Source organism: Colossoma macropomum, unplaced genomic scaffold (genome assembly GCF_904425465.1).
Source record: "Colossoma macropomum unplaced genomic scaffold, Colossoma_macropomum, whole genome shotgun sequence".
Classification (NCBI taxonomy): domain Eukaryota; kingdom Metazoa; phylum Chordata; class Actinopteri; order Characiformes; family Serrasalmidae; genus Colossoma; species Colossoma macropomum.
The window spans coordinates 27,815,914-27,937,809 of record NW_023494800.1 but is presented as its reverse complement, the minus strand read 5'-3'; the positions used below and the strand labels follow the sequence as shown (position 1 = coordinate 27,937,809).

At 38.7% G+C, this 121,896-nt stretch overlaps 6 protein-coding genes across 18 annotated transcripts in view; 2 read left to right on the top strand and 4 right to left on the bottom strand.

Moving 5' to 3' along the window:
- Positions 1 to 3,698: 3,698 nt before the first annotated feature.
- hmgb3b (high mobility group box 3b) lies at positions 3,699 to 6,459 on the bottom strand. Its single transcript, XM_036587546.1, has 5 exons — positions 6,311 to 6,459; positions 4,928 to 5,125; positions 4,698 to 4,837; positions 4,395 to 4,569; positions 3,699 to 4,161 (listed from the first exon to the last, which is right to left on the bottom strand). Exons 2-5 carry the CDS (start codon positions 5,075 to 5,077, stop codon positions 4,015 to 4,017), a joined length of 612 nt encoding a protein of 203 aa, XP_036443439.1. The 5' UTR covers positions 5,078 to 5,125; positions 6,311 to 6,459; the 3' UTR covers positions 3,699 to 4,014.
- Positions 6,460 to 6,551: 92 nt separating this feature from the next.
- On the bottom strand, positions 6,552 to 29,538 carry mtmr1b (myotubularin related protein 1b). 9 transcript variants are annotated; one of them, XM_036587536.1, is made up of 16 exons: positions 29,277 to 29,538; positions 27,397 to 27,502; positions 24,894 to 24,959; positions 20,935 to 21,010; positions 18,541 to 18,635; positions 17,668 to 17,775; positions 17,468 to 17,569; positions 17,062 to 17,145; positions 14,590 to 14,739; positions 13,443 to 13,631; positions 12,484 to 12,669; positions 11,982 to 12,188; positions 11,416 to 11,508; positions 11,102 to 11,215; positions 10,209 to 10,385; positions 6,552 to 9,588 (listed from the first exon to the last, which is right to left on the bottom strand). In XM_036587536.1, the coding sequence occupies exons 1-16, from the start codon at positions 29,399 to 29,401 to the stop codon at positions 9,439 to 9,441; spliced, it is 2,028 nt and encodes a 675-aa protein (XP_036443429.1). In that variant the 5' UTR covers positions 29,402 to 29,538; the 3' UTR covers positions 6,552 to 9,438. The 9 variants fall into 9 exon arrangements, with proteins under 9 accessions (XP_036443429.1, XP_036443430.1, XP_036443431.1 ...); XM_036587537.1 differs by having other exon boundaries at positions 11,416 to 11,448; XM_036587538.1 differs by lacking the exon at positions 24,894 to 24,959.
- Positions 29,539 to 30,807: 1,269 nt separating this feature from the next.
- zgc:110222 (uncharacterized protein LOC550336 homolog) lies at positions 30,808 to 32,997 on the bottom strand. Its single transcript, XM_036587936.1, has 2 exons — positions 32,460 to 32,997; positions 30,808 to 31,709 (listed from the first exon to the last, which is right to left on the bottom strand). Exons 1-2 carry the CDS (start codon positions 32,734 to 32,736, stop codon positions 31,486 to 31,488), a joined length of 501 nt encoding a protein of 166 aa, XP_036443829.1. The 5' UTR covers positions 32,737 to 32,997; the 3' UTR covers positions 30,808 to 31,485.
- Positions 32,998 to 33,337: 340 nt separating this feature from the next.
- On the bottom strand, positions 33,338 to 62,751 carry map4k6 (mitogen-activated protein kinase kinase kinase kinase 6). Its single transcript, XM_036587934.1, has 33 exons — positions 62,648 to 62,751; positions 62,089 to 62,460; positions 58,298 to 58,355; positions 56,117 to 56,207; positions 55,933 to 55,997; positions 53,550 to 53,605; positions 52,571 to 52,618; positions 51,562 to 51,604; positions 51,383 to 51,455; positions 49,194 to 49,325; positions 48,126 to 48,188; positions 47,944 to 48,025; positions 45,654 to 45,764; positions 45,312 to 45,390; positions 43,358 to 43,419; positions 43,130 to 43,176; positions 42,972 to 43,010; positions 42,709 to 42,742; positions 42,296 to 42,599; positions 42,005 to 42,120; positions 40,476 to 40,514; positions 40,268 to 40,352; positions 40,097 to 40,176; positions 39,910 to 39,970; positions 39,676 to 39,799; positions 39,511 to 39,569; positions 38,565 to 38,668; positions 38,138 to 38,315; positions 37,874 to 37,942; positions 37,334 to 37,420; positions 36,829 to 36,899; positions 36,693 to 36,748; positions 33,338 to 34,080 (listed from the first exon to the last, which is right to left on the bottom strand). The coding sequence occupies exons 2-33, from the start codon at positions 62,179 to 62,181 to the stop codon at positions 33,993 to 33,995; spliced, it is 2,697 nt and encodes an 898-aa protein (XP_036443827.1). The 5' UTR covers positions 62,182 to 62,460; positions 62,648 to 62,751; the 3' UTR covers positions 33,338 to 33,992.
- Positions 62,752 to 64,998: 2,247 nt separating this feature from the next.
- rnf145b (ring finger protein 145b) lies at positions 64,999 to 90,875 on the top strand. Of its 2 annotated transcripts, none has more exons than XM_036587809.1 (11): positions 64,999 to 65,154; positions 67,401 to 67,607; positions 79,178 to 79,286; positions 79,777 to 79,868; positions 82,659 to 82,894; positions 83,293 to 83,468; positions 84,485 to 84,625; positions 84,844 to 85,026; positions 85,321 to 85,468; positions 85,728 to 86,084; positions 88,142 to 90,875. In XM_036587809.1, exons 2-11 carry the CDS (start codon positions 67,424 to 67,426, stop codon positions 88,586 to 88,588), a joined length of 2,073 nt encoding a protein of 690 aa, XP_036443702.1. In that variant the 5' UTR covers positions 64,999 to 65,154; positions 67,401 to 67,423; the 3' UTR covers positions 88,589 to 90,875. The 2 variants fall into 2 exon arrangements, with proteins under 2 accessions (XP_036443702.1, XP_036443701.1); XM_036587808.1 differs by having other exon boundaries at positions 67,397 to 67,607.
- Positions 90,876 to 97,661: 6,786 nt separating this feature from the next.
- ebf1b (EBF transcription factor 1b) overlaps positions 97,662 to 121,896 on the top strand; it is a 153,627-nt gene continuing 129,392 nt past the window's right edge. For all 4 annotated transcript variants that reach the window (XM_036588170.1, XM_036588167.1, XM_036588171.1 and 1 more), the window contains exons 1-6: positions 97,662 to 97,795; positions 98,670 to 98,826; positions 99,582 to 99,645; positions 101,269 to 101,324; positions 110,634 to 110,707; positions 115,982 to 116,050. In XM_036588170.1, coding sequence (XP_036444063.1) covers positions 97,662 to 97,795; positions 98,670 to 98,826; positions 99,582 to 99,645; positions 101,269 to 101,324; positions 110,634 to 110,707; positions 115,982 to 116,050 — 554 coding nt within the window. The remainder of the gene's footprint in view (positions 97,796 to 98,669; positions 98,827 to 99,581; positions 99,646 to 101,268; positions 101,325 to 110,633; positions 110,708 to 115,981; positions 116,051 to 121,896) is intronic.

Genomic DNA, 121,896 nt, shown 5'->3' with positions numbered 1-121,896 from the left:
TATCAATTCCAGAGCGTGACCCCTAAAGGCAGGTGACTCACACAAGTGCTGCAGTTGAGGCTCATTATGAATTTTTTATTGTCTGAATGCTTCTTGACCTGGGGACTGTTATTTACTGGAGCTATAGGTCTTAGAATAGGCCGTTAGAATCATGTCTAGGGTCTAGGAAGACAAGTGATATTTCTGCTTGTTTTGTTCCTGTGTACAAAATGAATTTAATTAGTAGCTGTTTTAGTACATTACAATGCAAGAGCAGAGCAAGCACTTATTACAGTGCTTTTTCTGTTTTAATGCAATCAGTTCGGCCCAAACTGCTTAATGTACAGACTCCGTTCAACCTTCGTTTTGTAGCTAATGCCAGTGAGAGATGTGTAATTTTTAATTTTCATAACTTTGATATTTTAAAAAAATATTTTAGTTAAAATGTGTTCACTAGTATAATGGAATATTGAGACAGTGTGAATTCTACAGTATTAAAATCACAGCAGCTACTCCTGTATATTAAAGCAATAAGCCATGAGAGGCCATGCATTACTGCGATTTTATCACTGGGAAGGGTGTTCTTAAGAACAACGCGGCCAACATAAAATATGATTTTATAACATATGATTTTATAAAAAAGTTTGAATTAAAAATAATCAACATAAATAGGTATTCCGCCAAGAAATATAGTTCCTTTAGCGTGTGGTATCGTTCCCAAGTAACCATGGACTGCTGAATGAGGAGATGAACATTTGGTCGTCCATTGCTGTATACTGCAGCCATTTCATGAACTTCTTAACTTTTTGTTGTATGACAGTGGAACATATGCACAGTTTTTGCACTGTTTAATGCAGAAACTTTTGCTTTATACTTTTTGGTTACCAAATCAGCACGGAGTCTTATTTAGCACCAATCCAACGGCACCCCTTTTCTCCCACTGAGGGTGAATCTCAAATGACTCCCTGCTCCCTACATGGTGCACTACGTAGGAATTTAAATACTGGATCCTGCACCCCAACAGTTCATAATATGTACATAATTCCATATATACTTGGTAACTTCCACAGCTGATTATGTCATAATGGCTTTGGAGCTGATTGGCTGAGCGTCTCCTACTGCACATTGCTAGATCTAAAAATTGCATTTGAATTCTGTCACTCTCTCCTTAGAAATATATTTTCTTGCCTCGCAAGGACTGTATTTCCTTTAGGAAAGGCAAATCTAGTTTAGCATTAAATTTGTAATACATTTTTAAAAACACAAAGGGCTCGCTGCTTTGAATGTAAGCATTTAGGTAACTCTCAGTTGGTATAGAATCTTTACATTATGTGGCAGTTCTGTTAACTTAAAAAAGGTTCTCACACATCTCATTCATAAAATGAGAAGCTATTTTGGCACCTTTATTTTTAAGACTGCAGGCAGATTTTGTGTGCTTGTACTTATGAGAGAGGATTGAGAGGAGGCTAGAAGGCCAGCACCTTTCCAAAGGGGAATGAGATGAGAGCAGGGGTTTATGGGGAATGTGCTACACGGATAACTGGCTGGGAGAATGACAGAACGGCACAAGCTGCACCCTTAACCACCACAGCTATGGAATTATAGCAAGGCCTGGCTGTCTTTACCAGAGTCTGAATCCATAAAGATGTGTTTTTGGAGGAGCTATGATTCTATGCTCACAGTGAGCAGGGTCCGTCGTAACTTAGATCTACGTTCTTACTGTTCTGATCTTACTTACTTATAAATTCCTAATATGATGCAAAGAAATCATACATTGGATATATAAAAGCATTCTTGAAACACACTGACCACATGAATGACCCAATTTCACCTGATCATTTTCAATCTGGTGCAGCGGTGGAGATATGTTGTCAAGAATCTCCAAGATGTTGAAAAAAACTCAGAGCTTATGAAAGGAATATAACAGGGGTCAGATGTGCTGGTTTGAGTGGGTCAAGAAATCCAGTGCTGCAGGGTTACAAGCTCTGCAGCATGCTTTGTGCAGGCAGAATGGTCAGTCAGCCAAAAACAAAACAAACAAAAAAAAAACCCACAACCATCCACCCAGGGGCTATTGGAAAAGACTAGCTCTTTGACAAAAAAGGAGAAAGTTAGAGGTCAACAATCTATAGCTAGATAACTAGGTATGGGACCCAACAGACAGTTTAAGAAACGAAAAAACAGCTGTTGATTGCAGCCACTTAAAGAATGAACACATAAGACACTGGCAGATGAGAATGACTTTGCCTAGCCTAATAAATTCTAATTTCCTTTGCTTAACAGGTGGTGGTGGGTGGTAGGACAAGAAAATGAGAGACATTCACTGTGTATCAACATTGCTGTTCTCTGTCACATACATGCACCAATAATACCTGCGAGTATTAGACATCTGATAATGATCAAGCTCCTCTGCTGAAAGCTCTTGTGACATCTTGTGGTTCATTGCTGCTGTTGCATGAAAGTCAGGGATTCTTACATTCACACATACCAGCCACATCAGAAACAGGTCTACAATTACAGACACCCATGGATTCTCATGCTCTGCTCAATTCACTGGTAAGTCTCTGATCACAGGACCATTGTTGATAAGATATTATCTGAATGTTGGAAAAACCACCAAACTCTGCTGGACTCTTCACATGTTTTGAAGACAGTCTGAAGACACTAGATTAAACAAGTGGAATCAGGTATGCTCCAGCTCATTTTGAGTGGAAACCTGCAACCACACAGACCCTTGGAGGATAATATTGGACACCCCTGGGATACACCAACTCCATGGTCCTGGAGATCTACCTTTCTGCAGAGTCTAGTTCAGGGATTCACAACTCTGGTCCTGGAGGGCCAGCAAACTTTGGTAGTTCCCTACTCAGACACACCCACAAAACCTGGCAATTAACAGGCGAGTGAAATGAGGTGTTTGAGCAGGTAAAAAAAAAAAATCACCAAACTCTGTCAGACACTGGCCCTCCAGGACCAGAGTTGTGCACCCCTGGCCTAGTTCCAACCACAATCTGCAACACTTGCTCTAGATCATTATCGTCTTCAGAAGTTCTTGAGGCAGCTTGAAAAGAAACTCTGCAGGAAAGTAGATCTCCAGGAGGGTTGGTGACAACTGCTCCAACTATGGCAAGGTGGACCTACAAAGCAGGAGTTTCTAAAAGTGGCCAGTATATCCAATGAATACCATTAAAATAACTACTATCTAGTGCTGCACTTTAAGGGTCATGCTGAATGAATTACCCACATCATGTCTGGCACCATTAACATAACTTTATTACCATAAATATCCATACAACAGCATCAAATCAATAAGCGAACACCATTTTAATCCAAACACCACTCACGCATTTGACATTATTACATAAGTCACATCACACACACTAGATCTAAAAATGCTGTCATTTTAAATCACAGTGTTATCTAGGCATTTAAAACAACCCAAATAAATCAAAGCACAAATAAGGGCTTTATGCATCTAGAAGTGTTAAACGTTCCTCTGGGCAAAGCCAAGGCCCACACAAAAGGCTCAATAGGTCTATCCGAAATTCTCAAAAAAACACCGGACAAACAGCTTTCAATGCATTACATAGTGGAAATGTGCTGACTGCTATTCAGCCTCTGGCAAATCTTCACCAAGACTCAAAACCCTGACTTTTGCTACTCCTTTCTACCAACCTTGAATTGTGCAATTTGAAGCTGGGAGAATAGAAAAATAAAATGGAATTTCTAAGTTAAGAACCACATAGAAACACACAACCTTAAACAGCTTAACATGTATATTCTTACTCAACCATATACTTATTGCTGAATAGCAAAGACAATATACCCCTTCTTTTGCAGTACACTTAAGAGGTTGGTGGTGGGGGGAAGCATAAGCAAAACCAGTATCTGAAAATAATCTTAGCTTGCACAGATTGAGAATCCCCGTGGGTGCTAAGAGTATGGCCTTTTAGCTAGCACCTGGCAGACCTTATCTGAAATCAAACTGGCAGTGATTGTATACCTAATCTGATAACAGGATAGTTGCAAAGTCCTTTAGTCATCATCATCCTCCTCCTCTTCCTCTTCATCATCCTCATCTTCCTCATCCTCTTCGTCTTCATCGTCGTCATCTTTGGATTTTGATTTGCCTGCTGACGACCCACTGCCTGCTTTACCCTTTGCCTTGTAGTTTTTCATGTCCTGAAAGAAAGGAAAAGCTTATTTCATCTACCTCTACAGTGAAACAGCTTGGACCGTCACAAGCCACTGGCAGCTGGAGGTCACTGGTAGTCAGTAACAGTAAAAGCCATAGCCCTTAGACTCTGAACTAGGATTGCCTTGCTAAGGACACTACCATATGACCCACAGACTGAAAGGACTTTAAGCTAATCTCTGTCCATTTACATTCACAACAGAATTAGGTCAAACCTCACCTTCTGATACTTGTCCTTGAGTTTGTTGGCCTGTGAAAGGAAGGGTTGTTTCTCAGAGTCTGACATATTGTTCCACATCTCACCAAGTTTCTTGGCTACATCGCCAATACCCATGCTGGGGTTCTGAGCCTTGATACTGGGTCTGCGCTCAGCACAGAACAAGAGAAATCCCGACCTTTAAAAGAAATGAAAAGGAAAGTGCATTGATTATATTAAAAACCACAGATATCTAATGATTGCTTATTTTAAAAATGTTACTTCGTTACATATCCTCATCCTATTTACTAGCAGGAGCACACATACGGTGGCCTCCTAGGTGCATTAGGGTCCTTCTTCTTTCTGCCCCTCTTGCCTGGGTTGTAGTTCATCATTTCTTGGTCATAACGGGCCTTATCTTGCTTTGCCATGTCTTCAAATTTAGTCTTTTCTTTTGGAGACATAACCTGGAATATACAGCAGACACACTAATAAATGCAAATGATTCTATGCTTTAAATACAGCCTTTTCTTTAGCTACAAAGAAAATGCACTTACTTTCCATCTCTCAGAACACTTCTTGGAAAATTCTGCAAAATTGACAGAAACACCAGGGTTTTTCTTGTTGTGCTCCTCACGACAGGTCTTCACAAAGTAGGCATAAGCAGACATTTTGCCCTTTGGCTTTCCTGGGTCACTTTTGGCCATCTTGGAGGCTGGTTGACTTCCACTTAGACCACTTTAATATTTTTAGTCCTATAAAAGAGTTCTTTGTCAATTACAAGCAATTCAGTAGGTTAAGTTCCACAACCCTTTAAGGCAATGATTTCATGTATTATTACAACCAAAATTAGTCACCTTCACAGAACCGCCCCCAGCCTTCCAAATAAAAAAAAGAGAATAAATAAATTAAAATTACGTATACTATGCCGTCATGAAAAACTAAACTACTGCACTAACTAAACACCTTAAATAAAACGAAGACAGCGAAGCACCTGAGTTGTTGACTATGGGAATTATTCATCTTCCATTTTGTGAAATGCAAAGGCATGACAGAAACATTTACATTTAACGCCCATTAACGCCTATATAAATTATTTCCTAACCTAGCAATGCGCGAACACTTTAAACGCAACCCAAGTCTACTGTAATCTACTGTTAACCGACATAAGGTTTACAGGCAGCTATGCTTCTCCCTTCCTCTGAATAGATAGGACTCCATTCATTAAAATGGCCTCTCCAGTGCGCTCGGGAGAAAGGCTTAGGGAATGGCTAACAAAGCCTCTCACACACCCCCTTCACACGCACCGGCATGGTGGACCAAAGTCTTTTTTGCACGTTCCGGGGATTTATTAGCACGTCGAAAACGTCAGGACTCGATACGCTATGCACCGTGTATAAAAAGTAGCTGCAGAAGCAGTTTCTCCAAAAGTTTGGCCAGTCCAGCCCGCTGATAACAAAAGGCAGACTAAACCAGCCATTACTGCCGTCGGCTGTCAACTGCGTTTTAACACCTCACTGCTTTTTGAAATGAAAGCCAATAAATCGGTAAAACTACGCTATTTTCCTGTGTCAAACGAAAAACTTTTGCAATCATTTAAGGTAAAATATCATGGCCTATACCTTCTGTGAACGCAAGGTTTTTGTTTTTTTTTTACATTGCCAGCCATTTTAAAAACAATGTTCACCACACTGCGTCGTTCAAGTAGTTTTAATCGATAGAAACAATCCGTAGTTTAAAACAGCGCGCAGAATAAAAGCGCATAGGTAATCCGTTTTAAAATTATTTTATCTTAACTTCAATAATACAGAAAAAGAAACGCGCGGTAACCAATGTGCTTTAAACACAAAATGAACCAAAAGACGCCGAATGAAACGTAAAAAAAATTGCACTAAGATTCAGAGAAGTTATTTTAACCGTTATTTAGCATTTCTACTCACCGGTGTTGATCGACCAACAGCGTATCTCCACCGTGCTCTCGCTGAGACTTCACGCTTCCTTCTTGCGCAGCCTCGCGCTATCTCACCACGAGACCCTCCTGATTGGCCCGCGCCACCGCGCATTCAAAACAACCTCCACTACCGCGGATTGGCTGCAGCTTCGCGCACGGTCACAGTTCCCTATCTGTGATTGAACAGAAAATACAAAGCCGCCCACTGTTTAAATACCGCGCGGGATAGCCATGAAAACACTGGATTGTTTGATGGCGTGAGTGCGTAGTAGTACCGTCATAAATCATGAACAGAAACACTGCTGTTCGAGTTATAATGTTTCAAACCCCAAACCTAACACGTACTAATTAATAATATTGTAAGGAGAAATTTTGAAGGTCGAGCAACCGAATGCTAATTTAAATGGAGCTCGGCGGGTGTCTACAAATTTGCTGTTGACACACAGACAGTAGGCTAATCTTGTCGTTGTTATTTCTTAGAAAATAAACTTTTTTTGCTGTGAAAAGCCCATCAAAATTCTCCATCAATTCTTTTTTAGCAAACTCCATACTTGGATCTTTTCCAGGCAACTAGTCATAAAACACCGTATATTCTAACATAGATGGAAGTACACACATAAAGGGGAACTCTAACAAAATTTCTGATTTTTTGCGTAATTCAATAGCCAAGATACACCACCCGGCTACTTCATTATGTACTCTTCCTTATTTCTGCAACATTTTATCAGCTCCACTCACCATATAGGTGCAGCTTATACTTCTACACTTAGAGAGTACAGTTCATCTGTTTCTCTGCATACTTTATCAGTCTTTGGTCTACTTTGGACATCTGGATCCTATAAACATCGCTCGCCAAGTTTCTCTAGAACTAAAGCATTTCACATCAAAACACTTTGAATGACTTGTTTACACTTTAGTACTTCAAATTTATTTAAAATCTTAAAAAATTAGAGGAATTCATCTTTAAGGCACAGCACTCTGACCAACACTGCAACAAACACTAATATTCTGATGTTTGCAGTTGTCCTTAGAAGGGGAAGCCAAATATGAGAGAGAAAAAGAGATAGATCCGCCCAACAATCAGTCAGGTATAGCACACCAATCTGTTGGTGTTTGTCTGGTCAGTGTGCTCTGGCATAAGTTATTATTACAAATAAAACAAGAGTCTGGTTTTGCTCTAAACCCTCCCACTCAGTAAGGGCTTGTTAAGAAGCTTATTTTGTTTTAACAAAAGGTGTTTTACAGAAGAGGAAAAACCTAAAATATGCAGTGCAGGCGTTCCCTAAAACCAGGGTTGGGAGCAAATGACAAGAAATAAGGAACAGTTTTCAGAGCAACTCATAATATTATATACAACCTTAAAAACTGTTCTTAACTGTATGTAAATTAAACAGTAAGCTCAACAGCACACTGCATCTCCTTAAAATGCAGATGTGCAGTTCCTTTTATCTCAGACATGTTTTTTTTTAAAGCTCAGTTTAACTTTAATACACAGTTCTGAAAATGATCTTAACTACTGTTGTGAGGCACAAAATACAATATACGGCCAAAAGTTAGTGGACACCTGCTCATCCAATGTTTCTTCCAAAAACAAGAGTATTAAATGGGGGTTGTCCCCCTCTGCTGCAGTAACTGTCTTTCTTCGGGGGAGGCAGTACACTAAATGTTGAAACATTGCTGTGAGGATTTAAACTGCATTTAGCCATGGGAACACTAGTGAGGTCAGGTATTGATGTTGGATGATTAGTTCTGGATCACAAATGCCACTCCAACTCATCCCAAAGGTACTGGTTGGTGCTCCATCACTCTAGAGAATGCAGTTCCACTGCTCCATAGCTCACTGCTGGGGGGCTTCATACCCCACTAGCCTACGCTTGGCATTGGACATTGTGACCTGCGGCTGCTCCAGAGCATCCTGTTCTATTGTCAGTGCTTTCCTATGGAGACTATACAAGCTGTGTGTGCATCTGAACTCCTGTGTTAACAGTGAGTGCCCCTTAATGCAGCTGAATTCACTAATAAGAAGGGCTGTCCACAAACATTTGGGCATTTAGTGTATTGGAATGTAAAAATCTCAAATTCTGAAACACAGTATATTAATATTCACAAGTAGTTTACGGCACCTGACACATTCCTGGAGTTCTCACTGTTGCTGCCAGTCAAACCTTGTTAGCCTAGTTAATACAGGTAATCACAACACACATGATAAGTATACATGTTCCCCTTGTTTAAAAGCTTGCACAAGGTAATCTGATATGGGCATGTAGTAGCACACTGTTTGACTGTTTGATATTGTAAAAATACGCTGAGGGGAATTTGTTACTAAAACAGTAGTACATGAGATGGTCTTGGTCATAAGGCGGAGGTCCTATTGCTGGGAACAGTTTTATTGTTAACATGGCTAAAGGCAACACTGGAGTTACTTCCTATAGCTTTTCCCAGGTTTGTGAATAACAAGCAACCTTAAATTCTTAATGATAAAAACTAAAATATTACTTTGTGCACTTATGATGCGGAAACACCCACAATCCACCACTGTACGTCCACCAGGTGGCAGCCCAACCACATTATCATGGTGCAAAGGGGCACACCAGCACTGAAAAAGCTGCCATCTATCCATAAAGTATACGGTCATATGCAAAGGTTTCAACCTTCCTGGTCACATTTCATGTTTTGTGGGTTTTCTATGTGAAAATAACACACCCTCTACAGGACACAGACAAAAAATAAAACATACAATATAAAATGTGCCATAACTTTTGCACAGGCCAGTTTTATGTTTCCTTTCCCCAATATGTTAGGTTCAGCAAAAAACAGTAATTCTGTATACTAACGTGCAAAAGTGTGTTCTCTGTACAGGATTTGTTAACTTATATTCACTTAGAAAATCAACAAAACATGTAATTTGACCAGGTGTATCCAAACTTATGTGCACATGTGTAAGATGAAATATGAGTTTACCCCACACATTATACTCATTACACAGGCATGGTCCTTTTATAAATAAAAAGGAATTAAGGAAATGGACATTAAGGGTTGAAGAGTACTGTTTTGGACAATGTACAGTTTGAAAATGTTTTACTGGCTAGTTTCATTCGCTCTCCTCCTGTAGATTTATCATACGGTGGTGTGCATAGTTGTTCCCCCAAGATCTGAGGATGAGGAGAGGGAGCGAGATGAAGAGGCTTCTCTCTGTAGCTCCTCCACTCTTCTCTGCAACTCCGCCCTCATCACTAGCAGTTCCTTCATATGCTGGTGAACAGGCACCTAAGAAAAAGATAGAAGAGGGGTCAGATTTATTTTATCTTAGGAAACTAGTGAACTAGTACTTTAAGCACTTCACACTTTTTACGCAGAGCTAGAAAAATTTTCAACCTGGTGAACTGTGAACATTTGACCAGTGTCTAAAATAATTGGGGGCAAAGGGCAAAAATCGCCCTGGATAACTTGCTATAAATGTAATAAATGAACATGAATGAACTTTTTTAAACACTTTTTGCTTTGCTTGCTTTTGCCTCGCAGAATGTACATGGTAGTGAAATCATTTGTGAATAAAATGGATCTCTATGTTATATGAGAAGCTGCTGCAAAATATATCTTAATCTAAGAGCATTTGCCACCAACAATTCTGTATTCTTCTCCAACAAAACAAAAAGGACTTTGAATCTACCTTATATTTTGAACATTTTCTACTGTTTGACATTAAGTTGGTAGTTTTGATTAAGTCCTTTTGAATATTTCGCAAAGTATGTGTATAAAACACCCCTGACTTTCAGTCAGTAAGGGCAAAAATTGTTTGTGTGTAACCAAACATGGACATTTTTATGGCTAAATATAAACAGCTTACTTAGAAGACTCATTTGAAAACACTGCCATGCAGTACTCACCTGTGGCCTTGTGCGAGGGTTCCAGCGTACATAGTAGCTGACCCAGAGCTCCAGGTGCCTGAGGCTGGCTACTGGATATAGAACATGATGTTCATAGTTCATGTAAAGTGGGTTGGTGAAGTCCTCAGCCTGAGTGTTTATGTAGGACCACAGTGACACGGTCTTAGTAAACACTTCCTACAGAGAGGAAAATGATATTAAAGTCAGTCTGAAAGTAAAATGGACCTTTTTTCCTTGTTAATTTGTGCTTCTGTTCATATTAAGCATGATTAATCATGCCATATCTTTCAAAGACAAAATTCACTTTAATGATATTTCATTGCAGTGTAGTGACTCAAAAATGTCTTCTGAGTCTTGATTATATCACATGCACCAATGGGTGAAGGAAAATAATCTTTTGAAAAAATATTATTTTCAATAATATCATGTTTCAACAACCCCACCTGCAGAAAACACTGGTATCTCAGAGACCCTCCCTGATACAGCATTTCATTCAGAAATACATTACAGTTTGGAAGGAATATGCTATCCAATTCATGTTAATTCTTAGAACTTTTCCCTTACATTTGTTGACATAGTGTATTTAATTAATCTGTTTCCTGGAGTTTTTCAGGACCTTCTTTCCAGACTCATTTCACTTTAAAGAATATGTACACAACAAAATCTAGTCTAGTCTGTTTTCAGTAGAGCATCACTTGAGACAGTGTGGTTTGGTACAAGATTGTGCTAAATCTGTGTACTCGAATATGTAATATGTTAAAAAAAAATACAAATAATAATATTAAACAAAAACCAAAGCGCCTAAAGCTTAACAAGATGTTTGATGGAAAGAACTATTCACTCAGTTCAGCCTCTCTGACCCAACAGGTGCCCTGAATTATCTGTACTCTTGCCTTTGAAACACGTTCCTGCTCGCTGTTGTAGAGGAATGTCCCAAACAGGCAGCTGTAGAGATGATCCAGTACGGTGATGAGAAACAGCTCGTTGAACTCAAACGCAGAGGGGAACTGAGGAGGGACATGAAACATTGGCTAACAATGTTATCACACTGATATCAGCGTTGACTTTGTGTGTGAAGGTTCATGTTATATTCCAATATATTGAAAATGAGAGAAAAGATACCTTAATGGTAAAGGTAACAATTTTCACTTTCTTAACTGCTGTTAATGCAAAGTCAGCTATTTTGTTAGCAGAAAATATTACCCACCTGTCTGGTCATTTGCCAAACACAGTCTATGAACTGCACAAAGAGAGGAGAGCGCTCCGAGTTAGCATGGTTCTCATCACCGTGTCCTACGCGCTAAGGAGCGAGAGACAATCAGCACATAATCAGAGTAATTAGGAGTGTTCTATGTATAAGCAACCACACACTGTAAAAGAACAAAAAGAGCTCCAAGCAGAAGAGAATGGGAAGTTTTGCTAACTTCTGACAGAACAAGAAATCATGGCAGGGATCACTTAGCATGAGGTATTCACATAGCAGCTCCCCACTTGCTTTCATATAGTGACATTAGACATTCATTAATCACTACAAATGACATCAGACTACTGTCACATTACAGGATTAAAGTAGCACAAATCTTGCAAATATGGCATTTTGCTTTTGTTCACGATGCCTGTGCCCATGCACGTGACTTTATTGATTTTGAAAATATGTGCATGTGGGTCCTTTCAGGGCAGAGGTGTGTTCTCACTAATGGCAAATGTGAGTCATTTACAAACACAAATGTGAACCAAGACAGACTTGATCTTAGACTTCAAGGTTAGTATTACCGAGGCAAAGCGGTGTCCAAAGCTGAGCCACTCTTTCTCCAGCAGCACCTGGAAGCCCCTCAGCGAGCGGTAGTGTGAGTCTAGCATCAGCATGGCCAGAGAGGTAAGCTGTGCCGTGCGGTCCCATCCATCACTGCAGTGTACCACCACTGAGGTCTTCCCAGACTCAATTCTGTCAGCAATCCTTACAGCACCAGCCAATAACAGCTACAGGCAGAGGGCATTAGACCATTCAAACTTTGCTCAGACTTTGAGAACTCCAAGAAGCTAGAACAGAACATAGTTTTAATCCAGCATACAGCATCTGTGTGAGACAGTAATGCTATTTGCATGCAACACATGCCAAAATACAGGAATATAGTTGCTGAATTTCATGTTACGTTTTAAATAACTTTTAGAAACTTGATCTGAAGGACTTAGAAAAAGTCAAATAAAGCAATACATAAAATTCTATTTGCCTGTAAATGTGCCTTGAGGTGAAGCAAATATGCCCACTCCTCACCCTGATGTACTCCAGCCAGTGTGTGGCATCTACAGAGGAGAACCAACGCTGCTCATCAATGGCAGGATATACCACCTCCTTTAACTTGCGTAAAGATTCCCTCATTACATGAATGTTGGGAATCTCCAGAAAGTTCAGCTCCACATTAGGATAGACACTCTCATTCTCATAGCCACCATCTTTGGCCTGTACGAAGAGAAAAACACTATTTTGCTTCTGGATAAAAACCCCACAAATTCCAAAATCATTTTATTTGTTTATTTAGAGCTGTCAAGTTGGATCCAGCTCCTGGCAACCATATGGATAGTGTTTCGCCAGAATGTCCTGTCTTCTTGTTGTGTCTTTAAGCTTCCTAATGGCTTGTTTATTATATCTCTAAATGTGTCCATCCATCTTGTCCATGAAATGTTGTCAGAAATAGCATCTTCACAAGTATGGTCCTGTCCTCATTCAGAGGCTGTACATGCGTCTCAGCCACAGATTTAATTCAAATGTGAGACCCTGACAAATAACATCAAGCTTGCAGCTGCATAGCTGATTCCCCACTACTGATCTTATTCATGCAGTGTTCATTTACATCCAGGTGGACACAAACACTGGGATTCAGTGAAAACTGGGATTTTGTTATGTGTATTCATTGATTATCTTGCTAATTGGTTCAAGCTAAAGGTGTAAATTGATAAAAGTAACCATCCTGTGTAAGTGAAAGCTTAACTGGCTTAAAAAGGCATAACAAGAAACTGTTTTAGTAACTAAAATCACTGTAGCCTGAAGACAGTTGAAGAAAGTTGACCTTGTAATGCATTCAAAACACATCTTTGAATACATGTTTAGGCCTCTGCATTCTTTTTGCACATTTATCTGTACAGATATTTTGATATCTGATACCTTCTTTAGTGTTTACCCTTGGAAAACTAACCAATAGATTCAGTTCTGATATGCTGAGTTCCTTTTCTTACTTTGTTGGTGTCTGCCACACTGCTTTGCCGGGCATCAAAGATGCAGAGTTTATGCGACTGGGCGTTGGCATCCAGGATGGTCTGGAGGTATCGCTCGTCCTCTCTGCAGCGGCGATCTGAGGGGCCAACCTGAGGCTGACCACAACGCACTATAGCTGCCTGACTCTCAGGATGAATCCATGATAGTACCTGAGGAAAAAAAGGTAACATTTAGCCAACAGCAAGGAAACACGTACTGCAGTTGCTATTACTATTATTAATTTATTAAAAGGACCATGAGAAATATATTGTTCAACAGTTTGTTTTACTGCTAAAATAATCTCAGATATGATATACATATACACACATACATACACACACAGCAAGGGGGAGGTTTTTTGTTATTTAGTAGTTCCAGTGCCTACACTCACTTTAAATGTACAGTTTTCCTTTGTATTTAGAAACATGAACAAAAAAGCATGTTTTCATAAGCATAAACAAAGACATGTAAACAAATACAAATTTTAGGTTAAATGCTGTGAAAATAAAAAAGTTCTTATGTAAAAACAGGATAAATTGATGTTTTTAACATTGTGTTATACAGGCATCAATGAATTATACAGTATGGAAGCTGTGAATATAAGGGTAACTCGCTACAGTTTCACATCTATGTACACGTCATCAAAAGAAACGTGAATGGAGTGATGTGGAAACATTTTAGGAGAATTTAATCTCATCGGCAAAAATGGTGAACATGGACATTTCGACACAAAAACAACCCCAAACATACAGCCAAAATAACTCGACTGGTTTCTAAAAAAGGTGAAGGTGCCTGCATTTCTTAACCAATCTCCTGACTAGAATCCCCCTCGAAAATTTATGGAGGATTTTGAACTTGCAAGTCCAACAGAAGGACTGCGAAGAGGAATGGGCCAAAATTGAACCACAATGCTGCAAATGCTAATCACATAGATGACTCTAAGCTGTAACTGCCAATAAGTATTAATGATGATAATTTGTGGTGCTTGAATACTTTTTTCTCTTTCAACTATGTTTTTAAACCCATCTTTGTTAAATCGTATGATTACATACTTTTGTGTTCAGACTGAAAATTACATATGCCCTAGAAGTTTATTAAATAACGAAAACAAAAGTGTCATATACTTACAGGAAAGCGGCGCTTTGCTCTGAAGGCAGCCACTCTTCTCAGCTCATCTTCGCTGATGCTGGCAGGCAGGACGAGCAGCGCCGGGTATGTCTCACACACCTCATAACTACTGTTAATCTTACTGATGAGCCAGCTCTCGTTAGGCAGACCCTGTGTAACACACAGAGTTGCCCTGAATGAACTCTCTGGGCCTTATTGACTAACCATTCTTAAGAAAGTATAAAATTAGGAAGATATTGGAGAATGAGGTCCTCTGACTACATTTTTAAAAGATTAACTGCTCATAGTCTCTGCTGAAGTCTGTATTAGCAGTTATCTATGCCCTAAAGTCCAAAAGTAACATTTTACCTCAAAGTGAAGAGAACTGCGCAAAAGACAGAGACCATACACCAGTTATTTCATTTCCAGTCAAAATGGCCATTAAGTACAGAAGCACACATGATTATATTTCTGAAGTCACGAGAAGTAGAAAATGCAACCAACTTCTAAGACTGAACTTCGTCATTACATATCATAATAGAGAATTTGATTGGTTCAGTAACATAACTAATCACAATGCCTTTGGTTAAGTTCAGTCAAATCATTTACGTTGTAGATTAAACAGGAAATATTATAAAGACAACATATCAAATGTTGAAACAGAGAAATTTTAGTGTGTTTTGAAAAATATATGCCCATTTTGAATGTGATGCCAGCAACATGTTCCAAAAAATTGGGACAGGGGCATGTTTACCACTGTGTTGCATCATCTCTTCTTTTAACAACACTCTGTAAGCTTGGAAACTGAGGAGGCTAACTACTGTAGTTTTGAAAGCGAAATGCTTTCTCGTTCTTGATTCATACAGAATTTCAGCTGCTCAAACGTTCGGGGTCACCTTTGTCATATTTTTTTATTTTATAGCGCGCCAAATATTTTCAGTAGGTGACAGGTCTGAACTGCAGACAGGCAGGTTTAGCACCTGGACTCGTACTATAGAGCAATGCTGTTGTAATGCATGCAGAATGTGGTTTGACATTATCTTCCTGAAATAAGCAAGGCCTTCCCTGAAAAAGACATTATGTGGATGGCAGCATATGTTGCCAAAACCTGTACATATCGTTCAGCATTAATGGTGTCTTCATAGATGTGCAAGTCACTCATGCCATGTGCACTAATGCACCCCTGTACCATCATGGATGCTGACTTTTAAAATGTGCGCTAATAACAAGCCAGGTGGTCTTCAAATGATGCAGTGTCCATGATTTCCAAAAAGAATTTCAAATTTTGATTTGGATGACAAGACACTTTTCCATTTCGCCTCAGTCCATCTTAAATGAGCTTGGGCCCAGTAAAGGCGGCAGGGTTTCTGGATTCTGTTTATATGTGGTTTCTTCATTGCATGGTAGAGTTTTAACTTGCATTAGTGGTGGCATTAACACGCTGTGCTCACAATCAGTGGTTTTCAGAAGTGTTCCTGAGTGCATGCAGTGATTTCCACTGCAGAATCATGTCTGAGGGTGCGAAGACACAGCCAGCCAATACTGGTTTTCAGCCTTGCTAAATGGATACAGAGATTTCTCTGGAGTCTCTGAATTTCTTAAAGATATTACGTATTATAGATGATAAAATTCCAAGTTCTTTGCTATTTTGCACAGAAAAACTTTATTCTTGAATTGTTGCACTATTTGCCTGCGCAATCTTTCACAGAGTGGTAAACCCTTCCCCATATTCACTTCTGAAAGACTCAGCCTGTCTGGGTGCTCTTTTTATACACAATCATGTTACTGACCTGTTGCCATTTAAGCGCCAGGTGCCTTTTTTTAGCATTACCCAACTTTCTAGTTTTTTGTTTCCCCTTTTTTTGAAATGTATTGCTGGTATCAAATTCAAATGGCCATTTGTTCCTCAAAAAACATTCAATTTTCCCAGTTTCTACAATAGATATTTTGTCTTTGTACTAATGTCACGTGAAGGTGCGTGTGTGTGTGTGTGTGTGTGTGTGTGTATGTATATATATATGAAAAATGAATCAATTGTGCTTATGAAATGAAAGGGTGGTCTCTGACTTTGACTGCTGAGTACCGTAGATAAATAATGAATAAGGGTTCGTATTAAAAGTGCTAATGTAACTGACACTGAATTAAAGCTAGTCAGGCCCAGTTAAAATTATCTGCCATGCACAAAGTTAATCTGTTTGACATTTCTATTTGGCCTTACATTATGCAAGTGCTATGAAAAATTGATCAATTTGTGCATGAACCTAAACACATGTACATACTTTAATGCACCATTCTAAGAGGTAGAGGTAAATGTAAACAGTACCTTTCTCTGAGTACTGCATGCTATTTTTTGTCTTTATGTCTATATTTACTTTGTTGTACTGTGGTCAGCTGCATGAGCTCTAAGTTGTTTCCGGACAGGAAATACCAGAAATAAATATCTCATGATGTTATGTAAACTGTTTATAAGCTGGGGTTGCAAAAGCCTTTTACCTGTCTCTTGTATTCAGCTAAAGGATCATAGACCTTCCAGCCATCTTCTGGGAACCTCTCCTGGTACCTGAAGGCAAAAAGAGGCTACAGGCCAAGAGAGCATATGTAAGACTACATAACAATAAATGCACCATCATTAAGTAACAGAATGCAATGTATACAATATAAAATATTACATGTTTTGGAAAAATAGATTTTTATTGCAGGTTATCTAGCACGTTCATATTAGCTTTATTGCTGCATTTTAGACATTTTTAACTTGGCTAAATAATCCAAAAATGCTTCTGGTGAGCAAATTAATCAAAATGAATATGTTTTTCTTCAAGCAATTTATTACATAATATTACACTTTTGTAACTGACCTTATTAAAGAAGAATAACCACTGGTGCTTGCTTTAGGCCTTACCAAGTCATGAGAGAGAGGGAATGCATACTTGGACAGCACCTCAAGGATCTCCAGCTTGCTTTGTTCTTGCTTTTTATAGGCAAACCTTGGGCTTCTTAAGTCCTTTAAGTGGATGAGAACATTTAGAGGTTTTGTATGACAGCACTTCAGTTAAATAAACTTTATGAGAGAGTGTGAGTACAAGACAGACTCTAACTTACTTTGCAGACTATTTCTAGGCCCCGCGTGTTCTCTCCATGACTTTGCACCCCAATTGTCTCCAACCTACTAATAGCTCCCAGGTTCACGTCCAAAACAAACGGAGGATCCTTACAGAGACAGTACAATGCCAAGTTAATACAAGGGTTTAATTCTAGAGCTGTCACTACTGATTAGATCAGTAATCAAGTAACCTACTGATTATTTGGATTAAGATTAAGTGACCCTTATTATTCCCACAATGGGGAAATTTCACCTCTGCATTTAACCCATTCGTGCAGCGAAACACCACATACACTAGTGAGCACACACACACTAGGGGGCACAGTTGCCCGGAGTGGTTGGCAGCCCTATCCACAGCGCCCAGAGAGCAGTTGGGGGTTAGGTGTCTTGCTCAAGGGCACTTCAGTCACGTACTGTTGGCTCAGGGGATCAAACCGGTCACAGGGCTGGTTCCCTAACCTCCAGCCCATGAGTGCCCATTAGTAGATTATTAATTGACTAATCAGAGTTTTTCTACAAAAATACCAAATTATAATAGTGGACTTATTTAAACAATAACAAAACATGCGAAGACTTTCAAAGATTTCAAAATAAAACAATAATAAAAACTACTGGAAAAAGATAAACAAGAAAGCCTTAAAAAGGTAGGCCTTAAAATATTAAATGAATGAGGGAGACTAGTAAGAGAATATCTTCACTGTCCAAAGTAAAACAAGTATCTCCAAAATGCTAACTTCAAAGAAGAGGCAAATATGTTCTTTACATTTAATGTAAGTTAATGTAAAAAGATTTTATTCCAAGGAATTCTGGAGCATTTTCATTTTCATGGCCACTAAAATCTCTTGAACAGGAAAGCAGAAAACATGGCCTACCCGAGCGAGACTTTTGAAGTAAAGCTTGTAGTCGGTGATGGTCAGGGTGCCGCTCACAGCTCCAGAGAAAGGGCAGATGTACATGACGTCTTTGGCTGTAACAAGAGAGGATGTCTGTATTACACAGAATAATATTTAAATGTGAAATATAACATTCATTTAATTCATAACTGTGCAGTATGGAAGCCTGTTTCTGCCACTGAAAAAAGACATTTAGTAAGTAATAATAACGTGAAAGTTTCCCATGATTATGACTTAGTATCTTGTAACTATGACATAGCATCTCATACTTATGACACAGCCTCTCAATCATAAGGTAATATCTCATAATTTGGACTTAGTGTAATGAAAAGATAGGGAGTACAATGACACCCTCTCTCATCATAATGAGATGTTATAATATACTTATTTCTTACTATCTCATAATAATGACTTATTATGTCATAATAATGAGGTCCTGTCTCATATTTCAACTTTTCTTACAATTCTGACTTGCTGTCTTATAATGATGAATATGGAATATGGAAGTTTATTAAAATTTTGATTTAGTATTACCTAAAAATGACTTGGATCATAATTATGAGACAAATTCAAAGTCATAAATATGTGATACTAGCTCATAATAAGAAAGAATAATCAGGCTGTATTAATGTTCATGCACATGCACAGGCCATCTTGATTTTATAAAGAACAGCCAATTAGCAAATCATGCAGGTTTGCAGGTTTTTTTTAATGAAGGAAGAAAATCATACTATGTAAATATGTGCAAAATAAAGCATATTTAACAGCAAAAGGCTATCACAATTGCTTATTAGAGTAATAATTGCTTTATATTCTTGATATCTATGTAGTATAATATGTTTGCTCTGCTAAAAAGTGATATTTTTGTGTGATTAATGCCCCAGACATCACAAACCAGAGAGGTCCAATTTCATCAGAGGGCTGTCCCTGATTGGTCAGATGTTCACCCAAAAGCTGGTTATATTCTGATAACATGGCCTTCGCCTGCCTCAGAAACAGGTTAGCTTGCAGCAAGCCAGAAATCCTGCTTCTTGAGGCAGACCCCAGAAAAACAAGTAAACTTATACTGTTGTTATTGTTTGCTGCTGTTGTTGTTTTGTTTTAGACTATGCATGCTTGGGTCTTGTGTGTTACCAAGATGAAGATGAAAAACTGAGAAGAACAAAAGACGAAGCTGTTGTATTGAACACATCCATCATAGCAGACAATATACTGGATTAAATCTCATCAGATTGTGTGTTTATATTATGCATTAATTAGATCAGAATAAGGGGTGCTGGATTGGATTGATAAACAATTTTATGATTCGTTAAAGGGGATTTTTCGTAAGTTCTGTATAATTCAATGGTTGAAATACAATGAATGGAACAGATTTATTTATAATGCTGGTGACAGGAATGAGGGTGGCACGGTGGTGCAGTGGGTAGCTCTGTCGTCTCACAGCAAGAAGGGCCTGGGTTCAATTCCTGGCCGGCGACCAGGGTCCTTTCTGTGTGGAGTTTGCTTGTTCTCCCCGTGTCTGCATGGGTTTCCTCCCACAATCCAAAGACATGCAGTCAGGCTGATTGGACATGCTAAATTGCTCCCTAGGTGTGAATGTATATGTCTGTCTGTCTGCCCTGCGATGGACTGGCAACCTGCCCAGGGTGTATCCTGCCTTTCGCCCAATGACCGCTGGGATAGGCTCCAGCAGCAGGCCACAATCCCCCCCCAACCCCCCCTTTTTATTTACATTCGAATTTTACTTTAAAAATTATACAGATATTTAAATGAAAAATCACTTTTTGTGATAATTGTGATAATGATTAACAAATACACTATGCAGCCCTAACTTACACATTAGTTTCACAGTAGTTAACCGAGTGATTTATAGTAATTACTGAATAATAAATATTAACAGAAAAATAAGCCTACAGTTTAAGGCAGGGCTGTCAAACCCAACCACTATAAGGGCCATATTAAAAATTCACAACAAATCTGTGGGCCAGAGAACATCTGTGATTTTATTTGACTGTTAAATAACATTTTGCTATAATCTGAGCTATAATTAGGCTACAGTACACAACATTATGCACATTACAATAGGCTACATTACATTACACACATAATGCTGCAGTGAATGCTGGGGATTGTAGTGCAGCACGATGACAAACAGGCTAACATTAATAGAAAATGAAAATAATTTTGTGGGCCAGACAGGATTATACTACGGGCCTGATCTGGCCCCCAGGCCTTGTGTTTGACACATGGGGTTATGTATAAATCGTGGACATGAAGCGACAGGGGCCCACAGACTTATATAATCACAATTAATGGTAAGATAATTACTTAACCAGATGTTTAACATGTAGTAGCCATGTAGCCTTACCTTACCTATGGCTTTGATGGTCTCCCCAGGTACACGTGGAGCCTCCTCCATCTGTGCTTGCTTATTACCTTCCCTTAGTGCCTGATGCAGAAAAATGCAGCATTAGGCTTGAGGCACACATACACATACTTCAAAACACAGATCTAAAAGCAACCAAGTCAATTTATTTTATCTTTTTCATGGAACTATGAGTTACAATAACACACTAAAAAACAAAAGACAATCAGGTAAGTCAGTACATGCAAAAGGACAATAGCAATTAGTGAAATATGGGTGTGACTGAGAAATGAGGACACTTCCTGATGTAATTACAGCAACAACACAACACAGAGGCACCAGCGAATGTGTTTCTAGAAACAGCTCGTAGTGAAGTCTCAAGCTTGCAAAAATAAAACCTGCTCTCAAAATTACTGGTTACATACAAGAATATACTTCATGAGGTTTCCCTTTGCAACCACTCACATTCCCTGCTGCATGCCCTTATTGCTGTACCCTGCCTGCTGTCTAGCTGTCTGTCTGGCTACTGTATGGGTGTCTATTCAGTCTTCTGTCTGTCTCTTCACTCAATCTGGCCTGTAGTTTTTAAAACCTTTGCAGCAGCTTATATCAACTTTCATTATTATATGGTGGACAGTTGTACTCTACCATATAACAATGTTCTATGAGGACTTTAAGGAACCAAATCCAGGTTTAGTCTTTGCAACCACTCCCATTCTCTGTTCCATTTGGTTATGGCCTTAAGAAAAATACCCTGTCCGATGACCAGGGCTTAAAATAAACATGAATAAACTCTGGCTGTATTTTTGTCTTTAGAGATTCAGTCTGCTCATAGCCAAAGCAGTTTAATGACAAGAAGCTGGTGGTCTACAAAGTCTGCAAGAACCTGGTGCCCACAAGTCTAAACAGCCTTAGACATAGCAAGAAAACAACTTTGAAAGCAAGAAAGTGCATTCAATACTACTGATAGTTTCAATGCAATAGTTTTCTGGAGGACTTTGGCTTAGAAATTATGCTTCTTCACTGTAAATCCCAAAATGGTTCATAAAAAAAATCAAGACATGTTTAAGGTCTTTAGTTTTGTAGTGGAGGTATGGGGCAAATATAATACAAGCTTGTCACTCAAATGAATGAATGAATGAATGAATGAATTTTTTTAAAGGTAAATAAGCTTTGTAGATCTACTGCAAAACTACAGACAGAAAGTTCTGAACTCCAAAATATGTCTTGGCTTTGTTTAGAGTAAGGAGTAAATTGTGTACATTTTTTGGTGAACCATTCATTTAAAAATAAGGGTTCCGAAATGGTTCTTGGATTGGGTGTAAAGTTATATGAAATCAAAATACAGCTTTACGTGGAGGTAGTTTTAAAATAGTTCCTCACATTTGCACATTTCACTAAAAATTGCTATATATAGTTATAAACCATCCATTTAAACATTCTTTAGGGATCCAAAAGTTGTTCTCCTGTGGCAGGGGTGTCCAAAGTCTGGCGGCAGGGCCAAATGCAGCCCGTGGGCAGATTTTAATTGGCCCGTGAATTCTTTTTTAGAGTTTGTTATAAGTGGCCCACCAGCCAGTATGCTGCTGTGTTTTCTTTCACCTGATGGTGGCAGCAGTTCTGTAAAATTACAGTGTAACGCGCCACACTGTGGTAACAAAGTTAAAGTTTAAGTTAAAGTTAAGTTTTCTTCTCTGACTAGACCTGCAGCTTCATTTACTGAATGACATTTAGTCAAGACTACAGCCACAGAGCACAAACTTAACACCGAAAACGGGTGATTTTGGCAAGATGGAAATTTGAATCGTTCTTCCATCAAGAGCTACAGCAAATGCGTGTACCTCATATTTCAAAAGACTGTAATCAATTTAATAGCAACAGACATGAAACTCAGCATGAACATTACAATAAACATTCAGGAGAGGGCAGACAAACTAAAGCAACTGCAACTACCTGAGTCTCACAGCACCAACTTCTCACCGGAGCAATTTTTTTAGTTTAGTAAATATTAACCCTTTAAGGTCAAACAGAAACATGGGCATTGGTGCTGTTTAACCTTCTTGTTTAGTAAAGTGATTTCTGAATGCTGTCGCTGCATTTATTTGATATGTAAAGAACACTAACAAAACTAAATTTATAGATTTTTGTTCAGTTTGTCTTACAACTTATTTTTTAAGTAAACACTTGAATAGAAATATAATTAAGAAATTAGACATGTTTTGTTGTTAGTTTTAAACATTTTAATGATTTGTTATAAGCGCTTATCAATCCAAATTGCTATGAGCAATCCAACAATAAAAGATGTCTCTTGCATCTTTTATACAGTGATAAGAAACACAGTAGCTCACAGAGAGCTCCAATTCTATGCACTGATCTTTTAAAAACTTAATATTTTCAATCACTGATGAACAATATTTCAGCCATCAGGTATTTTGAGATAGGATGTCCTGGCCCTCTTTGAACAAAGTTTGGACATTCAGTGCCTTTAAATATGGCACTGTCATAAGATGCCACCTTAGCCACAAAACAGGCTATGAAATTTCCACCCTGCTAGATCTGCCTCGTTAAACTGTAAGTGCTATTATTGTAAAATGGAAGTGTCTAGGAGCAACAACAGCTCTGCCATGAAACATTAGACCATGCAAACTCATAGAGCGGAGCTGTTGAGTGCTTATCCTCTATTGCATTATTCACTACAGAGTTCCAAACTGCCTCTATCAAAAAAAGAACTGCACATCAGGAGCTTAATTCCGTAATAATGCCCATGGTTTTGCAACGGGATGTCCAGCGAGCTCATATAGGCATGTTGGTCAGGTATCCACATACTTTTGGCTATATAGTGTAGCTGTGCTACACCAAGTGTTTGCCAGGGAAAAATCCAGTCACCTAAACCAATCAATAAAAGACACCTTAAACCCATTCAATACAAGATAACCAAGACAGTAAAAAAATCAATGTTTGCATAGTTCAAATTTCCCAAAACAAGAGCGCTTCTCCAAAAAGGTTTTGCCTTTCTCATCTGAATGACTGTGAATGTGTTCAGTGCAGAATTTGCTCCCAGAACACCACGCTAATTGTGAGAGACTGGATTTGTATGGGTCCAGCTCATACAACCACGCAGTGGAACCCCAGTGGACATTCAACAGATGAACAAGAGACCCAGAGGACCACTCCACCTACAATGGCCTAGCTGTCTGGCAAGCCTCACAGAATGCAGAAGGCTGCAGAGAATTCAGCCTTTCTGTTGGCTGCCCAGCTGTGGGCCAAGGGGCAGACTGAGGGAAAGCCACACAGGACAGCATCACTACCAAGCACACAATGGCTCCTTGCAGCTCCAATTATCATACTCATGGAAACAGAGAGGCTGGGTGTCAGTGCATGGCAGGGCATGACAGATGTTAGATGAGAGTTTCATGCATTTCTAATAAAACTGTGGACATGAGCCTTGTTTTTCTTAAAAGTATACTGAACCACAAAATGCTACATAGTTGATAGTTTAATGAAAGCTAAGCAGGGGTCAGCTGGAATGAAGTTAATCGGCTCAAGGTCCTCACCAGCCTTTGTTCATTGTTAGACTTTAGAATTTGGGGGTTTAGGCCTATTAGTAATCCTATTCCAATAACAAAGCATCTGTCTCCCTTGTGCAGAGAGAGCCTTGTATGTTCGATTCTCCTGGCTCGTTCTGTTTTCTCAACTAATTATTTCTGTAGATTATCTCTTACTCATGTTTTTCTGCTTGTTGCATTGTGTTGCTCTCTGATTGCCTGCGTATCTCTTCAGTCTTACAACAGTGTCTCCACTTGATCATCTGGCCTGCAGTTTCCAAAACCTCTGCAGCAGAACTTTTAATACTTCTTGATAGACTACTACATAATGTTCAGTGAAGCTTTTGGATATCACGCTCAGGTTTAGTCATGTCTTTTGGGCATTAGGGAACACACACTGACAGACACACACATGGACTTGCCAAGGAAGAGGGCGTATGCTGAGGATCACTGTCCGAGAGAAATCCTTTAACACCAACATCATAGTCCTAGAGCAAAAAATGGCAAAACAACAAGAAAAAAGAGAGACGGACAGAAGAGGAGAGGGAACAAAAAAGGGGACAGTTATAGAAATCACCCCAGTGACCGTACCAAACAGTGACAAAGACAAAGGTTTGAGAACAGTGAGAACCATTCAGCTGATTTTGCAAGACTTGCCATATTACAGCGAAAGTATACAAAGAGGAACAGGACGTGAAATGTCAGAAGTTGTTGGAGTTTCCAAATGAGTATGCAGACTGGGAAACAGAGAGTTTTTAAAGCAAAATGTCACAATAAGACAAAAAGAATTCATATTTGGTGCTTGTTTGTGACTTCAAAGTCATAAACAGCAGCGTTGCTGTTTCTTTTAAATATTTCAATGTAACTGCTGTGACATGCACAATACTGTTGGCAACTGCCCTCCAACCAAAATATTCATCAAACAGTGGACCTGTGGTCAGGAACTGACCACTGAAGAGGGGGAGCTTACGATATTTGTCTGAGCCCTTCAGGACCCAATTACTCATGAACTCGGACATCATTTTCCATGTGTGTCAGTCTCAAGCAGTGTTTTATGTTTCAAGCAGATTTTTTGTTCAGGTTCTCACAGTCACCTCCCACTTTCGAGTCTGCATTTCACCTGCTTTTGTTTTTCTCCTTGCTTTATTCTTACTTATTACTTTTTCTACCTTAAAACAGTTTTTAATTTGGTATGCTGGAGTCACCCATTCGTATTACTCACAGAATTTAGTACTGACGTCCACAAAACCCATGCTTGTGAGAAAGTGGACGGAATGCATAGTAGTTAATAGAAATAACCAGTGAATCAATTAAGCAAAGTCCAGTTTAGTGAAGCCATTAATATGTTTAATTTATTTGGCCAAACTAATTTGTATGCACAATATATTATATAGTGTCCTATGTAAAGTAATAAAGGTTTAGTATTAAACAGGCGAAGGCCAATATCCTGCTTTTTCAGCACCACATAGCATGCAAACAGTGCATTGATGATGATGTAGTTTGGGTCCGTTTCAGACAGAATTTTGCTGGGCTCGGGTCACGTTCGGACTCAAAACACAGTGCTGTGGGGCACGGAAAATTCTTGGACTACGTTAAGGTTCGGAGCAAAATTTCAGGCCCGATTAAAGCTGAATGGAAGGGGCAGAAGATGACTGACAAATTGTGAATGGAAAGAAATGAGCTACAAGATGTGCCTAATAAAGTTGCCAGCAAGTTTACAGAGTTTAAAGCAACACTGCTGTGCCTGATACAGTCACACCAGTGCAACACAGGCCATCATGCCACTACCACGTTTGATGATTTGATTTCCATTCCAGAGGCTTATAGATTGTGCAGCAAAAGGCAGACTACAGTCAGTAACTGTAAACCTACAAAGTGGACCCAATAAAATAGCCGCTAAGTTCAGGTAAAAGGTGTACCTAATAAACTGGTAACTCTGTATTACATGTAAGTGGTGACCTGGGAACAGTATTTGACTTTCACAGTCAAAGCAAATACATTTAAGGGGGAAGTGATTGTAGACAATCCTTTCTCTTAATATTTTATCACCACCACACTGCACAGATCGCGATTCTTAGTGTTATTCCAAGTTGCCACATGCATATTCTAACCACATAGCAAAACCTTTACTACAAAAGGCTCGTAGGGCAGGGTTTGGACGTAAAATATATTTAGCTTTCCAAAATAAAAATCTCAAAAAAAAAACAAAAACCTCTAAAGCTGCAGAAGGTTTCTGCTTATTACATTCAGTTTTAACTATGATTCCTATCCCTACCAGTAACCATAGGTTACACATAGCTTTCAGAGCACTTAAGAACTAATTTCACGAGTAAAGTTGCACCATGCTCTGCAGAACCCTTTTGGATGAGTACATTCTCAGCTGCTGGGGAGGCCTCAAGAAGAGGCTGTGGCCATAAATCTGCATTTTTGTACTCACACTGAGTGAATGACTTCACATAAGAGACGTTCGTTTACACAGGTCTTAACAGCTAAAACAGCTCTTGCTCTGTCTGCAGTAAGCTGTCTCTTGCATAAGAGGACAGATATTCAATTCAAAGTAGGGTGGGGTATGAGGAGCCAAAAACAGTGTTTTGCAAAAGCACAACTCCTTGATGCAGACTTCAAGTGCATATTTACTGTGTATTTCAGTAGATAAATACTTTACACACTTTACATTAAATTACAGAGTCATTTCTTAGTACATAGTGAATAGTAGTAAATAGATAATAACTATCAATCAGACAGTCAAATAACTATTAATGCTCTTGTATCCTAAAGCTCTTGAAGCATCTGTAATGAATTTCCTAAGAAGACACGTTGCTAGTGAGGAATGTTTGAGTCTGTCTGTCTGTCTGTCTGGCTGGCTCACTCTCTCTCTCTCTCTTTTACACACACACACACACACACACACACACACACAGATACCTTATAGTCTCGAGAGATGGTTTCTGATGCGATGGGCCCTGAGATTTGACTTGAGATTGTGGCTGCAATTAACTGTTTGCACCATTCAACATGGGCACCTGTGGGACTAAAAGAAAGATGTTACATGCCTTAAATTGATGATACAACCCTCTTTTCAAAAAAAGTTGGGATGCAGTGCAAAATGTATATGAAGAAACAGAATACCATGATGTGCAAATCATTTAAACCCTATATTTAATCGAAAATAGTAAAGATAACATATCAAATGTTAAAAGTGAGAAATGTTATTGTTGAGAAGGTGGCTGTGTTTCTGAATCCTATTTATGTGCCTTCTTCTTTGCATGGTAAAGTTTTAACCTAACATTTGTGGATGCAGCAACAAACTGTCTTCACAATCAGTGGTTTTCAGAAGTGTTCCCGAGCCCATGCAGTGATTTCCACTACAGAATCATCTGTCTGTTTTTAATGCAGTGCCACCTGAGGCCCTGAAGTTCACTGCTAGCTAGTATTGGTTGTTATCCATGTCTCTTGCATACAGAGATTTCTCTAGATTCTCTGAATCTTTTAATTATATTATGTACCATAGATGATGAGTGCTTTGCTATTTTATGCTGAGAAACGTTATTATTTGCCCACACAGTCATCCACACAGCTGAATCCCTCCAGATCTTTACTTCTGAATCAGCCTCTCTAGGATGCTCTTCCTATACCCAATGTTACTGGACTGTTACCAATTAACCTAATTAGTTGTAAAATGATCCACTTTGGTTTTTTCATTATTATTTATTTATTTTTTTAATTACACAACTTTACCAGTCTTTTGTTGCCCCTGTTCCAACTTTTTTGAAAAGTGTTGCTGGCATCAAGTTTTAAACGGGTATGTATTTTTCAAATAAACAATAAAATTTATCAGTTTAAAGATTTGATGTGTTGTCTTTGCCCTATTTTCAATTAAATATAGGGCTTAAATGATTTACACCTCAATGCATTTCTTTTATTCACATTTGCACAGCATCCCAACTTTTTTGGAAGTGGGGTTATAATTATTGCAGCTCTTTTCCTAAATTCCTGCAAAATTCAGTTGTTGAGCTGTCAACAATTATTCAGAGAGGTTTGATGTGAAATTGTAGAGGAACTTACAGACTCTCATTTCTTTATATTGGTGGTGATAGGAACCAGGGGTTGCGATGTCCGCACTGCAGATATAGCTATTTTATTTGCTGTCCAAAATGACCAGTTAATCTACACATGCATTTTTAAGGTAATGTTGATGATGGTAAATCTTTGGGTACTTTGCCTTAAAACAAAATAATCTGTCTATTTGCTATGAAAGGATTTAAAAAGAATATATTTTAGGCCAAAACCTTACCCCAAAACTATCCCGAAAAAATGTTTTAGGCATCAAACAACATATTTAGGATCACTTCACGTTTTAGCTTTCTGTGAGGTCGCTTTTAGAGGCATTAACTGCTTTATACGTCTGGTTCCTATTACAACATGAAAGCACTCTGAATGACTTTGTTTACATTATAACAATTTCCGAATGCAGAAAATATGAAAAAAAATAGATGGAATCCCACTTTTAAGAAAATGTTAAACTTGTCTCACCAAGCAATATACTGCAGGTGCAGTTCTGATACATTACAATATATCAAAATATATAACTCCTCAGTTCTGGAATGTCATGAAAATAATTCCTCTCAGTCTTTAAGGTCCCGTTCACAACAAGGCTTCAATGCTTCTCTCGTTTTTACTAGCCTGTGCTTACGTGTACTCCAGTCTAACTATGTAGCTCTAGGGTAAACAGCCACAAAGCAAATCCGGTTTACATAAGCTTTACGCGAAAAGTTACTCATTCCCATGGCTTGCCATTCACTTACCTGTCTAAGGTCTCCATGCTCGACGGACGAGACCCAGAACTCGCTAGACTCCGAGAGAGTTTTCTGTTTGAATTAGTGTGAGGCGCAGTGCCCTCTGAGCTGTTGCAACTCGAGTGTTTGTCCATTTTGCCCCTCCAGTTTGCGCGGGTGTATGTATGTGAGAAACTACGCCGGTGTGCGAACAGGTCTTGCCGTGTCTCACACCTCTACACCACTCTTCTACCCCGCTCCACATTTGCCTGGGTTTCCTAATGTTTGCGAATATGGCACAGCCTTTCGCCGACGTCATCGCCTCCAATCAACAAGACTACACTTCCCAAAATGCACCATTAGGCCCAGTCACTTTCTGAGAAGCAAGCTAACATTAACCACAGCTTCTTCTACCGAGGACACCCTGAGTTGCAGATCCACGTTTGGGATATAACGAACAATACCAATATTAAGAAATCATTTTAGATGCAGTAAGTTAGGAAAGGAACAGGGGTCGATGCTGTTAGAAAAAGAAGCTGTTGAACTTATAATATACAATTATAATATATAATAAACATATGAGATGTTTTAAAATACATTAATTCCACTTTACCTATACTTGTCCCCATATGGAATGGCATAGATAACAAAACCTGAAAAAAGTACAAAGCATGGTAGGTATATTGGACTAAAACCATTCGCACTACACATTCAGCCTACATAAACATCATTAGTCTACACAAAAAAATTAAATCTGTGAACAGGGACATAAACTTGTTTCCAGATGCTTTTATACTGGACATTAAAACTGTCAGGTAGGCTATATAAACCCAGCATTTCAGCATTTCATTCCTGATTTCACACTCTCAATCAAGGATAGATTAATTATTTGTGCTAAACGATGAGAGAGCTAATGTAATTAAAAGCAGATGACATAGCTAAAAAAACTGAGCAGCTCAGGAGGACAGCTCCTTTCATGCACTTCTTCTCTGCGCTCAACTTCCCGCATAAATTGTGGCACATTGTGGAGAATGAGGTCTACAGGTCCATCAGATGGGACAAGTGTAGGATCTGCACAGTCAGACAGTGAGTGGTGCATGACTGAAATTCTCAGGAGACAGGGAGTCAAAGATCTTTGTGACCACAGTTATGAAGGAGCTTAACTTGTACGGGTTCCAGCAGGCAAGTCAGGAAGCATTTTTATGGACACAGGAATCTGTAACCAAGATAAGAATATGCATCATCAATTCCTTGAGGGCCAGATTTCCCAGCTTAGTGATGTTACAACAGGGAAATCACCAAACTGTGCTGGATTCTGGCACTCCAGGACCAGAACTGAAGACCCTTGACTTTTAATATCTTCAGCTGAATAGCTTTCAAGCATGCATTGAAGATGCTGTCTTCTCATTTTCCTTGTTTTTCCCAGAAACAAGTGCTCCACCACAGCTTCTTCCGCCAAGGGCACCCTGAGCTTCTGATCCACATGAAGTGTCGTGTGAAGGTCAAGACTAAACTAGGCTCTGGTTCCAAACCCAGGACAATTTCAGCCTCGACCTTACAGAGCCAGTCCCCTCATCCAGGCCTGAATAAAGAGATGACTCCTGATGCTATGGAGACTCCTCAGAATCTCAGCCTCAGCCAACAAGGCCTAAATGACGAAGGAACCTATACTGATGAGTCGTCCTCCTCCACCACTGAGTCCAGGGTGGACTCTAACATGCTCCAAGAGATGGATCTTCCTTGCATCTCCTTGGCTGAAAGCCTGAACCTTGCCCAGCTTCAGGCTACCCTAGATGCTTGGGAGTCAATCTACATCGCTTGGATGTCGCCATCTGTGCCGGCCAGCATGAGCAGCCTGGTGTCCAGAGCACTGGCCCAGCCTTGCCCCAAATTTGTCCACAACCCTCTGTCCAATAAGAGCTCTTAGAAAGCTAGATAGGTCAAGGTCTGTCACTAATTGTCCATTCCCCTTTAGTTCTGAAACTACTATTAGAACTAGATTCACAATAAAACGCGAACTGCATGGCTGTTGGTTTTCAATGTATGATATATTTGTTTTTTGGCAGTGGAAATGATTCAGGTCTCATCAAATGAATCATTACATAAGTTCAATGTTCAGACAAAACAGTAGTGTAGTTCCTTAATACAATCCATCACTAGTTATTCAACAAAACTAAAAAACACTGCAAGTCTCAATGAGTCACTGCTATAGCTCAATGATAATGACCACTGGATTCCATTATTCTTGTTCATCAGAGGGAAGGAGACGTTCTGGGATGTTAACTGTCCACACATTTTTATGTCCTCTCAAATACAGTGGCTCTGTGAGCCAACGCGGGTTGGACAGTCTCGTAAGGTATTTCTGTTGAAGTCCTGTTAGACAAGCTGCTTTCTCCAGCTCTTTCATTTCCTCTGGGGGTAAATCCTCAGCACAGCACCAGGTTTCCCCAACATCCACAAGACCTGCACAATAGTTCCAATCACAATTAAGCATTGTTACTTAAGGTCTCAATAAACTGAAGGGTTATTAGATAAGGCCATATAACATTAGGAGAAACATGAACACAGTGATACAATAAATTGTAACCATATATTGTATTAATGTGTTAAAAATTTCCAAAGCTTTTCTTGTGGCAGCCCAGTATTTTAAGTTCTAATACCCAATTCTGATAATCAGTTCTTAATTAAGCAAACAAGTGTGCTGCTCGAATTAAACAAATATATGCAATCCCTGGGCAATCTAAATTCTGTATTAATATATATTAACATATTTTTCTATTTATTCTAATAGATATATTCTATATATGTATAGTGGCCCCAAAAAGTATTTTGACATGTGTACCATACTTGAAAATAAATTAAGTTCATTGTGTTAGGAATCAAAATGTCAAACCAAGTTGCATTTATTCTAAACAGATCATTCCAAGGCTATAATTTTCTTTTCGTAAAGTATTCTACCACAGGGTGCCTGATATATTTCAGGACTGAACAATTTGGATAAAATATCTAATTCTTTTTTTTTCTGACGAATATTGTAACTTTAAGTTACAATAGGACTAAGTCCTATTTCAGATAGTTATCGTTCGAGCAATTTCTTTGCAGACGTCTGCTGGTTGGCATCCAAAAATACTTTTCTGAGCACTGTAACGTTATATAGGGCTAACACCATTGCACAGTACTGTAGGTAGCCTAACATGGTGGATTCATTCTCACCTGCAACAACACCCCTCCCGAATCTTTCCCCAGATTCCAGAAGTTCTTCAACTTGCCGATGATTCATTCCAAACATCTGCGTAAGGATGTTTGACCATTCATCGCCTTCCCAGTCTGACCGAGCGATATGTATGGCAAGTGTGCAGTTTCTGAGGTCTGCCAGCAGAGGGCGCCAACGCGTCTCTACAGATTTTACTCCGTTCAATACGAGACCAGCGTATGGCTGCCTGAACGACAAGCAAGCGACGCGCATATTAATAAGATGACGGTTGATCATTCACAGACGAAAATATTCAGGCAAACTGGACTGAGTAAGTATTATGTCATGAACTATATTTGGCGGGAAGACTTCAGTCATATTTGTTGGTATTTGTCAGTACGTTTAACATTAGACGCGGATCGCTTTTACAACGTAGCGCTATTGACCACATTTAAAATAAAAAATAAGTAACGCTGGATTTAAATGAAATGCGAAGAGTTTTAGGAAACGCTGTGATGTATCTTTGTTTCTCCTTCTTCGAGCACTTCCTCCTCCAAGTCTCTCGTTCAGTAAATACAAAATACTGCCTTCTAGCGGACAACGTAAAGTAAATTTCATTCAGTGTAAGAATCGTTAAAATGATGCATGGACAAAACGTTTGGTTCTTTTTATTATGTTCCCCACACTAGAAATCGACTTCAAATTAGATTTTGAACACTTGTATACAATATTATGATTACTGGTCAGTAATAATTGTAATAATTCATTAGATCTTATTGCTTATATTCCTGTTCATGTGTAGATTATAGTAGTCTACAGTCCAAGCACCACCATTATACAGTAATATTACAGAACTGAGGTGATGCCAGTTAAAACAAGCCATGTTCTGCAATGTCTGTGGGGTTAGAAATGTGATTTAATCTTCACTGATTCTAAACATTTACATTTCTATATTTTTAGGTTTCACAGAATGGCCAACATTCTTATGAGATACTGCTTCCCTGACCAGATCAAATGAGCCAACTCCAACTCAGTTGCCAACAAAACATACATCTTATTCTACAAAATGATGACAGCACCAAATACAGCAGAACAATGTCAAGATTCACTGTAGTACAGCTATTAGCTAAACAGGGAACACAACACGGCACTGCTGTTTGCTACACGGAACTGTTCATCCTTCAAATCAAGGTCCTTAATCTTCTTGGCTACTTAGCATCTCCATTCTGTAACGCTCCTGCAGTCCAACTCAAATGAACCATTTATATCTGTTAAATGAGTCTGTTTGCTGTCATAAGCTGTAGTTCCATCTGCCTCTGCCTATCCCGCTGCCTTTGATGTAAAGGCTACGTTTGGTCAGAGTTTCTAGCAGCTTGTCTCCAGGCCTCTGTCGGCTTCTTGTCTCTGCAATACTACTGGGCGGCTCACAGGGCAGAAAGGCGGCCACTCTCTTTCTTCTCCCACCTGTGGGGCCTGAGGACTCTTCCTTAGCCTCTGTAGAGGACAGAAGTGCTTCCACATCTGTGGGACATTTTCCTTGATCTGCGATCATTTCAGTAGCTGCTCTCATGACCTGTAAGGATATACAGGTTGCTCAGGGCGGAGGGGTCATCTGTGGGAGTGCTCTGCAAGATGATATCCCTGTAGGACAGAGCGATTAACACAGCTTTAGTCGTGTGTTGGAAGTGATGGTTACTGATGAGTTAAATTAGGATTTAGGAGTGCCAACAATGTAGCAAACACATTGTTTAATGTAATATGTTATTGTATGGGGTTCTCAGCATTGATATCAAGGAAATGTGATTAAAATAGTTTTGATACATGTCTGTATCTAAAGCTACACTGAGTTACTAGTTAATTTCTAACAGTCACTAGCCATGATGAGAAACACCTACCTATACCTGCAGTTTGCAGGTACACAATTACTGACTGTAACTCATCTGTTACTGCATAGTTTACTTTATCTTTCAATGGAAGGGACCACCACTGAGCAGGAAGTAGTAGGTTGTTGGATCATTAGCAGTACAGCAACACTAATGTGGTAGTGGCATTATAGTGTGTGTTGAGCTGGTATAAGTGTGTCAGGCAGGGGTATCGCTAGGCCAATAGCCCCCTCAAATAAATAAACATTATTTGTTTAAATAATCATTTTGCATTTACTCTTCTTATTATTCAACTGTGTTCTCCTTGTGAGACCTGGTAATTCATTTGTGTCCTCTGTGGGGAACATGAGTCCCCAAAGGATATTTCAAGAACGATATAAGCTATTGTGCTTTTTTTTATATATACTTTTTTATGTCCTGTGTGGTGGACACTGGAACTAACTTAATCTGTTTTTACATGAAATTCATGGTATCACAGATGATAGGAAATTGACTGTGGCAGAGAAAATTAAAGGATGATCACAACCCTCTTGATCCAGTTTGGGTTAGAAACAACAACATGTAAGCTGAGCAGTTAAATACATTACTGTGATATTACTGTATCTATTTTCTTTCTTTTTGGTTCTCATTTTTTTGTACCGCCAGTATTATAAGTTTTACTCTTACTGCTAAATGGACAACTGGAATAAGTGCAGGCATATAAGCTAGGGATATGAGCTTTATTTAATTTCCTAATATATTAGAAAATTTCCTTTTACATAATTGTACGTTTAAAACTTTAAAAATAACACATTAAAAAAAAACACTAAAAATAAATTAATTCTCATCCCTTTCCATTCATACTTAAGATTCATCCCTACTATGGAACAGTTTGCTGCTAAATGACAACACCCAACTACACCTGGGTGCAGTATATTGATGATAAGGACATAGAAGACTGATGACAAGGTTTTTGAAGTTGTTGCTGATGTTGCAGCAGTGTTTTGGTCTGATGCAGTATAGGAAACAAGAAAACTGACATCAACATAATTACTCTCCAACGTCATTTGTCCACTAAAAAGGACATTACACAAAAATGAAATAAAAAGTGTTTTTGAAAAATATTTCATTGTGATAAGTTTTTTTTTTTTCAGACAACAGATTTATTTTATCCTAAAATTCTCAAACTTTAATTTTTCTGGGTCTCAGGAGGCTGTTGTGTCTCCAAATTCACAATAAACTGTGATAGCAGGGCATGAACTGGGGGAGGCGCTGCTGCTGCTGTAATCCACCACTGCCTCATTGGTGCTACCAGAGATTTTCTAACATAACAGGGGATGGTATTCCTCTGCTGTTTAGCATTGAAGAGAAGTGCAACGCAGACTCCACCAACCATATCAGACCTCACAAGTTGCAAGCCAGTCCTATCAGACCTGGGCAGGGATTCTGGTGCTATTCACTCTGCAAAGTAATGTCAGTCAGCAACTGCTTAAGTTGTGAAAGGATTTTAGCTGAAAGCATACTAAAATAAAGATTCAACCTTTTTTAGAATATATGATATACAGTCTGAATCAGTAAATAGTTACAGAGTAAACATATTTACCTACAATATGGATCTGTGGCCAGTATAGCTGGCTATCAAGTTTTTAGCTGATTGCTTGTTAGCTAGCTAACCTGAGGTTCACGTGAGGTAAAGAAAATGGAATAAGCCATAAAGTACAAACATTAGCTAGCTGAAGAGCCAACTATTTAAAATGTTTGAGGTTTTTTAAAGAGTATTTGTTTTTTATATTTCTAGTAAGTATTTACAAACAATCACACTAGTATTATCTATATATTCTTTTTACTACATATAGCTAATACTGGTGTTACGCAGTTTTATATTCCTGTCCCTATGAGTCCTTGGATTGACAGCTATTAAAAACTAGACTCTATATACATTCATAAGGTCTGCTTTCATTTTCTACTGTCTGCAATCAAAGTATCAAACACTGCAGTACATTTAACTTCCTCCATTTAAAGTGTCACTGCTGGGTTATGAATAGTTCACCAAGCAAAAATATCCTAACAGTGGTCCTATGTTAAGGAAAAGAAAGGCTAGAACAATGTATTTAGCAAAAGCCATTTGACAAAACAGTAAAAACTGTAATAAACCCAATTAAAGTTTCAAATTTAATAAAAATCCAGTTACGTGAAATAGGCATGTGGTATGAAGACGCTGTTTGATAACTGCTTCAGTGGCCACAATTTTATCTGGCTATGCAAACTAAACTAACCATTTATGTGATAGAAGGCTTTTTCCTTAAGAGGTAACCTTTCAGTAGGAAAAACACAACAGTAAAAAACATACACCAAAGGTGTTTAACCCCAGGCTACTGAATCAAAACATACCTATTCGTCCCCAGGACCCGGAAGACACGACTCTCGTCTGTTATCTCCTGCGTAACCTGTGGGAAGCAACGCAGAATTTATTGTCTTGCCTGTATTCTTGCATCTAGGTAACTGTTTTGATTGACCTTTGATGTACCTCGTGGCTTTGTATGCTCTTCCCCTTGAGCCCATGTTTCCAAAAGGCAAGAACACTATCCTGCAAACACACTGAAGACAAACAGCAGCACTTTCATTGTACTGACATGCTTATGGTAAACACATGAGCTAACACAGTAACAGAGTTGTAAATAAAGACAGAAGAGTTGTACAGTGCTGGCTGGTAAATCACACTTAAACACAAAGAACTCTTATGCTAGCTGCATGCAACAAACCAATGTTAAATATTCTGCTTTTTTGTTTTTTTAACAGTACATGTTTCTTGTTTTGCTATTAGAATACTATTTGTTTAAAAATGTGGATATTTGAAGAGTATACATAGTTAGTAGCATCAAAGGTGATTCCATGATAGTTAATGGTTATGAGCTTTCTTTCATGGCTAATGATTTTGATTGAACTGTTCCTCTATTCTTCACTGCATATGCTTTTCCAAGCAAAATCATCCTACAATATCTATGAAAGCCCCTGCAGCCTACTGCACTCACCCAGAGTCTCAATGGAGAAGCTGAAGGTCAGTTCCGAGGCCATGCCTTTGCTGGGACAGCCCTGAAGATTTACTGCTCTTACAGTGTCTGCAGAGATCAGGCCAATGTTTAATATCCATGGTCTATACATATCAGAAATATATAGGCTTTACATGTACAGCGGGGCTGCACAATTCGTTAATCCTCATTGCGACACTAGCCTTCACAATACTAATATCCCAGAATTCAGCAATATGCAAATGAGCCCTCTACTCAGTCACTCAGTGTTTTATTGTGTGCTCTGAGTATCCAGACCAACAGGTCATTAAACAAACGTACATACTTTTGGTCAAAAACAGTGCATGTCATTAAGAATTCAATAATGCGTATTTAATATCTAAGTTATTTTGTAATCGTGGCAACATGATGTGGCAATATTATCGCAATGTGGAATTTCAACCATATTCTGCAGCCCTATTACAAAGATAGCCAGTTTTCACAATAACAACACATGGTTTAAACAAGATAAATAAATACAAATTGAGGACTAATTCAACATACTTTCCAGAGCTATGAGGACTGTATCTCTGTCAAGCTGGGTTACTTGTTTCACTTCTAAAGACTCGCCAACTGTGAAGCGAAATGACAACTGAATGAACACATTTTGTCTTGCATCCACATTTTAGCCATTACAGTGTGTAAGACATTCTAACTATTCACAGACTAGACTTTATAGAGGAATTTTCTTTATAGAGCAAGTAGGACTTATTTTCTGTACGTAAGGAGAAAGTGATGTGTATGATTTGTTAGCATGTGTGTGGGTACCTGGCTGTTCTCGAGGTGTGTCATCAAGATGGATGATATCAAAGTGCAGCTGTTCCACAGTCTCTCCTGATCTTTTATGGCTACCGTGCACCCCCACACACACCTGCGGAAGCTCCTCAGACTCCTGCACCAGCAGCTCAAAGATGGGCAGAGACTCAGGAAGGCTTAAAGCTATGTGCTGAGAGAGAGACAAGACAGAGGAATTTAAGGAAGGAAGGGGGGGATTAAAATTAACAGACAGAAATTAAAAGCCCAAAAGAGAAAGTAGAAAATGTAAGATATGAGACATCGTTAAGCTACAGTCGTCAGAAATTAGACACAGTTAAGCAATAATACATAAATCTGAATATGCTATGTACCTTTAAGGCCTCTACTTGTCTCATGCAAAACATGTATGCATTTTGTCCATTTCATATCTCATTCCTACCTTGAGCTGCATGAACTTCTGCAATGGCTCATACCACATGAGAAGAACCAGGCCGCTTGGCACTGCGGCACACAGGAAGACACTGTCTGTGTATGGGTTCCGTACTAAAACAGAGACAAAGATGTTACCGCTTTGTTGAGTTTGAGCCTATGTACTCTTACCTGCATGAGGTGTATTGATCTGAGTTATTGGCACGTAACTCAGGAGAAGCACAACAGAAGCAGGACATGAACAGACATTACCCACATATACTATATGGCCAAAAGTATATAGACACAAGCATCACACCTGTTGGACATCCTATTCCAAAACCTTAGGCATTAATATGACAGTGAAGCTGCTTCATAACTCCAGAGAACACGTTTCCACTGCTCCAGTGACAGCATGCTTCACACCACTTTAGCCAATGCTTGGCACTGCACATAGTGATCTTAGGCTTGTGTACAGCTGCTTGGCCATGAAAAACCCATTTAATGAAGCTCCTGACACACAATTTCTGGGAGTTTGCATGGTCTACCGCTTCAAGGCTGAGCTGTTGTTGCTCCTAGACACTTACATTTCACAAAAACAACACTCACAGTTGACCAGGGCATGACAGCCGCTGATAGATGTATTGTAAACTGGTTATATTTCATTTATTCAGCAATGATATATGAACACTGCAGGCTACAATTATCCACACGAAAATACAAATACTAGCATGTTATGTGATGCTTCTAACCACATAAAAACATTACTCATCTCAGAAGCATCCTCAAATAGATTTAAACATAAACATTATTTACAACGCGTCTATCTTGTTTACGACCAAAATCATAACACAAATCAAGTTGTACTTATGACCTCCAAAGTTGTAAGTAGGAACTTCCGAGAAAGACTTGAAGGCAGCACAAGTCCTTGTAATGGTTTATGGGTTTTTTCAACAGAGTACAGTGGTGTACCTCACCTACACTACATCTTCTACAGCCCTTGGTGTCAGGAATCTTCACAGACATGGCATATTTCCTGCAGACACAAGATCAACATATTTGTCTTAGGATAATACTCTCTAACTGAACCAACTACACCCATGTTAGTTTAAAACAATAACTCTGTCTATAATGCTACAGACCTTGAGTTGATTCTTGTACTCAGGCGGTGTGCATTGATTGACAAGTGACCTTGGCGCCGCTGCAGGTTTCTACGGTGCTCAAACAGTGCAGGCAGACTGTGTGAGATCAGCTGGGAGGACTTTCCTGTGGTCCAACAATATCAGGGCCAGAGGACACATAAAATAAATAGATACCCTAGATTCACCTACTTTTATGTGATGCAGTATTGCAACGCTAATGTTGCTTGAACATACCTGAGACAGACATCAGAACATTGTTCATGACATACAACCAGCTACATCTCTGTGGAAGCAACTAAATAATAAAAACAAATAAATAAATGACAATTACATAAATAACTTACAATCAACTCTAATAACACTATGAATTGTCCTATGAAACTGTGGGAGGAATGTGAGAAATAAAGATACATGATGGTACCTTCTCTATAGTGTCCTCATGGAGCTCATTGAGATTAAGGGTATAAATGCCTTCTTCTGCTCCCAGAATCAGGTGCTGATCTGTGGTGTAGTGATTCAAACAGTTATATAGCCAACCCCCAAGTAAAATTCATTTGCAAGTATCAGTGGTTATAGTGTAAATTAGCTCTACCTCTGGTCTTTGGTAGAACCCATGTAACTGCGCACTGAATCTTCAAGGGACACCCATTAAATACTTTGGAGAAACAGGCTCCCATCTGAAATACAAAATATATTCTGATATGTTATGGTGAACAATAATCTAAGGAAGACCACCTGATGGCAAAAATCACACAAAATTAATTTAGTAATACTAAATGGATATATTAGTATGGGCTTACATGTACTTGAGGGGTAGGTGGCAGTCCATGTACACCTCTCTAAACGACAAATAAAAAAAATGTTAATGAAAACCAAGTCAAATTTTATGGCAGAGAAAAACGTTAAAAATGTTTTAAAATCAGGTTTAAAAAACATTGTTGTAGTCGAAATGATTGTGAGTACCTTTGGAAATGCAATGTTTCCTAAAAATGATCTAGTTTGTGGCAGCCTGCCACAGTGTAAATTGTCCTGCTACAGTTTCATGATGAACCAAAAATATCTTTTTTTAGACCTGCTTCTCATAATAACAATGTTGTGGTTTGCCCTGTTGCTTCAGCAAAGAATCTCTCGCTACCAGTTAGCACCCCTCCCCTCCTGCACTGCACGCTGACATGCTCACATGCACTGGACTGTCTTGTCTGGCTGCATCTGAGACATGAGGCATTTTGGGGACGCAACACCGTTTTAATTTGAGGTCAGTAATGTTAACTTTACAGTATTCACTGTAGTCATCCACAAGTCCAAACACAGTCTTATCATTATCAGTGTAAGACATCTAACAGATAACGTCAATGCAGAAGTTATTATTGATAATTAATGTTAATCTAACTTTAGCTTAGTTAGCTGTAACAAGTTAGTTAACGCTAACGTCAGTGTGTCTGACTCTCATCTCCTCGTTTTAAAACTGCGCTGCAAAAGTTTTAGCTTGTTTCTGAATCCGGAAATTTGACATCAATGCTACTAACACACACGGTACTGTATTTTCGTGCTTCAAAATATGATTGCATGCTCTATAATTATTGCAGTGTCCATCCCTACATTCTACAGTCTGGATCGGTCAAAATAAGTCTATTTTTACCTAAAATTGAATTATTAAATTATTCTGTATATTATTCAGTATATTTTCTATTCAGTATTTTATATTTTCTAAAAAAATAAACCAGTTCAACAGGGTACCCACTTCTGCTTGATTTCTTTGAGGGCTCTAGTCATTTTTTTGTTTTGACCATTTGTGAACTTTTAAACTCCTTTACCATGCTTTGTGGGTGTGACCTTTTTCCTGTGCCATCACCATTCATACCCATACAACCAGTGTCTTTATGATTAAATTACTGAAGCACAAAATTGTTTAGAGCACAAAGTTCCTCATAGATCTAACCTCTCAATTTTGTTCTTAAAGTGCATCAGATTGATTCATTTAACTTTAAAATATACAAAATTTACCAGACCCTCCTAGAGGGTCCAAGCGAGGTCCATCCACCATAGTTTCACAAAATCCAGTGGGGAAACACTTGGAAAAGCTTTCTTTCTAGACTTTCTAAACCTTAGCTTAGGTGTTTCCCTGGGTTCTCGGATGGGTCTTTTGTTAATGCTTTGCTATTGCTTTGGGTTTTTGTGTTAGGATTTTTAGGCTTAGATTACAAACTCTTTCTCTTTTTCTCCCTTTACTCAGGTCTCAGCTCATAGAATGCTTTTCTTAATCGGTAAATATGTGAGGCAGTACCAATAGGAAGTTCACTCAAAGAGCTAATAAAAGGTCATTGCTCACTGAGTCTTCGGTCTTCCTCCTGAGTGTGCTCCATTCAGGTGAGAGTGGCTGCCGGGGTGGAGAGTGACTTCTGTTTCCTCCTGGCTCAACTCCAACCGAGCCTCGTGGTATTAAACCTAGTTACCACATCAGCTACATCAGTGTTTACGTTTCAGTAGAATTCATCCCATCTTATACATTCTTTGTAAAAATACCATGTATGAAGGATGCACACATAGGATTTGGTTTCAGTATGAATGACTAAGTAATTCCATGAATCATTATATGACCATTTTATGTGTTGCTTCTTACCATCAGTTGGAGTTGTGCAGAGGGAGCCAAGACTAATGGAATCACTGAATAGAGAGGAGTTGGCAAAGAAGGAGGAGTTTGTGAGAAGGGAAAGGTCACAGAGCGTTGAGCCAATCAGCAAAGCTGATTCATTATGCAGGCTGGGGTTAGTGTCTGTGTGGGGTGTTGAGCCAATGCGAGGGGAGGAATCTGAAGAAGGGGTGGAGGTTTTTTTATCCTGATTAGTGGGGCATTGAAGAATAGCTGGCTTTGGTGGTGACACCACTCTCTTCACTGTGCCATATTTGTCATCTTCAGTTGGTGACTGCCACATAGCAAGAACAAAAGTAAGCTATACCTAATCGTCCATTTAAAACATAAATGGCAGTGATGAAAAAAAAAAAATTCATTGACTCAAACACTGGGTATCCTACCTCGGCCGAGGGCGCTCTCTTCATAGTTAAGCTCCTGGAAAAAAGGAGGACACATAAGACACAGACTGTTTTTTGAGCTGGAAGCTGATACCAGACACCTACAACTTCACATGCCTTCAGAAGGAAAGTTTGAGTATGTTTTGAATTGTACACATTTTAAATTGGGCTTATGTAAATGGAAAGTGGCTAAGGCTAAAGAATTGAAGTCCTACTTTCTGTTTGGCAAAACACAGTAAACATATCATAAGACATTGTTCTCTTACCTCTCAAGCAATGCTTCCTCAACACATTCCAATAGACTCCTGCAATATACCACAAACGCCACAGAGCTCAAAACACATTATTTAGGATACATACACAGATTAAAGCTTTAGTCATTATCAGTCATAACTGAACTACACAAGAAGAAAGCTTAACTTACGGAGACTCCTTCTCATCACTAATAGAACTCCAGTCATCACATGATCCCTAGCAAGGAGCATAAACATGATACATTAATGACAGTCTTAATAGACAACTCAACATGACTCTTAGCAATAAAACTGGGATAAAAGTGAGCCATTCATAAGATGACTGCTATTTTAACAAATTACATGGACAAAGAGATTTTGATAACTTTATTTGCTTGCATGAGAGATATCATTCTGACCGGCGAATCAGGGCAAGGGTCTGTCTCTTTCCGCATGGGTGGTCCAAACTTCACTTGATCAACTGGAGGCAGAGACCAACAGATCCATAAGCATGTGAGCCATTGTATAGTCTATTCATTCTATTCATTCTTACTGAGAGCTGCTACTACACACTTAGCTTTTCATTTCATGCACTTCAGTCACTGTTTCAGAGAAACATTACAGTAGAACTAAATTTCAGTTTTATTTACCAAACCCTTTGCTTATAACGATCATTAAGCTTAAAATATGATAATGTAGATTACAAATAATAAAAGAATAATAAAACATCTTATAAAGTGATTTCTATACATTGTTCAATAACTACTATGAAACTACTATACTATAGGCCATGTAAATTATGTTGTTATAAGACTGACAAACTAAAATGTGAGTTCACATAGGGGGTTTAAGGGGCTAGAGGGCAATATCCCACATATTCTTAATGGATTTTATTTTTCGTCCTTGAGGTGCTGTGTGTTCATGTGCCAAAGCAATTGCCATTCATTTTAACAATCTCTTTATCCCTTAGAATTAAACAGGCTGTTTTTGTTATTGTGCCTTTAAGAGTTTTGTTCTGATTGTCTGCCGTGTTTTTTTATTTTTTTTGGAAAGGCAGTCCAGGCTAAAACAATCCTTATGTCCAATGTGAATGAGCAGAGCCAAACTGCTGTGGGCTAAATAGTCCGATATATATATGCACTGGTTTTCATGACATCACAAGAAACAATGAATTATAAACGGCCTGTTTTTGCAGGTCAATTTTTATTTGTGGACTGGGGAGTGAACGGTACACTTTGAAACTAATATATATAAACTTCTATAATATGGGCCCTTTAACACAGACGTGTTTGGATTCTCTCATGCGCATAGACTAACACACACACACAGCCCAAACCAAACAATGCCTCCCTTCATGGCGCTTGAGTGGGCACTCAGATACAATAGCGATCAGTGTCCCACTAGCCTTGGCAGGCTGCCGTGGCATGCTGTAATCCTCCACAACCACAACAGTCACCTCTTAGTAGCTAATGCTGCATTCCTGCTTTTCAACTGCCAAACAGAGACATGCACTCACGCTAGCATTACTAACCCATTACTCTCCGCCTCTGAAATATCATCTGACTGGCTTTAATTGCAATTTGAAAAGCTTGACTGAAACAGATGGGTCCAAGCTCGTTCAAAGGAGGCATGAGATTTAGATGTAAATTAAATATAATTTAAATAGACATTCAGAGCATTTAATCCTTCTTGATTATGATTGATTGGTGGACGTGAGGCACAGATAACAGGGGACATAACTAGTCATTTTGGTCAGTCTTTTGGTCTTTTTGAAGAACATACTGTCGCTGTCATAATAAAACCTTTTTGAAATGGTAACTTTACAAATGAATTAATGTTAATTCATTAAATTAATATAAACTAAGGATATCCAAATGGATATCACCCACATTTCTGAAAATTAGAATGTAAAATTAATTTTATTACCAATTGCGGACCTTCTTGACTATTTTCACATTCCACACACACTGGTTGCATTATCATGCATTACCATGGACCCTGGTGAAACACGACTTTCCAATAGCTGAATAGACTCCAGGCTAAATATGAACCACATTCACCAGACTCTTCGCTTCATGTGCACACTTTAGAACAGAGTAAAACAACCACATGCAGTTTCCCTACCCAAACAGTTGCCAAGATTTTCTGGGAGTAAAAGTCAGGATGCAGCGGTGTTCCAGCTCAGATTTCAAACTACTTGGTAACTATTTTTATAGGGAAACTGCCTATAGTTGTGTGTTCCGGGCCATTTCCATGTTTCGGATATTGGCATCGGCCCACAATTCCCATATTGGTGCATGCCTGACAATAACCCTTTTCAACTATGAATTAAATTCAGTCCCATATACATAGTCAAAGTAATTATATGCTTACACTGTTCTTCAGAAAGTGTTCTCTGGGCAGATAAGTGTTTCCCCAAAGATGTAATCTTATCAGGAAAAGCGCTGCATGTCTGTGGACACAAAAAATACAACTTGGTCACTCAAAGACCAAACACACAAACAGCACAGAGATTCTGCTTTGAGTAATTTAAACCGTGGCAGTCTACTTGTCATTTTGAGTTCTTCTGACTGTTAAACATTTGGGTTTTATTTGAGCTATGCTTTTTGAGATAATTAGAATTCTAAAAAAAGAAATAGTTCTGTTATACAATTAATAGTGAACAAAATCAGTTTGGCTGGATTTGCACCATGAAGTTGTGCAAGATGTATTCACCTCAAGATCACTGTCATCCATAGTCTGAGAGTGCTGTAAGTCAGGGTTGTTGGCAGAGTCCAGCAATTCTATGACTAAGTTACGAGTTAACAGCTGGGTAACAAATGCATGCTAGAGAGAAAGAAAGGGAAAGAGAAAGAGAAAGATCATTTACAGTACTGGGCACAAGTTAGAGACCACCCTTTCATTTACATAATGTCAAAATGGCCATTAAATACAAGCTATTCATTTTTCAGCATCAGGAAAAAACACCAGAAAACTATCATTTACAAAAATTACTCAGAAGCCTCAATTACTAAATATTATAGAGTAATAATTGTTCAGTATGTAGAGTGTCCACCTTTTGCCTTTGTTACAGCTTATGTTCTTTTTGGAAGACTGGCTTTCAGTTTTTTAAAGAACTCTGCATGGATATTTTTCCACACCTCCAAAGTTTAGTCTTAAAGGCTGGTTGCGTTTTCTACTTCTAATGAGTGAGCCCAATAATTTTTAAACTCCAGTTTTGGAAACTCCTGACATTTCCTCTAACTTCCTCCTTCCTTATGCAGGTGGATTATTTTATAGCTATTCTCCTCAGAAATATCTTCAGAGTGTCTCTTTGAAGGGGAACATAATCAGTAAGAGCTGACACAGATAAAATTTGCTGGTTTTAAGATTGGAAAGATGGAAGAGCTAAAGTGACAGAAGAGACAAACAAATGAAATGCTTTACATACCTATTGATTTGATATTATACTTGGCGTTGAAGGCTTTTGTATCCTTTGTGTAAATAAATAAATCTTCCTGATTTTTCCAAAGTGGTTTTCCCAGTTCTTTATTCATACTAAACCTGAGCTTTGCAAAGACTCATTAGTTCTATTTGTTCATCTATTTATTTAATTTATTTTGTTCTGTATTTTTTAATTTCTTTGGGAAAAAAAGACAGCTTCAACAGTTTTAGTTTAGTTTTTATTTGGTTCCTATTTACAACCACAATTTCAAAAAAGTAGGGACGCTCTGTAAAATAATGTTGCTGCCATCATGTTCTAAATGAGTTCATATTTTTCATGAAATGGTAAAATGTCTCACTTTCAACATCTGATATGTGTTCCATGTTCTATTGTGAATAAAATATGGGTCTATGAGATTTGCAAATCATTGCATTCTGTTTTTATTTACATTTATTTACATTTTACACAGCATCCCATTTTTGGAATTGGGGTTGTACTTTTGCTTTTCAGTATTATAGTGAATATTTTGTCAGAAACAAGGACCAAATTGGACCAAATTTGTTGTTTCTTCTGCTGAGTTTTGCAACACAAAATTAACCCAACAGCAGAAGTTGTTCAAAGACATCTCCGTCTCCTGAGGTTTGAGCAATCTGCTTCTAGACAGTTTCGTCCATATACTGAAAACTCTGTAATACTATTTAGTTTGCATAATAACTATCTAACATTACTGTTGTAACTGGCGTACTATTGAGCAACTTAATCCCATGTTGCTCAAGTGGCATTGCATTCTCTACCCTTAAATCATGTAACCCTTGAAAAAGAGCTGATGATGATGGTGAACAATTTACAAATGAAAGGTAAAAAATGTTGCTGAAATGAATCGGAAGGTACATGCATGTTGTTTGGAATAAAACTTCTTAGATATTTTGCAAGATTAATCAGATTGACCTTCCAGAACATTAATTAACTCTAGTTGTGAACTTAACTGCAAAACCAATGGTGATTCACCAATTAAAATCCTTTAAAGTTTAGGCTTAGGCTTAATCTGGGCCTGAGAAACCACTGCCTCAAATTATAGTTCTTTATGTCCCTGTGCTTCAGAGTTTGGGCAAATTCAAAACAAGGACACTATGAGTCCATGTTAAGGAAAACTATTACAACTTTATTGAGGTAAAAGATTTTGATGTAATATGTAAACAGTGTTAAAGTTTAAAATATACTGTTCCAGTCCATACACATTTTCCAGTCCATACAGTCCATATATGAAAACTGAGCTTCAAAAACAGCCGTTCAAATTCACTGTTTTCGTGGTGTCACGAAAACCAACAAATTTAGATCTATTAGATCTATAGCTCCAATCATTCATGTTCAAGTTATAAGAAAAGTTTCAGCCTGGACTACTTTTTGGATTAGGCACAATACAGGGCAGCCAATAAGAACAAAGCTTATTTACATACATCAGTCTTAAAAGCACTGTAACTACAAAACAGACCTATTTATTCCAAGCCATAGAGAGATGTTTTAAAATGGTTACATGTAAGACATGGGCCGTGCAGCATGTGTTATAAAGCAATACTACACCTGCAGCAGTTTCTCAGCTGTCGGCCTCTTCCGAGGACTCTTGGTGAGTGCCATCTTGATAAAGTTGTGGAATTCTGTGGACCTATGCAGTACAAGCGTAATACTAGTTCATACTGAGATCACGCTCAAATTATTTGTACAGAACATGTATAAAAATATCTAAACCATGTATCTTTATTTACCATTTCGTCTTATCCTTCAGTTTGGGTGGCTGGAAGCTGCTTTTGGACATCAGCATTAGAGCTCTGGAGCAGAGAATTCAACAGCACAACTGGTTACTGGAGCTCAAACATGGCTTTGACCACATTTTTTCTCTAATGTTTGACGTGTAGGTGCTGACTTCTTCCTCTTTTGTCCAGTGTGACCTTTGCAACTTGTTCCCATATTTGTAATAATAAAGTTTCATATAGCATAATTTCATAGGTGTGAACCACTGCAGGTTAAATGCTAGAGATCATTCCCACCACTCATTTGAACTTGTGAAACATTTTTTGTGAAAGTTACTATCTCTAGTGTCCTGGATAACTGAGAACAGTCATAGATCTGTACAACCATCTGCAAACATTTCCACTCTTTGTTACAGGCATTAACAGTATAAGAATGTGTAAAAGAGTGGGTGCAGTTAACATGTAATAAGCCACTTGTGTGTGTATAAGCATATATATTAGGGCTCTCAAAGTTTGTGTTTAATATTGCTTTTTTTTTTTAAACACTGTCAATGCATTTTCCTAATTTGACCCCTTGAACCATCTGTAGCAGCTTGGGCTCATGCTCTGCTGTTTGCGTGCTGTATGTTGCTATGATGGAATCCACGATTGTAGCTCTCTTGTTCAAACACAGCTTTTAAATGGCTTTCAAGGCAATACCTTCAGCTCCTTCCACAGACTATGCTCACAAGAGACAAGCAATAGCAAATTTTTACATAATCGCCGGATCACAATTTTTTGTGCTAATATTTACAATTATTTTCCTCTTATGTGATCTTTCACATTTAAGTCAAAAACATGTACATATGTAAAAGTAATAATTGCCATTTATTGAGACACATCATGGGTCCTTCTGAAACAACAACAGTTGTAGTTTCTGACCTGTACTATAAAACCTTTAGAGGGCAGCGAGAAATTATTCTAAGTCTTTGACCGTCCTTATATACACAGCACATCTTGCTGTGCTATTCTGTACGTACCAGCATAAAGCGATTTTAGGTCAATAAACACAATGCAAACTTGGGACGTCAAAGTAATCCTTACCTCATAGGGTGCAGATCAAACATCGGTGGCTGCAGTTCTGCTAGCTCTATGGCTGTGATCCCCACAGCCCAAATGTCACACAGCTGGTTATAGCCACCCTTCCTCTCCACAGCTGCCACCTCTGGAGCCATCCTGAGGTGAAGAAAAGAACAGGAAAGAACTAGACAAAAAATAACAGTTTCTGTGAATAAATGTCTTAAAATGTATTTTTTTTTAGCTCACAGAATAAGAACAGAGTAATAATGGCGGCATATGAGCTAAAATATTTGTGTGTGGATGTTAGAGCTGGTTATTATTTTAAATTTCTACATGTAGCACCTTTAAAGAAAGTATCAGTATGCTTTGGTATTCTAGTACAATGAACTAAGGCGGCTTTGGCAGACCCTCAAAAGAGAACATTATCTTTTCTATAGAAGTTTATAGTGTTTATCTCGTTTATCTCTAAAGTATATTAATTTGAAGGTAAAGATTTTGCAACACTGGTCTTGCAAAATAGTGTGAAGAATTTATAAGTAAATGTTATGCAATGGACAGCCTTAAAAAAGTCTCACTGTATTCTCACTGTATTTCACTTTGCATCTTTAGTTTTATTGTTGAGCTATGAGGTAAATACAGACTAATTTCCAAAGATTTTAGGACAGTGTGTGAAATGCCCATAAAAGCAAAAGGCAGTGATTTATAAATCTGCTTTGACCTGTATTTGAATGAAAACAGTGCATAGACAGAATATGTAATGTTTTTTCAACTTTCAATTTTATTAACTTTATTGAGTTTTTGTAAATATCATTCAGAAACTACTGTCTACAGCACATTCCAAAAAAGTTGGGATGGGGCAATTTAAGACTAAGAACATTGTGAAATGTTCAGAAAAAAATTCTATACAGGTGATGCAATCATGTCTTGGTGTAAAAGGAGTATCCAGGCCTAGTCCTTTATAGGCAAGAATGGGTTGAGTCTTGCCACTTTGCCAAAAATGCATCAGAAAAAAAATCCAACAGTTTAAAAAAAACTACATTCCTCACAAAACAACTGTGACAGATATTACCACATTCAGGCTCAGGAATACTTTGACAAACCACTGTCCATAGTACAGTCTTAACTTGAATTTGTGTGTACAGCAGCAAACAGTGTCAATAAACAGGTAAAGTTCAAAAGCCAAGGTCTGTCATGGTAGGAGGTGTACTGCTGGGTAACTTGCCCATCTGTGAAGGCACCATTATCACTAAACACATTTTGAGCACATATTCTGCTTTCTAGACGCCATCTCTTTAAGGCACGTCTATGACTATTTTAACAGGATGATGCCACGCCACATTCTGCATAAGTTATAACATAAATGCTGCATTTATTATTAGAGTGTGCAGGTGCTAGTCTGGCCTTCCAGCAGTCCAGACTTGTCTCCTACTGAAAATGTCTGCAAAACACAACAATGAAGGACCCGTACAAATGCATAGCTGATGACTATAGCAAAAGAATGGAAAGAAAATCCACTTTCAAAACTGTATCAGCTTGTGTCTTCAGTCCCCAAACAGTTAAGTGTTATTGAAAGGAAAGGGGTTGTATCACAGTGGTAAACATGCTCCTGTCCCAACTTTTTTTGGAATGTGTTTCAGGCATCAATTTTAGAATGAGTGTATATATTTTTAAAAAAAAACAAAGAAGTTCATAAAGTAAAACATAAAATATTGTATTTTTGAACTATTGTCAAATTGATACAGGTCGAACAGAATATATAATAACAGAAGTCTGTGTCACCCAGTGAAATACACACTTTACAGAAGAGGTGGTTCTTCAAGGGTTCTATAGTAAAGTAAATGTTTTAATATATTAACTATGAACACTCAACACTCCTTTTGCTTGATTAAAGGGTTCTTTGCATGGTGAAATGGTTCTTCAGATTGATGGAGAATGTACTGTAGATGGTTCAATATAGGACCTCTTTGAAAATCTTAACAGTAAAAGAACACTTTTTGTTGCTATACAAAACCTTTTTTCCCCATTCCTTGTTCGTTACATTAGCCTTATAGCTCCAGTATAAAACTTCAGACACCAAACATGTGTAAGCTGATCAACATGTGGGGGTAATGACAAAAGTGTGCAAACTTTTTCTTTAAATGACAAAATTTAAGGACCAACAGTGTCAAAGTTCTTCTGCTTTTGAATTGCAACTATACCTTTCCCTGACTTACCAATATGGTGTCCCAATAAAAGACTTTCTCTTAGCAACTGATGCATTTATCTCTGCTGCCACTCCAAAATCCGCTGAGGGACAGAAGGAAGAGAAAAAGAGGAATAAGATTTAAGTAGTGTATGAGTTGGTGTCTGTAATGGGGGGAGCTGTCTGAGACAGAGGTAAGCCCCAACTGACCTAGTTTGACATCTCCCCGCTCTGTCAGAAGAATGTTGGCTCCCTGTGAACACCAAAGTGACACAATGAGTGCAGACACGCTATCAGACCAGAGTGATCCTTACTCATTCGCACATATATATACACACACACACACATACACACATACTTACTATTGTTGTCTAAACGGGTTCACTCACTTGTGAAATGTCCCTCCACAAAAACTAACATAGAACACTTTGCTGCTGTAGCACAGACAGCACTAAACAGCACTTGGTACATTGTTGGGGGTACAATTAATAGACTGGTCTTTAGTCTTAGTTTCAGAGGAAGAAAAAAGTGAAACTGTACTTAAAGGGAAATGTCTCAGGCATTACGTAGCAAATTCATAACCATTTCATATAAAAACTTCCAGTGAAGTAGCTCTTATTAAATGCCGTGGTTGCCTGGTTCTTAATAATATCACCACTGAACAATTCTGATTCGGTACGTTTCTCTAAAATGGTGCATTTCACATCAAACCACTCTAAATGCCTATAATTCCCCTTTAGTGAAAGTACAGATACTCTGTCAATATCTTACTCAACTGAAAGTGCAACAATGAGACCAAAATTACAGTGAAAAGAGCAAAGTAACTAGATTTAACATTTAAACATATTCAAGTATGTCAAGTAGAAAGTCAATTAAATTGTGTTAACTGACAACTCATTACAATATTTCTTTTTTTGGTGATGTGTGATGCAGTGACTAAAAGGCAGTACTGGTCTTGAACAAAGACAAATTAGCATAGTTGTGGACAGTTTCTTTTAAATTTGGTTGAATGTTTTAATAAAAGAGTTTTCTTTGAAATTTCTTTGTGAGAAGTATTTTCATGGTCTAAATGAAAATGTAACATTTAAAAAGCATGTTTTTTTATATTGGAAATGTTATTGAGTAAAACTGCAAGTATTTCAATAATACTGAAGTCAAGTACAAATCCTTTACTTTACTAGCAAAGTAAAATTACTCAAATATTTTCCACCCTGCTTACTTTTATGTCTCTGTGCATTTTTCCAGTCTCATGTAGATGATGTAGTCCCTGTAAAAGAAGAAACTGTATCACTAACTATGTGAACCACAAAACACTGTAAAATTGTTAGAAGGCACTGAATAGCTTAAGGCTACGTCCTAACCTTGATCATTAAAAATCATATAGCTACTTGTATACTTACAGCTAGTACACATTACTCCTGACTCTAATTCCAACCTAAGTCCTAAACCTAGCCTTAATCGTTATCCTTAAATAATATTTAAAAACAGCAAAAATGAATTTCCTTTTTAATATAAATTTCAGACCACAATAGTAGGTACAGAAATTAAACCTAACAAAGGATTATGAATATTTTCAATATTGAATATTTTTTGAGGCACCACATTTTGTCTAACGACTGTTCACAAACATCATGGTGTAGCTGAATATAGCACAGGCAATATTACAATATTTATCACCATCATGATTAATTATGTTATAACATAATTATGTCCCAACATGCTTTTCTGTGTATATCGTGGATATCATCAGTACTTTGAGCACACTGAACAAATGCATGTTTCATTAAATAGAGAGCACAAGTACTATTTCTTTGGATTTAGTGCAGTACAGAAGTTGAAATGTTAAATAAAAATACTCTGATGATTTTTGATCATATTGTTAAAATGTGCCACCTCTGTCTGTTCCATTTTCTCAGTCCTAAAAAACTAAGTACTTTGATGTTGTATATCATGAAAATTTCTCAAAGTATCACAATGTTTTTGCCATATTTGCCAAAGATGTCAGTGGCTTTGTTAACAGTCAGATTCAGCAGTTTTTTCAGCAGATTTTGTTTACAGCAGATTCAAAGCATCAATGGCATCATGTCACTCAACCTTTGCCCTCTGCTTTAGTCTGTTAATCTGTATATCATGGGTCTTGTTAAAATGTTATAAAGTCATTATGTGTGCTCTAGTTCTAGCATGAAATCTGTCCTTACCTGAAGTGTTTCCCTGCATACATATGCTATCTGTCTCTCTTTCAGGGGGCCAGTCACTGTGAAAAACAATAATGGCCTCATTTATAGCCACAGATACATGCACACAATTTTAATCCTCTTTGAGACAAGAATAACAAATGTCCAGCCGGTGCCCAAACCAATGTATTTTACATGAGGTCACATAATGGCATAACCCCTTTATGCAGACCCTCTAGCTTTTAAGACACTTAACAAGTCTTTAACTTATCAAAGCATATTACCTTGCAGCTGTGAAGCAATGAGCCTTGCATTAGTCAAAGAAACACATAACATATCAAAAAAGCAGTGATAAAACTGTCAGTTGCAGATCCACAATGCTGCCTCTGCTGCTCTGCTGTTGTTAGGTGTTAGATGTAATGTGGTAGTTTCTGAGCAAACGTGGACCACAATACAAATCCTTAATAACCTTTTATGTTATTTTTTGTGTTTTTTGTGTTGCTTTGCTTGCTTGGTAGTTCATGACAAAAGTGTATGAATTTTTAACTTTCGACTTTAACTTTCTGTTTAAAAATGGAAAAACAACAGGGTTTTTTTCCCCCTCTGCATAAAGGGTTTAAAGCCTCTCAACATCAAGTATCCCACAGCAAAACTGTACCTGAATTACTTCTTAGTGAATAGCTTAACAAGAACAGTAAGAAATTTGGGCCTAGTCAAGCACTTATAAACTAATGGGTAATGGTTTGAATACAGGTTGCAAGTCACTTTTTTCTGTAAATTACAGAAAAAATATAGCTTGCAAGTCCCTAGCTAAGTTATTTAGCCTTTAGTCTGTACCAGACACAGAAATTTCTATAGCGCTGCAAAGGTCAGCGCAGCCGGATGGGTGTTATCCAGCGTGATAGACCCTCCCATCCTGTTGCCTCTTACTATCTATATGGGCACCTGAATCATCTGCTATACCCCTAAAAAGTATTGGGGGATATAGAAAATAATAACAGAAATGCTTTGTTGTGGGGTTGGGCAACAAGTTATCATTAAAGGGACACTCTGGCCAAAAATGAACATTGAGGCTACTCAATCTCTAGGGCGAGGTTCTTATGTTTAAAGACTAGGAAAAAATCCTTCTGATAACATATCTTGAAGGTGAGAGGAACTTTTGAAAGAAGCTGCTATCGGAGGATTTTAGGGGGTGCAATGTTTGAAATGTGTTTTTTTTTTACTGGGAAACGCAGAAAAAAACAGATAACTAATGATACTTTTAGGATTTCTAATATCTTATTGCATCCAGATTATTCAAACAACAGAAATGACTTGCCAAACTAAAAGCTACCTGCTTATCTAGATACCTTCCCTAAATTAGGCTTCATTTATCTGGCTGAAAGGCTAAAAACCTGTCTCTTGCATCCACTTTGTGCTGTTTTTTAATGATCTGCTTTATTGGAGCTTTGCATATTTAGCAGATGCTCTTACAGAAAGATAAGAATGATAGCCGTCTTGCTCATGGAACCAAACCCCAGTCTCTGGTGTTAATGTTAGGCAGTACACTAGCCAGCTGTGCTTTAGCCTTTGCCTCTTCATATTTTCCACTTTAGGTATACTGCACTTAGAAAAAAACTGCACTCTGAAAACAGAAAAAGCAACCTTGTTTGATGGCCAAAGTAAGAGTTACACTCATGCTAGCTTGGCTGTACTGATTAGATTAGTGGCTAGGCTAGCAGTCATAATTGGCTAAGCACCATAGGGATTTCTGAGGGTTGTATTTTTGTTCAATGCATGCTGGGTATTGTAGTACAAGGACACTAATGAACAAAACATGAAAAAATAATATCATGAATTCTGTCAAAATAATGAGGCTGAGGAATAAAATGCTGTGCTACAGAATGCTGCGTAACACAGGTAATGACATTAAACTCTAGCATTAGGCCAGAATGCCACTTTAGTGTGATAAAGTACTTCAAAACATGCTGATTTCCATTAGTACTTCTAGAACACTAAACAACTGTATGTATCATTTACAGATTTAAACCAATTATAGAGAGCCTGTACACATCAACCAGTGTATGGTAAGATGCCAACCCAGTAAGCCACCTTTTTTATTAACTAATTTAAACCAAGTGATTTTCCTCCTGTTCCTACTTAAATAGTTTATTTTTGTGAATGCTGAATAAAAAACATTGTAATCATAGTTCAGATTTAATGGATTCATTTCCTAATTCATATGCTTTTTGAGTGAAGCACTACTGTTTCAATGGTGCACATTTGTCCACTCAAAACTTGTTCACAAATCTCAGAAAAACAAAATATTGTGACATGTATTCTGTATTTTGAATACATTTTCAAGTATTGCAATGTTTCCATGTCGCCCACCTCACATTGGTGAACAGTGAACTCTGCTAAGCATTACCATGGTAGATGTCTTGTAATGACCCTCCTCCACAGAACTCCATGCAGATCCATAATTTGTTGTTTCTGTTGAAATTGAAGTTTTGAACATCAATAGCACCATAACCTTTGTTTTGATCGATGATCAGATGATAAAATCATGTTTTCATGTTTGGTTATAGATTATAAATGACTGAGGAACAAACCTGAGGTAGCTGCCAAAATAGGCCACAATGTTTTTATGAGTGCAGTCCTTCATCATGGTAATCTCCTGCTGAATGCTTGAAATGTCGTCCCCTGCAATGCAGACAGGCAGAGAGTGAGTCTAGTCTGTAATCTGACCTCAGGAGGGCTGCTTATGGCTGTGTAATGTTTTGTTTGAGGCACAGGCCTGCAAACACTGATTTAGATCAACTAGGATTATGAGCTTGAGCTGAGGACCAGATGCTGCCATATATGATTCAGCATCATAAAATATCTGGCAATATCATAACAAATGCCAAACTGGCATCAAAATAGCATGTACTTTATGAATAACAAAGCATACATTTTCAGGCTGTGAAAAGCATACATTTTCAGGTGGTGTGGGGATGAATAATGAACTGAGGAGAGGACTGCAGAATGTGGGACTCAAACTTCCTTCCAGACATCGATCCTCTCCTCATCTGTGACTTTAGGTGGTATATCTTTGGGGTGAAGCTCTTAAGTGCAGTCAACGTTAATGTTGGCATGTTATTTTTTTAGATCACATACATGAATAAATTAAATATACAGTGAGAGGAAAATTGTATTCACACACTTGTGTTTTTGATATTTAATAAAAGTTGTTATTTAATAAACTTCCAGTGCATATATTCACCTAAAATTTACACACATATTTTTTGACAAATTATTAACTTTGGTGCAAAGCAGTTGTTGGCAATTACAGTTTTGAGACATCTATGGTAAGAAGTAATTAGCTTTTTCCAGCATTGTGGCTCAATTTTGGCCCATTCCTTTTGGTAAAACATCTTGAATTCCCCAAAGTTACAAGGATCCCTCTAATTTAATTCAATTTCAAAATAAATTTTCTATGGGATTCAAGTCAGGAGATTGGCTAGGCCATGCAAGCACCTTCACATGTCTTAGAGGTCTTGAATTATTTTGGCTCTATGTTTGGGGTCACTATCTTGTTGAAATGTTCATCTGCCCATTAGATTAAATCCTCCTCTAATGTGTCCCAGTACATTGTTCCATTTATGTTTCCTTTGATGATGTGTAATGTCCCAGCACTGTTCCCAGAAGACAAATCCTCCCACCTTCACTGTGGGTGAATGTTTATATTTTATGTTTTTTTTATCATATGTGCAACCCTTCCGTCTCCAAACATGATGAGAAGAATTAGTACCAAAGACTTTCTATATTTTTGTTTCATCTGACCAGAGTATTGATGTGTCTAAATGCTTGTGTGCAAATTTTAGATGCACATCTCTGTGCTCCCTTTTTAGCAGAAGAGTTTTGCGTGGGTTGTAGGACCAGAGATGACTACAGTGCAGTTAACTGCTTATTGTTCTCTGTGTAACTGTGGTTCCTTCTGCTTCTCAGGTCATCCTGTAACTCAAGTGACTGCTGGCTTCTCTCTTAACTTCCTTCTCATTAGTCTGACAGAAATCTTGCGTGGTACACCCGTCTGGGGACGAACAGTTGTGGATCGATGAACTTTCCAATTGCATGTTATCAATCCAACTGTACTGACAAAGGTTTTTAAAATCTTGGCTATGGCTCTGCAGCTTTTTTCAACTGAATGTTTGCCACCAATGGCAAAGTCTTCCCTTTTTCACAGTAGATGCAATGCGCATGAGAATATTTTTATTATTTTTTATTTTTGCAGCACTATAAAATAGAACCGCCCTGCGATGGACTGGCGACCTGTCCAGGGTGTATCCTGCCTTCCGCCCAATGACAGCTGGGATAGGCTCCAGGACCCCACCGTGACCCAGAAGGATAAGCGGTTTAGATGATGTATGTATGTATGTATGTATAAAATAGAACCTTTTAAATTTTTTAACCTTTACATACATGTATATTTTAATATAGCTTCTGACTACTTTTTTCCCATCAAATTCATTTTTTTAATCATAACTTTATTTATACATATGAATAGGTACTTTTTCGGTACAAAGTCCAAAAATGGGTGCACATTTAAAGTGGGGGTATGTACTGCAAGTATATTAAATAACAAAAACAAAAGTGTCTGAATACTTGTTTCCCCTCACTGTAAATATGGACAGACAATATACACAGTAGGGTTGAATTGAAGGTGACACTTTACACCCATAATACATAAAGATAGTATGTAGCTCTTTATAAAGGGGAGACAATGTACATTTCATGCTACATTGACCTACCAGGGTCCAGTTTGACTACTTTGATGGCTGAGATGACTGATGTCTTGATATTACGAGCCTACAAACAAAACAAAAAGTAGATTAATACAGGCGAATCATGTTAAAACAAAAAGCAGTTGTCTATTCAGACAAATCATGTTAACTTCTGAAAGTTTTTTCAGAGATACCAATATTGAGTGCTCTTGGCTGCTTATACTGTTCACATTGTGTTGCCATTTAATTCTACAACAGCTTCATTGCAACATTCCTTCCGTCTTTTTCACATCCCCAGAGAGGCCCACACAGCAACAGATGCTGTCAAATATTAAGTGCAGCTAATATGAACATAACTGCATTGCGGCTGTTGGAACAAAACCTTGTATCTTCATTTTTGTCTTTGAAGATATTTAGTTTTGTTCCAAAACTTTGAGGATTGCACTGAGAAGTCAAGAAGCAGACCTGTGTTCTTCTAACTGTATTCTTCTAAACATATTAGAACTTTTTTGTTACTGTTTACTGTATTTATGTTCACTTGTATTTATTCTAATTTCTATTATAGTGGTTTTGACAGGCAAAAACATACTGCTGACATAAATTCTTTTACTATTTAATTTTAATGGCAGCCTAAGACTTTTGCACACTTTGCACTTCATGTACAAAATACAGTGTAATATAAGTAAACATATGTACAATCCATATGTATGTGGCATAAGCTCTCGAACTGTCATGTTTAATAATGGTTGAACCAGAGCTTCTTGGCTAAAAGGCTAAAATTCAGCCAGTGCTATCAAGAGTTTAGCAAACAGCAATTCATTTTTCCTTCTCTGAACTGGGGCCATTTGGCTCAATGTCGATAGGTGCCAGCAGAACTGAGAGGTTCACTGATGTGAATATTGAAAGCGGAATGAAGCAGAATCTCCACATAAAGAGGAAGGTCAGGTTTGCCACCACACTTTCACCTTAATGAAGTTAGAGTCAGAAACCTTAAAGGAACTGTACAACCATTACCATGTAACACAGTACATCCGGAGAGAACGACTAGTCAAAAGAGGCTAACCAAGGCCTTGCTGATTAGAAATCAAGTAAGCACATTTGCATCACTTCGTATACCACATCACACATGCCACATGCGTGGTAGATTACTTATCTTCCAGTACTGAGCACTTAAAAAATGAATTTGTAACTCTAACCTGCTGCTACTGCTCATAAGAGATCATCAGAGAGACTACATGGAACAAGCACAAAAACATACAGCGAGTTTATTAGGTACATAAGGTATATAAGGCATTAGGTACCTCTTATCTGAACTCATTGTCCTATTTATCAGGTACAACTACCATATAGGGGGAAGTTTGTAGGTATTTTGCACCCCCTACCATGTCCATCAATAAAAAGGACCACCACAGGCCCACCACTGACCAGGTATTATTTGTTTAGTGGATCATTCTCAGCACAGCAGTAACACTGACATAGTAGAGGCATAGTAATGAGTGTTGCATTGGTACAACTGCATCAGGCACAGCAGAGTTGCTGGAATTTATTAATTACTATGTCCACTTTATTAGATGTCTACTTTGGCGACACAAATTGTAAGTGTATGGTTAGAAACTACAGCTTATCTTTTTACACAATTCATGTTAGACATCCTTTAGCCCCAGGGTGCCAAAAATGTTTTTCTTGGGGGGACCCTCAATGCCAAAAGTGTATATAAATAAAGAACGTAGGTAGGTTTCGAATCCAGTTTTTAAAAATGTCTTTTACCTTACAGTATACTGTGTTAAAATACTTCAAAAATACAATTTATAAGGAAAATAAGAATTTAAAAAGCAATATATAATACAAGGTAAGTTAAGGTGAATTTCTAGTGGGACATGTCAAATGTTCTCACTTTAGCATGCTGCTACCATGTCAGGGTAATTGCTGCGCTGAGAATGGTCCACCACCCAAATAGTACCTGATCAGCAGTGGTCCTGATGAACAAGGTAAAGCCATTCAGTGAGTACTTATATATTGCATATGTATTTCACCCTTTTACATCTTTTCACTACATATGAATCAAACAGCTCATAGGTCTTAAGCTTTGGAAATATAACGACTCTTCTTGTAGCATTACGTCTAGCAATAATAGATTTCAGAGTGTGAGATATTGCTCAGGGGCATGTTTGGCTCCGGCTTCATACACTGGTCACCAAGTCGTGGGAAGCTGCCTGCTTGTAACCACGGTGACAGCACCAGCCAATGGCAGATCAGTCGACACTGGAAAGGTGAAATTGAGAGAAAAAAAAGCAGCACTACTCATTTCCTGTTTTCTTTCCTGTTCGACCAAATCGCATCCTGTGACATCTTTCTCTGTGTGAAATCAAAACACATGGTGAGATAGGCACAATGGCGGCCAGTTGTTGGTCAGGCAGCCGTTAGTCAGTGAGGACAGAATAAAATTATCCTACATGAATTCAATATTACGGCAGTAATAAGTAGCAGTAAGCCTACGTGGAATTTCATAGATGTTAAAAATAAGGCCGTAAAAAAAGTGGAAGGGCACTAAAATTTAGGCAACAGAAAGCATGCATTTTGTTTGCCCAAGAAGTATTTTATTTATTTATTTCTTATGATTGTGGGTCTCATATTTCCCATGCTGCTATAATACCCTATTTGGTGGTGTGTTTGGTTTTCCTGTTGCACATGACTTGAAGCGTACAGTATGTCACATATTGTGACACACTGTGAAGCAGCCAGCTTCGCTCTCACTGCATTACTGCCTTTGTAGAGTATGTCAGTTGACTTCTGTATTATTGATTTTTACTGTGTCTTCACAGCCAAATTAACAACACAACAGGGTTGCACAATGATATCAGAATGATACCAGCTTTGGCACTTAATGGCTTTAAAAAATATTGGCATCAGGCAGATGTTTAGATCAGATATTTGTAAACTGTTTGCATTTTATTCATTTTCTATCAAAGTAAATGCCATATTTATCCATAATGCTAATCCAGGTAGATGTAGTCCCAATTTCTACCTTTTAAAAAAAAGTTTATGTCTCAGCATAAGCAGATTTGTCCATGAAACATTTTGTGTATCAGCATCGGCCCACAACTCCCACATCGGTGCATCCCTAGTAACAGCATTAACCATTAGCTAAAAGCTGAATTTTTGTGTAACAGTATTTTTCATATGAGAATCAACCAAATGCTCCCACAACTTCAAAATCTTTACTTTTCTTCTCATCCAGGAAACATTTTAATCATACAAAGACCTAATTTCATACACACATGCAGATTTCATGTCCCTCTGTCACAAACGTGAATTCGCAGTGAAGTCCACATCTTTCACTTCTACAGACCACATCAAACATGCACCCAGGTGAACGACCCCATGGACGTGCCGTGAAATCAGGGCTTCCTGTGGTCTAACAGCTAGCACACACGACACATCTATGAAATTGAACTAATGCAGCTCATTCAAAACACTTCTCCACCCCAAAGGACTTCTGCTGCTTCTTCGATATCTCTGACAAGACGATGTCACCAACTAACAACGGTTCATCCATTTTGAACGCTTAGCGTTTGAAAGCAATTAGCTACACCAAACTAAGGAAACAAAATCTACCCCGCAGCTCAAAATAACTCGGTCCACAAAACCCCTCCTACAAATACTAAACTGTAGCTAGCCTTCGGAATAACACCCATTAAAGCCTTGTCTTAGCCGACACTGATAGCAGAGTTGGAAACCGTAAAACAGGTAGCTCTTTTTCAGAGTTTGTACGCAGAAATGCCCTCGGCTGTCAGAAAGGCGGTCGAACCGTAGCCCACCTTGAACACGTCCCCGTAGGTGCCGCTCCCAATGCGGTGGAGCAGCTCATAGTCGTCCAGCGGATTCGTATGTAAAACCCCGATGGCATCCATAGCAGCTACTCCACACAGCACTCTCTCTCTCTCTCTCACACACACGGAGCCTCTCGGCTCTGAAGCCGTTGTCGTTTTTTGCGGCTGCTAGCTGTCACCACTTCCTCACTAGCATCAATGTAACAAGTGCAGCGGTGAGGAAAAAATGGCAGCGATGAGAGAGCTCTGAGATATTCGAGCAGCTTAATATCTCCTGCATCCCGCAAGGCTGAAACTAGAGTGGCTTTTTTACTAGACGCAGAGTGCTCTGTTTGGGGGTAGAAGCGGGTATTCCACGACCTGTGAAGTACAGAGTAGAGCCATTTAGCAATATTAGAAGTTTAAACTTTCAAGGGTATTCCGCTAATGTTTCAAATCTGCGTAATTCAATGGTTGAGATGTAAACAGAGTCATAATTCAGTGTTTGAGATGTAAACAGTCATTCCGAATGGTTTGATTTGAAATGGTGCATTAAAAAGAAACTCACCAACTCTGATTTCTTTTCAGTGGAGATGATAGGAGCCTTTTTTTTGCAATGGCTACAACACATAGCCATTTTTCTTTGATCTCCAAAACGACCACTCAACCTACACGTCTTTTTAGTTTTTATTTCTAATGTTGTGTAGTTTTAATGTTGATAAAGGCGGAAAAAAGGGGTACATCTTATAATAAAAACTTTTCTTACGTCTACGTGATCTGAAGTGTCAGTATTTCCATCCAAAAGACTGATTTTTGTGTTATGAAAGCATCTATATTTACCTGATGACACTCTCCCTGTAGATCTCAAGTGTCCCTGGATGTCACTCTAGGTGTGGGAGATGCAACTTACCAGCGACACCCACTGGCTTTTCAATGTAAATAGAACAGAGGACGCAAAGCACCACGAACAGCCATTGAGTGCAACATTCTGTAGAAGAAGACAAAACGCTGCGTAATAAAGACATATTTTGCTATCTAAGTGCTTTAATGCACAATTATTATTCACAATTATTACATGAAATAATAATATAATGTTGTTTAGCCTATCTTTTTATGACTTACTACTTAATATGAATGAAAAGGATAGTTCAAATTCTAAAAACTGACTGGCTATGACATATTCTAAGCTAAAATTATTTTTAAAATCAATTTATTAAAAGCCTGCTGTCAAAGAACTACATGGCTTTACTGAGGAACGTACTGCTGTGATTAATAATGGTAACAAATTTAATTATTGAACACTATTTTATCCTATTCTATTTTGTTTCTATTTTATAAATGTAATAATGCACTAGTGGGCTGTGATTTTTCTATGTTAATGGGTGTTAGGAACAATGCAACGTGAATCCATATCCTGATACAGATATGCACAATCTTTTGTGGCTTGTTGCTTTAATAAAAGTTCTGACAACAGCAAAAAGTAACGTGGCCACATGACATGCCTAATGGAGATTACTCCAAAAATGTCTCTATTTTCTAAAAAAATTCACAGCTCACCCCTTCGTCCCTATTCTTAACAAAGTTGTGCCCACCACCGGGTCTGTCTTCTTTATGTTAGTTTCATGTCTTTTAAATGCACAAAAATATAATCTACTAATCAGTCTTTCAAATATGTGCTTTGTTTTTTTTAAAGTTATTAGCCTACATTAAACTAAATGCAATTAATTTAAGTGTTTCATTAAATAATATTGCCTTTGATTAAAACTTGACTGAAGCCCGCAAAACATTATGGTGGAAGCTAGCGTGGAGGCCTCTGTATAGCTGGACGCTACTGTAGGAGCGTGGGAGGCGTGGTCATGTAAAGTGGCCATGCAAAGAGGCTCTTGGGATGTGCCACGCTCCCTCTTCCACTTGTGTGAGAGTGGCCACTTGTGTAATGTAGGACTGACGCACATCTGAGTAAGTGGGCGAGGGTACGTTAAAAAAGAATTGAGATGAACTTTAATCCTCTGATGCTGTTGTTGTGGAAGTTACTAGTGCAGCAGTATTGTTGCAGTTCTGTCCTAGGTTGTTGAGTAGTTAGCGCCTACCATAAAGAGGAAGTGTATGACTAGAAGTGACCTGCCTACTTCTCAGCCATGTCAGCCAGACGTAGGTGGAGGTTCTTTCTTGCTTCCTGTTCGACAAAAAAAAGCATTTGCCTTTAAAGCATAATAGGCCTCATTTATTAGTATCTTTCTATGTGGTCTTGAGAAAGATCGTAAGAAAAGGTTTGTCAGATTCATGACACATGCTTGAACCGCAGACTTGTTCACACTTTTGTGCTGTCGAGTATGTGTAAATAAGAAAACATTGGTGAATGTCAGAATCTTTGTGAAAATTTCATAAATGGGTTTTAAAAAAAATATTTCTTCTTAAGAATGGTTGGTGAATGAGGCCCAATGTTTCCTATGTCTTCTTTGCTGGCACTACAATAGGCTTATATATGGAACACTAAAATATCCGAGCTGAAGATTGTTTTATTTGCAATAATTTTGCCTTAAATTTTAAAACCATGTCTGTAACGGGTTTAAGATAAACCTCAGTTAAACTCTATATACAGCAACATGTAACGGAAGAGTTTTTAAACGACGAAGCAGTTGGGTTTAACTTAAACTGCAGGTGCCCGTTAAATGGCAGCTTGCAAGCACACTGAAATGGACTTCAAGAACCCACGCCACTCATCCAGGGTTTGTCTCATGATAAACTCTAAACCGCAGTTAAGCTAAGGACAGTGCAGTTGCCATTCTCTGCTTCTGACATCTTGAGGTTTGGAGCCCTCTAGTGTTCCTACTTTCTCTCATGCAGTAGCTTTGTCCATTTCTTCAACGTGAGATTTGCGCATGCTCAACGCAGAAAAAAATTCTTGTAATGGCTGCCAGATGGTGCGAGCGAAAAGCGGTGTCTTCTTGTCTTCTGCCGAAACTTTGGTCGTAATAGACTGATTACGTCTCACAACTGAGTTAAAATGGTAGATATTCGAGCAGAGAAGTTTAACAAGACTGGACTGAATACCGTTAAGTGAAGTGTTATCATGTGAGTATTTAATTAAATTGTCATTAAGAGGGGCGTCTTCGTGATAACAACGCCAGCGCTAGCTAACTGCTAACGACTGCTGGGCTCTAAATATTAACTACGCTGCGCCAAGTAACGTTACCGATTCAGCTTTCTTTGAGGGCCTGACCAAAGGCACTGTAGAATTATTGACGTATTGTTATACTGCTTAAAATGGGAAGTACCTACCTAATGTCTGGTATACATTCTGAGCTGTATAACTAGCTGCTTTTACTGTTTATTACAAAGGCTTTGCGTGCGAGAAAGTGGCCAGTTGTTCGCCCACGGTGGGCACTTGCTTCCATAGTGTTTTCTTTTTCCATTCAGCTTGCCTAGGCTTGGAAATGGGGGAGTGCTGACTCGACGACGGGGTTACTGTAGTTCATGATTTTCGGTCGTATTAACGCTTAGCTGGTTTAACTGCGGAAATAATCTCGAAATGTTAATCCCGAGAAGTGTGAACGAACCAAGGGCTCTTTGATGCACACTTGTTGGTTTCATTTCTCACATCGGTTGTGGGGGATGATCCTCTCTTAAAAGCCAGAAAACGAATATAAAAATCGCCCAGTGTCGATGAGTTTGTGGCTCTGCCTTTGCCGTAGAGGTAGCGAGTTATGTAACGGTTCGAAAAGCTCCGTTTCACTGTCTGTTCATCAAGTAAACGAGGTAGGCTACGTGATGAATATTTTACTGACTTCATTATGAGTGTTTTGTCAAGTTGCCAACATTGCAGCAAGTGCTGATTTAAATAAACAACGTTTCCTATTCGAATTACTTTCTGTTTTAACATTTAACTACAGTACTGTGGAAGGCTTCATTTTGTGTCATTCTAAGAAAGGAAAACAGAACCAAACAGTTCAGTCAAAAGCTAGATCAGGGTTGTAGGATCTTCGTTTCAAACAGAGTACTAATACTCAGGACAAATAGAGTAGTTTACTTTTTAATGCTAACTTATTAATTTGTTTAATGGTATCCAATCATGATATTACATTTTGTCATTGTAACCGAGCCCTACTTTATGTACTTGTGACTTAAGTTTTGCTGTGACTTTTTTTTAATACTGTGAATCCCTAGTAAACAATGAAGTGAGTATGATAACAATAGTGATTTATCACATTAATAATAATGATATAACTGTAGTTTGTTATTATTATCACACTTAGCACATTGTTACAATTTTTACATCTCCAGTGTACATGCTATGTGGGTTGTCAATGTAGCAAAGTAATTTACTGTTTAAGTGCAAAGTGGTGATTTTTGGGATCCATGCTGAGGGGTTTGACTTAATTGCTAGCCCTAAAATGCCTCTGATTTTCCTTTTTTCTGTAGTTCTTTTTTACGTGTCACTTCTTTGTAGCCTTTTGCATGTTAATCTATTCAGAGCAGCCTGCGTCTTCATCCTATCTCCCGATCTTTGCAAAGTACTTGCATAAACTTGTCATCTCTGAATGATCCATCAGGTTACATTCCAGTGCCATGCACAGTTCAGGACCATGCAAACTGTTGTTTTCCTTAGTGATTCCTGTGTACGCTACTTTTTTTGTTCTCTCCCCTATGGTTAACATGCAGCAGTCTCTTTTTCATATATTTGATCTTTGTTCCTTTTTGCTCATGGTCTCTGTTCTCTGCTGCTTTGGTTGGATTTTTGTCAGCTGTGTCTCAATAATTGGAGCTATGATCTTAGTATTGCAGTTTTAGGCTTGTTCTTGCGCTGACATTCTTGGAGCTTGAGGCCTTGACAAAAGCTGCGGTCATACCAAATGCAAGTACAATTTGCTTGGTGAAAGCGCCAATTCATTTGAATGCGAAAAGACATAAAAAAGGCAAAAAAGCATAATGCTTCCATTAGCAGTTAATTTAGTTTTGCCCCAAGTTTATCTAGGTAAACTTTAACTGTGAATCCTCAAGACTGCAGAACCGTGAGCCAATAGAACACAAAATGGCAAGCTGTGGTTACTTCTTCCTTAAAAAAACAAAAAAACAAACAAATAAACAAAACAAAATAAAAGGATGAGCTGTTCCTCAGACAACATAATGCCACTTGTCGCTCATGTTAGCTTTTAACCAAACTGGATATTTTTTTCAAAATCACATCAGGACCGCCTATACTTGCCTGATTTTTGCAACACTCTGGTGCGAGACGATAGTCTGGAGTAACTGCAGTGTAATGCAGCAATTCTCTTTGCCGTTTAATTTCTAACAACTTTTTTCTGTTCCCTGTTAGCTAGTGTTGAGGATAGCCCCAGTGGCCATGGCCATGAGGACGCGTCTGGAGGCAGTGCTAAATGTGGGTCTGCGCATACCCAGCATCATGCTGCTGGAGGTGCTGTACCGCTGGGACGTCAGCTCGTTCTTCCAGAAAATCCAGAGAAGCAGCCTCAACAACAACCCACTTTTCCAGTACAAGTACCTGGCCCTCTATCTGCACTATGTTGGTAAGTAATGAGAAGCCCCAGTGTTTCGCAAGGGGCTTGTTATTTTGGGTTAGATTACTTTGAAATGAGCTTGATCTGACTCAGTTATGAAATTTGAAATTTAATAGGCAACAGTAAACAGCAAATGAGGCACCTTGGAGGTTAAAGGTTAAGGAACTGGAAACTGTGTTTTCAGTCACAGACCGGAAAATGCTTACCATTATTTGTTGGTAAATTCGTTGAGCACTGACATTCAGTGTTTTTCCACACGTCTGATACAAAGCTTGGAGAGGTGGTCACCGTGGTGGGTGGAGGAGGTTGTTTGAATATATGGATAGCTAAGAAAATTTAGCATTATCATGATGACAGGAGTTGGATAAAGAAACTTGTTTTAAAGTGAAGGTTTAGGTTGTGGAGAATGACCACAGGGAAAAAAATATTTGTAGTTTGTAGTGAATTTGTTCAAACAAATGAATTTTGAGATATTCGATGTTTTTCAAAAGGGCCAAAGTATACTTGCCCATCAGTACACTTGTATGGCCTGTATGTATAAAACGCTGTTTCCATGTAAGCACCTCTCAGTTATTTATAGATTTAGTAGCATTGGGCCTCATTCATCAACTGTTCTTAAGAAGAAATGGCAGATGTTGGCATCTCAGAAGTGTAAAGCTGGCATATGTAACAACTGTATTATGGTAATTTGGTTTTGGTAATATTGGTTAAACCACAGACTATGGTGTGTTTTACCTGCATATCTGCTTTCCTGTGTGTCTGTTTGTAGTGAGTATGCGTGGTAGTTTCCTGGCTTGAGGAGTCCTTTAACAGGCCAGTGGAAACACAGTGTCTTCTTCTTCTTCTAAATAAATGTGAAGGAAACTGCCAGATCTGCTGGTCATTAAAATGACTACTAACACTGCATACTGTAATTAAGTTGTAGCCCGAGCCGAGGCAGCTGCTGTATTCAAGCGGGAGGGAGTTGGATTTCTGTTTTCCTCTAGGTCCATAATATGTTTTTATGATTACTTTTTTTCTTGGAACAGATATTGCAGGCCTTAGTTTCTCTTTCTCTTTTGCCTCCTCAGGGCTTGAATGCGTTAAACTGTCTAATTTGGGAGTATATTTAGAATACTTGTTACAAATTCCTTTCCAGGCCTTCCCTAAATGCCGTCTCACTGGAGATATACATGTTTTGCCATGTTATTATGGAAAGAGCAAAAAGTGTAATTCTGTCATAGCAGGCTTGAACGTTCTTGATATAGTCGAGAAAAAGAGCCAAGACAAAGTAAGCAGTTACAAGTATATGCATTTGTTATACCCACCAATGTTTCTGTTGTATGTGCTGTATTTGTATGTGTTAACATTTTGACCAATTAAGCAGGAAGTTTTCATCATCAGGGAAATGGAAAAATAGGAGTTTTTTCAAGCATGTAGTTGCATGTAGAGATTTGATCAATTGTTCGACCAGTGGTGTCAGTTAAAAACGTTTTATTTCATTTCAAGTAAACAAAAATTCCTTTTTGAGTAGGGTGGCCTATCATTTAAATTGATGAGTGTTTATAAATTGTACACATGAGGGAACTTCAGATAATTTGTCTTTCCAGACAGACCTACTAAATAGGAAGAATGCAGCCAAAAAATAAGGTTCGGGCCCACTTTTCAAGAGGACAAAGCTGCCAAACTTAACTATTAAAAGTTAAAATATAGACGACTATTTCAGCAGTGTTCTTTGAGAGAAAGTGTGATGTGAGGAAATCACACATGGTTGTGCTTTGGAGAGTTGCTGAGGTACATTGTGTCAAAGCTATCCACAGCCATGGCATTTTTGTTTGTTTAAAATTTGAGCTAGTAATGAGTGGTGAATTTTAGAACTCTCAGAGGTTGATCATTGCAGAGGCTAAAGATATAGTTGTCAATGGAGTTGGGCAATATGACTGTCATTATTGTGATGAATTTTGTTATTGTAATAAACAATATGGTTTTCTGAGCAAATTGTGGATATCAGTTTTTTTTAAAAACACTGACCAGTTGCATTTTTTTATTAGTACTTTATGTCTCACAATGCAGAAGACGTTTTCTACCCAAAAATGGAAGGTGCTGCTTTTTTCTTTTCTCACTTGCTTCGGCCTTCTTCCGAAGGTGTAAGCCGGGTTGCAAGATTTTTTGTTTTTTTTTTGCGAAACAGAGGAATAATGTTGAGGCTAACATTTACTCCATTGGCTGATTCTGATTGTATACTTATTGGTGAGTTGGCAGATGGATGATTTTTTGAGGTGATTTGTATTAGCCAGTGCTTTGTCCAGTAACAGACAATAACATGCATACTTTTTCTACCAGAAGCTCGCACTGAATTGGCTAAATGAACATACGATATGAAACACAGATGCACGGGCATGTGTACACATCAGATGAAGCATTAAGATAGTGTGCATTTTCATAGAAAATGTGCCCTACAAATAGCCATTACAAACATATCAGTTGTATATCAGTCCTAGCACCTTTGTAGTTCAGTTTTTCAGCACAGAACATGAGACAATAAACAATGCACGCGTTTGTGAATTGCGTATGTATGAAGTAAACAGCCTGAAACCATTGTAAACATTTCCTTTTAAAGAACGTTATTTGTTCTAACAGCAAGCTTAGCAGATTGCTTAAAGCCTTCTCCACTATTAAAATTTAGGTGTCAAGATTAAATATTTACAGTAAGATTCAATGTAAAACTGCAATATATTATGTACAGAGCATGTTACAAGTACATCTTACAAGCTTCAAATGTCAAAATTGCTGTAAGTAAAATTAAAGCCAGTGTGGGTACAGTGCATTAGCATGGTGCCAAAATAACATTGAAAAAAACATTGATGCGTTAGCATTATATTAGCAGACAAAAGGGGCTGTTTACAAAGTGAATGTTTTTGCATGAATTCATGAAATATTGAAAAAGCTCATGAACATTCAGGAATATCCCATGTTTTATGTCAGTACAGGTTGGGCTAGGTGGTTATGGAGATGACTACAGAAAAAGAGCCCCAAGAATTTCAGAATGTTTTTTCATATTGGGATGGTATAATACTATTTACACTTATCAAGCATTTTATTAAGAGCACCTGTATACCTACTCATTCATGTAATCATCTAATCAGCTAATCACATGGCAGCAATGTAGTGCATAAAATCATGCAGATATGGGCCAGCAACTTCATGTAATGTTCACATCAATCTTCAGAATGGGAAAAAACATGATCTCAACATGTCAAACCTTAATGTGGATGGGCTACAACAGCAGAAGATCACATTGGGTTCCACTTCTGTTAGCCGAGAACATAAAACTAAGGCTGCAGTGGGCACAAGCTCATGAAAACTGGACAGTTGAAGACTAGAAAAATATTGTCTGTGCTGATGAACCTTGATTTCCGATGAGGCACGCAGATGGTGGGGTCAAAATTTGGCACCAACAACATGAATCCATAGACCCAACCATAGCATACTTTGGGTCTGTTAATACGAATCAGTCATCACTTGAATGTTGCAGCGTATTTGATTACTGTTGCCAACTTTGTGGGTTTCTTCATGGCTACTATTTATCTGTTTTCTAATGGCTACTTCCATCATTATAATGCACCATGTCACAAAGCAAAAGTAATTTCAAATTGGTTTCATGAACATGACCATGAGTATAGTGTTCTTCAGTGGCCTTCCCAGTCACCGAATCTAAATCCAATAGAACACCATTGGGTTGTAGTAGATTCAGGAATTATATGATGCTGTCATGTCAAGATGGATCAGAGTTTTGAAGGAATGTTTCCAACATCTTGCGGAATCCATGACACAGAGAACTGAAAGCAAAGGGAGGCTCTACCCAGTATTGGTGTAGTGTCCCTAATAAAGTGCTCGGTGACTGTATTTAAAAGGTAGCAAAGGGAAAAAAAATGCAGTTTCCATCTACTGGCTCATATTATGTACGTCTTGAAATCACAACATGTTGGCTGAAATGCTTTAAATAAATCAGCCACTTGCTGATTGTGTTGGGAGTGAAAATCAAACGATTCTGATTTTGACCCCTAATTCTTATGTGCTTTTCATGAGCTTTTACGTACATCCTTGTGTAGAGTTCCAGTGTTAGATTTTGAGCTGGAGGTATAGACCCCTTTTGTATGCAAGACAATTGCACTGACATTTCGGATTGTTTATTGCTGAGATGCGTGTCTTGTTCTGTTTGACAGTGTGTTCAAAATGTTTGCTGACCCAAAATGGACAGCCCTGCTGCTCATTGAGATTCAAAGCATGCCAGGTTTATGCTAAAAAAGAAAAGTACCTAACTCAGCATTCTGCTTCTGTCCACTCCTGTCTTCCTTCCATCCTTCTTCCTTCACTTTCCTTCTCTCAAGGTCCCTCTTTACAGTTCTCCCGTTTTGTCTTGTTATGATTAAGGTTCAACTTTAGGAATATCTGGCAGGTTCTGACTACCTCATGTGCCAGAGCTTTCCTTTCTGCTCCTTTAGTTTGAAAGAATTGAAAGCATAGTTTTGCACAATACATAATTAGTTAATTGTCACAGTACTCATCTCAGAAGACTGAAATGTGCAAATGAGCTTTCTAACAGGTAACACAGATGGTCTCCAGATGAGTTTCTGTGGGTGTTCTGACTAATCAAAACATTCATGTTATCAGTGAACTTTTATTGTCAGGATACTTGACGTTCCGGTTATAATATTTTGGAAAATGTTGATATTTCATACCATGTTCAATATCACTGGGTCTACACTAGATGCAGTTTTCTGAGACAGTAGCCAGCAACAGCTCACAGACAAGCAGCTTGCACACAACCCTTTAGTAAGGGTTTTTTTTTCCCCTATTAAAATTCAGTGCTACATGGTTGTTTTCCAACCTCTCTTTATCCTTTAGAATAAAGCAGGCTGTTGTTGTTACTGTTCCTTTAAGACTGAAATATGTAAATGACCTCTGTTTTAATGGTTGCTCTGTACTGTACATTGTTCACAAAGCAGAATGTACTTAAGCACTCATAACTTCAGCGTGTATGGGCAGGGCTGAACTGCTATAAGCTGAATAGATGGATGTATGTAAAATTTGTTGGTTTTTGTGACATCACAAAAATGGTGAATTCACAACATACTGTTTTTGAAGCATTTACATATATTGACAGTATGGTCAGGAGTGTGAGTGGTGTGTGTTGAAACAATGTGCATGTTGAAACAAAATGCATTAAAAACAAATGTGAAAATGTCAGCACAAAAGACAAATTCTGGGCTTGTGCAGAGGAGGAGCACATTATCACAGGTCTGTTTTCACCAGGGAGGTTTTTTCTGAACCGTGGATCGCTCGAACAGTTCCATACACCACCTTTGTTTTACATGTTGTTTGCAAAATGATAAATAGTAGGTTCTAGGTGCACAGCAAACCTGTACTTTGTAATGAAACATGTAGTCAGTGTTTGAATGCTGATGATATCCATGATATGCTCAGAAAAATCAATTGTGACCTAATTTATGATAACAGTAAAATATTGTCATATTGTTCACCTCTACACTATATGGCCGAAAGTATGTGGGATATCTGACCAGCACACCTATTTGAGCTTGTTGGACAGCCTATTTTAAAACCGTGAACACTTGCATGACCGAGGATAGGCCAGGGGGCGGCAACATGTGGTGCCTTTTTTAACAGTACTTTTTATTGTTAAAGTTTTAACAATAAATGGTTGTAAACACTGCAATTAATGTGTGTCTGCTAATGCACCAACCTTTAACCCTGAAGACTTGCATGCAGATTTAAAGACAAATGGACAGGCTCATTTGCGTTTATATGCATTCCAGCTGGTTTCCTGTTGTGTTTAATCTGCAACAAATGGTCAACAACCAAAAAGTTTAATGTTCAGAGAAATTGTACAGGAAACCATTCTACTTTTTTGGAAAAGTGTCTTGCCATAGATGTGAGAAAAGCAGCTATGGCTGAACTAAAGTTTAAGGAAGAGCAACACAAGTCTGCGTTTTCATTTTTTTTAGCTTATGCTAGGGCAATAGCACATACTGAGACATTTACAGCCAAAATGTTAAAACATTACACCAGTAAATTGGACATAAAATATTGTGATGCTCAGGGTGGTTTGATTTTTGTTGTATCGGGACAAAATGGTTTCTCTTAACATTTGGGTGGCGATTTTTACTCTTGACACGCTTTAGTGCTCTGTGCCCCCCCTGCTGAGTTTGTGTGGTCTGCTGCTTCATGGCTCAGCTGTTTGTGCTCCTAGATGCTTCTATTTCACAACAACAGCACTTACAGTTGACCAGATCAGGGCACAAATTTCACAAACTGACTTGTGGCAAAGGTGACATCCTATGACAGTGCTGTATTTAAAGTCAATGAACACTTGAATGTGACCCATTCTGCTTCTAGTGTTTGTCAGTGGAAGATCGCATGGCTATGTGCTTGATTTCATCCACCCTTTAGCAATGGTTATGGCTGAAACAACTCAATACTTAGGAGAGTTGTCCACATACATTTGCTCATATAGTGTGGCATGGGTTATTCCAATCATTTCATGCTTTTAAATGGAGTTTTGCAACTTTGTTTGCGTTGAGATCCAAAAAGCTAGATACCTCCATTTTTGAACATGTAATGTCATTACAATGTTGTGCAGCCCTACTGCAATGTTGTTGCAGACCCAGCTCAGTGGAAAGAGTTCAGCCTGTCACAGGGGACACTGACGACTTAGCAGGGACAGACTAAACAAACAATTACTGAAAGAAGGCAATTCAATTGATTGTAATGTGTGTAGGTAAATATTGGGCACCGTTGTGTGTCTAGTTAACCACAGCTTTGGCCGTTTTGCATAACAGGTAGTGTAGTGTCATTCAGGAACCTGCCTGGCTTTGTCATAGAAGTCTGGCCTTGCCATTCTAAAGTGTGTTACGTTTTGAACGGACGTGGAGACTTGAGAGGGAATGCAAAGGTGTGGGATTGTCAGAAGCAGCGTCTGCTGAGTCTGGGAAGGAGAAACCCATCTGCTGTCGATATCGATAATCGTGAACTAATTTTTTATTGAAATTTTTTTTTAACCTAGAAAATATTGTGCAGACTATTTTTTTAGATGTCATCCAGGCCTACTTCTGAGGCCGTTGTAAGACTGACTTGAGTTTTTCAGTGGGACAGTTTTGTCACAGACTTTAGTGTAATTATCCAGCATTACGCATGTTCAGTGTTGAACGCATTCAATGTTGAAACCTTCAGGTTCTCATTTGTATAAACTTATAAGGCATAAGCAAATTAATCCTGAAACTGACGTGGTTTGAGCTACAAAATCCCCAAATTAAATTTGCAGATATGAACTCATTTACTACAGTACGTGATGCCCACTAGGTTTGGAAGAGCCAAATATTTGATTTCACGGATTTTTTTTTTTTTTCTTTTTTCATGAAGCTATATCATAAAGCACCTCAGTGCCACACATTGAGTTTAATTGTCAATTTCCTGTTCCTAGTGTTTGAACTTCCCCATGCACACAGGATGTTACCAAAATAGTTTAACACAAGCTGAGTTGTTTTGTTAGTCTGCCCATATGATAGGCGAAATGCGAGTCTTTTGTTTTGTCCTGTTGCCAGTTAGGATCAGGAGTTAAATTCCAGCCTACTGGTTAATAGCTACTGTTTACCACATATGCAGAGACCACAGTTACATCGAAATTGTGCGTTAGACTCATTAATGTAACTCAGGGATTTAAAAGGGTTGTTTTCTGAAATAATAAACAGCATAATAGCATTAAAACTGGCATACAAAAACATCCAAAAGCAGATGCCCCTATCTCAAATCAAATTCTTTTCAGTCATATCTTTTTTCTAGGCTCACACATCCAACTATTACTGTTTCTCTTCCTTTGGGTCTCCTGAAAGTCCCAGCTGTTGTGGCTTTTGGTATTTCATAAGTTTCTGTAAGCAGGCCAAATGTGGACACCTTAGTCCCTGTTATGGTCGTGCTTGGTTGGTCACCTTGTCTGTTTTCATTAGTTTGGCCAGCTTTTACTGATGGTGCAACCGTGACACTGGACTTTCAACAAAAAAGGCTCTTTGTCTACTGAAACTCTTGCTGAATAGAATGTTGTTGCCGGTGTCAGTTTCACATTAATTTGGTCTACATAGTAGTATATGTTAGAAGTTTTATTGTCTTGGGCCTACCAGTAAAATCAGTGTGTTATTGCTGCTGTAACACAGTCCTTCTGCTTTCTCTCTTAAAGCTGCTGTGGTTCTCCTATTTACAGCCACAGTAGCATTTTGCTGTGCCTCAGGTTTCGCTGTGAAACTTGTAGTCGTTTGCAGAACGTTTACTCCAGGATGGATTTCACCCAACAGGATTATTGCGTTAACTGGTTTACTTGAGTAAACATCTCATGACACTAGTCAAGTCAAATTTATTTGTATAGCGCTTTTTACAGCTGATGTTGTCACAAAGCAGCTTCACAGAAATCCATTAAAGACAAAGTTTTAACATGAAATGTAAATATTCCAAGTGAGCAAGCCAGGGGCGACAGTGGCAAGGGAAAAACTCCCTCAGAGCTGAGGAAGAAACCTTGGGAGGAACCAAGGCTCACATGGGGGGACCCATCCTCCTCTGGTCAAACTACCTACAAAATTATTATACTACTAATATTAATAGTAGTAGTAGTAGTAGTAGTAGTTAGGAGTCCATGAAAACTTCAGTGTAGAGTGGGAGTGTGCAGCTAGTCCAAGTCAAGTGGCGGTAGCTGGGCAAGTGGCGGCGACTGGGGCGTGAGCAACTGGTCTGAAGCGGATAGCAGGAGAGCTCCACAGACAATCATCCATCAGTGTCTGTCCGACAGGTGGGCAGTTGTTTACTCGGAAAAAGGTAGGGAGACGGAATTAGTTTTATTTTGTTTGAGTGTATGTAAAACAGAGAATGTGAACATTTCCAGAGTGTGGCTAGTGACTCCGGTAAATCTGACTATAACAGCTTAACTAAAAGGAGAGAACCAAAAGGACACACAGACACGGGAGCACCCTGAAACAATCTGGCATCCCTCCGCTCCACCGTCCACAAACCTGAGTGATCGCGTGCGAGCGGCGGGACGACAGCACCAGCGTCTCAGTTTACTATAATTCCCTGTGTCCATGGACCCCTGGATCTGCTGCCTTTATCTAAGGGGGAACATTAACTACCAAAAGCTAAACTAAACAAGTGAGTTTTCAGCCTAGATTTGAAGATTGCGACTGAGTCTGAGTCCCGAACATTTTCTGGAAGATCATTCCAGAGTTTGGGGGCTTTATAAGAAAAGTCTCTTCCCCCAGATGAAACCTTCTGAATTTTGGGAACTATTAAAAAGCCAGCACTCTGTGATCTGAGTAATCGTGGTGGCTCGTAATGGGAAATAAGGTCTTGCAGGTACTCAGGAGCGAGCCCATGTAGGGCTTTATACGTCAATAAAAGAATTTTGTAATCAATACGGAATTTAACAGGCAGCCAATGGAGTGATGATAGAACTGGACTGATATGATCAAATTTTCTAGTTTTAGTGAGAACCCTGGCTGCAGCAATTTGAACTAGTTGAAGTTTACTTAAATTCCTGCTGGTGCATCCTGATAGTAGTGCGTTACAATAGTCTAGCCTTGAAGTAATAAAGGCATGTACTAATGTTTCTGCATCGTGCAGCGATAAGGCATTTCTTATTTTGGCGATGTTGCGAAGATGTGAAAAAGCTGTCCTAGTGATACTGCCTATGTGTTGATCAAATGATAAATCTGGATCAATTATGATGCCAAGATTTTTTGCTGCTGAACCAGGTATAACTGGAAAGTCAGCAAGATTTAAAATTAAATCTGGTAATTTATTTCTTGCCACTTTTGGACCCAGAAGGAGAACCTCTGTTTTGTTACTGTTTAGAAGGAGGAAGTTACGTAACATCCAACCTTTCACATCTTTTACACAGTCCTCTATTTTCTTTAACCTGTATTTGTCATCAGGCTTGGCTGATATGTACAATTGCGTATCGTCTGCGTAACAGTGAAAGTTAATGTCATGGCTACTTATAACTGTGCCTAACGGTAACATGTATAATGTAAATAATAATGGTTCTAAAATAGAGCCTTGCGGAATTCCAAATCTTACTTGTGAATAACTGGAAGATGAATCATTTACCTTTACGAACTGATAACGTTCCGTTAAGTAAGATTTGAACCACGATAGGGCTGTCCCTGTGATTCCAACCATGTTTTCTAACCTTTCTAGGAGAATATTGTGGTCTATCGTATCGAAAGCTGCGCTGAGGTCAAGTAGTACCAACAGGGATACGTAGCCTTGATCAGAGGCATGAAGAAGATCATTTGTTATCTTAACTAGAGCTGTCTCAGTGCTGTGATGTGGCCTGAATCCAGATTGGAATTTTTCATATATGTGGTTCTTATCTAGATATGAACTAAGTTGTTGGGCTACAGCTTTTTCTAAGATCTTAGATATAGCTGGTAGGTTAGAAATAGGCCTGTAATTAGGCAATACGCTAGCGTCAAGGTTTGGTTTCTTGATCAGAGGCTTAATAACTGCTAGTTTAAAAGCTCTGGGTACATGGCCCAGGCTAAGGGACGAGTTTACTATAGTTAAAAGAGGATTAATGATAACTGGTAGCACTTCTTTGAGTAATTTTGAGGGGATTGCATCAAGTGTGCAGGTTGTACAATTTGCAGAGTAGATAATCTTCTCTAGTTATAACTGTGGTAGTGGGTAGAAAGTTTCCAGCCTTTCCTCTGCAACTACGTTATGTTTTATATCAGCCACATCAGATGACAGCCAAGTTGGATTTAATACTGTGGGTTGAGTTTGTTGTGTAACATTTTCAATTTTATTATTAAAAAAGTCCATAAAAACATCACTGGTGAGAGTCGCCGGAATTTGTGGTTCAGTGCCTGCCTGATTTTTTTGTAGTTCTGGAAATCACGCTAAACAGTCCTCTAGGATTATATTTATTATTTTCGATCAGCGAGGCCAGATATGCTGAGCGAGCTTTAGTGAGAGCATTTCTATACTCTATAAGGCTTTCCTTCCAGGCAAAGTGGAACACTTCTTGCTTGGTTGATCGCCATTTCCGCTCTAGTTTCCGTACTGTTTGTTTTAAGGTACGGGTTTTATCATCGTACCATGGGGCAAGCTTTTTCTGTCTTTTTCTGACACTACCCTTTCCTCTGTCAACTTTCCTTATTACTTCAAGCATATGGTTATACTGTTCCTCTAAACCATTTAGACTTGTTCACAGCCCCATATTAACTGTACTGTTAATGGTTAAATATGGGATTTTCAAAGCCTTATTGATAAACTCCTCATTAGTGGTAATTTATTTCAAGACAAAGCTTAGGCTAAAAATGATCTCTTAAAATTATGCTAAAAATTGAGTATCCCAAATAAAACTTAAGCATGGTCTGATACTAAAAAAACTTTTTGAAGTTAATCATAACTTAGTCACTACTATTTAGTCCAGGTAACCTTTGTTTTGGCATGATTCACTTAGTGTTGGACCGCCTTCACTGTAAACCTGTTCAAACACCTGTATGAATTTATGTGTTCTTCTCCTCTCTCCCTAGGCTACATCCTCAGCCTGGTGCTGCTGACGTTGCCACGGCAGCACCTGGTGCGCCTTTATCTATATGTACTTACAGCTCTGCTGCTCTTCGCTGGACACCAGCTCTCCAGGTCTGTCCATGGGCCAATAGACCTCAAACACACCCTCACTCACATGCATTTCTATAGTTGTGCATGTACAGTAAGTAGAGATGCAACAATACTACTTTTTCCTTTCTGATACCGATAGCGATACCTGATCCTTTGGTATCAGCCGAGTACTGATACCAATGCTAACACTATCTGCTTGAACACACGTAGTCCTGATATTTATCCGATTGTTATCAGCTATAGGTATCGATATCCCTATCACCGATACCATGTTTAAGTGCCAGTATCGGTGCAGATACCGATGCAGTTTCGGTATCTGTGCAACACTAACAATAAGGAATAAAAAAGCAAAAGTATTTTGCACCCATGTAACCAAACAAATACAAAGTTGGTTTACATATCTGGATTTTTAAACAACACCTACGTACCCTGTTACTAGTGGTGGAATAAACTTGTCCATCCAGGATTAGTTTCTGCACATCAGGCTGAATGTTTCTGTTTTCTCTTTCAGGGATTATGTTCGTAGCGAGCTGGACTCTGGCTATGAAGGACCTCTTTACCTGGACCCGCTCTCCATGAATCGCTTTACTACAGCCCTCATCGGTAAGCACTGGCTTCTTCTTTGTACGACAAAGTCTAGATTGTATTTTCACCGAGGCTCCTAATAAACCAAACAGTTCTGCTTTACTGTCTTCAAATGTCTCATCGGTTTTGTCAAAAATGCCTTTGTTGTGCTCTCGGTTAATCAGTGAACTTCAGGTGTTCTGTAGAGACCATTTTCCAGGGATGGGTTTCAAATGACTGAAGTTTAGTTCCCACCCCTGGCTGAAAAGAGGGTTAACTGCGGAAATGACACCAAAAACCAGAAAGGAAAAGAACTAGATATCAGTTGGCTTATATTCACTCTGAATAGAGGGCCCGTGAACAAAGCCCTGTGAGTGTAATGAGCTGTCTGGGAGTAAGGTGCAATTCTCCCATCAGCTTTCATGGGAAAGTATGTCAGAATATGCTAGTAATGTCAACTAAATGGTTGTTTAGGTCTGTAGGCTGAGTAGAGTCACGTTTGCTGTTCGTAATTAGTTTAGTGAAACAGCTCCGGTTGTAATCTAAGCAGCAGGATGTGTGTTTGGGTCAGAGAGTACATGCTTATAAAAGCAAATGAATGCATTTAAGAAGTGTAAGAATGTGCTACTGCTGTGATCTTAACTTACTTGCTGTGGGATTAGGAGAAGTACTGCAGTACTGTTTTAGTGACAGGATTGAGGTGTGCAGCTCAACTTTCCCAGCACCAAATATCAGTTTATCTTCAAAATGGTATAGGTTTTGCCAGCGTGCTGAACAATGATTGTCGAAGTTTATTGGGGTTCACAGTTATTCCAGAGAGTTACATATAAATCAGAATAATTAGAGTGGTTTTTGTTTGTCGGCTGGAAAGCTTTAAATCCGCTGTCTCAGCAGAAGTGATACAGACTGACCATGTTTTACATATTTCATCACTGTCAGCATTAGCTCATGGCAACATCTGTTGTAATATTGCACACTTTCATGAAGAAGTACATAGCTGTTGACAAAACCAAGAGGTTTCTTTTCTGATGAGGACAATCAATGGAAAATATTTTGACATTTCTTGACATGGCATGCAAGCTGCCAGGTCATGTATGTGTTATATGTCTGTCTTGCCTGTGAAAAGATGTATTACGTCAGTCATATTAAATGTAAATATGTGAACGCCATTAATTTATCTAATTCCCAGTTAAATCAGCCATTATGTACAAGTCATTTTCAGGCAATATTTCTGAGATAAGATTTAAGATAATCCACTTCCATAAGGAAGGAGAAAAGAAGGAAAATGAGTAAAAAAAAATTTTTTTTTTTTTTTAAACCTCAACATCATTAAATGTGTTTGGGATTACTTAGATTGTGAGAAGCCGAAAAAGACTGAACTTTGGAGGAAATATCACCACAGAGTTCTGTAGTAAAGGCAAAGTTTTTATATGTTTAGTTGTTGAGCCATCTTTGTCATTTAAATACTGTTAAATGACTAAATATTTTTGCTTTTTTGCTGATGCTGGAAAATGAGTAACTTGTACTTAATGGCTGTTTTGACTGGAAATTAAATAAATGCAGGATGGTCTGACGTACACATTACTGTATGTTATGAATGGTAGGTTAAGGCAGTGTTAACTCTTTAATTAAAGCCAGGGTGGGTAAGTGAGGGCCAGAGTCGGCACAGTTTTTATTTATTTATTTATTTATTTTTTCATTTATTATCTGCTCTAGCACACCTACCTAACCTTGTAATAAACCTATGAGTGGAAATAGGGGTGGTTGAGCAGGAAATTCACCAAACTGTGCAGGAATCTGGCCCTCCATTTCTCACCCCTGCTTCTTTTAAAAGCAGTGTAGGTTGTTCTTTTTTTTATTTATGTATGGTCAGCAATAATCATCATGTGTAACAGAACCAGAGACCCCCACCCCTTAATTAGAGTTTCAAAATGTATGGGAATATCTGGGAATATCATCCAGCAGCTTTTTGTAGCTCATTCTGGACGAAGTCAGTGGAGAATAGTAAAAAGCATAAATATGTTCATGCGTGTCTTCATTCTCACAGTCCCTCTCTATTTTAGCTTATAAGGGCATCATGCTCCTCATTGGTGTGGGATATTAAAAATAAATAAATAAATGAACATTTCTCTCTACAACTAGTTCAAAATGCGGCAGCATGGATTCTAACCAAAACAAAAAAGAAAACTCCCATTTTGAAAGAACTGCACTCGCTAGCTGTATTTTTCAAGATGGACTTCAAAGTTCTGCAAATTTTTTTAGGCTCTAAATGACCTAGCACCCACTCACATCACAGAATGTTAGTCTCTTCTAGCACGTGATCTTAATCTGCAGATACTGTCCTTCAGATACTTTCCATAAAGTGCAGAAAACGTGGAGAGGCCTCTTTCAGTTATTATGCTTCTAAACTGTGGAGCTCCATTAGACAGTCAAACTCAGTGCTCACTTTTAAGAAATATTCAAAAACTTATCCCTTTAAATTATCGTTTAATTAAAATTCATGTCTTTTAGTGTTTGTTTTAATTTGATCTGTCATTATAATTTCTGGCATGACAAGTCTATATAAATAAAAATTGATGACGATTAGTGTTGTTGTTGTTGTTGTTGTTGTTGTTATTGTTGTTATTATTATTATTATTATTATTAAAAATATGTTTCCAGTGTTACAGGCCTATGTATGTGTTTTTTTGTTTTGTTTTTTTTGCCCCCCCCCAGGACATCCAATTTAACTCCCCAAAATTACCCCAAGTTGGAGTTGCTCTGGATTACGGAATGGTTCTGGGGGTTTGTTATGGAACTATTTGGTCATTGTTTATGTCCTCTCTTCAGGTCAGCTAGTGGTGTGTACGCTGTGCTCGTGTGTGATGCAGACCAAGCAGATTTGGCTGTTCTCTGCTCACCTGCTCCCCCTAGTGGCCAGGCTGTGCCTAGTCCCCTTGGAGACCATAGTCTTTATCAACCGTTTTGCCATGATCTTCACTGGTCTAGAAGTGCTCTACTTCCTGGCCTCTAACTTGCTGGTGCCATACAACCTGGCCAAGACAGCCTACAGAGAGCTAGCACAGGTACTAATAAGTGCATTCTACACTAGATAAACTCCTAATAGTCTGCTTCTTGTCTGTCCACTTGTGATTAAGAACATTGAAATCATATTACATTCATTACAGTATTTTTTAAAAAATTGTACATAAATATGTTGTACAATATATAGTACATTGTGGTTCTGTTGAAAGCAGCCCTTGTTTCTCAAGATGTTTCAGTCTTTACAGTCTTTTTTACAGTCACTTCTGTAGTTGAGAATTTGTTTGTTGATCACTCATAAGACAACACTCATCACAGTGCGAAGTCATGGAACTGTCAAAGTCTGAGACGCAAGCTAAATACCAATACTAGTCAATCACTTTCTTGTTTTGTTTGCTTCATGTTCTCTCCCTTCCACCTTTCACTCTCACCCTGTATCCAGGTTGTGGAGGTGTATGGGCTTTTGGCTCTGGGCATGTCTCTGTGGAATCAGCTGGTTTTGCCTGTGCTCTTCATGTGTTTCTGGCTGGTGCTGTTCACCCTGCAGATCTACACCTACTTCAGCACACGAGACCAGCCGCCTTCACGCGAGAGACTGCTTTTCCTTTTCCTCACCAGGTCTGAAGGCATTCAAACCAACCCTGTACTTACTTTTCAGATCCCACAGAAGGAGCATTTAGGTTGCGTTCAGACAGTGGTGCATGTTGCGCGAAAAAAGATTGCATCTGAACCGTGAGGAATCCACCTGTGACAAGTTTTACAAAGCAGAGAAGGTGTGGAGCAGATCTTTATGTGCAGGAAGTTTGACGCCACGTCACTCTAAATAGCATCTACTGTGCAAGACGTGGAGAAGAAGTCCATCAGGTGTAATTTTCCTATTCAACCCATGTGAAATATACCAACGCAAATGCCTTGAATGCTGCAACCAGCGTGCAAAGTAACACTAAGTAAAGTACTCTCCGAACTACAGCGGTAGGGGTGCTTCTTGTCTATTTCTTTAGGTCTTGTGAGACTTCAGTGATGGTGAATTAATAATTATGTTTGTGCTGAATATTTTTTAAATGACAACTGTGAGCAAAACTGTCATACTGAACAGCCCTGTTTGTGCTCTCCAGTTAACTTTTATCTGGCTTCTTTTTTGCAAAAAAATAAATAAATAAAAGCAGAACAAAATGCATTTTGAGCAGAATACACACTGCTGTCTGAACGCGGGCTTATACATCGGTTCCTATTGAAGGACCTCATGAAATATTTCTAGAAATATTTCTTCATGTGTGGCATGCCTAAAAGTTGTAGATGTTTATGAAAGCTTATGTGGAAAACCACAGGATGTGTGGCATTCATACACATGCAGTGAGGTTTTAGAGAGTTTGTTTGAGTATTCTGGGATGTAAATGAGTAATGATGCCCTAATCTGCCTTGGTCAGCATCAGCACTGAACAGGCCTTATTAAAGAGGTCAGGTAATAGACAAGACCGATCTACATTAAATGTTGGTTATTAGTTATGGTCATTATAAAATTGTAACGGCACTATTTTGTAAACCTAAAAGATCTGCACATTCCTGAAAGGTTGGTGTATGGCAGCTTCCGTTATGGTATCTTGCCCTTTAAAAGAATATTTCTGTGTTTGCAGCATTGCAGAGTGCTGTTGTACTCCGTACTCTCTGTTGGGGCTGGTCTTCACTGTTTCCTTTGTGGCGCTGGGTGTCCTCACCCTCTGCAAATTTTACCTGCAAGGCTACCGAGCCTTCATGAATGACAATGCCATGCACAGGTAAGCCTGCCCACCCTCTGCTAAAGAAGCCTTAGTATCTAGTGCCATCAGACCAGTATGATTATGATACCGATGTCTAATTGTGTACAAGTATGAAGGCAAGCAGTTGATGTAAAGCGTTAAACAACATTGTTAGGTATCATGTTATATATTTGCTGTCTGTCTTTCTTTCTTTCTCTCTTTCTTTCTTTCTTTCTCTCTTTCTCTCTCTCTCTCAGGGGGATGACAGAGGGCATTACTCTGCTGATTCTGTCCGTTCAGACTGGGCTGATTGAGCTCCAGGTCATCCACCGGGCCTTCCTTCTCAGCATCATCCTGTTTATCGTGGTGGCCTCTATTTTGCAGTCCATGCTGGAGATTGCTGACCCCATAGTGCTGGCGCTTGGGGCCTCCAGGGACAAGTGTGTATCTCCTCCTACGCTATCTCCACTCATCTCACACATAAGCACACAAACACCTCAGAAAGGCTGCCAGTAATGAGCGTGTTGCTGACCATCATTCCACTGTCCATAATGCTTTATAGTTTTTCATAATTTTATGTTTTTCCCACCTCTCACTCACTCACTCACTCACTCACTCTTTCACTCTTTCTCTCACTCTTTCTCTCACTCTTCCTCTCACTCTTCCTCTCACTCTTCCTCTCACTCTTCCTCTCACTCTTCCTCTTCCTCTCTTCTGTCTGTCTCTGTTTTTAGGAGCCTGTGGAAGCACTTCCGAGCAGTCAGCCTGTGCCTGTTCCTTCTGGTTTTCCCTGCCTACATGTCCTACATGATCTGCCAGTTCTTCCACATGGACTTCTGGCTGCTCATCATTATCTCATCCAGCATTCTAACCTCACTGCAGGTACTCATGCACATTACCTCCTTACAGAAATACTGGGATAGAAACAGTCATTACTGGCATGGGAAGAACAGAAACAGTTCTTTAGTTAAATTTCTTTACTTCATTACTATCTGTGCTCAGTTATTTGCAATTATTTAGTTACTAACACAATTTTTTTTGGCACTTGTTAGCTATATTGCCAGAATGTGCTGTGTTAAAGATACTGCAGAATGAATCTCTATATACACACCCTTCTCTAAACCCCTGCACTTTCTTACAGGTCCTGGGCACACTGTTGATTTATGTGCTTTTTATGGTGGAGGAGTTGCGGAAGGCTCCTGTGGAGAATATGGATGAAGTGATATATTATGTCAATGGAACCTACCGACTGCTAGAGTTCCTGGTGGCATTGTGTGTGGTGGCCTATGGTGTGTCGGAGACGCTCTTTGGCGAGTGGACTGTGATGGGCTCCACTATAATTCTGGTGCACGCCTACTATAACGTGTGGCTGCGGGCACAGCTGGGCTGGCAGAGCTTTCTCCTTCGTCGAGACGCTGTGCACAAGATCCAGAGCATGCCCACGGCCTCGGCCCTGCAGCTCCAGCAGCACAATGACATCTGTTCCATCTGCTATCAGGTGTGTTTGTGTGTGAGAGAGAAAGAGAGAGATGGGAAGAAAGTGTGAAAAGGTGTGAAAGTTGTTGCAGGTTTGTCAGCAGTAGGGCTGCAACGATTAGTTGACAGGGTCAACTAGAATTTATTTGATTGTTTAAGCATCGTTCACTTAAAAAAAAAAACACTGTATATGCATGTTAAACAGATTTTGATACACTCTATGCACAAATGTTTCATCGCATCATTAGAAGAAATCGTGTGTGGCACAGACAGAACTCCCGATGCCAAAGGGAAATAAACTCAAGAATGCAGGACTCACAAAAGTCACAGCGTTTTCAATGCATGATAAGTTTCACAGCAGCACGGCAACATTGCACAAATATGACAAAATCAAAGCACCCAAGTTTGAACTCTTTTCTGTTACTGCTGGTAGTGTATTTATGTGCAGTTTAAAGTTAAAGTGGCTAATGTCATGGTGCACTTTGGAAAGCAGAATGTCTCATGGAAGAGATGAATGTTGTTAAATATAGTGTAGTAAACATAATCCCATACTGAGGTAGCCGTTCAGTAATGAAATGGTAAGTTTCCAGACCAACACTACCCAGGGCAGTGTAAAAATTGTTAGACACAAAGGTGGAAAGTAAAGAATTACATTTACTCTTGTTACTGTACTTGAGTACCTTTTTTCCTGTAACAAAAAAAAACAAATTGGGGCATTTCCCAGCTGCAGCAACACTGCAGATGAGTTCAGAGATGTTTTCAGGAGAAAAAAAGAGGACCGCTTTACCAGCACACAGGACCATACTTTATCCAAACGGTCATCTTCATTCGTTTTCAAATGAACTAAAGTAAACTGTGTTAATATCAACTGCTAAACCTGCTGAGATCTCTGCTTTCCTTAACTTAGCTTTAGCCTGAGGGAGCAGCTGCCTGGCTAGCTAATCCTAGCTAAACTGTGTACCATTTTACTATTTTCTTCTTACATTGCTTTTGTAGAATAAAATGGGCAGCTATTTATTACACTTAAAATAAACTCTGTACAATAATTCCATTGCAAATAGATTTGTTTTTCACTTTTTTTTTTTTATTTATTTATTTATTTTTTTTAAAACTCTAGTGATGGCCTGGTTTCTCTGAAAGCTCATTTTTAATGTGAACTACCTCATTGGAAACAGATAAAGTAGGACATGTTATATAACAATCATGAAATGTATGTGGTAAATATAAAAAAAATAATAAAGCAAACCTTCCTTACACTGTGCACAGAAAAATATGTAAATGTATACTAGCAGGGCATACTGAGAACAGTCTCAGCACTCAAATATCTTTCTTTTTTAATATGTTTTGCTTTAGTTTTGTCTCCACAGATTATTTCTAATACTACCTTTGCAAAGTTAACCTCAATATTTTAGTCTGGTTGTTGATATACAAAAAAACTCAATTACTCAATTATTTCCAGTAAACTACTTATTTATTCTTACTTGAGTAATTTCCTTTAATACTTCTCTTGTACTGAAGTAAATTATCACTGCAGTAACAATACTTTCAGTACTCTTTCTACCTCTGATTAGATACATTAAAAATAGCCACTAAGTGATAAATGAAGAAAGTAATATGACGGTATTTTTCATTTTTTTTTTTTTTTTACCAGCCTTAACTACCTACTTTTGATTCCACAACCATTTTATCTGAGAAATTAATGTAAGAGTAATGTAGACAAAAGCAGTTTAATATTTTGATGATGAATTTTCAAATTCAGGTGCCAGTATTTAAATGTATTTCTCACTGAAACAGCAACATAATCGGTTGATCATTTAATTAAAAAAATAATCGATAAATTAACAGATTATAGAAATAATTGTTGGTTTAAGCCCTAGTTGACAGCAGTTTTTTCTGCAGTGCTCATTAGTCGACTGTGTTTTCCTTAAGTACTATGTAATTCAGTTTGGTCAAGCTTTAGTTAGGAGAAATTTCTCATCTTAGTTTTTTTTCTACAAATTCAGTTCATCATGCATCTCCTTCCATGTCTTCAGCACTTAATTCCATTATTCTCCGTGTTCCTCTTGTATCTGTGTCTAGGACATGAAGTCAGCAGTCATTACACCCTGTGGTCACTTCTTCCACGCTGGCTGCCTGAAGAAGTGGCTGTATGTACAAGAGACCTGCCCGCTCTGCCACGGTCAGTTAAAAAGCCAGTCGCAGTCTGCTAACACTAGTGCTCCTCTGGCCACGGATGCCCCACCAGCTAATCAGAACGCCCAGGAGACAGAACAGGAACAATTGCTGGGTGAGTCTGCAGTAGAGGAGGGCTTTCAAGCTGAAAAGACTTCCTCGGATTTTGAAGCCCAGTTAAGTCTTCAGAATTCAGATGAGCCAGAGCTCGAAGGGCAGTCGTTGGAGAAGTTCCAAGAAGATTCAGAAAAATGTGATTTACTAGTGGATAAAGAAAGCGATGAAGGCCAGACTGAAGACCTGGATGGTGAACAAGCTGCACACTCCAGTTCAAGTGTCCCTCCTTCCTCTTAAGTAGAGCTGTGCTAACACTGAAATGCTGCCAATGTTAAGGAATCCTCATTGGAGGTCAATGGTTGAATTTGAACACGAACTGTTTTCATCTTGATCATATTACATACCCGCATTGTAGCTGTTGTAGAGCCATCCACAGATTTATCTTGGGGTGCTGGAGAGTTCTTTATATAGGGAGTGGGATTATATCATAACTGCAAAATCTTGACTTTTTTTAAACCATCTCTTTTTACCTTAACTGAGCTTTAATACCATCTCGTGGTGATTTATGTATGATTTTTTTGGAGGGTTTGCCATAATTTCTGTAAAGTTGAAATAGTCCCTGATTTTCCAGTGCACTATAAATGAGCCACATTCATTTCTTAAACTCTCTTAAATGAAGTTGACAATGGTTACATTTAAAGGTACATTAATTAGGATTTTCTTGTGATTTTCATGTTTCTTTAGGCAATTGTAACACCTCCTGGTGCAAGCATTTCATAACACTCAGTATTCAAGATTTGTTGTAATAGTTTCTATAGTGGCTTTTTAGTAGTTCTGAGCTAATCTGATAATTTGTCACACCAAAGTGAGGCAAATGTGCCCCCTCCATTCTTCGAAACAGCATTTGCGCCAAACAATTAGGAATGATTATGCAGAATTCATGCACATGATTTAACAGTGGAGAGAATTATAAAATCTTGGAAAAATCTTCATTAGTGCTCCTCAGCTTCTTAAATGTTTACTGCAAGGAGCTGCTTTACAGCTTTTGTTATCTATGTCAAGGGTGTCTGGTCCTGGAGCTCTACCACCAGGTAAAATTCTCATTCAGCATACCTGGCTCTCATGTTGAGATGCCCCTACAGGCCTTGATTGCCTAGATCAGGTGTGCTGGGTTTGGTTTGGAGCTAAACACTGCTGTGTGGTAGATCACCAGGTCCAGGTTTAGGCATGTCTGCCTATGTAAAGGGATATGTTGTTGCTGACAAAACCTTATATCTCCATAAATACTAACTGTACAGGAGAAGTAAAAACCTTCTTATCTTTTACTTAAAGATAATGGAATAAAATTGGTTTTCAAGTAATTTTCAATAATTTCTGTCGGTCCATTCGTAATACAATTTTTGCAGTGTAAAGAGGAGCTAACTTTTTCAAATTCTGCCAAAAATATGAAAAGAATTAGACATGTAAGGTTTTGTTCTGACAGTGAAAACATGTGCTGTATTTTCAGCTGTTTTATCATGTGTATGCCAGAGTTATTTATTACAGTGAGGTGGGAAATATTTTTCCAGATCTTACTCAGTGGAGCATATATTTTTTTGAATTATCAAGATGAGTCAACTGGAGAGGCTAAACTGAATTTGATTCAGGCAGTCTCCTCAGTTCTTTTCCCCTGTCTTATACTTTTTTTTTCCCCCTTGTTTCATTATTTAAAAGGCTGGAAGAGAGAATCTGCTGTCTTTGAAATGGTAAATATGCATTAATAATAGACAATCAGTTAAAATAAAAACAGATGGAAAATCACATTTTCCTCCTGAAGATGTCCTAAAGACCAGTTACATCATTTCAGTCCACTCCACAATTTGTGTCCATATTTCAAGTAACAAAAAAGGACAAGTCATCATAGATATTTGAACCGTACTTCAAACTGTTTTTTGTTGTAATATTTCACTATTTGAGACTGAAGATGATGCTATATGGCATTTGAATCCCATTGTAAGAACTTCAAGTAAGAACTTTGTGTCACCTGATGTCATGCCATTCTGCTTTTGCACAGTCATTTAAAGCAATGCTGCAAAGTCATTTTTTCCTATCCAGCACGAAATCCTTGTTGGTGCATATGAGGTACAAGAACCCTATATAAGTGTAAGTGTGTGTGTGTGTGTGTGTGTGTGTGTGTGTGTATGTATATATATATATATATATATATACATACACACACACACACACACATACGTTGCTATCTATATTCCCTAACAGGAGTTTTGATATGCCAAACAGTGTTTAAGCAGTATCAACCGTAATGATGTGGCCTTTGGGCTTGCAGGAACACTTTGGTGCCCTCTATAGGTAGAAGTGGGATTGAGCCTAAAAGTACTGAATTGAGTTGTACTGCTCTGTTTGAGGCTTGTTGCTTTGACAGTATTAAGTGAAGTATTTTGACTTGGCAAGTTTGTGTAGATGAATACGTATACTAAGGTATGACTAAACATAAACGCCAGTTACATTGAATTGTTAGTGATGTCTTAGTTTTGCACATTTCTTGAAGGAAAATATGTTGGTAGCATTTGAGATGTTTTGTTTCTTTTCTTTTAAGAATACTTCCAGGCAGAATTCTTCCAGCAGTCCAAAGCAGCCAAACTCGTATTGGAAATTTGGGCAGTTTCGTTTTGGTTTTTGTTTTTTTGTTTTTTTTTACAAACTAAATTACATGTTTACCTATGTTCTCTAATTAGGCTGTGTAAAGTAGTAGACTTGGACTACAGAGCATTTTTTTTCTTTTTTTTTTCATGAGACATGTAATCCATTTTACAATGCTGAATGTCAAAAATAAATTGTTTTTTGCTTAATCAGGGGTCGAGTCTGAGACATTTGTATGTTTATACCTTTTGATCACCATGAGGTATGAAATATAGATAGCGAATCTTCATTTACATATTACATTTTGCTTTTTTTAAGGAATACACACACCATCTGTATTTTCAGAGAGTGTCTCAATCCATTTTGATGGATTAAATTAAACAGTAATGAATATCAAAGGTATCCAAAAAGTTTTCCACCTTTGTGCAGTTGACAGTACTGAAATAATGGTGAGTAACTGGCAGTTTGTTAAACTATTGGTATTTTACTGACCTTTCAAAGTTTGTGCCCAATTAAATGCTCAACATGTAAAGTCGTTCGAAGATGCTCTAGAGAAACTGTTTAGAGCAATGATGATGGGAACCAGAAGTTTTAATTGTTTACTCTAAAAGCTACATCACAGGAAGTGGTTACATGAAATGTTACAAATAATTTGCCTGATGCCTGGAAACATTGTGTTATGATAGTTGTAAGACACACTTGTGGCCTGAAATGTATTTTTAAACCCAGTCGTGGTGGAGAGGTACATGCAAGGTGTTACAAAGTGAAATAGTACTTAAAGAAACTCAGCAAGTACTGTAGGTTCACTGGTCATTTTGGACAGTAAATAAAATGACTATTTAGGTAGTAGTGTCATGATCCCTGGTTCCTCATCTCCATTGTAAAGAGATCCAAGTCTGTAAATTTCTGTACAGTGAGCCATTTCACATTAAACTGTTCTGAATGACTGTTTATGTCCCAACAATTGCATTAAACAGAACTGTGAAATTTAAGAGTTTAAATATTAAGTGAAGACCGTTGATCAGACCTGGTTTATGGCACATTTATTTAGTCTTCATAGTGACTATATTTGGTCATGTTATGTTACATTTAAGCTATATTGAAGCCGTCTTATGTGTCACTTTGTAGATTATTACAATTTACCACATTTTGAGCTAGTATTTGAACCTTTCTCCAAAGCAGTAACATAAGCAAAGGTTTTTCCTGTATTTCACAGCTTTGAAACTTTGTACTGCATATACAGAAGGTTTATAATAGGCCATGAGATAATACGGGGCATGTTAAGAAACTTTTCCAGTTTCAGCTAGTGCAGTAGTATATTTGTTCTTAACTAAAATGATGTAGTGTAAATAGGCTAATTAGGTTTAAAGTAAGTCATTTTAGTGGGAAAATTGAATAAAATAATAGCTTTGTCAAGGCCCACACAGTACGAATTCCATATGATCGGAATCCAGAGGCCCGAGCCTCTTAGGGCCACATCATAAACCTAAAATCAGAGAGTATCTCTTTAAATCTTTCAGATATGATGTTTGCTTGCATGGTTTAACCACTTGCTGGTTAACAAAGGGAAGTCAAATAGTTGGATATTTCTGCCTGAATCCTCTAAACTAGCCATTTAGAGAACATATCGTCTATTGCTACACTGATGATACGTTATATCGTCCCTTGAAACCTGGCGATTACTGCTCTTTAAAGAAGCTTCTTCTGGTAATAAGTTTCATAAAAAGTTCACACTCTCAACATTATTTTGCCCCTCATTGCCTTCTGCAGTCTGCTGCTTCTCCCATATTCCCACTTACATCTCATGAACTAAGCAAAAAAATCTATAACATCCCAATAACAAAATCTTGCAAATTTGATTACAACTGGGTAGTTATTTTCAATTAATGACATTTATGTAATTTGCCTCAGAATGCAGGCATGAGTCCAGTGCTAAGCTTATCACTCATGAGGTTCCATTGTTTAGTATTGCTGAGATCAATAACGGATCATCACATTGATTTATCAGTCAACTCGGGCTTTAGTAGAGCTTGGTGACACTGAGATTAATAACTGATCATCACACTGATTTTTCAGTCAACTTCAGCTTCAGCAGAGCTCAGTAACACTGAGGTTAGTAACTGATCACATTGATTTATCAGTCTACTCAGGCTTTAGCAGAAGGTTCAGTGTTTATAAAGAAAACTGAGTTGTTCTTTAGAATCTATCTTTACATGCTTTACATGAAATATTCTAACCTAGCACGTATTTAACCTATAGGTAGCTCCTTACATAAAACTGTAGGTAGGATATTTATATATAGGATATAAATTACTGTGTCAGAAAATGCTACCAGCTTTGAAATGTACAGGCAGGATAGTTTGATAGCCTAAGTCTCCATATCAGAAAATGTTACCAGCATTAAAAAACTAATGATATTTTGATTACTTGTGATAATTTTTTAGTTTTCTATAAAATATTCTGATAAGGGGTAAGTAATATTGAGCTGAGTCTATACTGAATTAACATTAACAACCCACTCAATCCACATATGGCACTTAGATCATTAAGGTCTTCTGACCAGCTTTGGCTGTTCCTTGGTCTCAGTTACAGCGAAAAGGCACTTTTTTTAGTCCTAAAACATTTTTTCCAGGGTGCCATCGGGCAAGTTAGGACCCCTACTAATGAATCAGCCCTGTGTCCCCATCCCCATGCCCCACCATTTAACTAGCTCTGTCTCTTCATCCCCACACCCCACCAATTAACTACCCTGTCTCTTCATCCCCATACCCCACCAATGAACCAGCCCTGTCTCTTCATCCCAATACCCCACCAATGAACCAGCCCTGTCTCTTCATTCCCATACCCCACCAATTAACTAGCCCTGTCTCTTCATCCCCATACCCCACCAATTAACTAGCCCTGTCTCTTCATCCCAATACCCCACCAATGAACCAGCCCTGTCTCTTCATCCCCATACCCCACCAATTAACTAGCCTTGTCTCTTTATGCCAACACCCCACCAATTAACCAGCCCTGTCCCTCCTTCCCCACACCCCACCAATGAATCAACCAGATCACCCCATCCCTATACCGCTAACAATGAATCAGCACTATCAACCCATCCCTATACCACTACCAGTGGATCAGCCCCATCACCCCTTCCCCATACCAAATCTATCAGAATGTTGCATGCATGTCACAGTGTTATATTTTCAGGGTTGGCATGGCCTGTGGTGGTGGGGTGGTGTGGCCCAATGTGATATCTTTTCATCAGGCTCAAAATCCTTAGTGGTGCCCCTGCATATGTTTATTCATTGGCAACATTGAAACACCAGAATTCGTTGGTAAGTCAACTTATGTATTTTTATAATAAGTAATTATTTGTGTATGTGTCGTTTCAAGGTTGAAAAGCACTTTGACTCAACACTGGTTGCTGCTAAATGCTATATCATTAAAATTTACTTACTACAGAACCCCCCACCCCCCCACCACAAACTCCAGTCTGTGCACAAGATTGTTTTACAGGCAGCTGTTTTAACAGCTCCTGCATGACCTCCCCCAAAAACTTTTACTGTTTTTCTTCGCTTTTTTGCCCTGCAGTCACATTTATCCCACATAAAGACCGCGTTACTGTTCTTAAACGGGCAAGTTGAACGGGTGTCATTTGAAGTTCAGACACACGATGGCGGTGTTGCATTTTCTATCAGCTTCCCATGTGAGCGTTGAACCACAATCACGCCGCAGCGCTTTCAAAGCTGCCAAATTTCTCACCAAATCCACAGATCTGAAAATAAAAGCACTCACAGACCTGAAAAAGAAAACAGCATCCACAGGCAGCCTAATATTTTATTGTTTTATGCTTTAGCATGTTAAATGCGCCGAGAGGAACGTAGGCCTGACGTTGTTTCAGAAGAATTGTATTTTTAATTGTTTTATCATAGACTAAAAATAGGGAACTGTAATAACCCTATTAGTAAGACTCGCGTTATTTATTCTTCACAACGACGTTGTAAAAATCATTTCTGTTAACTACAACGTGACTAATAACGCCGAACAAGCTTTTACAGTTGTTTTAGTTTCGGCTTGTTTTACATGCGAAATGCTCACGAGAGACGCTAGTAAATTCAAATGGGCTACTACAACCTGTTGAGCGGTAGTTGCAATGGGATTAATTTATTACAAGTCATGAGTATTTTATAAATGTATAATATATATTATATTTTTATAAATGTATAATACATATTTATATAAAAATATATATGTTTTTTGTCCATTCTTATCGGCCTTATTTTTAGTTTTTAGCTGCACCCTCAAGACTTTTATTATTATTATTATTATTATTATTATTATTATTATTATTGTTGTTGTTGTTGTTGTATTTAAGTGTTTGTCACGACACTGTATTCTGGACTACAAATCAAGCTCTGACAAAATGTTGGCTGAATGAAAAAAAAAGGCCAACTCTCGTGCTGCGGAACTGAACTGTCCAGTTTTCGCTCCTCTTTATCCTGTATTTTTAGTGCTAACTGCACTGTGGCTGATGGAGTGAGTAAGCTGCGTTTGTTCGAACTCAGGGCCTGTAAACACTGACCACACAGCTACAGTCGCAGCGAACAGAGCGGAAAATCAAACAGCTCTACGAGAGACTCTTCACCTCTTGCCTGCCTGTGCCTTCATAACGTCGTAAGGAATGACAGACTGTATAGTCTACTCAGTGCTAAACAGATGCTCTAAAAATCTTCACATACTCATACACAAACATTCCCCATATATCGAGGTCTATTCTGGTCGTCGTGTCGCTAATGTGGCTGCAAAGACGTTTCAGGCAGTGAAACACATCTCCATATTTGACCGGGTTGCATCAGTGAAAGTTGCACAAAGCTTATCGTTCACTGCAACGGCTGGGAAATCATTCACATTCTCATTCTCTGGTTATTCTAACGGTGATTTCGCACATGCTTCACCATTTCAACCACAAAAAATGCTTCTCGTAATCCAGTGTATGCAGCTGTCTAACAGAACATTTTTCTTTGTGCTTCGCTTTCAAGTGTATTTTATATCATACAATTGTTTTTTATTTGTTATTTTAGTTCTTGATTTATTTCTATGAAGCCGACTGTAACTGATCCATACCTACTAATTCTGTTTAATTTCCCAATATGGCTGTTATTTTCCCTGCCTGCTGTCACTGTAAGCACACTTAAGAGGGAAAAGCATATTTTCTCTGTAGTCCCTCTCAGCTTTCGAACCTGTGAAATATTGTGAATATTGTGCTGCTGCAATAAATGATGTCGAATGACAGGCTGTTTTGAAATAGAGTGGACCTCTCCTACATCCACCCCTCACTTTATCTACACAAAACAAAATTAGAGTATTAGAATATCACAAAATATTATGATACTTCTAAAACAGTAAAAGTGTCTTTTCTTAGTGCTGTTAAGCACGTTCTCTGTGTGGAGTAAAAAATCTAACTATTAAAAATACTGTGGATATCTGTAAACGTAACATACAGCAGCTGTTTTCTGGTGTATTTAATGTCTTTGCCATGACTGTTCGCCTCCAGGTTTGAGGTAAAGTCGCTTCTCCTAATTCATAGTGAATCTGCTGCGAAATGTTGCTACACATTGCCAAGAGCTGAAAGAACAAATAGTGACAAAGTCACTCTTCGTATGGACTTCTAACTGTTAATCCAGCGCTCGGGGTTTATGGGTAGAACAGTGCGCTGGTCCAGTAAAACCTAACCGTCATGAGAATTAACGTGCAGTCGAAATGCAGGACAGGACACAGCCTACACGGGCGAAAAGTTGTAGAAAGTTCGCCCTTTTTCTCGCTTCACGCAGGATGTTTTTTGTCTGACGTCGTTCATCGTTAAGGCAGAAGTACGTAAACAACTGGCGGTACCGCGCACATCTCACCTCAGCACTCGCCTTCTTCGGCGTATGGGCGCTTCTGACAGACTTTTAGCCCAGCAGTAGAAAGGGCGGGGCTTGAACATGCAATTAACCGTTCACCGCTGTGATTCGCGGGAATTTTGTTGTGGGCGTAGCCTCGTTTTCCCTGCCCCCCTGTCCCCGCCCTCCAGCCTTTGGGGTTAGTGTGCTCATGTTTGGCTCGCAGAGACAGTCAGAGAGGAATCCTTAGGGAAGGGACACAAATCACTTCAGTTTTAACCAGAGGGGCGACTCGGAATCTGCAGCGATCAGGGGACTCCCCCTCTCGGCTTTATCGTTTCTTTATCATTTCATTTTCCTGCTTTTCTGACAGAGAAAGGTCTGTGCTGGGGACAAAAAAATCAGAGGAAGAAAGGAAAGCAAAGACGAGAAAACTTCTTGAAGGATGATGACATCTGATAGCAGTGCGGACTGTAAGCTGTGTTTGACACCATCAGTTTTCTGAACACGAGAGACACTCGTGCCGGCTCACAGCTCCATCCACTGTTTGGCTTCCGTTCGCAGTTTCTTCGAAAATCTTCGACTGTCGTCTTGGTGACACTTGGATTTGGACCTCGCTGTTCGTGTACTTGTTGCCTTGTTTGGTGTCGTTTAGATTCGGTCGACTTTCTCTCTTTCTCTCTCTCTCTCTCTCTCTCTCTCTCTCTCTCTCTCTCTGTTTCTATCTATCTCTCGGCCCACGCGGTAACCCGGGACACCCGAGAGCGCGCGCGCACTGACGGGGGCACGTGCGTGTGTGTGTGCGTGCCCGCGCGCGTGCGTGTGTGTGTGTGTGCGCGTGAGGGAGAGAGCGCGCTTTCATGTTCGCCGTTCAGGAGAGCGTGCAGCGGAGCGCAAGCGCGTTGAAAGAGGAGCCGCTCGGGATGAACGCGGCGGCGGTGAGGTCGTGGATGCAGGGAGCCGGAGTGCTGGACGCGAGCACCGCCGCGCAGAGGTAACACACAGAGACAGCTCTCTCTCTCTCCCTCTCTCTCTCTCTCTCTCTCACACACACACACACACACACACACACTGCGCTTACCTTACAGCAGAGAGAAGTGCGCTGTGCTTAACATAACTTCAACTAGCTTACTACAACAGCAAAATAATCACATCTAACAATAATAACAGCACGATATTAATATTATTAATAATAACAAAAACGACAATAAGAATGACAATAAGACGACAATAAGAATGATAATAACAATGATAGATTAATATTAATAATAACAACATGAGTGAGTGTAATTGTCAAACATAAGAAGTGCAACAACAAGAACTACAATAACAACAAAAATGTTAATGCTACACTCTTAGCAAGGGTTCTATAAAGTACCGAAAAAAGGTTTTAAAAGGTTCTTTAAAGAGCCATGTACAACAATCATACATCATATCTACATCATAGAGAAAATATTTAACCTTGCAAAGAAACATTTAAACTTTCAAAGGTTTAAACTGTTAGTTAACAGTTACATTTGCTAAAAACCCTATAAAGAACTTCTTTTTAAGGGGTGGGTGTGATGATAATAATAAAAAAAATAATAATAATAATAAGAAGAAGAATATATCGCAACATGTATTATTATTATTATTATTATTATTATTATTATTGTTATTATTATTATTATTGTCATTATCGTTGTTGTAATTTATGTTGACATTATAAATAGTGTTGTGAATATTATTGTTGTTGCTAAGCACATGTAAATTAAAAACAATTGAATTAGGACTCAGTTATAAAATTGAAAGTTAATAAAAAGTCTACATTTCTCTCTCTAACTCCGGACCCGGCTCACTGCTCGTGCCCTCTGTGTGTGTGTCCACAGTGGGCTCGCTCTGGCTCGCGCGCACTTTGAGAAGCAGCCGCCTTCCAACCTGCGCAAATCCAACTTCTTCCACTTCGTTTTGGCGCTTTATGACCGGCAGGGTCAGCCGGTGGAAATCGAGAGGACCTCATTCGTTGACTTCGTGGAGAAAGAAAAGGTAAGGTCATATCTGTTCCTCTTTCCATTTTTTACACAAACTGTTAAATTATTTTTCAGCCTCAAATTTAGTCTGTAAAGGATTGAAGAAAACATTCAAATTAAAAACTGTAATTATTTAAGCATGTGCGCTTTATTTATGCATAATGTTTTATGCATGTGTACAATTATTTATGCTGTATACTTTTAATGATGTCTTGGATTTAGCCCGACAATAAAAAAATGCACGGAAATACAGAAAATCCACACTTTTGTAAAGGTCACTTTTACTCAGGCAATGAAATTTTTTGGAATTTAATAGTTATTTAGGTTTAACTAACTACATTTAACTACATTTAATGCCACACATTGCAGCCCTTCAGAAGATAGATAAATTAATTTCACAACGTTGTCTAAATTTTATTTTTAGTTACTAATGTGAAGCTGTATTAGTGGCTGAAAATTATTTTTGTCTATGTTTTTTTTTAAATGTGGAAATGTGCAGCGTTTAGTCGATAATTATTTTATAACTCATTATAATTCTCTATAATTCGTATTCAGTTGTATCACCAGAAAAGTACGTTTCCATAATTACTGCAGCCTCTTCAGGCCTTACAAAGTCTAGGAGAATAAATGCTGTTCTTTCGCCTTCGTTCTTCACTGCATTTGCATTCAGTGTTTGTCTTAGAATAAATATCTTCGTCTGTCAAAAGCATGATATCCTCATGACTGCTATGCTGTTTTGATGTGCTTTTTCTCCGCTGTATTTCCGCCCAGGAGACCACTGGAGAAAAGACCAACAATGGAATACATTACAGGCTGCAGCTCCTCTACAGTAACGGTACGACACTGTTCAGGCCTCTGCTTTCGCTTCACACACCATACATACACACACACACGCACACACACTCCCACCACAAACACACTTTGCATTCGACGACATTAAAAATAGCTCCGGAAAGCAGGTGCAGTCACATCACACGAAGATTGACGTTTCATTTACACGTTTAAGTCAGCGATTAGCATCGTTTAAGTAACTGGCTTGTAAACAATTAAACTCATGATTGACTTATCAACATTAAACACCATATTGGAGCAATTTGAAGACGTTAACAGACTTAAAAAGTTGCACGGAGCTCTCTAAAAAATCTTACATTTACTTTTCATATTTTTAATATTCACAAATCGATTCGCTTTGTCATGTGACACAACGGACTGTGATTGGTTTCTGCACTGCTCATGAGTGACCAATCAGAATCGGGCTGAATTTGGCGTTGGTTAATACCAGTATTCTTGTACGTGTTTAAACTGAAGCCCAGGAGACGGTTCAGACCGCTCCCCTTTGTGTATGTTTTTATATCTTATAATTTTTAGAACTCTTCTTACTTAAACACCCGCGATGGAGAGTAACTCCTAACACGTGCTGCTCTCTCTGCAGTCTGTTTACCGCGGGACTCTCTCAACCAGAGCCAGGCTGGTTTGTGTGGAGCGTCTACTGTGTAAACGTTAGTTCCCTGAACTGTATCAAATTCGTTTTCCGTACTTTCACTGTAATACATTCAGTGGGTGTGAATGGTGGACATTATTTAATTATTACTATAGGTTTTTGTAATTTGTAGCTGAACATGACTATTTTGTTTACGTTTTTTACGTCTGTCATAGCCTATATATTCAGTCGGACAACGTGAATTTTCATTTTTGGTATATTTTGCCTCAGACGGCTACCCTCGAGCATTCGCGTTTCCTTAAGAAAAACAAATAGAGTTTATCCGCCCGTTTCTGTACTCATTTTAGCGCGCGCTAGTCGGCTTGGCCCTGTCGTGTCACTTTGAGGGAATCCCTGATGCCATTTAAGGGTCGTTCCATTACTGTACTAGCTCAAGTGAAGTTTGTTAGAAGAGCCTCGGAGGCGAGGGACCGAGTGAAAACAAGTGGCTTCCTCAGCAGCAGAACTAGCCCAGAAATCATTATCATTTGATGCAATTGCCTTTTCAAACTCCTAACAGTAGTAGACAAAGCGGTTAGTAATGAAATAAGTTAAAATAAGTGATATTTCAAAACTAACATTCCATTTTCTATGTTACGTGGCTGCCGATGTAACTGTAATTAGCAAGCTAAAAGCTACACAGCTAGCAATAACAAAAAGAAAGAAAATACAAAATAACGAAGCGATTATTCACAAAATGTATGTATTTTGTGTTCAGATTAAATTCTCAGTTTCAAAGTTTGCATGGCTAGCTAACTAATTAGTTCACCGTGGCTAGCCTAGCCAAGGGCAGGTGCGCACCCATTCCCCTCCTCCCCTTATTTTTAACCGTAGCCACGTGCAGCGTAGGTGTGACGCACTTCCAAGTGTTGAGTCAATGTCAGTGAGGCCATGTTAGTACTGCCTAGTAAACCCCTAAGGCACTTGATCATAAAGCTATAAACACTGAATTCCCTCTCCAACGAACCTCTGTTACAGGCATTAGGACAGAGCAGGACTTCTACGTGCGTCTCATCGACTCCATGACTAAACAGGTAAGACCTCCTCTCCTGGTGGTATCTCTACACTGCATGTGAGTGTCACCGCAGGCTGATCCATGCACAGCTGCATGTTTGGCACTGCAGACGGTCTTTTGTGGCGTTCACGCGGGCTCTGCGGTTGCGCTTTGTTTGAATATGTAAACATATTTAATTTTTTGACGTACAAGCGCTGTTTCTTGCATTGTGTGTCTGCTCAAGTATGTTTTTATGGGTTCAGTATGAGCATTAGCAAAATCTCATGTTCTGACATCCGCCTGTCCAGATACGTACGTATCAGAGCAGTCACCTTGCAGCTCCAACTGTCATCTGTTGGCATGAACGATTTGTTAATCATCTTCAATGGCCAGAACCACACAGCCGCTCTCGGCTGGATATTTTGAGGGGTGGTGACACTGCAGTGTCTGATACACTTCTACCCCAGTGCCACATGCTATACCATGCTACATTGTGTCACATGTTGAGAGTGGTCCGCCACGCATGTGATATTAACAGTAGTCCTGTGGTCAGAAAATACTTATTGAGGAATTGTAAACCTATATAATAGACCTATAAATTAGGTCAGTCTTGGTCCTGATGTCCCCTGTATGACATAATCGGCTTGTTAATTAGCTGTTTAGTTAGATCAGAAAAACAACTAAATATGCATGGTGGGGATACTCCAGGACAAAGACTGGGAACTGTTTGAAACTTTATAGGTGGACCTCATAAAGTGGCCAGTGAGTGTAATAAAGTGGACATAAGTGGGGTTGACAGTTGATTCCAGAGTAGCTTGCTTGTGGTTGAATATACACAAGAGACTTTATACCTATAAGATTTGCATTATAGATATTTGCTGTAGCTCTTGCTAGCTCTGCTGTTTTTTGTTAAACGCTGCTGTATCAGAGCCCTGTTGTCTGGGGTCATCTCTGATGGTTCACATTTAGTTGTTGATACTAGGAAAGGATGTTAGAGACTGATAATAAATCAGGATAGATTTGTGCTGTATCCTACATTTTTTTTATATTTTATTTTTTTGCCCTGAGTCATTAATGTTTGTGTCGTCATTCACTTTTTACCATTTTCCAACCTCACTTTATACTTTGGAATAAAACAGGCTGTTTTTGTATTCTATTGTGTCTCATTCAGAAAGCAGTTCAGGCTGAAACACTCCTTTTAACTTCACTGTGAATGAGTGGAGCTAAACCACTGAAGGCTGAATAGGCAGATATATGTAAATTCACTGTTTTTTGTAAGCTGATTTGCACTTTAGTTTCCATATATACACTGTTTGGATTGTTATTTTGAAACTGTAATAAAGTTCACATACTACATAGACTCTGAATCATAAAGTGAGGAAAATTAGTTTTTTCGATGTTATGGACCCCAGAATATAAATTTTAGGTAGAGTGCACTCTTAATAATGGATATAATTGGAGCACTGCCATAGAAGAGCCACTTTTGTTTCCCTAAAGATCTATTCAGTGCAGTTGTTTCTGTGGAGTTTCCTAAGGAACCATAGATTGAAAGGTTCTTTAGGAGACCAGAATTGGTTCTTTTATGGCAACTACTTTTTATTTTTAAAGATGTGGTTGTTCGTTTTAGTAAGTTTTGCTACAGTGGCCATCTGCTGTGAGCACTGATGGGCTGCACTGTGGTGTCTTTGCGCTTCAGCACTAACATACCTGCGGCGCAGCTTCCCTCTTGCTCTCTTTCCTCCGTGCGTCATGGGGGATATCAAAGCACATTAAACCCCGGTAGCTGCCACTTTGACAGCACTTGTCTGCCAGTGCTGGGAAGCGCTGTTGTTTTCTAACTAACTGTTTTGCCACTCTTCGTGGGAGGACATGGCACTTTTGTGCACCGTGTCGCTTGCACTCTCTCTGTTTATCAGTGTCAAGTTGAAAAAAAATATATAATAATAATCACCCTGTCGCCTTGGCTTCTCCCTCGCAAATCTTTTGTAGTTGTCTGCTGGCAGATCGCGGAATATATTTAGCACTTGTATTCATTATTTCCCCCACACCCCCCAACCTAAATGGAATAGGTGTAATAGAAGTCGCTTGTAATAAGATTGCCATCTGCTTTGTTGCCGCATTGTCTGGAAGAAAGTTCAGGATTGCGAAGGAAACGCTGCTTAAGACATGAATCGGTTGGAATTCAAGGTGATGTGCTCTTGCTTGTGTATTCCTCTCTCAGCTAGTGGAGTGGGTGTAAAAGTAGTCAAAGTGTATCACGTTTTGTTTTCTCCTCCACAAGGTGCTACTCAGTGTCGCATCCACTTGGAACCAGTTCCGCTAATCTTAGAACAACTACAGTTTTTTTCACCCCTGCTCCTGGTAGGTTTACTACATGAGAAAAGTAAGTAGGCCGCTCGATTGGCATGTGGCTTTGATTTGGATTTCCTCGGCTCTGGATCAGATGTGCCCTAGCTCGAGGGCAGTTGAAGCTTGTGGAAAGCATGAAACGAAACCAAGCTAGGTGCTGACCACAGGGAACACCTATACAGGTGTACTTGGCAGTGTTGTGGCTGTCCCTCCCTCGCCCTGGTCCACCTCTCTTGGTGTAAGCTGATCAAATTTTAAGGACTTTTGAAGAGTTGCCCTGGTCATTATCTGTCGGACTGAGTGATTGGTCATAATCACCACAGGTTTTAGTCACAAAGAGTTGTGGTTGGGAGATGGCTGTTAAAAAGCTGGGATGCAAAAAAGTGCAGGTGTAGATAGACACAGCTTGTCACTGTCAGAGGTTAGGAACACCACGTTTGAAACTTGAATTTCTTGCGGTTTCTATTCAGCTAAGTAAAAAAAAAGATACCAACAAAGACTTTCTGATTTGCTCATACTTTGAGTATATTTTGTTTCACCCAGCTTCTTGTTCATCAAAATGTCTTCCTTGGTATGAAGAGTATTTTTTAAATAATGACTTGACAGTTTTCTTTGTTAAAACTGTGTGTTGAACTTGTTTGGCTAAAAGATTTGAGTGCTGACATTGCAACAAGGAGATAAATGCTTGGGGTTTGGCATTTTTTCCAAGTTACAAATATTTATGCTTGATATTGTTCTCCTCAAAATAAACCTAGTTAGTCTTTAATTTGTTAAAGGAAAATTCCACAGTTTTTTGTAACTCTGCATATTTCAATCTTTGAGATGTAAACGGTCATTCAGAGTGGTTTGATGGAAATAATGCATTAGGGAAACTGACCAATTCAGATTTCCTTACAGTGTTGATGATAGGAACCAGGGATCACAGTGTCTATGATGACAATATAGCCATTTTGTTGTCAAATATGACCAAGAATCTTAGACATGTATTCTGAATTTTCATTTTTGATATTAAGATGATAATGGTTAAACATAGATACATCCAAAACTATGTGTTCCTTGAGTACAGTTGCCTCAGAACTCCCTGCATGTACCTCTGCACCATGCATATGTGATGTAGGCCAGTACTTGTACATTTTTAAATGTAACAACCTTTTTGTGAGGTACCTTTTAGAGGTATTAAGCACTTTAGATATCACCACCACCATGAGTAATTCTAACTCGTTAGGTTTCTCTAGAATAGAGCATTTTATGTCAAACCACTTTGAATGACTTTATTTACATTTTAACCATTTAATTATGCAGATATTTTGAAAAATTGCTGCTCATTGCTTCATTACTAGCTTGACCCTAAAGCTACATCATGACTGTGCTTCTATGTATGTGTTGGCATATGCTGCTGGTCAGCCCCCACGTATATGACACGTGCTGGAAAATATGGACTGATTCTGTTAAAGTTTTCTTTGTCAGTGTGGTCACAGTTCTTTTGAGGTGAGGCTGATTCATAATGACAAATATGAGATATTCTAGGAAGATTGCTGGTGTGTAGTTAGTCATCAGTATATGAATGAATAGTATGGGCAAAGGAGAATCAGGGACACTTGGTACCCATATTAACATTGGTGCAGAGGCCAGAGTAGGACAGGGGGCTGAGAAAGAAGGAGTGACAGTCTCTCAGCTGAATGTGTGCTTAGCGACTGTGAGCAGATCAACGCTGTGCCACCCCTGTGCTATTATTTCTCTTTGCCTTCATCCCATTCTCATTTTTCATCTTACAAAACTTTTTCTCCCTGCTGACTCCCAGCTACTGTGACTCAACTGCCTTACAATTTCTCTGTCATCATCTTTTATATTTTCATATTTTTATCCTTTTTCACACCACCCCTTATGTTTTTCATTCCCACAACTCCCAACATCTACCTTCCACTACCTCTCATTTAAGCTTCTCTCCTGCTCTGTGTGGAGCTCGCTTGTCCTCTCTCCCTTCCTCTTCTATAGCTATCTCTCTCCTCTGGATAATTTCACCACTTCCTGGTTTCTTAGGCTTGATGCCGGTGTATTTGAGGTGGGGTGTGGTGGGATAGCTGCTTGTGTGCATGTGTGTGCTTTGGAACAAAGGGGGAAATCACGGCACCTCTTTAAAAGTAACACACAGGCCTGGGAAAAAAGGCGGCGGCGTTGGCACGCTAACAGATGATGCTAACCATGTAGGAAGTGTGCTTCCGTGTATTTATAGGCTCTTGTTTACACGCCTGCGATTTCAGGCGTCACATCAAAGCTGTCGAGGAAAAAACGCCGGATAGGATATGAAAAGTGCGCTTGGCAAGATGAAATATGTATTAAAACAGTACATGTTTCTAAACGTGCCCCCTGTGTACTTTTGGCATGGATGTGAGATTGTCCCAAACAGCGCACTTGTGCCACTCATTTTAGAGGGCAATATTTTTTTTTTTCACTGGGCCTGTGTTTACTGAACTAAAAGCAAAATAGTACCCATGTGATCATGGCCGTTTCTTGCTACAAGCAATATATACAGTCCATATCTGCATAGGCTTTATAAGTCCCCCAAGATATAAAGTACCTGCTTGTCTTATAAATATAATATGGAGACATCAGAAATGAGGTACATGCCACTAAAACACTAATTAGACATTATGATGCAAAGGTCAGAGACCTCCTGTATTTAGTTTCCAGTCAAAATGGCCATTAAATGCAAGTCATTCATTTTTCAGAAGGCACATATTTAACAAAAACATTTACACATTTAAACATAAGCGTCAACAACTAACAACTAAATACAATATCAAATTTTCAATTTTAGTATGTCCTTTAGTTTGCCTTCTTTTTGGCAGACTTGCTCTCAGTTTTTCAAAGAAATACACAAAGAAATTCCACACCTGAAGTTCAGTATTAGAAGTTGGTTGCATTTTCTGCTTCTCATGATCCAAGCACGCTAAACACATTCAGTGATGTTGAGGTCTGCAGCTTGATTGTTTGCAAATGGTCTTCCTTTTTTCAACTTCCTTTTCTGAGTAATAGCTTCTTGACAGCTACACATCCTTTCACATCCGTTGCATTTTTTTCTTCAGAGCTTGAAGCAAGTGTGGAGCTTGATTTTCTTTCTCAAAGATGAAAGCTTTAATCCGATGGTGACAGTTCTGGTGGTCTACCATGTCTTGCAGGTTTGTTAGGAGTTCTTATTTCAATAATAATTTATTTGATTTTTTTACAGACAAAATCATATAATTTGTGGGTGTTGGGTAGGCTCCCAGATATTCAGAAATGGCCCTGCATGTATATAAAATCTCCCCTGAGTATTTAAATGGTCTTTCAGATATAGCATATCAAAGATGATAGACCTATAAACTAAACTGACTAAACACTGACGTAATAATCTACCTAACACTACCAACCAAATATGCGAAGGGTAGTTCATTTCTTGTTGGAGACACTTTCTCTTGGTAGGCTCAGCTGCTAGGATCAGTTCAGGATTTGCTTGGCCTTATTCTTGAAAGCTAATAATTCATCCTGAGTTATAACAGTGTGATGTTATTGATTGCATAATGTGTTTTAACCTACTGCAGCATTTGCATACATAATAATATGATCTCAAAGATAGATTTGATTCAAACTTGTTATGTTCTATTGAATTACATTAGAGCTTTTCATAGAAGAATGTTTGACACAAGATTAAGGTGAGGTTTGTCCCCATAAAGAACGCAGTGCAAGGCCGGGACGTGCTAAGGTAGATACATATGGTGTATAAGTGTGGAGCAGCGGGCAGACAGTGATATATTCTGCACGCTTTTAGAAGACCTTGGCCCGCATTCTCTCAAAGTGAAAGAAAAGCAACTGAATGAATCCCGTGAGCTTGCCAGCTACGGCAGCGGCTGCAGCGCTATCACTTTCAGTGCCTTTTGTGGGGTGTAAAGTACACCTGAAAGACATCAAACAATGTATCAATTGTACGCCATTGTAAGCCAACATATCAACTGACAAGTAGGACGATCCTACCGTTCAGTGACTCCGTTTAAATAGACTTAAAGATTCTCATCAGTGCTTTTTACTGGAGTTTTTGTTTATTTAAGATGACCTTTCTATAGTTAACCCTATTGTACCTAACGTCTCGTCAAGAATGCATTCAGAGACTTTGGCTGCATCCCCTTTAACACATTAAAATCTGCTGCCGGTGGAGGGTAGAATGCACGTTTGTCTACATTGAGGGCAGTAAAATGGACAGCATGTGGAATTAGAGCTTTTTGTGTGCTGCTGTGTTTTCTATCATGATATAAAAGAAGCACAATGCTAACTTCACGCTGCTGGATCATATTCTTTTATATATTGCTATAAATGTGACATCAACTGTATAATATAGAATATTAAATTATTATTATTATTATTATTATTATTGTATAGTATATTAAAACTTTTTATTTCTGCATTAAAAGTGCACGCTGGCCAAAATGAAAATTTTACATAGCTAGATAGCTAACATTACTTCTAGAAAGCCAAATATGTTATTGCAACCATGTAACTTTAGTAATGCAAATGACAGAAATGAGATGTCAGATGAGGAAAACAAGCTAAAAGCTAAAGTTAGCAAAGTAGCTATCTGGTTATCTAGATACCTTACCTGAGTTGGACTTCTTTTCTCTGTCTGAAAGAATTAAAAAACTTGCTTCTGGTAAGATAAAGAATTGTTGTTTTCTCCATGATTATGTTTGACTGAGGTCAGAATTACACTAAAGCTAGTTTGGTTGTATTTAGGTCAGTGCATAGCACATAACAGTCAGTGCTGGTTGACACCATAGGGATTCCCAGTTATTGTATGATAATGCATGCTGGTTATTATAGTGAAACATAAAAACATGAATTCTGTCAAACCATGAAAGCTGAGGGCGACCGTTCTGCACAACAGAATGCTACATTACATGACAAATAACATAGTAAACAGCTTTTGGCACCTTTAAAGGGTTAAACATGAAGCTTGCCATCTTTTGTAGAAAAGCAGCCGCTTTAAATGGACCAGGTTACCAAGGGTGTGGAAATGGGACAGATTTGCGGCCAATCTGTACGCTTCTAAACGAGACGTATGAGTTCTAGCAAGGTGATGCAGTTGGCATTGTCAAGCGAGGCACTGGTTGGAATGGCATGCCACACTTGATATTCTGCTTTGGAGGGGTGTTTTTTTTGGAGGTGGGGGGTGACAAGAAGCTTTGCCAGCCTGGCAGAGACGTGTATTTTTTTTCTGCTAGGGAGGGGCGAGAGCAAAGCCATGAAGATTCAGGAGAAAATTGTTGGGGGGGTTGAGGGGGGCTTGCCAGATGGCGCCTCCATGCTCCAGTCTGGCATCCCAACTGCTCGCCCCCACAGCCACCTCCTCCAGCCCTCCTGCCCACCTTCAGTGCCCCCCTCCCCCAACCACCGCCCGCCACACCCCAGCAATTGTTTGGCGTGTTACACGCTAGAGTAGGTAAAATGCCAGTGGGCGCACAGGCCATTACACTTCCTACCCAGCTTCCTTCACACTTTCAACATCTGAAAAAACAAAACAAGAGAAAGAGATAAAGCAAAGACAGACAAAAAGAAAGAAACAAGGCAGAGAGACAGAAAATAGAGACAGAAAGATGAGCGCTTTATAGTTTTTTTGTTTTTTTTTCTGAAGGACTGGATAGTATGAGTCATGAATTTTTAAGGCCTGAGAGTGAAGGGTGGAGATCCAGCGACTCGCAGACAGGAAAAAGATGACATTTCCTCCCAAAATGTCTTCTAGTTGCCCTAGAAGGCATCTCATTCCCGTTTTCCAGGAAAAAAAAAGAACAGGCCTAGGCCCATGTTCCAAGTGTAGTTCTCATGTGACGCTTGGGAAACATGTGTTGGTTATTATTTGCAAATTCTTTGTAAATAACTCATCATGATTCAAATGTTTTATAAATGCCTGCAGACAACTCTAGCCAATCTCATCCCTCATCATCTTCCCCACCTACAACAGGTGTTCTTCTATAGAATGTGGCACAATGTAGAATGTAAAAGTTCTCTTAAAAGAATAGTTTAGCTAAACGCACTCCAAATGTAATCAAGATACCATGTTTGGTGTGCAAAGTTTACTTCTTTAATTTTGTATAAGTGGCTAATGTAGCTAACAATTAATAGAAACTTATGTACATCAATTAGCGTTGTGCTCTACATGCTCAAATTTACACATTTACCTCAAACTGCACTAGTTGTTAAGTAATCTCAAATAGACTTCCTTATGTGGATTCTGACACTGTATGTCATTAATCTATAAATAAATCATGTTTAAAGATGGTGCTTAGGTGATGTATTAATGTTCTAAGAATCACACTTTGGACATGAAGAAAATTGTATAAATTAAATTTATTTGCCCCATTCTATTCCTAAAACATCCAGACCTTTGTTATTCCACAATCTCTAGTCAGGAAAACTCAAGTGTGAGGCATCGTCAAAAGAAAGAAGTTTAACAGCTAGGTACTTCCATCATCCCATGAGCCGCAAACACTGTGGCTAGCCAGAGCCTCTGGATGGCCAGTTCCTAGGCCATTGACGCTGAAATGGCCCTACTAGGTTCCCACGACACACTGTGCTATTCATTAAACACAGTGCTGGCCACAGGCCGTAAAAAGCCTAAGCTCTCAGGCCCCCTCACAGCGTGTTTGTGTGTTTCTCAAGTGGAATCCGGTCTCTTAAATTCCAAACTGTACAGGAGCAAGAGAAGAAGGAGCAGAGTGGGAAAAAGTCTTTGAGATGGGATTCAAGGGGTTGCACTTGAGACTGTTTGACTTTGGAGATAGTAGCCCAGCAGAGACATCATAGATTGCAGCATGCTGCTATCTGGGATTGAACTGTGGAGAACCAAAACCAGGAGATGCTTTTACTGTTACCCTGTTAGGTCTATGTAAAACAAGCTTCATCAAATGCCCAGTGTCCAGTGTTTCTACAGAAAACTCTCTGTAACACTAACCTTTCTTTTCTCCTCTCCAAGGCTATCATCTATGAAGGTCAAGACAAGAACCCTGAGATGTGTCGCGTGCTACTGACTCACGAAATCATGTGCAGGTAAGATTGTGGTCTTTGCACAGTACAGGACACTGCACAGTAAAAGTACACTTTGTAAAATATGAATCGAGTAAAAGTAGAAGTCCTCTATTTATATTTCTACAAAAGTATTTGCTTTTAAATATACTTAATTATCAAAAGTAAATGCACTATAGTTTATTCTAGCTATCATTGTGATGTTAAATTATTTTGATGAATGATTTTATTTTGTGTTGAGAGAGGAGTTTTGGTGGAGACAATATAAGTTAAGACATCCTCTACACAGAACACACATTTTAATGTACAGCTACTGCTTATTTGCTGAATTTAATGTAAACACAAAATGTGGTCTGTGCAAATGTTATGACACATTTTCAATTTTATGTCTTAAGTTTTTCCAATAGGTTAAACTCAGCAAATAAATAGAAATGGTGCATTAAGTTAGCAGAAAATGCACATTTAAGTTTCCTATAGAGCAGTGGTCACCAACCTGGAGATCAACCTTCCTGTAGAATTTACTTTAAAGCACAATCAGCCACGTCTGCTCCAGCTAATTAACTTCTTCAGAAGTCCTCGATTGGCTGGATCAGGTGCATTAGTGTTAGGAAGGGGAGGGGTCTGCATCTTAGATGAGGGCTGGAAATCTGCAGGAAAGTAGTTCTCCAGGAAAAGCGTTGGTGACCACTGCTGTAGAAGATCGGTTAACTTATTTTCACTTAGAAAATCAACAAAACATTTTATTTGACCAGATGTATTCAAACTTTTACATATGAGTGTAGACCCAGACCTTGCAGTTAACAGTTCTGTATTGTTGCAGTGCTTTCTTGTGTTCTAGTTAAGTTACTGCGCTTGTGCTGTTTTTGGGTTACTTGAACAATAAATATGTTCTTAAAAGAACAGCAATTGTTCATTGCCTAATGGCAGCTTTGTGACACTTTATAGTCCCTGTGCAGTAGTATAATACATATACATTAATTTAGTTATTTTCTACCTCTAAATTATAACCCCACTTTCAATATGATTACTGTGGTCTCAGTAGAATTCAGTGCAACATTAGGAATAAAGTAGTATTCCTTGTTGCTTGTGCCTGATAACTGATGCTAACCAGGTCAGCCTTATAAACCTCCAGCGTATGAAGAAGAAAACGACAAGTAAAATACGGTAGAAGATGAGTTTTGCTATCAACCATTCTGTCTTTAATTAACATCTGAAGATGAATCTTGCATAAAAGTAGGTTGTGAAGATCGACTTCTGCCTATTTTTAGCGATATTTTAACAGCGCCCCTCCTCATGAATATCACCCCGATACCTAGTTAATTAGGGCAAGTGGAAACTCATTACTCACTTTGAATTTTTCTGTTTAACAAATACGCCTCCACTCCAGCAAATGCCAGGTTTGAATTAGGAAAATACATAACGCGGTGGGCAGCTCAAGTGGTAGTGGAGGCATGTGTGTACACATACACACATTCATGTGATGGTGACAAAGATCTTCCACCATGACACTAGGCAATCTGGTGCCAACCAATTGGGCTCCCCTCCGCCACTCGCCACAGCGTAGTGCTGATTCTGCGTGCGTGTATGTATGTTGGGGGGTGTTCAAACGCACTCTCAATTATAAGCAGAAAATTAGGCTGTTCACTATTAATCAGCCCCGCTAATTGCCACACACCACCATTAGCCATATGGTGCCGTGCCAGCTTGCAACCGTGGGACAGAAGTGCTTATTCCTTTCATTTGAACAAATTAAAAACAAAAAAAAGCAAAAGGAAAATGCCCGAAAGAGTTGCTTGAGGATGTTACTCGCAGAACGTGGCCCTCTTTTTCAAAGATTAAGGTTGTCATAACACCAAGGCCAGTGACATAAATCAAAGCATTCGATGAAGCAAAATATATGCTGGGGGAGGGTCACTGCGACCATGTTGCTGTGTCGACAGCAGCCGCTGTGTGTTGTTAATTACACAAAGAGATTTGGGTTTAATTTCTTCAAAAGCTGATTCAGGAAGGAAGTGCCAAGATTAAAGATACCATTTCCTTTCGGGGGTCCTAAGGGATGGACTGATGTTAACGGGAAAAATAGATAATACCCCCCTCCAAAAAAGTAAGCTGATAGAGGCGTGTAGCAATTAAAATCATTTCTGCTTATACTGCTGTGTGTTCTGTGTGGCAGGAGAAGGCTGAGAAAAAACGTGTCTCCCATGGGTGCCAACAGATTTGATCGTTAGGCAGCTACAAATCTTGTTCCTTCACATTCTTCACACACACACACACACACACTTGATTCTCCCTTGTTCTGGTCCTTTGGGAGGACACTGACCTAGTTGAAGGAGCCCCACAAGAAAGAAAGAAAATTATATGATTTCTTGCTATTTGCAACAACTAAACACACACATCCATTTCAATTGTACATTTCAAAAATAAAAAAAAAATAATTCTTTGTATATAATATATAGTTTATATATTTTTTTTTGTTGCAAAGGATATCAGTATAACATTTTGAGTGAAATGTATAATGTTTTAACTATTCATCTGAATTTCTTAGTATTTTGTATGTCCCTTATTTGCTTAAGTGACAGTGTGCAGATTGAACTATAAATTTAAGTTGATTAACTTAAACAAGCCTCTCATGAGTAGATTAAATCCACCTGAGAGGCGTGTGAACACGAGATTTAACGGAAGAGAGAAGACTAAAAAATGTGTGACCTTTTTGTATGAAGACCTTAACATCGTCAATGTCACAAATTTGCCCAAGGTTGAGTAGTTATGCGATCTAGACGTTGCACATAATTCTGAATATTTCTTCTTCATTTTACTTACTGAGATATGAAGTTTTGTCCAACACATACACACACACACTGGCCATATCTAATGAACAGTCAATGCTCCAGATAACTAATACAACCTCTCATAAGCTTGTAGTAAAGTCATGAATGATTGATGGAGTCCATTGATAAGGGCCTGAAATTTGTGTCGCAGGCACAAATGAGGGAGGAGGAGGGGTGTGGTAGAGAGAGAGAGAGAGAGAGAGAGAGAGAGAGAGAGAGAGAGAGAGAGAGAATATTGGGGAGGAGAGACAATGCCAGGGGTTTCATGTGACAGTTCTGTCCCCAGCCCCTTTCAGTGTCGCACTGCCATCTGTGCTGAGGAAATCTGAGCCTGGGGGTCTCTCTCTCTCTTTCTCTCTCTCCCTTTTCACAATGCTTAACCCCTCAATTGCACTTTTGTCACCTCAATCCTGCAACACTATCATTTTAATATATATGTATGATATAGTGTTTATAGAACAGACTACAATCTTAATTTACATTGAAAGTTGTCTTTGTCCTGTAAAGTTACTAGTCACTGCTGTTATTGTATTTATTCTAATGTGAGTTTTCATTTTGTGAACAGAAAGAACAAATGTGAGAATGTGTGATAAATATCTGTAGCAGTAGTGTAAAACTAACTATTTCTTTTACACAGTACTGTACAAAAGTCTTACACTGTTAAAATCAAACAGAAGTTTATTTGAAATGTTTTTGATATAAAATATTGCTTTTGTTCATCTAAAACAAAATTTTGCTTTGCACTTTGCATTGTATTATTTAAAGTATTTATTTAAGTTGAATGAACCCACTTTAATTCTTTTTTACCATGTTAAAGTTAAACTGAAAAAAAAAAACAAAACATTTTTACAGTGTAGGCACCTAAGCGAATTGTTTAAAACCATTTATCTGGACAGTGATGTGTTTAGCTTGTGAACACACTATATGACGTGATTATAAACAGTAATGCAGTAAAACCAGTAAAAAAAGTAATGAGAGTTGTTTTCGAGACGGTAGTTGAGATTTTGTGAGATTTTTGGAATTTGTTTAGCTCTACCACCAGCATGACTGATTTAGGTTAATGAAATATTGATTAGTCCAATTAATAATGGGCTGCCACAAGAAGGGGTTTGGAAATGGTTAGACAAACACATACAAACACATACATACAATCACCACTTATTGTACTAATGTTATTTGTAGTTGTTCTAATATGAGTTTTTGTAAACAGAAGGAACAATAACTAAATGACTGTAGCGGTAATGTAAAACTAACTGGTTCTTAGTTTGTTTCACTTCTGGCGATTAAACTGCAGAGTTTTATTGCAACCCTAATTATGTCCACCTCACACTCAGATGCTCCTGAAGGTTAGATTAACCAATTCAGGCCTTTTAAATCAAGAGCTTGTAAATAATTTAACAAATCAATGTAAGAGACTGTTATCAAGAGCATAGGGCGTAACACATTAGTACATTGCTGTAAACCAGTGTAATACTTTAGACAAACTTGTTGGTTTAGCAACTTGTAAGAGCAGTAAACCTGTTTTGCATTGTTTTCTGGCAAATTGACTTGTGGTGTGTAGTGTACACACATACCTGCTGACTCTTAAATTAGCATTTAGTATAAAATGACTTAAATTAGCATTTTATAAGCAATTAAATTAACAATTCTACAGACTCAAAAACAAAGGTTTTATTTTGCAAACATTCCTAGCTGGATAGCTGCAACCCACAGAAGGTTGACATATGTGTGTCCCTCCTATACCTGCCTCAGGTAATATGAGGACAAAACCCACTCAATCCTTTCTGCCTTCCTCATGCCAGTCATTCCCACCCAGCTGTCATTAATGGCAGAGTGGCCTCTAGTTTGAATTGCTGTTATGCCAAAGCAGTAATCAGTACATATGTGTCAATAAATAACATCCTCCGGCTAGCTCCTGATGCTTACCAATGTGTCGTTAATCCTTAGATGATGCAGTAATCACCATCAATAACAAAAGCATGTTATAATTTGATATTGCTTATTTCTCACTTATAGCATATTTGTGTTTGTAAGTAGGAAAACTGATATTTTATTGAATTTGATAAGTTGTTGTTGTTAATTTTGTCATTTAATGATTTTGAAGTGCAAAGTCACTCACTTGATACAGAACATAAACTGAATGTAACTCATTGTGTAACTTACTATGTAATTGCATATGTAAGTACATGATTACATTTTAACAGTGTAGCAAAATAAAAATAATAACTCAACTTCTAAGGGTTAAATGATGCCTGTCTTTACCGCTTAAGCCCTAAGGACCCATACGTGGCCCACCTTCTCATAACTGTTCAACTTACCTATTAGTTTCAGAGTAGGAGATTTTTAGAATTAATAGTTAATGAATAAAGTAGTACAATCAGTAACTAAATAATAAGCTTAAGGTAAAGGATTTAATGTGTTAACGTGATTCTTCCTTCTTCCTTTTCTCCTCCCTCCTCCTCTGTACCAGTCGGTGTTGTGACAAAAAAAGCTGCGGGAACCGAAATGAGACACCATCGGACCCCGTCATTATCGACAGGTAGGAGCCCTTCCCTCTTCATTACTCCGCTGTGACAGGTGTTTGAGTGGATCTGTGTACAGCCTCATCATGAAACATGAGTGTTAATAACATGGGTGTTACTTCCGTCGTAACATTACGTCTGGACTGTGATCAGCTTCTGATCGCTTGTAATTCAGTGACTTCTGCTGTGAATTTGTGGAAGCATATTGTCGGACGTTTTTGCTGGGGGCAATCAAAATAGCTGTTTGTTGGCCTGACCACCTAGTTTGCTTCCAGCGAGACTTCAAGCCTCAATTAAGGTTTTTTAATGGAGATTTTGTTCTTATTGATTATCGAAGATATTGCTTTTTAAATGTGATTCATCACACCTTCTCGTTGTGGTTCAATTATGCCCAAATAAAATGAAAAATACATTGGAAACATTTCGATCTTTACCAGAAATTTGTTCTTATAATGCAGGCGTTATCACTTTTGGATTAATTCTCGGAGAGGTGGGTCAGAAATCATGGCTCTGTGTCCAGTTTTAAAAATGTCAGTTCTCGAGAGAGTGCTTGTCTGTAACCATGTAAACAATCTAGATAATATCAACATGGTAAGTACTTCAAATTGGTAATTGGCCTATATTTGTAATGTGTTCCCCACCTCCAGAACCAGGCTGTACTTGTATTCCTTTTGCTCTCCTTAATAAAATCCACATGGATAATGGCCTCTGAAACAATAGCAGCCAAAGGCCCTCAGGCTCCCTACCTCTCTCTCTCGCTCTCTCTCTCTCTCTCTCTCTCCCTCTCTCGACCCCCTCAGGTACCCGAATGCAGTCCTTCTCTATTTCACTCTGCATTGATCTCTCCAAAATCACCTTCCCTCCAAACTCTCTCCGTCATTACTGCATTAAAAAATTTGTAGCACTAATGGTTGTTTTTATAACGTAAGCAGTAACACCATTATATTAGCCGCATTCTTGCACATGTCTTTATTACTGTTTGTGTTGTGGTTGTTAGCATTTGTGCATGGAGCCTCAGATACGCTTGGTTCTATTTATCTGAGTATTGTGGAAAGTGGTCTTTTGTGTAATGTGGAAGCTATTATTCAGGCTCTGGAGGCATCTGCCCTTACAGGCCTCAGCACTTTTCTGCATAGTCTGTTGTAACAGGATGTTTAGAAAGCCCTACACTATGAGCGACGTGAACCTTTTCTTAGGGACGCTGGCAATGTGAGCCTGACTCGTTTGGAAGACGCACCTAAGAAAACCTTGAAAACACAATTTACTGCTAACTGTCATGGCACTGCAAGCTGTTTGGAGCTCATTTGTCCAATTAAAATGGTCATTCAGTTGAACGCTCACAGTGTCTCATCTTTCCCAGCAATGTTCTTTCTTGATCTGTTCATGACGTGGGAAAGGCCGCAAATCAAATCTGTTCCTGCAAAGAATTTATAACCAAGGCGGAAAAATGTTTGATTTATGCTGCATGGATCAGCACCCCTTCTGACAAAAGTTATTGTTGCGTGCGATCAAGACTAGCCTGATTTGAGGCTTTTCTCAAATGGCCGTCATTTGTGAAAATCAAACGCTGCTGAGGAGACACGAGTGGGGGTTCGGCTCTCGGTTTCTTCTCCTGTTTGGTCTTCTTGTCTTCTTGGACTGGGCAGGAGGTAGAGGATAGTGTTGATTTATATGAAGAGCTAGGCCAGGCCTGGCAGACATAGCCTTCCAACAACTACATTTATATAAAATTTTACTAATTGTAATTCAGTTTTTGTTTCAATTATGTTTGCGTATCACTGTTTACAGCAAACATCGGCCTTAATTCATAGGAGTTAAACAGCGAGCATGTTTGACTGCCTTTCATGATGCAAGTGTGAACGATTCCGACTCTACGTCAGATTCGTGAAACTTTCATACGATGTGGAAACAATAAGAGATTTGAGCACAAATGATGAATCCACTTCAGTGTGTGAAATCAAGCACCAGCCATCCAGTACCTCGTTTACATGTCATTTACATGAAGAATGTCCTAATTTACACAGATGTTTTGATAGTGTGCCAATGAAGTGGAGTTTGAGGTCGAGCAGTGAGTGCACTGCGCCCTCTACTGACTGAACTTTATAGTGTTACAGTTATGACCACTGCAAAGTTATTTAACCGCAAATCAAGCATTTTTTCAAGCTGTTAAATAATGTAATTATATTTACATGCACTCCTATCAAACATGTGTTTGATGATACAGATACGCCAGAGTCGAAATTAATGATGAATTTGATACACTAGAGATGAAATAACAATACCTTCTTCTTTTTTTTTTATGTATTTAACTCAGTAATTAAACACAACCCCATTTCCAAAAAAGTTGGGACGTGTGCAAAATGTAAATAAAAACAAAATGCAAATCATTTAAACCCTACGTTTCATTGAAAATAGTACAAAAACAACATTTTTTTATTGTTTTTTGAAAAATATATGCTCATTTTGAATTCGATGCCAACAACACATTCCAAAAAAGTTGGTCCGGGGGCAACAAAAGGCTGGTAAAGTTGTGTAATGCTAAAAAAAACACCTAGTGGTTAATTGGCAACAGGTCAGTAACATGATTGGGTATAAAAAAGTCTTTCAGAAGTAAAGATGGGGAGGGTTTCACCACTCTGTGAAAGACTGCATGGGCAATTAGTGCAACAATTCAAGAATAACATTTCTCAGCATAAAATAGCAAAGAACTTTTGCTTTTCATCATCTACGGTACATAATAACATTAATAGATTCAGAGAATCTGGAGAACTCTGTATGCAAGGGACAAGGCCAAAAAACAGTATTTGCTGGCTGTGATCTTCAGGCCCTCAGACGGCACTGCATTAAAAACAGACATGATTCTGAGGTGAAAATCACTGCATGGGCTCAGAAACACTACTACAAACCACTGTCTGTAAAAACAGTTCGTCGCTGCATCCACAGATGCAAGTTAAAACTAAAAGAAGAAACCATATATAAACAGGATCCAGAAATGCCACATTCTCTGGCCTGAGCTCATTAAAAATGGACTGAGGGGAAGTGGAAAAGTGTTCTGTGGTCCGACAAATCAACATTTGAAATTCTTTGTGGAAATGATGGATGCTGTCCTCCGGGCGAAATACAACTCAGCTTGTTATCAGTGCACAGTTCAAAAGCCAGTATTCATGATGGTATAGGGGTGCATTAGTGCACATGGCATGGTTGATGTGCACATCTGTGAAGGCACCATTAATGCTGAATGATATATACATGTTTTGGCAACATATGCTGCCATCCAGACAATGTCTTTTTCAGGGAAGGCCTTGTTTATTTCAGCAAGACAATGCAAAAGCACATTCTGTATGCATTACAACAGCATTGCTCCGCATTAAAAGAGCTAAACTGCTAAAAGTGCTAAACTGACCTGCCTGCAGTCCAGACCTGTAACCACTGAAAACATTTGGCGCATTATGAAATGAAAAATATGACAAGGCAGACCCTGAACTGTTGAGCAGCTGAAATCCTGTATCACACAAGAACGGGAAAACAGTTCACTTTGAAAACTACAGCAAGTGGTCCTCCTCAGTTCCCAAATGCTTACAGAGTTTGTTAAAAGAAGAGGTGATGAAACACAGAGGTAAACATGCCCCCATCACAACTTTTTTGGAATGTGTTGTCGGCATCAAATTCAACATGTGCATATATTTTTCAAAAAACAATAAAATTTCCCAGTTTTAACATTTGATATGTTGTCTTTGTAGTATTTTTATTTTATGTTCTGCACAGCGTCCCAACTTTTTTGGAGAAATTGGTTGTAGAAATTGTGCACTAATTTTGGCAGAAAAAACTGCATCATGTCTGTTTCCTGTAGAGATGGTGCTATTTTCACTGAGAATATCAGCAAGACTTGTAATTATTTGTTTAAACTTTTGGATATGACTGTATCTCCTACCACAAAAAATGAGGTATCAACTGGAAGTTTAGAATCCAAGCTTTTAACAAAATTTCTGTTTTACTCAGTTTAGAGTGAGAAATAATTCATATATAATGACCCCATTTATCAAAGTCTGACCCGCTCGTGTCAGACATTCTGGATGTTTGTCGTGAAAACAGGGTGAATAAAATGTTATGACTTGTTTATGACATGTTAGAAGTTATATTCTGCAAAGATTTTGCGATGCGTGATGCAGCCTATGCGACTGAGGCTGCTCAGTGAAGGCCACTCAGCCGAAAAAGGCCCACGCCACAACTCATCCAGGGTGACCCCTTCAGCACCCAGGACACTTTCTGCCTCACTTAACCGCAAACAGTCAGAGCTCTCTGGGGACAGCTGAGGCCAGAGTCACTAGATACACATGTGTAGATGGCTGCACGCAAATACGCGTTTAAAACGTGCATGCACACATCGCCATACACCTTCAGACCTCACTGAACAAACAGACTCAAAATAAACTCGCTGGCGTGTTTCAAGTGCAAGAGCTTGTGCGCGCTGCTTGCCGGCCAAGAAATGGCCAACAGTAGCGGATTTCATCCTAGACGTATGCGTCTCAGCATGAGCTTTGTCTTGCTGTTTTAAAATCTACATTTTCGACGCATTTTACGCTACATTTAATGCAAGTTATTTGTTTCAGACGTATCAAACGCAAGCCTCTGGATCTCTTTTTTACGGAGTGGAAAACTGCTTTTCTCCAGTAGTTACTGTTGATTATTGTAATCATTGTTGTTGACATGTATATGAATAATGAACAAAACAAAAAGGTATTCACTCCTCCTTAAAATGACTTGAGTGGCTGCCTCAGTTTACCAGTAATCCTCTGTTCCACATTGCCTATATGCCAAAGGTAAAGTGCAACAAAAAATTTGTTTACATGGTTACAATAAAACTGATTTGAAATTATTTGTACATGTCCTGGTGCACTTTCAGTATCCTAATTCCATCCTACTATATTCAGAATTTGCAAGTCCTAAATCAAGTATTTTTTATTTCCTTAACATGGTTTGTATCAAATTGCTGTGTCATTTCACTTCTCACTGATTTTCATCATCCTTATTTAAAATTGGAGTACGGCATTCCCCCAGAAATGACATCACAGACATAGAAACCCACCAGTTTAACACTCTACTCTACTCTATTAATGAACTCAGTAATGATTTTTGATTACTGAAGATTAGACACATTAAAATTAGAGCACAAAGCTTAAAAATGGTTCTGCAACTAATTTATACAATTTTCCATTCATCTTAGATGTGGTGGATAAACTGAAACATGTTTGATGTCCCAATTTAACTTAGCGCTGGAGCTACAAGGCTAACATTGCTAACAAACACTAGAAGTCAGTAGTCACCCAAATGTTTTCTAAAAAATAAACCAAAACTCAACCTGCATCAAGGCATCTTCGTTACCTTTACACAGACTTATCAGTGTGATTTAGGACAAATTATGATGTACTGTATAAATTAGCTAAATTTCTTTGTATTGCAACACCTGTTATAGTAATTTTTAGCATTAGCTTCATGGCTTCAGTGCTAAACTAAAGAAGCAAAACATGGTTAGCCAACATGTCTTAGTTGATCAACTAAATCTGGGATGAGTAAAAAATTGTGTAAATTTGATTATCCCACTTTACTGTGGCAGGTCAACCTTCTTTCTACTATGTATGCCACAAAAGGTGAGAGCTTTTGTTTGGATGGCACAATCTGATCAGGGTATCACATGTTATCATTGCACAGAAAAATGGGTCACACGAGCAAAGAGCAAAGAACTAAAAGATGTGATGGGGGATAAGAAAATAAATGTTTTAAAAAACTTCATTCTGTTTGATAGGTTGTTGGTAGCACATAGTTTTCTCACAAACAAACAACGCTCCCAAAGATACTGTCTCGA

Coding starts and splice junctions, on each gene's coding strand:
- zgc:110222 (XM_036587936.1), bottom strand. CDS start 32,736: ATGATCAACCGTCATCTTATTAATATGCGCGTCGCTTGCTTGTCGTTC. Junction 31,710..32,459: donor CGGGAGGGGTGTTGTTGCAG/GTGAGAATGAAT, acceptor ACTATTGTGCAG/GTCTTGTGGATGTTGGGGAA.
- rnf145b (XM_036587809.1), top strand. CDS start 67,424: ATGGCCATGAGGACGCGTCTGGAGGCAGTGCTAAATGTGGGTCTGCGC. Junction 83,469..84,484: donor CTTTTCCTTTTCCTCACCAG/GTCTGAAGGCAT, acceptor CTGTGTTTGCAG/CATTGCAGAGTGCTGTTGTA. Junction 86,085..88,141: donor TCTGTTCCATCTGCTATCAG/GTGTGTTTGTGT, acceptor ATCTGTGTCTAG/GACATGAAGTCAGCAGTCAT.
- hmgb3b (XM_036587546.1), bottom strand. CDS start 5,077: ATGGCCAAAAGTGACCCAGGAAAGCCAAAGGGCAAAATGTCTGCTTAT. Junction 4,838..4,927: donor AGTGTTCTGAGAGATGGAAA/GTAAGTGCATTT, acceptor TGTATATTCCAG/GTTATGTCTCCAAAAGAAAA. Junction 4,570..4,697: donor AATGCACCTAGGAGGCCACC/GTATGTGTGCTC, acceptor TTTCTTTTAAAG/GTCGGGATTTCTCTTGTTCT.
- map4k6 (XM_036587934.1), bottom strand. CDS start 62,181: ATGGATGCCATCGGGGTTTTACATACGAATCCGCTGGACGACTATGAG. Junction 40,353..40,475: donor CACCTACCCCTCAAGTACAT/GTAAGCCCATAC, acceptor TTTGTATTTCAG/ATGGGAGCCTGTTTCTCCAA. Junction 39,971..40,096: donor ATGAGGACACTATAGAGAAG/GTACCATCATGT, acceptor TTTATTATTTAG/TTGCTTCCACAGAGATGTAG.
- mtmr1b (XM_036587536.1), bottom strand. CDS start 29,401: ATGGACAAACACTCGAGTTGCAACAGCTCAGAGGGCACTGCGCCTCAC. Junction 21,011..24,893: donor AGCATACGCCCTCTTCCTTG/GCAAGTCCATGT, acceptor TTTCTGCATCAG/GCACTAAGGGAAGGTAATAA. Junction 12,670..13,442: donor GTGTGGCAGACACCAACAAA/GTAAGAAAAGGA, acceptor CTCTTCGTACAG/GCCAAAGATGGTGGCTATGA.